This window comes from Glycine max, chromosome 3, assembly GCF_000004515.6.
Source record: "Glycine max cultivar Williams 82 chromosome 3, Glycine_max_v4.0, whole genome shotgun sequence".
Classification (NCBI taxonomy): domain Eukaryota; kingdom Viridiplantae; phylum Streptophyta; class Magnoliopsida; order Fabales; family Fabaceae; genus Glycine; species Glycine max.
This window is the reverse complement of record NC_016090.4, coordinates 38,271,716-38,415,894: the sequence shown is the minus strand read 5'-3', so window position 1 is coordinate 38,415,894 and position 144,179 is coordinate 38,271,716. Positions and strand designations below refer to the sequence as shown.

At 31.2% G+C, this 144,179-nt stretch overlaps 13 protein-coding genes and 1 pseudogene across 30 annotated transcripts; 8 read left to right on the top strand and 6 right to left on the bottom strand.

Moving 5' to 3' along the window:
- Window positions 1–1,124: 1,124 nt before the first annotated feature.
- Window positions 1,125–5,375, bottom strand: LOC100805743 (VAN3-binding protein). Its single transcript, XM_003521212.5, has 7 exons — window positions 4,928–5,375; window positions 4,440–4,565; window positions 2,523–2,958; window positions 1,817–2,059; window positions 1,675–1,724; window positions 1,532–1,589; window positions 1,125–1,442 (listed from the first exon to the last, which is right to left on the bottom strand). Exons 1-7 carry the CDS (start codon window positions 5,267–5,269, stop codon window positions 1,228–1,230), a joined length of 1,470 nt encoding a protein of 489 aa, XP_003521260.3. The 5' UTR covers window positions 5,270–5,375; the 3' UTR covers window positions 1,125–1,227.
- A 9,206-nt stretch (window positions 5,376–14,581) lies between these two features.
- On the bottom strand, window positions 14,582–22,366 carry LOC100805201 (serine/threonine-protein kinase Nek4). 5 transcript variants are annotated; one of them, XM_003521211.5, is made up of 15 exons: window positions 22,211–22,366; window positions 20,863–20,971; window positions 20,620–20,686; window positions 20,149–20,214; window positions 19,833–19,879; window positions 19,669–19,714; window positions 19,472–19,552; window positions 19,331–19,373; window positions 19,168–19,217; window positions 18,997–19,078; window positions 18,827–18,876; window positions 18,446–18,519; window positions 17,523–17,574; window positions 15,802–16,269; window positions 14,582–15,279 (listed from the first exon to the last, which is right to left on the bottom strand). In XM_003521211.5, exons 2-15 carry the CDS (start codon window positions 20,946–20,948, stop codon window positions 14,680–14,682), a joined length of 1,812 nt encoding a protein of 603 aa, XP_003521259.1. In that variant the 5' UTR covers window positions 20,949–20,971; window positions 22,211–22,366; the 3' UTR covers window positions 14,582–14,679. The 5 variants fall into 5 exon arrangements, with proteins under 5 accessions (XP_003521259.1, XP_006576912.1, XP_040870019.1 ...); XM_006576849.4 differs by having other exon boundaries at window positions 22,225–22,349; XM_041014085.1 differs by having other exon boundaries at window positions 22,146–22,277.
- An 18,941-nt stretch (window positions 22,367–41,307) lies between these two features.
- Window positions 41,308–50,291, top strand: LOC100804670 (sulfate transporter 3.1). The gene is made up of 12 exons (XM_003521210.5): window positions 41,308–41,965; window positions 42,370–42,577; window positions 43,527–43,698; window positions 44,632–44,697; window positions 45,925–46,038; window positions 46,879–46,995; window positions 47,640–47,766; window positions 48,340–48,626; window positions 48,972–49,162; window positions 49,251–49,336; window positions 49,423–49,499; window positions 49,813–50,291. Exons 1-12 carry the CDS (start codon window positions 41,626–41,628, stop codon window positions 49,996–49,998), a joined length of 1,971 nt encoding a protein of 656 aa, XP_003521258.1. The 5' UTR covers window positions 41,308–41,625; the 3' UTR covers window positions 49,999–50,291.
- Window positions 50,292–53,380: 3,089 nt separating this feature from the next.
- On the top strand, window positions 53,381–55,243 carry LOC100804138 (protein ANTAGONIST OF LIKE HETEROCHROMATIN PROTEIN 1). The gene is made up of 2 exons (XM_003521209.5): window positions 53,381–53,700; window positions 53,998–55,243. The coding sequence occupies exons 1-2, from the start codon at window positions 53,553–53,555 to the stop codon at window positions 55,032–55,034; spliced, it is 1,185 nt and encodes a 394-aa protein (XP_003521257.1). The 5' UTR covers window positions 53,381–53,552; the 3' UTR covers window positions 55,035–55,243.
- A 231-nt stretch (window positions 55,244–55,474) lies between these two features.
- On the bottom strand, window positions 55,475–63,247 carry LOC100810726 (protein NETWORKED 1D). 5 transcript variants are annotated; one of them, XM_014773811.3, is made up of 6 exons: window positions 63,117–63,247; window positions 62,689–62,953; window positions 62,326–62,398; window positions 61,918–62,167; window positions 56,973–61,192; window positions 55,475–56,887 (listed from the first exon to the last, which is right to left on the bottom strand). In XM_014773811.3, exons 4-6 carry the CDS (start codon window positions 62,018–62,020, stop codon window positions 55,688–55,690), a joined length of 5,523 nt encoding a protein of 1,840 aa, XP_014629297.1. In that variant the 5' UTR covers window positions 62,021–62,167; window positions 62,326–62,398; window positions 62,689–62,953; window positions 63,117–63,247; the 3' UTR covers window positions 55,475–55,687. The 5 variants fall into 5 exon arrangements, with proteins under 5 accessions (XP_014629297.1, XP_014629299.1, XP_014629296.1 ...); XM_014773813.3 differs by having other exon boundaries at window positions 61,918–62,164; XM_014773810.3 differs by having other exon boundaries at window positions 62,326–62,395.
- An 8,716-nt stretch (window positions 63,248–71,963) lies between these two features.
- Window positions 71,964–76,817, top strand: LOC100803609 (selenocysteine methyltransferase-like; annotated as a pseudogene).
- Window positions 76,818–85,662: 8,845 nt separating this feature from the next.
- Window positions 85,663–90,646, top strand: LOC100803074 (type I inositol polyphosphate 5-phosphatase 4). Of its 8 annotated transcripts, XM_041014083.1 has the most exons (13): window positions 85,673–86,267; window positions 86,355–86,442; window positions 86,804–86,872; window positions 87,065–87,152; window positions 87,263–87,367; window positions 87,449–88,067; window positions 88,149–88,342; window positions 88,485–88,593; window positions 88,699–88,847; window positions 89,014–89,315; window positions 89,781–89,855; window positions 90,103–90,215; window positions 90,404–90,646. In XM_041014083.1, exons 1-10 carry the CDS (start codon window positions 86,238–86,240, stop codon window positions 89,234–89,236), a joined length of 1,674 nt encoding a protein of 557 aa, XP_040870017.1. In that variant the 5' UTR covers window positions 85,673–86,237; the 3' UTR covers window positions 89,237–89,315; window positions 89,781–89,855; window positions 90,103–90,215; window positions 90,404–90,646. The 8 variants fall into 8 exon arrangements, with proteins under 8 accessions (XP_014629295.1, XP_040870014.1, XP_040870015.1 ...); XM_041014082.1 differs by having other exon boundaries at window positions 85,672–86,442; window positions 89,785–89,855; XM_006576843.4 differs by having other exon boundaries at window positions 85,672–86,442.
- A 1,857-nt stretch (window positions 90,647–92,503) lies between these two features.
- LOC100809665 (pentatricopeptide repeat-containing protein At1g03100, mitochondrial-like) lies at window positions 92,504–95,254 on the bottom strand (the record flags this gene model as incomplete). Its single annotated transcript, XM_026128034.2, is given in 1 exon segment — window positions 92,504–95,254. A coding segment is annotated over 1 exon segment (2,121 nt), but the record flags the coding sequence as incomplete, so codon positions are not given.
- Window positions 95,255–96,917: 1,663 nt separating this feature from the next.
- Window positions 96,918–98,961, bottom strand: LOC100802027 (non-specific lipid transfer protein GPI-anchored 16). Of its 2 annotated transcripts, XM_041014079.1 has the most exons (4): window positions 98,575–98,959; window positions 98,410–98,436; window positions 98,067–98,125; window positions 96,918–97,270 (listed from the first exon to the last, which is right to left on the bottom strand). In XM_041014079.1, the coding sequence occupies exons 1-4, from the start codon at window positions 98,807–98,809 to the stop codon at window positions 97,136–97,138; spliced, it is 456 nt and encodes a 151-aa protein (XP_040870013.1). In that variant the 5' UTR covers window positions 98,810–98,959; the 3' UTR covers window positions 96,918–97,135. The 2 variants fall into 2 exon arrangements, with proteins under 2 accessions (XP_040870013.1, NP_001402658.1); NM_001415729.1 differs by lacking the exon at window positions 98,067–98,125 and having other exon boundaries at window positions 98,575–98,961.
- A 1,490-nt stretch (window positions 98,962–100,451) lies between these two features.
- Window positions 100,452–102,537, top strand: LOC100801492 (uncharacterized). Its single transcript, NM_001254467.3, has 3 exons — window positions 100,452–101,078; window positions 101,164–101,220; window positions 102,023–102,537. Exons 1-3 carry the CDS (start codon window positions 100,742–100,744, stop codon window positions 102,181–102,183), a joined length of 555 nt encoding a protein of 184 aa, NP_001241396.1. The 5' UTR covers window positions 100,452–100,741; the 3' UTR covers window positions 102,184–102,537.
- Window positions 102,538–109,188: 6,651 nt separating this feature from the next.
- On the top strand, window positions 109,189–114,135 carry LOC100800954 (F-box/kelch-repeat protein). 2 transcript variants are annotated; one of them, XM_006576839.4, is made up of 3 exons: window positions 109,189–109,711; window positions 112,022–112,158; window positions 112,769–114,131. In XM_006576839.4, exon 3 carries the CDS (start codon window positions 112,846–112,848, stop codon window positions 113,881–113,883), a length of 1,038 nt encoding a protein of 345 aa, XP_006576902.1. In that variant the 5' UTR covers window positions 109,189–109,711; window positions 112,022–112,158; window positions 112,769–112,845; the 3' UTR covers window positions 113,884–114,131. The 2 variants fall into 2 exon arrangements, with proteins under 2 accessions (XP_006576902.1, NP_001276262.2); NM_001289333.2 differs by lacking the exon at window positions 112,022–112,158 and having other exon boundaries at window positions 109,317–109,711; window positions 112,769–114,135.
- A 2,114-nt stretch (window positions 114,136–116,249) lies between these two features.
- On the top strand, window positions 116,250–118,968 carry LOC100809122 (tRNA (guanine-N(7)-)-methyltransferase non-catalytic subunit wdr4). Its single transcript, XM_003520524.5, has 10 exons — window positions 116,250–116,479; window positions 116,548–116,718; window positions 116,819–116,987; window positions 117,086–117,142; window positions 117,228–117,298; window positions 117,632–117,710; window positions 117,792–117,851; window positions 118,051–118,154; window positions 118,244–118,304; window positions 118,505–118,968. The coding sequence occupies exons 1-10, from the start codon at window positions 116,364–116,366 to the stop codon at window positions 118,874–118,876; spliced, it is 1,260 nt and encodes a 419-aa protein (XP_003520572.1). The 5' UTR covers window positions 116,250–116,363; the 3' UTR covers window positions 118,877–118,968.
- Window positions 118,969–128,889: 9,921 nt separating this feature from the next.
- LOC100800416 (protein MARD1) lies at window positions 128,890–131,244 on the top strand. The gene is made up of 3 exons (XM_014773804.3): window positions 128,890–129,622; window positions 129,721–130,525; window positions 130,762–131,244. Exons 2-3 carry the CDS (start codon window positions 129,759–129,761, stop codon window positions 130,844–130,846), a joined length of 852 nt encoding a protein of 283 aa, XP_014629290.1. The 5' UTR covers window positions 128,890–129,622; window positions 129,721–129,758; the 3' UTR covers window positions 130,847–131,244.
- An 8,831-nt stretch (window positions 131,245–140,075) lies between these two features.
- On the bottom strand, window positions 140,076–142,554 carry LOC102659741 (uncharacterized). Its single transcript, XM_014773803.3, has 3 exons — window positions 142,346–142,554; window positions 140,452–142,111; window positions 140,076–140,360 (listed from the first exon to the last, which is right to left on the bottom strand). Exon 2 carries the CDS (start codon window positions 141,970–141,972, stop codon window positions 141,397–141,399), a length of 576 nt encoding a protein of 191 aa, XP_014629289.1. The 5' UTR covers window positions 141,973–142,111; window positions 142,346–142,554; the 3' UTR covers window positions 140,076–140,360; window positions 140,452–141,396.
- Window positions 142,555–144,179: the final 1,625 nt, after the last annotated feature.

The window sequence follows — 144,179 nt, the reverse complement described above, 5'->3', positions numbered from 1 at the left end:
TGGGCTATTAGCCCCTCTTATGTAATTATGTTATAGTGTGTTGTTCCTTTCCTTGCAGCTTCTGCTTCCACTGGGTAGGATTTCTACGATGATCTATGGGGTCCTGGCATCAATTATATTTTGTGGCTACATCTTATATGACACAGACAACCTCATCAAGAGAGATACACCTACGATCAGTACATATGGGCTTCGGTCGCCTTGTATTTAGATGTCGTCAATCTCTTCCTTTCTCTGCTTACTATTTTTAGAGCTGTTAACTAAGGACATAATTCTAGTAGCATATATTCCTCGCCTTGGTACATTTTGTGTTTGCTTTAAGAAACTAGAATGCTATGTTAAAAAATACTTATCAAGTTGTCTCTTTAGTAAATTTCTTGTAATTGTCACGCTGTTGGTAATTTGTTGACTAAAAGCTGGTGTTTTGCACTGAATTGTAAATATACATTTACCATCTTGATACATTTCTTCTTTTTGGCTCTCACTTAACTGTTATAGTATATTCTTTAACGATTTATCTTCGCTTTATTGTGCCTAGGTGATAACTAACATATTTGATGTACCATATAGTTTGAAACTGTATTTGATTTTGACACTATTTAAAAGTCCAAACGAACACTATTTCAGAGGCAATCAAGTTACAGTGATAGCGTGGAAAATCCTAGCCATTTCTTCTCTGTTGGTTGTCTGCTCTCAATTGTACTGCAACTTTCAATAGTCCTCCCCATGTTCACATACATCTCATTATTGTTGTGAACTAGTTATCCAAAATCTGAAGTTCTCCTACGTTGCTTATCTTATATTTAGATTAATAAGGGGAGCAGCAGATCAAATCAAACTCTTGACAATAAAACCTTAAATGCCAAGTCAAGAAACAATTCTCAAAAGCTAAAGTTGTTGAATAAAACTCATGAATCGTTTTATATTTATAAGCTATCCATGACAATGTATGACAACATTGCCACGATTCTTCGCTCTAGGTGACTTGACACGCATTGTCTATGAGGTGAAAAAAAATACTCCTACGATTATACAAATTTAGATAGCAAATGGTATTTTCTTGGGTAACTCATCAAGTCCATTTGAGTCCTCTTTGCTAATGATGATTGTTTGAGGCTGAACAGTGAACACATGCAAATTACATCTCAATACATTATAGTTTGAATTGAGTTCATTACTCAGCAATAGCTAGCTAGACTCTGTTGGTATTAATAAGATGAATTAAGTTCAATTTCCATATCTGTTTTGTCTTTGTGCAACAACGGAAAGAAGCCTTGAAACCCCTTGTGTCCAGAGGTCATATTCTCTTTGATTTCGACACTCAAACTCCACAATCCCCCTTGCGTCTGTCTTCAATCCAAAGTACCGTCGCTTCTCACCATCGCCAAGAAGATGTCTTCCTGGCCATGCTGGTAAATCCGTGCATATATCTAGCACAACATCTGCAGAATTTTAGAGCACAAGTTATTTATAATTGTTTATGGCTGGTTCAGTGCTAGCAAAACAAAATTGTGATCTAATGGCTGCTTACTCTTTTTCTTTTTGGTAATGGTTCCTGCAACATGTCTGCTCTTCATTTTCAGCATTACCTGAAATGTTTGCAAGCCTTGGGATTGAATTGAATGAACATTAAGGCAACTCCATCTGCTGCGAATTCTTAAAAGAAAAATTTACCTGGCCAGTTCTATGTATATAAACAGACACTATTTTCCAGTGAAGATCACCTGCATTTACCACCAAAATGGAGTTTAATCATTTTTGAAAATAAGAAAAAGATCGAGTCAGTGCTAATAGCAGCATTTGTGATTGATACTACCTTTACGGGTGCGCTTGAGTAATTCACTGCCCTTAGCAAGTAGCTCTTGGCTGCAGGACCCTAGAAAATTTTCTCCATTGAAAATTTCCCCACTGTCACTAGTGCTGGTATTGCTGGTATTGCTGTTAATACTTTTACCACATAGTCCAATCCCCCCTATGCCTCTCTCTAGTGGTGTCACTGTAGCAATATTCCATACCTCCTTCAAAGCTCTTGCTTTCAAGGTTGCTGCCCCTCTTAGAGCTGCATATGAAAGACAAAAAGTACATAAGCTGTGTCAATATAAGGAGACCAAAACATGAACACTAGCCAATTTTATTCTTATGATCCCAAGGGACTAATTAACTATGAGACATTAGACTCTGGTTGATTCTTTATAGTTGAAACAGCTTAATTAGTCGTTTTGTATGGTTAAGTCTCAACATTTTGGAGATATAAGATGGGTTGAATGGTTAAGGGAAAAGGGAAAAGGAGAAAGGTTATGAGTTTGATCTCCTTTGCCAACAAAAATTAACATTATAACAAAACTAATATTTGCAGATAAAAAAGAAGTCCCAACATTTTGCAAAGATCTTCCATATGTATTTTGGTGTATCAACTGTAGGAAAAGTAGAACCTATTAACCTAATGGCCATAATGATTTCTTGTTCTTAAAAAGTATCCAATATTATAAGAAATGGATTCCTAATGAGTGCAAAAACTCTACCTGTGGCAGCTGCAGCAGTAAGAGTAGTGATATCATCAGGAGAACGAACATTCACAGCAGAGCTAACCACTGAAGCAAGGTGGTCACGCTCAGCCCCCATTGCTTCAGCAGCCTCTACACACTGTGCAGCAACCAATGTTGCTGCAGAAGCAACAGCCATGTCAGTCTTTGCCATCTTCTCATCCTTGCTTGGTGCAGATGAGCCAGCTGCTGTTGCGGCCGCAATGGCTGCTACAGCAGCAGCCACTGCTGCCACTGAAATAGTGGCATGCAGCTGAGCATTGTGGGTTCTGTTTTCTTCTTTCTTCTTTTCTCTTCGCTCCTTCAACCATCTTCCAACAGTTTTAGGTCCTGAGCAAGCCGTGCCATTGCCAATGGTTGCACTGGTTCTTCCACCATTGAATAAAGGGTGAATGGAATTGTTTGCCCGAAAAAACTGCAATCACATTAATAAGGATTAAGGTTGGTTAAACCATAAGCATTACTATGAGTTTTACTAGGTGAAAAGTTCAACATACTAAGTGCGTGTCTGGTTTACCGTTGGGATGTCCCCAAAGGACCTTTGAATCGAAGGCTTTGAATTCCTACTTCTCACAAAACAGTGAATTAAAATGTGTGTCCCTTCAACCTAACAACCTAAGGTTAAGCCAACCACACCCTAACCCTTGAGTAATTTCAAGTTTAACTTCTTTTGATTTTCCTTTTTTAGAAAGAAAAAAAATGTAAGTCTGGCATGTTGTGTACTTGTGTTGGTTTAACATTGTAGAGCTGTTTCCTCTTTCATTTCAAGAAAACACTGTCATAGGACTGCTGACAACATTCAAGGCTTGTCCCTCGAATCACTGGCACGTGCCTTTTCCTCGTCACATTATGTTAGTTTTCATTGATTAGTTTCAGCAGTGAAGAAAAACAAACAAAACCGAAGGTACGACAATACATCCTATATAGTATCTCCAACATAAATTAACAAAACCAAGATATTTTTCCTTTCTTGTTCTTTCTAAGGCCAATTCAACAACACTTTGCCTAGTGCCTACTAAGACTAAAAGGTGAAATTGATTGCGTGAATGTAGAGATAAGAGCACTGTGCAGGCAACATCATTGTCCTGTTCTGAAGCAAACAGAGAATCAACAAATCCGGCAAGTTGACTTGAACACATAACATCACTAACATTTAACACCATCACACACAACACTACATACTTCAGCATTCAGAACTTTGCCGGTATCAAAATGTAAAATTTCATTCATGACCCTCATTAATTCATCTTCACAGCTCTAGTTCCCACTTTTTCCCCTTTCTTTTCACAGTCCATTTTCCAAGCAGAGTGGGGGAAGATAAAGTTGATCCTAAGTGATTAAACTCTCCCCTCAAAGCAGAAAGCACCAAGTCCCAACGAGTTACTAGTATTTTTATGAACAGAAGAAACCTTTCTTCTACGCATTCACACACACACCATAGGAGCTACATAAGCTATAAACAGCACTGAATCCCCACCCTATAGGAACACAGATGGGTCCCTCAATTTTTTCTTTGCAAAACTTTTACATTTTTTATTATTTCCTTTCTGTGTCTTTTAAGAAGAGAATCTTCTTGCATGTCTTGTATTGTAAGATTGTAAGACTAATCAGAGAAGACAAAACAAATGCAGTATTCTCCACATTAAAAAAATTATATAATTTACTAAATTGATTTTCTTTAAAAGAATAGATTAACCAAAGTGAGAGTTTCCTCAAAGATAAATAAACATTCACTCATTTTTAAACACCCTACTAATGCTTCTCGTTTCTCTTTTCTTTCTCAAACAAAAACTATTGCACATGTGAGAGTGGAAGCAACTCGCTCCATTGGGCCCCACCCCACTTGTTGTAAAGAAAAAAAAGAAAAGAGTAAGAGAGTGAGTGAGATGATGATACCTTAACAACATCGTCGAATTCATCTGAAGGTGAAATCGGAGGGCTATCTGTTCCGGTTAAGGAACCACCACCATTCAAAGGCTCGCTGCTGTGAGATAATCTTCCAGAAGTTAATGGAGACACTTCCTGTCACATAGTCAATAATAAAACAACTTCAAAGTAGACACCAAGATTAAAAACAATGTATATATATACGTAAGAACGTAGCGAGTTTCATATATTCTCTCCAATTTTTTTTACTCGTTGTTTAAGGTTGTTATATAGAAACTAGAAACCAAGAAATATAATAAATTTTCATGATTCTAAATTTGTCAGGGTTTTTTTTTTTCTCATTCAAGAGTAAATGCACGTGTAAAATGATTAAATGTTAGAAAACAAGTAAAAAAGATAAAAGAATAATTAATGTAATTTTGAAGTTTGTAAATAACACAGATAAATAGAAAGAAAAAATTTAAAAGAGAATCGGAGAGAGTAACATTTAAAAGCACCTCTCTTGCGGACTGTGACATAATGCGTTCAAGGACGAGCTGGGAGGTGGCAGAGGAAGCAAAAGAGAACTGATTCTTAGAAGAAATGGTTGTGGAGAAGTCCTCAGAAAAAGAGTTGTTGCTGTTGTGGTTGGGAGCAGAAACAGAAGTTTCTTCTGGAATGGAAGAAGTGTTGTTGTTGGAATTAGAGTGATGAGGTGCAAGAGCTTTGGAGACCTCAAGGGCAGAGGCACTCCATGAGCGTGACAGAAACTCCATTGGCACTCGAGGACTCTCCGGCAGAGGGGTCGGAACGAACTCCGGCCGGCGACAGTTTATTAAGGTGCACTTTGGTTCCATCATGTGTCAGGTGAGGTGGGAACTATTTCTACTACTACTACTATTATTATTATTATTATTATTATTGTGTTTTTTGATTTGAACAAGTTGTGGCAACATGAATATATAGTAACATACTTTGGTTTTTGGGTGAGGTGGGAATTGAGAATGTTTAAAATGCTAATGAAGTTGGCAATCACTGAATCACGTGTCAGCAAACGTTAAAGTGTCAAGTACTTTTTGTCGTCAAGCATTATTAATGCTTAATTATATTTATCGATTTACTTTACTTTACTGACCACGGCCAATCCAATTATCCAAATCTCGCTATTTCTCTCTTCCTTTGCTCAGAGTATAATTGACCTTTTAAGAGTTTGATCACAGATCACCTTCAATTATCATACAATATAACAAATATGTATAACCCTTTTTCTTATTGTATAATTATAATTGGATTGCTTAATTGTTTTTACTAAACTCTACAAAAACTATCTCTTCACGGGATTCAAACAAGTAACCTCTATTTTTGTACTAAACCAATCCCTCTCATTAATTTATATTTGGATATTAATTATATTTTAAAAGTGAATTGGAAAAAAATGACTTTATTTATTGGGAAAATATAATTACTTTAATAGCACAAATAAACTATAGCTGATCGCGCTCAAAATTAATTCTTCCTAATAAGAAAGTTCAAAATGTTCACATTTCTGAAAATCAATTTTATCTTTCACAAAATTAATTTTCGATGTCGCAATTCGCAAACGCAGTTTATTCTACCCAAACTAATTTTAATATGTTGAAATTGATTAGTAAAGTAAAAAAAAATGGACAATTATGAACTGTACATATACAATATGCATGTTTTTGTTAAAATTTATAATTATTTTTTTGTTGAACTTAAGTTTCTTATTTCTATAAAACCGAATTGTCCAATAAAGTTTTAATATTCAAACATACTTTTAAACTGAATTTATTCTCGAAGTTAAATAAAACACCCAAACAGAAAACCAATCTTATTCATACATACATGTGCGGGATTTCCACAATATTTTCACACACATTGATATATACTTTACTGGCGCCACTTCGATTTGTCTCTTAACCACATATAGATATAATATATCTACAAAATTAGTGTTAGTATATAGAAACAGACATGGGATTCTCCTCTCACACATCGTGTTAGTATTTATTTAATTAAAATATGACCCCTTCGTATAACAAGAGCATTGTTCATACTTCATATGTTTCTTGTATTAAAAAAAAACGGTATCAACGAGCTATTAGTGATTGATTCACGTGACAATAATATTTGACAGTATGATGTCATAGATATTGAGGAGAAAGGAATCTAGCGGAATGGTTTGTGTATTTACTATTTACTCGCATCCCAAAGGTTGCATGAAGAAATCTAAGATGAGAGCGGACATAATTATAAGCATGAGACAAAAAGATAATGCGAGACAGCCTAATGACTTGGGCCACGTTTGGAGGGTGCCATGATTGTACTACTTTCTCTACAACATGTAACCTTAAGCAAAGCAATTGAGTTAAATCTAATGCTTTTAACTTTTTAACATCGTTCAAACCGTCACGAGAATGCTTAAAGGTTTATTAGTATTTGGTATTAATGTTAAGATACTTCTTCATACTACAATTTTTTTTTATAGATGATAAAACTGGTACATTTATAACGTGTATAGAACCCTCAAATAGTTTTATAAAATAGTGTCTCAGAATGAGATTGAAGCATTTGAACATTGAATCCAAGAATTTTACAAAGTTGAACAATCTAAGTATTTCAAGTATCCTAGAGATTGATTACTTGGTTATGTACATGTCAATTTTTTTATTAACAGGTAATCATTTGGTTCAAAATTTAATTACATTTAAGATTTATTATTCCTTTCAAGGAATCAAACCTAAATCTTTTTTTCACAAATTCAGACAATTAAATTATATCCATTGTTATATAGATTTCGTTTATATTTCATACATGTCTATTATTAAAAAGAAATGTGACAAGTAAAACTTTTTAGCACAAGTGTCACCGTATCAAATTTAGAGTAGAAAGTTTCACCTATTTTTTTTTATATATAAAAAAACTACTAGAATTAACAGGTTATAAAACATGTTTGGGCCATTGGGCTAAATTTTTTATCCACCTTTTCGGACTAGGGTATTCAACTCATTAGTTCATTCGGCTATCCATGCTTCGGCCTATCAAAAAAGAAACCTAAAACGACATGTGGTAAATTCGTTGAACTTTTTTCAATTAGGTAAAAGAGAATTAAAAAAGTGTAATATATTAGGTTTGTTTCATTTTCATTACTCTTAAAGTTGTGTTGTTTTAATGCTCAAAATTTCAGATTAGGAGATGAACATAGATGCATTTTTTTTTAATAATTTTTCTGTTCGTATTGGCGAGAAAACAATTAGAGTGATCAGATTTGTTAGATGATACAATTAAAAATTATAAGGCGGACAAATGAAAGGAGTAGTGATTAATAGAAGCCAAAACTTTTCTCATTGACGTTTTATTTATATTTATATATTTATATCATTCCTTTTAAATTAAATTTTGGTAGGTTAACCCCACCTATAATGGAACAAGCCAAAATTTCCAACTCGCATATCTAAAACAAGGTCTCATCAGCCCGTTTTGGGTGGCCTGACCACGAGGCAGGACAAACTAACTTATTTTGTCACCCTAAACTAGAACAAATATAGAAGAAAGTTTTATCTTTAAGGTAGTGTTTGGTTGGTAGAAAAAAAAATGAAAGTGTGAGAAATAAAAAGGAATGAAAAAGAGATAGAAAAAAAGTGAAAAATGAAGTCGTTTGGTTAAGACAAAATAAAATGAAAGATTTGAATTAAAATGATATAAAAATTAACCAAATCTACAACTCCAATTTTACCTCTGTATTTTCGTCCCTTTTTCTCGCTGGAGTTACTTAGTTTCATTTACTTTGCTATGAAACGAACACAACCTAATAGCAAGAAGATTAGGCTGCCAAAAAAAAAAGCAAGATTGTAAATTAGGTTAAAATTGAAAAAAAAAAAACTGAAACTAACTATATTTTAAAACCTGATGATTTTTTTAAAACTAAAACTAAAAATTGATTGTTGTTTTTAAAAAATTTCAAAACTAAAAATCACTCCAATCCTGAGCTTAAACATCTTTGTTCCTTCTACTTTTAATAAGATTAAATATTACTTTTGATCCTTGATCTTATTTTATTTTTTTTAAAATGGTATCTTATCTTTTAAAAAGAATGTGATTATTTATCTTATTTATAAGGTTTAAAATAACATTTACCATCAGGTAAGTGTGATATTCATTAACCTAGAAAACAAAATTGAGTGACATGGACAAAACGATGTTAATTAAATTTAGATTAATCCTTTAACTTTTAAAATGAATATAAAATAATTCTTTAACTATTTAAATATATTTAACGTATTCATTCAAATAAGATTCAAATTTTTCTTCTCTTAAGAGTGTTTTTTTTTTAAAATTACCCAAACAGACCCTCAGTATAATCACTAATACAACCTCTTTAGGCTACTGAACAACTAGTATTCTTTTACCTTGACCTATAGAATTTTAAATAGCTCTGCACCGAAACTAACTCTTAATATATAGATAGCTTTAAAGAAACCAAAAATCAAGGAAATATAAGGGGGATAGGATAAACAATTGCATAAACCACTCGTACGTACAATGAATGAACAATAGACTTTTTTTTTTAAAAAAAAAAACACTCTCAAAAAGTTTTATTAGATAAATAGAAAATAACAAGAGTAAAAAAAATGTTCAAAAGCTTGAAAGAACAAAACATAAATCACACTTTGTAGCATTATGTTGTTTTTAACTAGTTCTCTTTCTTTATATCTGTCATCCACCTTATCCATCCAAAATGGCACGGATGTTACTGATTTTCCTTTAAAGTTTAATAGCTAGAAATGATAGGACACTTGAAAGAATTTACAAGGACGTAAGATGATGTTTCCTTGGAGAATGTTCGACAGACCGAGGCCGTTATGTAACAAATCAACTCATTGACAACACTTTGAAACTTCCGAAGGATCTAATTATTAGTTCAAATCCAAAAGAAGCAGATAGCTACGAATTGAAGTCTTCAAAATTAATTTAGTTTCAAATGTGGATGTCCATTTCCTGCAAGAGTATCTATCAGTGTGACATAATAATAATATATATGATTGATAAATAATTTTATTTCTTATGGATTATAAATTTAATTTATAACTGATGTATATAAAAAAAATTATTAAAAGAAATTAACTCCTTAAATAAATTTTATTATTTTAGGAACAAAAATTTGCAGCAACAGCAGTGAGTGCTAAGTAGAACTATGTGTGTTCAAGTAAAGTTCATTAGATATTAATTATTAGAAAAGTAAGCTTAAATGCCAATTTTTGGATGCAAGAGTAACCAAGTAAAAGAATATTTAGTGTGTTTTGATTATAGTTAATACATTCAACCGAACCCACGTTAAACTTGATGCACCACTCACGTGACTATTCTGTTTATGCAATGGAATGCATAATTTTTCTATTGAACGAATGCCTATGCAAACACATGTTTAGCTTGGTTTGATCTTAATTATTAGTCTTGCAGCAATCAGCATATTACTATACATTTAATTTATTTTGGTGAAAAGCATAGTACTAAATAGTAGTTCAGTCCTTGATAAAAAAAAACAATGTTAATTAATTAAGTTAATGTTCCCCCATATAATAATCTCCTATTTTGGAGCATTGGTGTAGAATGTAGATGCTGCTGTGGCTCTGACATTACACAACTGGAAAAATGTCAGAGTGTATAGGCTTTGTGGAATGAGGTGAGTAGTGATGGTGTTCCTTCTTTCTTGTTATAGGTGTTGGCTACGTCCAAGGCCGACATGATAGGAAGTGCAAACAAATGCTATTGCAGCACACACACAACACAAAAGCTGAGTTCCAGAAGGGGACCTAAGCTAAAATGCGCGTGCTTATATATAGACGTCATCAACTCCTTCTACTTTTTTTTTTCTTCAAAATTTTTCAGCCCATGAGGAGTATGAACATAATTTCATCATTTTCTGAAAGGCTATGACAAACCACAACAGCCTTTGCTTTTGGTGGTTGTATTTTATTCTGTCCTTCATAATAATTTCTGACAAAAGACACAACCTTTATTCCTTTTGCCTCATTTTCTCACTAATAATTGCTCCCTTTCGATCTCAATTGCTATTCAAATGTGCTTTGTTGGTGTTTTCGAGATCAAAGAAGTGAAGGACCCTTTTTTTAAATTTTTTTTCCATCTAATGAGTATACTTTACAAATTACAAGTCAATTTTGGCTACCCTTTTGGACCACCAAGGAATGACAAAGCGCGACCTATTACAACCTAATGGCTACTTCAATGAACAAAAAGGTGGTATATGAACATTTTTTGTTTCTTCTATCACAACCCCATTTTTTATTTTTCTTTTTAACTTTATTTACTTCAGAAAGAAGACTTCTCCATGCAAAATTACAAACCCCCACACCACTTAGCAGGTGTGCTATTTTTGGCCAGACTATTTAAAGCGTCAAAAGAAACATCATCAACGAGGAAAATGATGACATTTAAATGTGGTAATATGGGTCAAGTAGCTAAAATAATTGTGACTAATTAATGTTCTTCCTCTTAATTTATGCGTTTCAGGTTTAAGCCAAAGGTTGGGTGAATGACGACAAAACACAGGAGGCACAAACCTTACCTTGCCCGACATATATCTCCTGACAACCAAATATGTAGCAGTAGGGAATGTTGACCGAAAACCACAGCACAGAGAAGCCAAAGAGAGAGAAGGAATCAAGTGTATGCCCATTCTTTATTGGCCAGCCACTGCAGGGAAAAACATTGATACTTGTATATTTGTATTAATATTGATATATGAGATATGGTGAGATAATGTTTTCTATTCTATTTATATATGAAAAGGACTTCATGAATGAATTGAAGATCATATAATTAAGCTTAATAAAAATAAAGGAAAAAAGGATCATTTGAGTATGGTAAAACTTGTCTAATTTCCGATGAAATATAATGTAAGGTAAAATAACATTGACTAAAAATAAAAAAAAAATAAGTATCAGATGAGAAGACTTATAAGATATATTATCAGGTTTACATGATTTGATAATTTGTATCAATTTCACAACTATTTTTTTTTTATCTCCTTGTAATCTTATTCGCCAATGGGGACACTAATCCATTCTGCATGACTTAACACCCTGTACATAATAGTAGTTCACATTCTACTAGAGCAATTATTTTGTTCTACAAATGCCAATGACTTGCTCCGTGACATTTGAAAAAGTTTTATTTCAATTTAAGCTTTTTAAACTAAAATCTTCCTCCCTCGATTGCCTCATTATTCCCATTTAACTTTTCATCACTAAGGAGATTCAATCGTCTTCATTCCATTTCATGTATGAAATAAAGGATGGTTGTACGAGAAGGAGTGAGTTCATAGAAAATTGTAATTGTAGTTTGGGTTGGAGGCATGAAGAAAAAGATGAATGCGTGTGGAAAGAGATAAGTTTCTGTAGAGAGTAGTGGACAACAATTTGAGCTGCTATAGGGTTGCCAGGTGTTAAGTCTAGATTAGGTTGCTTGGATGGTGTAGCTGTAGGTTGCTTATAGTGGAAAGGGTCTGACTGTGTGAGATGGTAAAAATAAGTAAATAGTCAATTTGATTTTTGAAAAGTAGGAGACATTGTCCCTCTAGTAGTTAAACATAAAGTTCCTAAAACTAAAAATATAATTTATGTGTGTTTAGATTCACAGGTTGAATAATTTATTTTAAGTTTAAAATTGATTTTATATAATTTTTTAAGTGTTTGATTTTACGTTATTTTAGAATTGATTATAATTTAGAATTAATTAAGTTGAAATAATTTTCGATAACTTTTATATTGGATAAAAAAATTATATTAAATTTTATTTTTAACTTATTTTTATAAAAAAAAATACAAGCATGAATTACATTACTTTAAAATTAAATTTCACCAAAATCAATTTTCATTCATAATTAATTTTATCAATTTTCATCTAAATACGCACTTCATTACCCACTTTAGTCTAAAATCGAAAAAGTTGTGTAACTTAAACAATAATATTTTTTTTTGAAATGATAATATTGATATGTTTCTAAAGATAAAATACTATTAAATAGTTAAATTTAAAGAGTTAATTATTTGACAACATATAAGTTATTTTGAAATTTCTTATTTTTACAATAATTAATTTAAAATTCATTTCTAACATCATTTGTGATTAATTAGTGTAAAATTATTTAATATTATCACTAAATAGATTTTAAACTAATAATAATAATAGTTAAACATTTTAAATCAAACATTAACACTTTATTTCATAGAGAAGAAAAGTCATGGAAACGAAAGAATACAGATTTTTTTTTTCAAAAAAAAATTTCTCTCTTTGGTACCCATAGAAATAAGAGGAAAGAGAAAAAAAAAACTTGTAGGTCATACATTAAAATTAATGCTCTCCAATTTGATAAGAAAGCTACCATTAAATGACAGTAAAAGGCTAAAGTTGTTATTATGCATTTTATAATCACAACATATACAAATAAAATTATTATATCTCATTTTTATTTGTCTTTTTAAAACTAGATTTTTTTTCATTCTTTCCTTCCTTTTTCTCTCACGTCTAATAATCAAATAATTATTATATTTTCTACCACATTCTTTTCTTTTATTTTTTTATAAACCAAAAAGAAAAAGGAGATTACAAAAGTTCTCCGGTGACTGGAAACAGTTATAAGAAGCTCTAAAATTAGCTGCAAAGCAAGCAGGTGAGTGAGTCTATTATTATCTAGGGTTGAGAGAAGGTTTCCTTTTGAGATTACGTCAGCAGATTCTCCAATAACTGTGAGGAGTGACTTTACGAAAGGACAATTCTCTCCTTGGGATCATACAATTTCTATAAACATGAAGGCCCAGTTCCAGTTTAGTCATTCATACGGATGGACTTTCGTCACTCCCATCCCATAACATAACATTATGCACCCAATGCATCCTTTTTCTTTTTTCATTGTCACTGAAAAAAATGTCAAAAGAATCAACCCAACTTTATTCCTTTTACAACTCTGAATATATATAGCTTTCATTTTCAATATTTTTTAATTCCATAGTATTAGTAACTGTTTTCTTTTCAGAAAGTGATCAATCCTGGAGCTTCATGGTTTTGGTACACTTACCCGTGACCAATTTATTCCAGAGCTTGATGCTTTTGGTATTTGGATAAATCAAGTCTCTCTGGACAAAGAGTATAATGGGTGATTAAAATACAAAAAGGGGATGGGAGTACTTAGCAGAAATGGATGTTGTAAATAGCAAGTGCCTTCAAAAAAATAATGTTCCACCTGAGGGTACAAGGTTAGCCCATTAGATGAACCTAAGAATTGGCCCAAGAATTAAGTTTCTGACCTAAGATTCACACTCAGCCCATGATTGACCTGAAGTCGACCTAAGTGGTCAGTCTAGGGAATTAATTTTGTTCTAATATATTTAATGTATTAAAATTAATTGTCACAAAATTTATTATGTAAATTTACATGTGCATTAAATATACATTAAAAATTAATGTACCAAAATTAATTATCACAAAATTTATTATGTAAATTTGCATGTACATTAAATATACTTTAGAAATTTTAATATTATATATAGCGACGTTAATTATTTTAGTTAGTTAGAGTGTCGTGTTAATAATTGAAAGTCACATGTTTGAATCCTACATAGACCATTAATTGTAAAAAATTTACCAAGAGTAATTTTGGAAAAATGAAAAAAGTGTTAGGTGCATAGCCAATTTGCTGGGTGCGCAAAGCAATTGTCATCAACCTATGCAACTGTATTTTCCATTGTATTATAGAAAACTCATTCCTGAATGAAGTTCTTTCCCAGACCTAAGGACGATTCATGAGTTACATTTTGGTTATTTTGCAAACAACTTTTTTACAACAAAAGCAATTGAAATCTTGGAAAATAATCTTTTCCCGAATATGATGAGTCCGAAATCGGCCCATAACGAAGCTAAGGACAAAACCTGAAGGAACAATGCTTGGAGCATAACACCTTGGTGTACATCACCTGCTTCAATGATAACAAAGCCTAAGGTAGGCCGGTTATAATAGTGTGAAAACCTTATAGATGATAGTTGATACGTAAGAGATATGTGTAGTATTATTCTATATGATGCATGCCCGTTGTGCAGTACACTGTGCATCTCAAGGAAAATGCTAACACCAATAATAAAAGTCATTATTCACTATTTTATCGTCAAATGTACAACGTTATGTACACTATCAGTTAGCAAATAATCATATGCATGCATGAAAAAGAAAACCTTAGACTGCAGTTTGTTTAAAGCTCTTGGTCAACCAAATAGCTGTTTCTCTTGGAGAAACCTTCTCAAGCCCGAATGGCTTTAGCAACACCCCAAGCTCATCAAACCTCTGTTGTTGTAGGAGCCTAGCACTGAACTCCAGCAACCCCTCCAATGCCTCCGCACGTTGCTGGTACGATGATGTGTCAAACCGGCGTTGATCCAAGTCAGTAGAGGAATGACTTGAAACACAATCTTTGACATGCTCATAAGAGCATTTAGTTTCCTTTGGAGCAGGGCAAGCATCAGTGATACTTGTGGGGAGAGTAACTTTGTCCTCTTGGATTGTACACTTGTCCTTTGTGATGGAGCAATCAGCAGTACTCCCTGCTGAACTAGAAGAGCAGCGCGCTGATGTTGATGATGGTCCACGGATAGGTGAAAAAGGATCCTCGCAGAAAGCCATTGGGAATTCAACTATCTTGTCAATTCGCGGTGCATTAATGGAAACATCAAGAGAGTCTAGACTTCCAAGAACATTAGTGTACAAGTTTGGTGTTGCCCTTGCCCTGGTTCTTGGTGGTGTGGAAAATTTTCTAGATGGTGCATGAGATGCTGGAAGCTGAAATGAAAAGCAGAAATATAAGTATATAGCTTGGTAACATGTGAAGTATCTTCTTCAAGTCAAACATTGCAAACCACATCACCAATTAATCTCTTGTGCACACTTGGCTTGGCTTATTTTCAAGAAACAATTGTTTGTTTTATCAGTTTTCTAAAAAACTTTTATAAAATAAGGGAATATTTCTTGAGGTCAACTTCTACATTGTTACTAATCTTTTTTATACACCCGATCAATTTGAAATCATTATTGATATAAATTTTAAGGTAGAACTGTAAAAATCAACAAATTTAACATATACGGTGATTTGTGATTAAATAAAAGTAATGTTATCAACATGATCTTTTGCTAATACAGGAAGTAGACATGTTCACCCTTGCATGCATCATGTACACACGGCCTAACTCTCTACTCGCTTGGGAATAGATGAGAAATTAATTCAATCAGTTCAGCAGGAGTTCATTTCTTTTTCTTTGGCCATCAAGAGAAATGAAAATAGAGTCATGCAAAGGATAAACTTACTGAATCACGTTTTGGACCAGAATGGGTTGTCTTTGATGTTGCTATTGTATGCCTTTTGGTAGTGGCAGAAACCGTAACTGCTCTTGATCTTGGTGTTCTCTCAACAGTTGAGAACTTACTGGCTTTTGATTTGTCAGTTTTGTATTTTTCACGGACACAACCTACAGATAGTTCATAGATCTTCTCTTTTGAACAAGTGGATAATCCATGTGCTCTTTGAGTAGAACACTGAGAAACTTGTTCAGTTCCAGAAACACTAGGATTCAAGGCCATGTCATTGCTAAATGACAAACATTTATCTAGGTCAGAAAGAGTGTAAACAGACTCTGGATCTACGAACCGAGTTCTCCTTACGTAATTTGACTCGGGCCATTGGAATGGAAAAGTACTTCTTCTGGGGCTATTTAATTTTAGTTGAATTTTATGAATGTAAGGCTGAAGATGTGGATGATTAAGTAATTCTGCAGCCTGCCAAAACAATCCGTGGTTAATTTGTTTTGAAAAAGTCCACCAAAATGAAGCTAGCCAATGGCGAATGTCAAGCAAATTTTGCATAAACTAGTTATATAAGCATTGAAAAAGAACACAGAAACTTAGTAGCAAACAATTGAATTTGGAAACATAGTAACGTCTCACATGAAATGTATTGTGGCCACCGCCCTATGCTTAAAACCTTTACATTTGTAGAGTTTCAACTTTCAAGGTTTGCTTCATAAAATGGGAGTGAAACTTAAACTAATGACAACAATGACTATAGAGATCATATCAAATTAAAACTATATTACATTTACATTTGGTCAACGAAAAAATAGATGTAGAGAACAAAAAGGAAAAGCAGGCACGACCTTATTAACATTTTATATGCTTAACACATTTACTGTACCCAAAAGTATGTATGGTGAAAATGGAAATCAAAAGCAAAGAACTAAAGGTCTAAACAAATGGTCCTCTAACTAGCCTTCTGGATTTTATTTAGCTATTTGTTTATGTAGTTTATCCACACTAATGTGCATGCTCAGATGCTTTTTCCTCTTTTCTAATTGCAGACATATCTCCTAAAAAGTTATGAAGGTTACTAGCCTCACAATTTAAGTTGACATTTTTAAACAAAAAAAAAATGTAAAAGTTACCATATTATCTAAGTTTCCCAATTTTTCTAGTCCTATCAAGTAAAGACCATGTATTATTTTAAAATTTAAATCCCTCAACCTCTTTGTTTGCCCCTACAAATATTAATGCTCTAGGTCTCTATACATTGCCAACCTCAATCAATAAGCTTTTAGTTGTACTTGACATTGGATTTTCTTGACTAATCAAATAAGTATTGTTAAGTAGAAGTGTGAAACTAGTTTATGCTCATAGCAGCACATGAGAAGCTTGAAAAGCAATATGCCTTGAGAATAGAAAGAATAGAACCCGAGAGGAGACAGGAAAATTGAGGAAATAATGTAGAAGAATTGCTCTCCCTTAAAAGTTAAAATTATTATTTTTTAAATGAAAGGGAAAAATATGAGAGCACTAATATAAATTTGCATTTAAATTTGTCAGACTGATAACATCTAGGTTATATTTATCACTTTAAGACAATTAGGTCTAATCATGTAAGCCACATAGACAATGGCATATGTATATCATTTTCTATTAGAGACTAGTTTTAATCTATAAATAAATCAGCAGTGCCTTGATAAATGCAAAGAAATACACAAACAAATAAAACTTACAGTTGGCCTCAACTCAGGATTTTTCCGCAACATACTTTTGACAAGCCCTCGACTGAAAGAAGAAAAATGTATGTCTCAAGTTACACAAATCATGTCACTGAATGAGGTTCATAACTTAAAGTGGGAACAAATATAACTGCAAAGATCAAATAATAAGGAGAATAAATGAGATGTAATATATACAAGCAAGGGCATATATCAGGAGTTAAACAATATAGGATTGTTCACTGTTAATAGAGTTACCATTGCAAAATGTATAATGGTAAACTGTTATGCACCGAAACTACTCTTATGCTATGCTAACTACACTAAACAAGTATTTCATAATTCTTCTCTGCATTTTATTCCTGCTGGGGTATCTTTATTTACAATTGGGTTCAAGCTGCTACAACCCGTAACTAACTTGTTGCAGTAGTTCAAATGCCGTTGCAACTAACTAACAGCTTGTAACTAACTAACGGTCTCGGCAACTAACTAATAGCCATGCATGCATCCAAAGAGTCTTCCTCCTTCTTCCTGCTGCTGATGCTATCATAAACCAAACCCTTGACTGAATTACATGGCATCCTTCTAGTTCTATCATAATGATTTATTATGTAAATCGAGTATATTAAAAGATGCGGTCAAGTCTTAAATGATGTGAAACATAACAATTAACATGGATCATTCTATGATCAAAGAGCACTTAAATTTCCAATTCCCCAATAATTTTGGAAGCCTATAAGTGAGACCATAAAATCTAATGGTAGGTCTTACACTCTTACCAATTACGATTTTGATCAATATCTGCATGTATAAACACAAACCACCATTGACGTTTTTCAAATTCAGTAACCATAGACACTTACATATCATTTAGATAAAGCTGTTAAATACATATAATTCTAAAATAACTAAAGATTCTGGAGAAACAGAGGACTCACAAAGCAGCAGAATACATAGTTGGCATGGGAGATACTATACACTTGTTTATTTTTATAAGCAATGATTGTATGTCCTGCTCCAATGAAGGCATAACAAAAATAAAATGAGTCAATGATTTAATGTTGAGCACCAAACTTCAGAAATGTGAAATACTGAAAGTCAGTAAGCCATCATAAATGAATGAGAAGCAAATGTTTTCCAAAACAATATAATTCAAAGTCTCAAACATGAACATAAATGCTTATAATCCAACAAAATGATTTTAAGAGTTTTAAACGAATTATTGCATTCCCTAGTAAATCCTACTACTTAGGATTAGAAAGTTCTGAATAACATTTCACTTAAAAAAATAAATACAAAATCTTCAAATCATAACTTACAAAAGCTTTAAAAGCTGGCTTGTAAGCAGCCATTTCATAGATACAACATCCTGTCAAATGTTATGTCAAACCAAATGACAAATACAGTTAAAAAGATATTGTAATAGAAGGAAACAAAAAGAGTAATTAAGTTTCGGCAATCTCTAGAATACAAAAGCAATCTATCCTACCCAAAGACCAGATATCTGACTTAGAGCCATAGGGTATATCAGCAAGAAGCTCTGGGCACATATAACTTGGAGTGCCAACAACCTAAGTTTAGAGCAAGAACAAATAGCCATTAATTCCCCCAAAAAATGTTGAAACAGTGTACATAACAGAATTTTGGTAATATCACTCACCGAGGAAGCAAGATCATCAGATGACAACATTTTAGCAAGACCAAAGTCACCTGCACCCAGCTTGCATAACATAAGGATAGTATACAAATACAACACACCAAATCCCAATTTAGAGATCAAGTGTATAGTGCAGTGTGAAGATAAAATGAGTAAGACCATTTACCTAGACGTATATCTTGATCTTTTGTCAAGAATATATTTGAGCACTGGCACAGATGAAAAACTAACATCAACATAAAGCTGGTCCTCAAAGCTCTCTGAGATATAAAATCAACTAGTATTTAACTTAAGTCTTGTCCTTTACCTTGACATCACGATGAAGAATATGATTTCCATGCAAATAATCAAGTGCCATCAGCAATTGAACAAGCCACTTACAAAGTTTCTGTATACAAAAGTTAACGAATATCAATTATTTCATATAGTTCCAAAGAGCTTGGGAATAGGAATGAAAACTATCAGGCTCATTATGTGAAAGGAGTTGCTGCAAGAGTAATCAACCTCTTCAGGAAAGTTAATACCATTAGCCTTTTTTATAGCTTCGGCCCTGTACAACAGAAACAAACTCTCAAATGACTACATAATGGCAAGTAAAAGACATTATGCGTTAATAAATGCTATAACTTCTTGAAATATTTGAATTAAATGCAAATTATGACACTTACATATCCCCTCCTTCACAATAGCCAATGATGATACATACAAAACAACCCTGGAAATAAAGATACCGGCTTTGCCAATTTCAGTATGATAAATCAATCAAGTTTATAGATCAATATGATGGGTTACAAAAGAGGTTCTGCTATCAACATTTCCATTAGTATGAAAAAAATAAAAGCATCTGGAAACAGATAAGTAAAGAACAAAACATCAAATTTGAAACGACCCCCTGACAATCTTAGTAAGTTGAGCAAAAATACACATACACACAAACATGAAAAACAACTGAATTAGGAAGTTCTAATTGGAAACAAGGCTGACCTTTTCTACCCAGGAATCTTTATACTCCACAATAAATGGATTTCGAACTTTAGATATAAGCTCCATCTACAAGACAAGGAACCCACAAAACATCTTACAATCTAATAAATGAGAAAGACGACATAAATATCATTTTCACATTTAAGGATATAAAATAACAAGAAAGAAATTAACAATAAATATTACAATAAAATTCAAATGTAAAAATGACTAGAATGAATAAAACTTAGGCTCAATTGCTTAAAGATCAACTTCAAAATTTCAAGCTGCAAAAACTAGCACAACATAATAGAAAATGTACAAGAATGAATTTGCCATTTTCAACATCAAAACATGCTGCTGATGTTAATCTCTTCTAGAGAAAGAAGAATCATTAATTGAAATCCAAAGAAAGAGGTAAGCCCCTTAAGTACTTGATTCAGTTTTCCTATAACAACTGGAGAGTGGGAAATAAAAAGGAGAGTGAATTACCTCCTGGTGGGCAGATCTACGGGTTCTGTCAGTTTGACGAGCAAGGCGGATCTTTTTAAGAACATACCTAAAACGTAAATGACACAAACTAAGGGAAAAAAATACACCATATGATATAAAAAGTAATCAAAAGTAGCAACACTCTTAAGTTCACAAATAAATAATTAACAAATTAACCTTAACCTTCAAAGAGATACATTATATCTTATAACACATTTCATTGAGAGATTGAACGATCCTCACTTTTTCTTTTCGTGCTTGTGCCTCACAAGAAGGGCAGAACCAAATGCACCTTTGCCGATCTGTTCTAGAATTTCATACTGCTCCATTTGAACTTAAATCACTTTAGCCTCTATCAATGATTGAGTAATGTTAGCAACATTAAGCTCATGCCTAGTCATAAATAAATATCAACAAACACACCCATAATGTAACATAATTCTTGCCGCTACAAATATGTTGAGTTATTTCCAATAACAACAGCTGATAGTCAGATTCAAAATAATATGATGCACAAATTTACTCGCTAACCCTAGCCACATATTTCGTGGCAACATGCTTTACAACACAAATCAAACTTCATATAACAATGTTACCTGACAAAGTCTGTCTACCACAGGAGAATTGAAAAACCAATTTTCAGCTCTAGAATGTATTTCAATTTGATATGCTAGGCCACTAGTACAACCACAAGACAAAATTCTGTGGTGACAACTGATAGCTCTAATTGATTCTTGCAGAACAAGATCAGGAGTCTGGAAATAGAAATAGAACACTGCTAAAACCAGGTAAGCATTCAACACTTTCGGACAGACATGTTCCTCTTTCGTTAAGGGACTCATCATTTCCAAAAAAATAAATGGTAAAGCCCAAAGTTTCTAAATTTTTTATCACACTACCCTCCTAGTTATATAAGAAACATAAAAAGGCTGCCATATACAAGAGATGCACAATAAAGAGCACCAAATGTGACCAACCAGTTCTGGTTTGGTTCTTTAACTTCCTTTAATTGTTCAAAGGCCATAACCAGCAACTACGAGGTTAGGCTTTAAGGGCAATCACTCAAAACTGCCGAATAGGCTGTCCATAGTATCTTCAGTTCCAAGGATTGATCATTCTTGCGTCCATCTACTCATTAATCTTATCCAGGACGAAATAAAAACATGTTGTTTACAAGACCACCCCATCCCCCAAAAATTGGACTTTTTTTAGAAAGTTAAATCCAACCTTGCTAACTAAAAAAAAGTGGAACAAAATGCAGAAAATCAACTTCATGATAAACCCAGTTATATTAAATATGATTGTAATTACTAATAATACTTGCATAATTCAGAATTTCAAGTTGGCAGTTAATCATACCTCTCATATTTTGACAAGCTGTGAAATTTGACAATTAATTAATAACCAAAAATGGAAAGAAAAAAAATACAACCAATGAACATTGAAACGGAAAACAAAGAAGAGGTGAAAAACATGGAATTCTCATAGACAGGCATAGCAGAACAAAAAGACAACAAGCAAACAACCTTTCAAGGCAAAGGCTATATATTCAGATAGTACAACAAGAGCAGGATTTGCAATGAACTCTTACTTAGAGAAAAGAACCTGAATTCACGAAATTGAAAACACAATTTGGCTTAGTTACAGAGAATTTTGCAGTTGCAGTTTTTAGAAGTGAGCACTGAGCAGCCCCTGTTAATATTTTAAGTTAGCATAACCATATCATCATATAATAATATTAATAATGTATGATTTTATAATGTTGTTGCTTTTTATTTTATTTTATTTTTATGAGTTGCTTTTATTTTATTTTGAAATCGAGCAATCAATATTAGAAAGAGAGAGAGCGCCAAAACCAAAGAAGAACGAAAGTGCACGCAAAAGCGACGTGTGATTCCAAACTGTGAAATTATGTTTACATAATTTTTTCATGCAAAAATTTGTAGGATAAAAAAAGAAAAACAATATGTAAACAAAAAAGAAAAAGAAAAATATATATGATAAAAAATGAAAAAATAATATTATAAAAAATATTTAATAAATAATAGTAGTATAACTCTTAAACAATAAGAGGGTGACAAAGACTCCAAAGTGTAAAAGCTTTTTCGTGGAAAGAGAGAGCACGTAACGACAAAAGAGGTGGACGGGTGGGGTGGTGTGGCATAAACGTACATTATTCAGAGCGGCACCCCACCCCACCACCAGATACGCATCATATATTTTTCTCTTTTTTCTCGTTCAAAATATGTGCCAATGTGAAATGTGTCACTGTTATGAATCTTTTCATATTAAATTATATTTCTTCTCCTGTATTTATTTCAAATTTTGATTTCTCTTTTAGTTTTTCTTGTCTCTCAACAAAAAAATTGTTCTATTTTTATCGATTTCATTCTTTGAAAGGCAAAGAAATATTATTCATACCACTTAATGGGGACTTAATAGGAATGTTTATCACTTGGTTTGGTTTTATTTTTCATCAAAAAGTTATTCGAATCAAACTTAAAAAATATGTGTGATTTAGTTTGGTTCGGTTTTTATTTAAAATAAAATCTGAATCAAAACAAATCAATATTTTACGGTTTGATTTGATTCGATTTTTTGTTTTTATTAAAATATTATTTTAATAAAATTTATATATTTTCATTTCATCTTTTAAATTAAGTTACATTAAAAAATTACTAATAACAATTTACAAATATTATTAATATGTTAAACATTCTACAGTAAAATTTATCCAATTTTTATCCATTTTAAACCAAACATATATTAAAAAAATCGTATGATAAAAAGTGGTATACATTATATAAGTTTCGTATACATAAATATTACAAAATATTGTGAAACTTAAATAATATATACATAAAACTGCAAAACACTCAAGTAATATAAGAACCCATTTCGGGTGGTTGCGAGTTTTTTATTTTTGGATTTCAAATGCAATTCATGTGTTTGACAAAAATAAAGCTGAAATGATTTTTAAATTATTTTTGAAATATTCTTAAACTCATTTTCAAAATTAAGAAAAAAAAAATTTGTGAATTTGGTTTTTAGTTAAAAAAAATTCATATTTTTCATATTTGGCAATGATATTTTTTGTTGCCTCCACCGCTATCACCATCACAACCATTGGTACCACCATCGTCTCTGTCATTGCCACCAACAACAATACCACATCTCTCATTGCCACCACTATTATCGTTGTCACTGTCATAACTAGTTGTCATCATCACTATTGTCACCAGCGTTGCTACCACCATTAATGTCACAATCATCGTCATTGTCATTATCACCACCATCATTTCAATCACTGTCACCACAACCACCACCACCATCATCATTGTCGCTACTGACATCACCATCGGCATTATTATCATTACCACCACCACTGTCAACAACACCACCATCGCAACTACCACCAGCATCACCGCAACAACCACTACCACCACCACCCTACCACTTGTCACAATCACTGCTACTACTACTACTACAATCACTAACATCGCCACCATTGACTATAACCATTAATATCATTATCACCATTATGTCGTCACTGTTACCACCATTTACATAACCATTACCATAAATGTCACCTTTGCCACCATCAATTTGAGGAAAAAAAAACATCCAAAAAAATCCAAAAGAAATTGGTTTGATTCCATTTTTTTATTTTTTTGAACAATTTTCATTTTTAATTTTTGGATCATTTTAGATTTAAACACCTCTACCACTTAACATATAACATCATTCTAATTATTGTATGGGCGTGATACACCAATTATTCATGACTACAAATCCAATTAGGCTTTAATCGATTTGCTGATATTTGTAACTCCAGAATGAGTTACTACAAGACATAGTAATATACATTTTTTTTTTTTATAAATAACATATTTCTTTATACACACTCTTTTTAATTATTATCAATGATTTAAGTAAAGAAGTATAGATAATGAAGTTATTTCATTAGAGGGTATTATTAGGCAAAAAATACAATTATACATACTTAGAATTTTTTTACCAAAACTAAACATAATAATTTTTTATTTGAAAAAGTGTAAATATTCTAAAAAATATTTATGACTAACAAATTTTAATTATGAGTAAAATATGTTTGAAATCTTTGTAAAATTTAAAAAATATTAATTTCATCGTCATAAAAATTTTCATATTAATTTGGTCTTTATAAAACTAAAATATATTTTTATTGATTCTCAATTATAATTTTGTTAAATGATAATCTCACATGTCTATCAGACTTACACTTTGTAATTTAATTACAAATGATTAAAACTCCAAAAAATTACAATTTTTTGTCACTTTATAATGGATTTTTTTTTTTTAATTTTTGATGAAATTAAGAAAAAAGATGAAATAACAATAAGTTCTGTTATGTTTTGAGTATGCTGGAAACAACACAAAGAGAAAATGATTAAGTTTGTCTGTTACATTAGAGGAAACCATCAAATAGAATTACATTTGAAGACCAACAAAAATATATTTTATTTTTATAAAAATCAAATTAATTCATAATTTTTTATGATGATGAAATTAATAGTTTTCATATTTGATACTTTAATTATTTACAAGAATTATGATAATAAAAAATTACAATACCCATGAAGAAAAATTCTCCTACAAAACGTCACTTTCTTTACGAACTTTTAATTCGTTTAATCATGTTTAGATTATACATAAATTATACCCACTTCGGCTATTATTGATTAAAATTTTGAGTATATATATTTCATAAAGACGATAACTAATAATAAATGCATTAATCATACAACTAATGCTCCTTGTTGATATATCTCCCACCTTTTAGTAAATGCATATCCAACTTTATAAGAACTGGTTTCCCTAGTAGTTAGGTTTTTAGTTCTTTCAATGTCAATTCTAAGTTAATTTAAGTTAGGTTGTCCATATCTCCTTTTTATCAAATTAATGTTTGGCTTTATATATTGTTTTAATTCTCGTTTATCACTCATATATGCACCTTTATATCAATTTATAGGTAAACAATTTTCTCAATATAAGAAATATGTTGTTACATTATATATACCTCATTAAATTTGTTTAGTAAGAATATAATTTTTTTTATACATCATCATTAAATTTGTAACATATAATATTTATATTTTTAATTTAATATTATCATACGAAACGCAAATGCTACACATTTTATTTTGTCAAACGAATGCTGTACCAGTTACTTGGGCTTTGCTATTCTCATCTTATTTTTCGCTAAGTTAACTCCATGCTTGTATGTAAATTTTTCTTACAAAAATATCCTTGCTAGACACTTATTTTCATTGTTTACAATATACAATAGAAACATTTTCCGTTTTATTGCAAGGTGTGCTGAAGCAACACAAAACAAAAACATGTTTTCATTTGGTGTTGGTTCACAATTTATAGATATAAGTTATTTTTAAAATATTAACAACTATATAAATTAATATTATTTAGTTGAAGTTTAATTAATAACCATAGAAGTTATATTTATAATATTAATTAAATTAATTATTATATAAACTATATTTTTAATTTTAATTAAATTAATTATGATACTAATTTATATCATAATTAATTTGATTACTATTAGAAAGTAACTTTTTTAAAAAATTGTATATATATACACACACTCACAATAGAAATAAGTTTTTGTTGTGTATTTTAGATGAAATACACAATGAGAATATGTTTTCATTGTATTAATTTTTCTACATAATGAAAACAAGTTTCTAACACAATGAAAACACGTTTCTATCAAGTATAATTTTGTCAAAAAAATGAAAAAAAAGTTGCAGATAAAATTAGTAAATAATGGTTGGAATAGCAAAGCCCTAGTAGTTACTTTGATATTTGAATTGGACTGGGCCCAGTAGAGTTCGAAATTGGAAGAGAAACTGCAAAAAAGGAAAAGAAAAAAAAAAGACTAGAATTCATTGTTGCACCATAAAATCATTGGTAAAAAATATTAAACTATTATTTCATTAAGTAGATTAACTTATGTTATTAAATCGATAAAAGTATATAATTGACCAAACTGATTTAAAGATTTTTTTTTAATTAAATGACTTATATAACTTATATTATCAGAGGTGCAGATCGCGGGCAGTTTATCCATGCATGATGCATATTCTGATTGGAGAGTTCTACTTCCACAGGTGCATGAAGGTGAAAGCATGGGTTCTAAAGGCTCAGGAATCTGGATATTGAGATGGACAACCATCCGTGTTGTTAACAGTCTCAACTCTCAATAGTTAAAGCCTAAAGGCAAGATTTTTCTGAGTTATCTCGATGTAGACAGTGTTACTGAATCTTTACCTCATTTTAAAGTTTGCTATGTTAGAGCATCAGATTGTGACTCGATTCTTAACAAGGACGAATGTAAGTCTTCATGATTGTCTGTTGGAGTAGTGCGACACGAGATTGCCGGCGTGAACAATCCATTCTTCATCATGAATGCGTTCGTCGATAATAAAAAACACAACTGATTAAAGAGGGAGAATAATGGTCCAGAAGATGAAAGAAAAATCAATTCAACAACGAATCTCGACAATCCAGAATAACAATGAATATGAGAACAAAAGTGATTTAAGATCTTTGGTGCAAGTTTGTCATTGAGGATGCACTTAGGAAGTGAACAGAGTTCTCATAATTTAGCTAGAGTGCTATTTCCTATGCTATATGGAAATGTTGGTCCCCGTTTTTTTTTTTTCTCTTCTTTACCTGTGTGTATTGTTGAACAAATTTACAGTGAAATAATATGATCCAAGTTACTATATACAAAAGTGTGTTTTAGAAGGATGGTATTTTTTTTTTTCTAAAAGTAATAAAATGACAAAAAGATCTCTTTTTGAATTTCAGACTAAAGTGAATCATAAATTATATTTTTAATAACCTTTTTATTTGTCATTTTATCATTTTCAAGAATTAAATTGATAATGTCTCACACTTCTTTAAGAAACAAAATTGGTCAATTATTTTATTTATAGCCTAATAAGTGACCAAATTGATTTATATATGCTGCAGGACTTTCTTTCAACTTGGATGTATATATAATACGAAGCATGAAACGTAATTTGGATGTTTCCTTTCTATTAAATTGTAGTGCTAAGTATCCACAAAAAATAAAGACCAATATGTGGTTTATTCGTGAATAAATTCATATACATAAAAAACAATGGACTATCTGAAAATTTCAAAATAAAAGGAACATATAATTGGATTAAGCACAAATATTGATTTTCGTATCACAAATACAATTGAAAACGAAAAGCACAGTGAGTTTTTAGTTTAAGAATAAAACAACTAAAAAAGAAGAAAAAAAATCATAAACATAATGCCAACCACCATTGACTATGTACCGTAGCTATCACCCAACAAATGCTAAGGTGTTGTGAATAATGATCAATTAAGGAAGCACTATATGTGGTCTGGCTTTGGGTTTAATATATATTTTCATTCTACAGGAAATCGATAGACACATTATACTGGCTTTCCATTAACGGAAACCTTTTCCTTTTGAGTTTTAACTTGAAGATGAGTCAACAATAATTAACCTAAAAAATAGCTGAGATGGTCGAGGACATGTTTTTATTATTTATTTGATATTACAATGCGAGGACAAGGTTTCTCACAACTTATGAGCCACAATTTTTTCTCATTGGCAATTTGGCTTACATATAAGCCTTCACTACCTTGAAGAATTTTTTTGGATCTGATTACTTAGATTTTTGTTTGTTTTATTTTTGTGTGTTTTAAATAATTGCATTATTTTCACTATTTTGTAAAGTATTTAAATCATAAAATAAAGTAAAATTAAGACAATATTTCTGTAATAAAAACAAAAAATATATCCTCAAATTAAATTGGTACTTTTTTTTATCAGCAAATAAATCATTAGTACTTATCTTTTACTCCATGTATGCTAACTTTAGGTACTTCTTTTTTTGAAGAACTTTGGTACTTCATATTGTCTTTCATCATCAACAGTTAAGAAAGCTCTGTATACAGTTAAAATTTAGATTCAATTCCCTTTTCATTCCTTAAGCATATATATATATATATATATATATATATATATATATATATATATATATATATATATAAACGCTACCCCTTGGACGAGTATTTTCTCTCACTTTGTTTTTTTTCTTTTTGGTGGAGATTCTCTCACTTTTTCTATTGCATATGTTTTTTCATTATCTATTTACATTCTAGTAGTAGCTAGATAATTACCAAGACGTGACTGGGTCAGATAATATTTAGATTGAAAATATATAAAACCTTGAAAGTTGAAAGTGATGGGGATTGTAGCAAGACAGTTGAAGGTTCAAACAAAATCTGGTAATTGTGGAAACCTAGAGGGTGCATGTGGCACTACCCTAGCACAAGCAAGCATAAATGATATCAATACACATTTACGATTATTCACTTCCATCATTTTCTATAAATATTAACTTGAGTATTGAGATCTTTACAAATGACTACATCATCATTTGGTGCACAAGATTTCATCAAAGATTCCAATTAACTCACCTATTATTCTACTTCTTAAACACTAAAAAGACACCCTATAATCTTGCTTCATTAATTTAATGATGGCACTCTATAACACTAAAAGTTGAACCATATGTTCCCTTGTCAACTCAGAGATTAGTCGTTGCCCGATCAAAACCACACATATCAAATCCTTCGTACCTTATCTCTATGAATATTCTATAGCAAAAATTTCTTCAGTTCTTTAACTTTCACCTCGTACAATCTTCAACTAGGGCTTGACTTCAATTCGGCCACCTTCGGTGGCATGCCAACCTCACCTTTATGAACAAAAAATGTCTCCCAAAGACTTACTGAAATAAAAAAAAAGAGACAAAATGTAATGTAGGTCTAGGTTTGAAGTCGCATATATAATTTGCATTTTGAAATCTTTAAGTTCACTCAAACGTTCAGTGATCGGTAATGTGGGCGAATTCTTTGTAATAGACATTTCATTTTCCGGATTTTCGAAGGATATATAGTGGGCTAGTCTTGAATTGCCAACTAGTGGTGTGTATATACATGTCCGAAATCCAAATAGATTAAAATCTTTCATTCGGTTTAAGGTTTATAATTTCTATTATATTATTCCAACACTAACATATAGAAACAAATGGCTTTAAAATTTTAAATAATACAACAAATTAAACCACTAACGATGAATTTAATAAAAATAAATGAAATGTAAAAAAAAATACCTATTTTAAAAAAAGAGTTAGACCTAACCAAATCAAACCATATATGAAGATTGACTGGATCAATTGCTGAAGGAAAAAGGAAAATAAAAAAAGTCACAGATTCAATTTTTTATTAACAAAAATTAATAATACTAATAATTAATATTTGTTAATAAAAAAACTTATTACACTGATTTGACTCGATTTTTCATTGCAGTGACACCCTCTTCATTTCAACTCTGCCTGCAAATCTGGTTTTATTTGAACTGCCCAAGGCATGGTTCAAAGCTGTAGGAATCATAAAGCTTAACGACCACACTGGTCCAATCCAAGACCGTAAAGGGTCAATAATATATAACTATTGGGTGTCGTAAGCCACAGTTTCTCCACCATGTTAGAATATTATTTTAGTGGGGGGTCCTTGTTTAAACATGCGTTGCTATAAGGCTATAACTCAATTATTGTCCTAAATAGATTTCAGCCACAACATAGGGGTCCCAGCTGCAGCAGACATTAGAGCCATAATTCATCCAGAATATATATCTTCATGCCATCATATGGATCGCTAGTCAATGCTCATATATGTACCATATTCTAATAACCGCCCAAATTTATGTTCTTGTGCTATGTCCAGGTACTAAAAGAAATTTGGAGATTGATGTCTTAGCTATTATGATTACACGCATTTGTATGTTACCCAATATAGTAGTACTCCAGCAATAATGCTGATAAAGATTAAAGAGATATCAAATCCATTTTGATGAAGTCAACGCCCGATACTTTATTTGCACCCTTAATTAACTCATTATGCATTTTCATTTTTAGATTAAAATTTAGATTTTATCTGTTTATTTTGTTGCAAATTTCTTTTTTTGAAGTTGAGTATAAAATTTTATTTTATTTATTTTTCTTTTTATAATAGGTATTTTATACTCGAGATTAATTAAAATTTCATGAAATAATTCAGTTCAAACAACATACATTTCAATATATATTTGTTTGTAAATTTAACTAAAAATAAAACTTGGATGATACAATTGTTTATTTTGCACCCCAAAAAAAGTGAAACAAACGTTACGCGTATAGTTTTATGTTTAGAAACAGTTTTTAACAATGATGAGGAACAGAAGTTTCAAGTTTGAGCTGGGGAGATAAGGTACATGCAGGGACTCTGATCAGACGTGGGTGGAATATACTCCTTCCTCGTGTAAGACCCAGTACACACACACACACACATATATATATATATATATATATATATATATATTAACCATAAGCTTAGACTTATACAAAAATATTATAACAGAGAACAAAAACTTATAATAGTCACACGAAGATACATAAATCACAATTTTTTTTTTTTATAGGAAAACTAATTATATTGATAGCTGCACAAGATGTGCTCGATCGGGAGAATATATACATCAACGTTAATTCGTGACACAATCTAAAAAACAGCCAGAGCAGGCCAACCAACAAAAACGAATCAGCAAAAACCTATGAACCGAAACCTGAAATCAGAAGCAACAACGAATAACCCACTGCAGGCCACGCGTTCATGATTTCCATGCAATGAATCTTTGTATATACTCAAAGCAAGCATAAAAGAAGATGCAAATGGAGAACGAATGCCCCAAACACAAACCAGCAGAGAAAAAAAGTCTACAAGGAATCATTAATTATGAGAAGGATTGCCCGAAAAAATGAAAATAACAAATTCATAATGATACACAATCTTAGAAGAGCAAAAAACAATGAAAATAACAAATCACAAAATCATAATTCACAATTCACAGATGAACTAATGAAGGGAGAAGAGTCAAGACCAACCCAAGGTTGACTAAAACCTAAAGCAAATTTGGGAGTTTTTTTTTTTTATATGAAAGAACTAGTTATATATATTGAACTTCTTGTCAACATAATAACTGCAAAATTTAGGTTTATTTGATAACTAAATTTGACTAGAATAATTGGATTTCCTCTATAGTGTTATTTTTAATAGAATAATGAGGATTTTAATGTCATTCTAACTCTTAACTAGTAGGATTCAAAAGAAGGAAAATTAGTATTTTGGAAGAAAATTGATACAAAAACTTGAAAAAAAAAACCTTGAAGAAGAAGTTCAAGATTGGAACATCTCGCTTAATGCGCAAGATAGATCCAAGCTTAGCGCGAAGAAGATCCACGAAGAAACTTAAAGGCGCGCATGATCGCCGCAATACTCACCAAGCCCAACGAACGCGCTTAGTGCAATGTTGCGTGAATTTTAAGCTACCTTAAGCCTATAAAAAAATATGAAACAAAGGAGAAAGACACACCGACTCAGAGTTCTCTATTGAATAAACCCAAAGCTAGAGTATATCAAATAGGGGGAAGCCTCTTTCTAGAGTCATTCCCCTCTCCTCCTCCCTTATCCATCCTTTTTCTTCTTTCTTCTTCCATTCTCATTAACCCCTAAAGTGTAAAGTCTCTCATGGCCATAAGCGGTTAAATCCCCGTTGTTGGGAACCTAGCGGTCAACTCTTGTAATGTAATTCTTTCTTACTATCTATTTAATTCAATTCCAGTTTTATTGTTCTTTTTTTGTACTTTATTGTTATTGATTGTGGTCTAATCACCCATACTCATACATTTGTTTAGGAAGTAGGCATTAAAAAATGTTATTTTTTTAAGAACTGGGGAATAACATATAAATGAAATCATGTCTAAGAATAAAATGATGTTTGTTTAACCTATGCGTGCATCTTTACTCTTAATATAATTTACTGTTTGATCTTTGCAAATGAATTTGGGAGAGAAAATAAATAAATTAGGCTTTTTCACTTAAGGAATTAGGGTTAGAGTATCAGAGTAGATGTGAGTAAAATTGAGATAATATTAAATAGAAAAAACTATTAACATTACATCACAAGTAGCTTTGGTATCCTAGATCTTAACATATTTGAATTTTGAATTCATCATTCGCATTCAATTATTGTTTATTTTTCTTGTCTTTTTATGTCCTATTTTTTCTTTTTCATTTATAATTTCTTATCTCTTCTACTCTATTTATTGCTTAAAAATTAGGTTTACACAATCTAAATATAAATAAAGTTCTTGTGAACTCGACACTCAAATTTTCATTTTACTTTATTCCTTATGACAATTTGGTGTATTTTTTAAAGAGTTAGCTCAACATATATCATCTTTTTGTTTTATAAAGACTATAAATAAATATTTTTTATTGATAAGCCTAAAGCTTAAACTTTAAAATATGTTTGAATCAATCAACAGTGTTTTGAAGAATTTTTCTACTAGAAATATGAAGTTATTTTAGTAGAAATGTTGTTAAGAGTATTTCTAGTTAATTAATAGTCTTATCCTAGGATCAGTTTTAGAAAATGAGTTCATGACGACCTTGGAAGAATAAATTAAAGCTGAAATATTAGAGTAGAGTGAAGCTTGGAAGCCTTTGAACAAATGAGAGAATGGTGGAGTTTGATGTTCGAGATCCCTTCCAAAGCTGTCAGCCTACGAATTGAGTAGAGGATCAGAGATCGAGGTTGGTTGGATGTGCTATAAAATGTGCCCTAACATAAGGACTGGGTAAATGAGTTTAAGAGTTAATTTAATATGCAAGTTTGACAACCATGCATATGTATATCATTAAGAATTACATATTAAGTAATTTTCTAGAAATTTAGGTAAAGAAGATGGTGCCTTAATACAAGACAAGAAAAGCTTTTAGGCTCAAAAAGATGAATCAGAGCTTAAACCTTGACTTGTGAAGTGCAAAATCTAGTTTTGCTCTCCTCGATCAACTTTTGAGAGTTATATTAAGTATTTGTTAGCATTATTAATTTTTTAACTTTATATTTATGAGAAGACTTTTCTATTTATAAAAAAATATTTTTCAATTATATTATAATATAGATTTAATTAAACTCAAAAATTTATTTGTCAAATATTTTTGTAATTAGTTTTGATTATTCATTGATTTAGTCCACAGAAATTCTATACATTGAAATATGTATGTAAACAAATAGATCATAGATGTATGGGGGGTATGAAAAATTGGTTTTGTTTATAGAACAAAATAGACTTGAATCAATTAAACTTTAAGAACCTGCTGGATGAACGCTTGAGAAAACTAAAATTTAAAGGAAGCAGTAGCTAGAAAAAGAGTGGACAGCGACTGTGCGATAGAGGGGAAAAACAAAGGTTAAAGGAGATTGAACATTTGGATCGGCAAATCCATATGCGAAGAAATTGCACCATACAAAGTGGTGGGGTCGAAGCCCACCTACAGAATTGCAATGGACTCGTCGACAATAACCTGGCTTTAGGAAACAGAACCATTTGGTACGACATAGTATTCCAGAACAGAGGCCTTTATAATTAATTTCTGGCCTTAATTCTTTTTCCCAAGAAAACAAAAAGAGTTGCACATAGATCATATATTTATTTGGAGGAAAATAAATTAATAGAAGAAACAGACATTTGGTGTCGGTACAGATTGACTCCTAGCTATATTGGCCTTGTTGGCACTCAAACCTTATTTTGGAAGCCACTAAAAATAATACTTTCTTAAACTAAATTTTAACACATTAAAAATTGATTTAGTTAAATTATTAATATATATTTATTGAATATATAAAATTAAAAGTAATTATTTTTATGTCTTAATCTTTGACATGTATTTTGTTTGTTGGCATAAATATTTTCTTTATACTCAGATGTAGAATGGAAATGCCAAATTACACGTTAAAAAAATTTAAATTAATTTTAGCCTTCTTCGGTCATATTGTCAATAATAGTTAACGGATCATACCCCTTCTAGACCTTAATATAAGATATTATTTAGAATGTCTATGATTCTTTTTATTAGGTATTTTATAATTTTTATAATTTTTTTTTATTTACCCTCATTAAAGACTTTGAGTTGTTCATTAAGAAGGAGAATTCAAGATGTCATTTATTTCCTTTTAGAAAAGACAATGATATTTATTGAAAGTGGTGCATAATTTAAAATTTTTACTTCACCGACAGCAAATTAATGATGATTAATGAAAATTGGTATATATATATATATATATATATATATATATATATATATATATATATTAACCAACTCATTATTTTATGAAGAATGATATAAATTAGGACTAACATTATTTGTGGGTGTCTTGGCAAGAGTGTGGACAATCACATTAGCTTGTTTTCTAACCAACTCGACACTAAAGATTGGATTGCGAGAAAGAATGCAACATCATCAATCTCTAATGATGATATCAACTTCTGAGGAGTCAAACTTAGGAACACGGATCTTGTCCACAATTGTCTTGCAGTCAGATTTGAATATTCTTTTCTTAAATTTGAATATAACGTTAGTTATGTCTAGATCTTCCACTGAATCGATGATTCATTTCATGTAGCCAAAGGGATGTTTCTGTCATGAAGAATGGAAAATGCATATTTTGATGCATTTGAACTTTGATTTAGTTCTCTCGCAACAAACCATTCTGAAAGGAACTGTCTTGCTCAATACACTATATATTCCAAATTATTCACTTTTGTTGTTCTCTCAAAAGTGTATCGTTTGAGGTTTTTCAGATGCTCCAAAACATTAATTTGTGTAATCAGTATTGTATATAAAATTGTCTAGCCGTTAAAAAATTACACGTGTCAAGAAGCGATATTTTTTTCATTTCTTTTTCATTTTAAAAGAAACACGGAGCACTGTTTTTTTTTTTTTTTTTGTCTGCAGCCTTACAAAGCGGGCAAATTACTCTAGTTCTATGATATAAATTCCTTATATTAATGTTCGGAGGGATCGAGTATTATTGAAGATACTAAACTGAGGTGATAGTGTTGAAAAGTAGGGTTTTTATTTTAGGAATATCCAAATGTGAAATTGTAAAATTGGAAATCAGTGATTAATGGTAAATGAAAACAACCTACTTCTGGACAGGACAGCCACAAATTAATAATAGTTGTCTACGTAACCAGTTTCGTCAATGATGCACGTTTTGAGAGACTTCGTTCCAGTTTTTTATTTATTTTTAATTAACTTTCAGATGTTTTAATTCTTTTTATTATAATAAAAATAAATTAATATTCAATAATTATTATTTTCCTACAGACATTGATTTGATGCAAGTTCAGCTCTCATATTCCCCCTATCTCTTTCCCCTTTGTCGTACTGCTGTCTTATCCAATTCAATTATTCAAACATACTAATTGTACCGAATACGCGTAATACACTGTATTCTAGGTTCCTAATTAATAATTAAGTTTTTTTGACACTCACACAAATAATATGCGTAATATTTTTATACTGTTATTTAATATTTAATTATTATATAGGATAAGAATATTGAATTTTGTCATAATTACATTTTTTTACATTGTCATAGTTACTTAAAATTAAGCATATTTAATTTAAAATAATTTTTAGATAATGTAAAAAAATACACTACGGGGTAACAAAATTAAATTCACTTTTATACAATTAATTATATAATTTAAAAACATAAAAAATAAAATAAATAACGTGATAAAAATATATATGAAATATAAAAATGTTATAAATTTTTTCATTAGTATATCGTTACTTTTTCTTTATTTATTGACTGATTGATATGACCTTTAAGTCAATCCAAGGGCTCAAGATGTACCATTATATTCAATAATAAGGTCAAATTGCAGCTTTAAATTGTCTCTTTTGATGATTTAAGTCAAGAAGTAAAGTTATTAATTAAGTAATGGTTTTCTTAACATAAACTCACTTGTTTTTTAGTTGAAGTATTTTAGAGTAAGTAATAATTAGATTTTTTTAAATACACCACCCATATATTGTTAACATACTTTAATTAAAAAAATAGTGTACATTAATAAATTAGATCTTTTAACATATATTTAGTTTTTTTTAATTGAATATATTTACAAGTTATAATTAAAAATCATCTTAAAATATAACTACAATTTCAACTAAATAATAAGTATATTTTAACAATTTTCATTAAGTAAATGAAAACTGAAATAATAGTTTGGTAAATAGATAAATAAACAAGACTAGATCTCTATTCTCTCACCTAGCCTCCATGATATAGCTTTTAATGTTATATTTTCAAATCATAATTAAAATCATTATTTAAATATTGACAAATTAGTACTCTTGACTTAATAATAAGTGATTTTTTTAAAAGAAATGAAATAATGTACTTAACTACTGTTACGACATTAATTTAACTTTTTATTTTGTTATGCCAAGCCAACAGTCCAACCAATTTTATACCAGAGTTGAGTCTTAACTCTTAGATCTCTGCTGAAAATCTCTTTATATTTAATTAGAAAAATGTTTGGATAATTATAAAGTTTCATATCACTTCAGAGTTGAGATTACTAATCATTTATAAATTCTCTTTCTTTTTAATCATCGAAGATCCATCAAATTATGATAATCCATCAAATACTTTAAGTGGGTAATATATTAAATACAAAAATCTTAATAACTTTTTCTGCAGATTTGATAAAACTTTTAATTATTGGAAATTAATTATTGTTCCTTTTGTATTACGAGAAAAAAGAGTACATGCTCGTGACATTGTTACAGTGTGAATCACGGAATTTGTTTCTTTAACAATGAGATCAAGGTAATGACATTGCGGCATGCATTCACATTGCTCAAGTCTAATTAATAAAATTATCATTTCACGAATTACGTACTATTTTATATGCTAGCTTTCCAGTTTTTATTTGGCTTCGCCGTTCCATGAGTAATGGGTTCACACTTCACAAAATTGCACCCAAATAACAACTTCTAAAATTAATTAACTTCACAAAATTGGTCACGGGATGTTATTGTATTATTTTTTTTCTTGAACAAACGCGCAGAGGAATACTTCTGCCAACATAATTAATTTAATTAAAAGGAATGTAATAAGGAGTACTTTCAATCCAAATACAATAATAAACACAAACAATTATAGAAAGGTTTATTTAATAATTAATACAGTCTAATGGGTTAACACAATAATCAGAGAACTGTATAAGAGAATTGAGCAGAAAATTATAACCAAGAATTTACCTTTATAAATCCAACAGTACGACTAAATCACAAGATTCAAGTTATTCCATTCCGCAAGCGACCAAAAATGATCACATCATTATATGCCAAAGCATTTAATTTGCCACAACTAGTTAATTCCTTTACTAACAAGCGTACCTCTATGCTGAAGATAATGTTCGTCGAATTTAAGGAAGAACAGATGAGATTTGATTCTCCATATTCATGAAAGTAATTTGTTTCTTTGCTTCACGCAACTTGGGGTCAACAACTCTTTTTGATCGGCATGCAGCTTTCCCCGATGACCACTAAGATGAGTTGTAGCGTGAATTTGGATATAACTGAATTCTATATAATTATATTTTAAAGTAGAATTATACTTCAATTATAAGTTATCTCAATATTATTTTTAATCAACATGTTGTGAGATTTAAGTTTTTTTTAACACACTCCCTTAATACAACATGTTATCAAAATAAACTTTCTTACATGAATTAATTTGAGTAAGTTTATTTGATTGTGTTTGATAAGATATTTTAATTATTTTTTAATTTTTTATTAGTTAAGAAATATGTTTAATTACTTGATAAATGAATTCTTTACTAGTTTTTAGTATTTTTTTAAGACGATATTTGAAGTAATGTTTTATAAAATGCTAGTTTTTACTTTTTAATTTTTTATATTTATTTTTTTCTCTTTAAATTTTCATTAGATTTCATTTTTAATCTTTTTTATTTGAGGCAAAATTTTATGTCTATTTATATAATTTTATGTCTATTTATATAATTTTATATTTTCAGATATTTTAATTGATAATTTTATCAAATACTTGTGATTTAATAAGATAATTTTTCAATTTTTCATTTAATTTTATAAAAAATAATCATAAATATTACATATAATTATTTATGCGAATTTGCTCAACTCAAGCAAGACACACTTTTACTGGATATATAAATATACGTACGTGATGGTTAATATGCAGTGAGAATGTGAGTGTGTGTTTGGAATATTAACTTAAGAATTAAATTATTTCAATAATTATATATATAATTGATTGTTGTTATAATCGAATATAATGAGAATCAACGAGAACGGGATAATTGACTATAAACTAATTAATGATTTTAAATGATAATAAAAATAATAAATGTTTAAAGCATATTTTAATATGTTTGTGTCTAAAATTTTGTGACAATTACTTTTTACTTAACAATAGGTTTCTTACACAGATTATATATATGTAGTCTTACGGTTAATAAAAATATATTACAGTTTATTAAACTTATTAAATATAATATTATATTTAAGGCTTAATTACATTTTTCATTCAAAATTTTACAACGTTGCGAATTCCCTTCCCCCTCTCCAATATTTTTTAGGAATTTCGCCCCAGGTAAAGAAATTGTCACCATTAAGACAATTTTGTAATGATTTTTTCATTAATTTTGATGACTTTTTTATGTGGGAGCAATTTTTTTAATGTTTTATTCACTAAGGGGAAAATTTTGAAAAAAAAAGACTTAAATATATTTTTGTTCGTGTAATTTAATGTTTTTTTTATTTTTGTCTTTATTTAATCATTGTAAAATGTGTTTATTTTAATTTTTTTAAAAATTATTTTAGATATAGCTTTGAACGGAAAAAAATGCTTTGGATAGTAAAAAAGTGTTATCTAAAGTATTTTAAGGACAAAAAATAAAATAAACATATTTTACAATAATTAAAACAATTTTTTTTTTGCAGAAATAAAAAAAATAAAAAATTAAATTATAGGGACAAAAAATGTATTTTTTTAAAAAAGAAGACAAAATTTAAGATATTGTAAAACTTTAGAGGCAAAAGGTATAATTAAGCATATATTTAATAAATACAAAAGTTAATATTATATAGGGGAAAAAATCTACTTATTTATATATTTTTAAATAAATACTATGATAATACTTGTGCTTAATTAATCTATTTTTTATATGAGACGTGGTTTCTTTTTAATTTGTAATCGTCTACATAATATTTTGTTTCTCTTAAATTTACTTGCAACGTGTATTATATAAATGCTAGTTTATTTAAAATTAAAAAAATTGTTTTAAAAAAATTAGGAAGTAATTTTTTAAGAATAAAATAACATTTTTAAAGGAAAACAGAAAATTATTTAAAAAATAATTTAAACAAATACATTAAAAAATGATAAATTTTTTTATTTTACTAAAAATTACATTTTTAAAATAAAAAAATTGAACAAACGTGCAGAAATAGCGTTATTACATTAGCTAGTAATGTTGAATTTTCATTGTTCAAGTTGTTTCTTCATAAAATACTTTGTTCCAAGGAAATATAGACGTTTGGTATGGGACAACCGGACAAGTGATATATGGAAATTAAAATGGGATTATATGGGGAAGTGAAGTTTCGCGTTTTAATTATTTCTGCCAAGAAAAATCTTGAGGGACCGTGAATTAGGTGAGAATGTTTCAGGATATTTAGATGGAAATGACCTATATTTTTGTTAGTTATAGATGCTTTGATCTTTATTACCAATAAAAGCCTACATGAATCTATATATAAGTGAAAATCATGATATTTGTAACAAAATCCACGTCACAAGGGAAAAGATGGAATCAATGATCTTAGTGTCGAGAGTATCTGAAGCTGAGATAGGGAGTGAAGTCATAAGCCATAAGAAGATGCGTGAGCTTCCTGGCTTTTACTTCCATCATCGTTTATATGTGTTGAGAAAGAGGGCAGGTCCAGAGTAAGGTAATATTTTATTATTTAGCTAGAAATAATGTATATGTTAAAGTTGAGATCCTTGTTTAGCATGTCTCCCTTCCCTCCGCCACTAATCTTGTGCACTATTCTAGCCATTTAATGGGTCCCTTCCAACACCCTCAAACCTTAAAAAGAGAAAAACTTACACTTTTTTCTCCTTGGTTATCATTTTTCTATTAATAGAAAAAAAAGAAGAAACTAGCTCGAATTAGTTCCTTTTAAAAATATACGTAATATAAAAGGCAACTAATTAAATGTAAAAATAATACAACAATGGATAAATGATTAGTTCTAGTGATATATTTTCTATTTTTCTTCATACAAAGTCTAGGTTTTGAGTTTTTTTTATAAAAAAAATAATTTAGATGATTTTCAGGCATCAGCTCTCTTTTTAGTCTCTTTCTCCAGCAAAATACTAATAGCATATATTGCAATGAACGGTTAATATATAGTGATTTACAGTTAAAATTATTGTAATGCACATTTCATGATATAAATCTAATTAATAAAAGTAAAATGAAAACTAAAGTAAAAATGTAGATCCTTTGGTAAAATAATTTTTACTCAAAAGTTATTTTGCAATGAATTTTTAAAAATGCACTAAGTCTACAAGATTATCATCTGTGCTAAAGGATAGTTGTGATTTGAAAAATGAAAAATGAAAAAAGCAGAAGTAGTATTAGTGAAAGAATAATCATTCCACACCTCAGCATTCCATCGTAGCTCCTGCCACACACACGACGAACATAACTGGCCTATATAAAGCCATATCATTCACAAGACCCTCCTCACTTCTAGCACCAACTCTCCCCCATACCCTTTCCTCTCTTTGCCTCCCTTTCTTCTTCTAGAGTCTAGACACTTTCCTAGTGACAATTAAGACATATAATACCAAAAGCATTTCAATTTGAGTTACAGAAACTATCATATCATATCATATATTTGGTGTGTTGTTGTCTTAGGGCATATATGGGTAACGCAGACTATGCTTACCCTTCGGGTATGAACGTGGAGAGCGTGCACCGAGTGGCCATTCCACCCCCTCAACCCTTCTTCAAGTCCCTAAAGTACTCTATGAAAGAGACTTTTTTCCCAGATGACCCGTTTAGAAAGTTCAAGAACCAGCCAGCTTCTAAGAGGTTCATGCTTGGGCTTCAGTACTTCTTCCCCATCTTCGAGTGGGCTCCCAAGTACACCCTCCACTTCCTGAAATCAGACCTCATATCTGGCATCACCATTGCTAGCTTGGCCATTCCTCAGGGCATCAGTTATGCCAAGCTAGCCAACCTCCCTCCAATTCTTGGACTTTGTGAGTTATTAATAATTCTACTTTCTACTCATATTTTCATCGCTTACTTTGCTCAATTTATTATTCTTTTGTCTTCATATATAAAATCTTGGCTTACATAAATAAGCAAGGTTAGACACCAAGGTGGTCTGTCTGTTAAATACCTACTTTAAGTAAATTCTCAAGAAATGTATAATGAAAAATGTTTAAGTCATAGGAATATTTTAATATTTTGAAAGATTAGTCTTTAATTCAATCGAAAAATATTGAGTTCACCCAAAAAATACTCGACTTTAGACCTTTTTTTTATAAAAAAAAATCCAAGTCTCTATTAATTCAACCATCTAATTTGTTTTGGACAATTTATATAATGGCCACTTCATTATTTTGATATAATTAACGGGGCAAAACGTATGAATCTGCAGATTCGAGCTTTACACCGCCATTGATTTATGCAATGATGGGAAGCTCAAGGGATTTGGCAGTGGGAACAGTGGCGGTTGGATCGCTTCTGATGGCTTCCATGTTGGGTCGAGTGGTTAATTTCAACGAGAATCCAAAGCTTTTTCTCCACTTGGCTTTCACTGCTACGTTCTTTGCTGGAGTTTTGCAGGCATCACTCGGTCTCTTCAGGTGATTCATTAGTATATTTACCTCTGTTTAATTAATAAGATAGTCGGTATAATTGTCGTGATAATTAACATGGAGAATCTCCTGAATATATAGCCTAGTTGTAATTAATAACAATAATTATTTACACAAAGTACTACATGAATTAATTTAATTACTGGGAATTTATTAAAAGGTGTTTGATCGAGTTTATGATGAAAAAAAAGTTTATAATTCTAATAAGGTTTTTAAGTCTAATTTATGGCACAAGTCTTCAAATATAATAAGAATTTATCAAATAAATACGTACTTAAATGATTTAGCTAAATGTATCTTAAAGTGCAAACAAAAAGAAAATGAACCGCGGCATGTTCTTGTCACTTAATGGTCAGCATGTTTTATCTTTAAAACTTGATTAATTTATAAGTGGCAAATAAACTTGTACTATTATTTAAAAGGAAAATATTTTCTGCAGTGTTCTGTAGTTCGTAATGGGCTGGAGTTTTTTGTCCTTTGGCCATAATTTGTCTCGTGAAACATTTGTATTTTGCAATTATGAGATTCAACCCCAACCCCTTTCCGTAACGCAGTGCGATTGGCCTGTTGGCTACTTCCACCTTCATTCATTTGTATTGGATGGAGCATTTTTATATCAATATAGTAGTGTATAAGGTGTTAATTTTTATTTTTGTACTCATTTTACACGTTTTTTTATTACTACATTTAGTATTTTCTTTTCTCTTCCCATCCTTTTTTTCTTTAATCAAAGTATATATATCTAGAATATGAGAGAAACGTATCTATCTATATATATATATATATATATATATATATATAATTAATTAATTTTAAATGGAGGCAATGACTGATTTTCACTATTGGATTTTTCGCTTAAAATAAGGTTATATTTATGAATGATTTTAAAAAAATATTATATGTGTTTGATGAGGAAGCATGTGATGGAGGAGTGCAGGTTAGGGTTTATCGTGGATTTTGTGTCACATGCAACCATAGTAGGGTTCATGGGAGGAGCAGCTACAGTGGTTTGTCTGCAACAGTTGAAATCAATCCTTGGCCTAGAGCATTTTACCCACGAGGCCGATCTCGTGTCAGTTATGCGCTCTGTTTTTTCCCAAACGCATGAGGTACCTACAAATTCAAACACATGAACTCTACTGCAATATATATCTATACCTACTTGTAACTTGTAATCTTCCTCCTCTCATATCCGCTGTTTATTTTTTATCCATCACCGTACAAGACAGCACATTATTGCCACACCTCACACCAAGTGCCCACTAACATATATAGCTCTATAACTAATTATGTATTCTGAAAACAAATATACCATTAGTCCATTACATTTTGAAGGCATCATTGTTGTAAAATAAAGAGTTTATTAGTCATGTATTAATAATAATATAAAACAGTTTTATTATTTCAGTTAATTATAAATCATTGTTAGTATAATTTTTAAGATAATTATAGTAAAAAATGCATAATCTTTTCTCTAAAAAATTATTACATTTTTATTTAGATTTTATTTAATTAAATTCAGGTGTAGTTCAGTAAAATTCATGAAAGCCTGGTTGTTGTAAAATTGGACTGAATTAGTTTCTAATAAAATTAATTTTAAATTGTTGAGCATAATTTTAATGTATATTATGATTAAAATTTAACCATAAATTTACATCAAAACATGTGTTTTCTAATGAGAAAATATGAGATTTATTTATTTATTTTCTAAACGTAAAAACAAATAAGAACCACTTAATCATCAATTACAAATTTTATCTATTTTTAATTAATCAAAATTTAAAATACGAGTTCAATTGTTCAAATAAAATATAAAATATTAATCTGATAAGTAATATATGTATTTTGTTAGCCAGATTTTATGTCATCGTTAACTAGATTTACCTATTTAGAAATATTGTACATCAACACCGAAAGATGTTCATGAATTATTTTCTGAAATTAAAAAAAGAATAAAAACTTCCCTTTCTCTCTTAAACTCATTGTTGGGTTGAAGTAGCATATTTTCGCTTTCTTATTTATTTATATTTATCTATATGCAGTGGAGGTGGGAAAGCGCTGTGTTGGGTTGTTGCTTTATTTTCTTCCTCCTCGTCACAAGATACTTCGTAAGTGATATCTAGCTAATCCATGCCTTAATTATTCTACATATAGTGGAAGAATTCCACGTTTCACTTATTGTGTTGCATTATTTGGTGGGTAAAAGTTTGGATTAGAGGAAGGTTCATTAGAGGAAGGCATATTATCTTTTATTCAATCCTTTCATTAATTTCTCTGTTTTTTAATTTTGTTCCTCAAGTAAAGTTGTAAAGCTAATTACCAAACTAAGAATAAGAAAAATAACAAAATGTTATATTCTACCAAGATGGCAAGATCCATGACTTTAATTAACTGTTGAAGTGTGAAGGGACAAGATCCTACCCCCCTTACCTCTTTTCCTTTCTTTTATTAGTGCCCTATTTTTCTAGGATTGGGATATTAAAATGATCAACTTATTCTTTCGATAAACTCTATTTTCCATCCTAACCTACCTTCCCCCTTTGATCCCTTATTCAATGTTAAAAAGTTTTTCCGAGGCAATAGACTTGCATATCCTTTTTTTATGTTCCCAACTACAGCCAAGACAAATTAACATACTATATTATATCATAGACTATATATAGTAAATAATGTCCGTTTTTCTATTATACTATTAGTTACTAGTATATAATACTATTGTAGTCAAACTAATCAAACTTGTTTCCATTCGGTTTCCACTTGGGAGCTATTATTCGATGAACCTGAAGGAAAAGGACATAAATTCCCTTCACATTGCTCTTCTCATTATAATTATTTGTTTAAAGTTAAATATACACTAATGATTTCTTTAAATAAAAAGTACATTTTTAATTTAAATGCACATTTTAATTAATATGTTTTTAATACCACATGGAAAGTTCAATACTCTCTGTCCCAAAATAATTGTCATGTTATTTTACATAAATAAAAAAATAATAATTATTTTACAAAATTAACTTTACATTATTATTAATTCATTTATAAATTGTATAATTCATTATTAATATATAAGAGATATAAGCTAGTGAAAAAAAAATAATTCATGTTATATTAAAAAACTAAAATAATAATTATTTTGAGACTTTTTTTTTCTAACTCAACAAATATATGAGATGGGAGACTAATGTTTTACTTCTAAAACAACAAATTCTTCTTTCTTCATTTTGTGTCATAAGAAATTAGGAGATGCGCATTATAATTTAAAATTTCCAAAAGTTGATTCTCAACTTTTATCCAAACATAACCTAAGTTTTTGTGATTTGGGATTGTGATGGCAGAGCAAACGACAGCCAAAGTTCTTCTGGGTGTCAGCAATGGCACCACTGACGTCCGTTATATTGGGAAGTCTGCTGGTCTATGTCACACACGCTGAGAAACATGGAGTTCAAGTGGTGAGTATTGTATTTCCATTTTCCAAGTTCCAAATAGCACTTCCATTTTGTAACGCACTCATGAGTCATGACTTTTGTGCTCGACCAAACACGGCATAGTGCTGCTTGCCTGCCTGATAGGAATAGGACAGACACTGAGGCTCACATGTATGAAGGCCTTTTGGGTTCTTGTCATTGGCCCAACCCTAAATTATTGTCCTGCCCTACCACACAACTACCACTCTGTGGGACCCTTTAACACTTTCCCAATAGGGCCCCGTTCACTTTAACCATTGGCCCGTTTAGTCAATAGTATTTTCTTGTTATCCATTAATTGTGTACTACACTATCATTCAAACAATTTTTCTTTGCTGAGAAAAAGTTTAGATTAGGAAAAACCACACTCCATTGTAAGGTTAGAGAAGACCACCAACCTTAATTGGCAAGAATTTATAATGGAATTTTCGTATTGTTTACTAGCAAGAAAAATCTAAGAATTGAACTCAAATTACAGCTAGTGTGAGTGGGAGACTCAACCAGATTTTTCTTTCTGATAGACAAATATAAATATGTAAATTAATATAGAAGCATCAGCGTGTCATAGTACAAGACTTGTAACAAGAAAAGAATTCTTCCCCTACAAACTTGTAATCCATCTAATATGATACACCTCTCCAAAGTACCCAATAAAAGCTTAATAACGAGCTACCCATCGACAATCTAGAATCTTGACATATAAAAAGATATATTGTCGTGACCCAATGGAAGATTCGACCAGATTTGTCAACTCTTGTTAATGCTTTATTTTGTGAAGTCAAGTGATAGTAATAATGAATATTCTTTATTGCTATGTTGTTTCAGATAGGAAATTTGAAGAAGGGGCTGAATCCACCTTCGGCAACGGATTTGGTGTTTGTGTCACCTTACATGGGCACTGCCATAAAAACTGGATTCGTCACTGGCATTATAGCACTTGCGGTTAAGTATCTCTCAATCTCATTTCCTTTGGTAGAGGGTAACCTTGTGAGTTGTGACATGCATGGTCCATCACTTAATAGCTGAATTGACAATTCTCAACTCTAACCAGATATCAATAACACCCTTACTAATATATGTTTTAAAACAAAGGTGTCAAAAAAAGTATTTTAACTTCTGAAAATAAAATCTAAAAAAAAAAGTTGTATCATGTATTTTCTTAAGCATACTTTGAGCATGTCTAAATAGATAGTTTAATTAAACTTTTATTCAATATTTTTTATTAAATGAAAAAAGCAATCAATCACATGGTCCGGATCCTTTCCTAATTTGGCGAAGTTGTGTTTGGTCTTTGAAAAGGATCGTAGTTGACCAAGCAAAATAATGTACAGTCACATCAGATCACTTTCTTTTTTTGTTTTCGTCGACCTCTGCTCTGATCGAAAGTTTTTTATACTAGGTGCATGCAGCTGTTTTAATTTATTTTTTTAATGACACTATAGTATAGCCTTTGGCAAATAGATCAAAACTGGACAGAACATAACATTCGAAATCTATACCATATTTGGTTTATTTTTAAAACAAAAAAAAAAAGAACATAATAGAACAAATAAGGTCTTAAGGACAGAATTGATGATCTTGTGCAGGAAGGAATAGCAGTGGGAAGAAGCTTTGCAATGTTTAAAAATTATCATATTGATGGCAACAAAGAGATGATAGCTATTGGAACCATGAATATTTTCGGATCGTTCACTTCTTGCTATCTCACCACAGGTAATTCTTTCACTAATATAAGTTAGTATAAAATGATGCTACAAGACAAATGTTAGCAAATTTTTAATATACTCTCTTAAACACTTTTTATTATATTGACTATAATTTATGAAAAATTACAATTATTTATAATTTCATATCTCATTTAATGAGTTTTACTCTTAGATTTTATATTTATCGATAAATTCTTAACCAATAATAAAGAAAACGTTGAAGATTGTGTTACTAACAATCCTATATAAGTTTAGTATTTTACTTCAACCATATCGAAGTAGTTAATAAATTACAATATGTTTTAATCATTCATGTTAATTTAATTATTTTTTTACTTTTTATGTTCATTATTGTTGTATTATAATGTATTCATGTCATATGATTTGTAAAATTTGCTATATATCCCCATGTTGTGTTATACCGCCTTTGTTTCTATTTATAAGAAATAAGTTGTGGTGTAAAATTGGACCGAATACATTGGTGCCCCGTGAATGGGGTCTATGTTTTCAAGCTTTTCACTATGAAGAAAAAACAACAAACTAATCTACCAAACTTGGCATAAAATGAATGCTGTTTCAGGACCATTTTCGCGGTCAGCAGTGAACTACAATGCTGGGTGCAAAACTGCTGCATCAAACATTGTAATGGCAATAGCAGTGATGTTGACATTGTTATTCTTAACACCCTTGTTCCATTTCACTCCCCTGGTGGTGCTATCAGCCATAATTGTATCAGCAATGCTCGGGCTCATAGATTATCAAGCAGCCATTCATTTGTGGAAAATCGACAAATTTGATTTCTTAGTGTGCTTCACTGCTTATGTTGGCGTAGTCTTTGGCAGTGTTGAAATTGGCCTAGTCATAGCAGTATGTATTACCACTCTAGAGACTTTTTTTTGTCTTAGATCCTTTTTGAATAAACTTCTCAATAAACATTTATAAAAAAACGACAAGATAAAATGAAAAAAGCTCTTCCCACATGTTAAAACTAGCTTATATATTAGTTAATTTGTGGAAACTCTTTCATTCAACTTCTTCAAAAGCTAATTTTAACTGAAATCTAAAGCTAATTTTAATTTTTGAAAGAAACTTATTTTATTTTATTTTTATACAAGAACTTATTAAGAATTTTGTTTTTCAAACAGGACCTTATTATTGGGTTCTAATACAAGGGTTAAGGAGTCTAATATGTTGTTTTCTGTGAATATTCAGGTTGCAGTATCTCTGCTTCGAGTACTTCTATTTATTGCAAGGCCAAGGACATTTCTCTTAGGCAACATTCCAAATTCTGCAGTATACAGAAATGTGGAACAATATCCAAATGCAAATCATATTCCTGGAATCCTAATTCTTGAAATTGATGCACCCATTTACTTTGCCAATGCAAGCTATTTAAGGGAAAGGTAAGTTATCCGTTGTTTTGCCCCTATTTGCATGCAAAAATACTGCCTCCAATTAACTTGTAAATTCACCACAAAATTTTGTTCTTAGGATCACAAGGTGGATTGATGAAGAGGAAGATAGAATCAAAGCTACAGAGCAAACCAGTTTGCAATATGTTATAATGGACATGACCGGTAAATTATTGATTAAAGAAATGAAGTAATTGACAATGTGATTAGTAAGATTACTAGTCTAACTTGCAATGTAATTTTTTTGGCAGCTGTTGCTAACATTGATACAAGTGGAATAAGCATGCTTGAAGAGTGCAAGAAGACTGTTGACAGAAGAGGGTTACAAGTAATTATTTCTTTCTCCTCTTTCTGCTAAGAGGAGTGTCAGCAATAATACTTTCTAACACCATTCTTCAAACAAACTTTTTATTATTAATTAAAATTTATTAAATGTTACAAAATCATGAGTAGAGTCCATGAATAAGAAGTGAAACATAAAATTTTATAATGTTAAATAAATTTGTCAATAAAAAAAACGTGTTTAAAAGAGCATGTTACATAGGGCTTCTAACATTTCTCATTAAGCTAATATTTTTCGCTAAATAGTTTTACTTTGAGAGACATTGTTTTTTTATAATCATTCCTTCATATGTGTGTAGCTTGCTTTGGTGAATCCAGGAAGCGAGGTGATGAAGAAGCTGAACAAATCCAAGTTCCTTGATGAACTGGGGCAAAAATGGATCTATCTGACAGTTGAAGAGGCTGTTGGTGCGTGCAACTTCATGCTCCATTCCTACAAACCGAACCCCATGAAGGATGAATCAGAAGGTTGGAACAATGCCTAATAAAATAAAGCATTGTTAACCTTAATTACAGTATGTGACGTGAGAGTTTGAGAATCATGCTGCAGAAAGTTTTAGAGTGATAGTTGCATGAGTACTTTAATTCCTCAAGATACTGAGTTGGAGGAAAGTTTCCAACGTAGGCTGTTGAATCTTTATATATCATGCATACTTAATAATCTATTCAAATAGAAAGTGGCTGCAATGGAATTGAGAAGTGTTCAGTTGGAAATTAATGTTATAGAGCTGATCAGTGATCAATGGAAATTATAAATAAAATTTTAATTTCGTTTTCATCTCTTTCATTTTCACATTTTGTTATAGTTTTTTGTTGTTGTTGTTACGAATTAAAATAAATTAAAAAATCCGACCAAAAAGATAATTAATACAATATGTAATATTTTAATATGGAATTTACATAACAATATAACTACAATATAATTTATGATTAGGTATGACCGTATGAACGAAGAAAGGAAACACAAAAATTAAAAGAAAAAAAAAAGGGATAGAATATATTTATATAGTAGCTAGCTTAGGAAGCCAGGAGCGTGTAACAAATTAATACTCTTGAGAGTCACAAGAATAGTGTAAGGAAATTAATTTTAGAGGTAAAGTCTCACTATCAAACACGGATCAATTGAAAGAGTTATTTTAACTTAAGCAAAAATCTTAAGTTTAAACCATAGGTATTATATTAAATACTCAAAAGGTGATCTTTATCAAACTTTATATTCCAAGACTAGGCCTTGTATCAAGAGGTGTCAAATTAGACTATTTGGGCCTGCCAAGTCATAGTGTGAGTGAGCCCAACTTCTTGATTTTTCTCACCTGAATCATTTACCTGCAACATTTTGTATTTTTGCCTATACCCATCAATTTCTTACTTTTTACATGTGTGATTCCATCTAAATGATTGTTTATTTGAATATTCTTTCCTTTTTTATTTATCTGAATCCTTATTAACAATTGAATTTTGTTTCGCCACTGACAACTAGCCAATAATAGTGTAAAGATTTCTCCCGATTAAACTCTAACAAATTATTCTCTCTCCACCTGTAAGGTATTGGAATCCACCTTTATAGGCTTGCCAACTATTGAAGTCACGACCAACTATAAACTTTCATTATAGTAAATTAAATTGAGACTAGGAAAATAGTCTATACTAGGGCTCTGTCTTTGCTGTTGGTGAGACAAAATTACCAACAAAATTTGAACTTCATGGTGTAACTATCATTTAAAAGTAATAATGATTAAATATCATCTAGATCCTTTATTTATCACGTTTTCCTTATATTCTATCATATCAAACTTTGCCATATAGAAACTATTATCCATGTCCATATGATATTGATGCCCCTATAGTCGCCATAGTTTCATTAAATTGTCCTTCATTACATTGTAATCAATATTCTTGCATAGCAACTTAAGTACTAAAGCATCATGTCATGAGCCATATAATTCCAAAAAGATACGATCATCAAAATACACCTTTGGCGTTAACTTGTTGCCTCCTTCATATTCTATGCCGACCATTTTTTGTGATAAGATTCACTTTCTCTCTAGTTGTTATACTTGTCTTGTTGCCAAAGACCTTGTCACAAAATAATCTTATTTATCGATACCTCTTGTATCCGGTGGTTTTTCTAGCAACAACTAGGAATCACTTTTTTGTGTGTAGAAAACAATTCCCTCATTAGGATTTTCCAAAATATCCACTTCCTTAAAACACTCACTAAAAAAAGACATTTTTTACTACTATAAAATATCTTCGTCTTGGTCAGAATTTAGTATCAAATGTGTTATTATTATTGTTAATTGGAAAAGTATGAAATGTACTTGTTAGATATAGAAGGAGAGAACTAATAAGTTGTGGTTTGTTGGAGTGGGAGTCGAACTGAATTTAGTCCCTTAAATAAGATTTTGAATCTTCCAAATACTTTATATTAATAATATTAATAACATGATTGAAAAAAAATATAGAAAGAGAATTTATAACACAAAAAATAAAAATAAAAAAACTTAATTAAGTTTTTAATAGCTGTAATATAAGTTGTTTTTAGATTATTATCTAATACATTTTTTTTCAATTAAGTACCCAATTTTTTTTTGAGTTTTATAACGTCATTACACTTTGTTAAGTACATCTCATTGTCGCACTATCATTTTTAATTATGTGGCATTGACGTATTAATGATTGGACATGATGATGTAACACTTTGTCACGTCATCACTTAACGGAAAACGATTAATGACAGGTAGTAAAATGAATTATTTTTTTCAGGTAGGTATTTAACAAAAAATACATTTTTAGGTAATAATATTTTTAGGTAATAATATGAAAACGACCTATTTTTTAAATATGAAAAACTTATTTAATATATGACATGAAAATTTATTTAAATCATATATAATTGATATTTTCAGTACATAATCAATGTACACATGTAATATATTATGTCTTTTCTCACTTTTTTTTCACTATTCTCTGGACCCAAAATATATATCCTATCATTTGATCTTGTTGGATTCTCTTTTAACTTTATCTAAATATTAAATATATGCATATTAACTCTTTAATTTAACCTTTAATATTATCTTATTAATCTAGTTCAATTGATTAAACATGATAAATTGATAGGTGAGTTATTGTAAATTTTAAATTGTATATTTTTTTATTCCTACCAATAAAAATATCTTATTAATTTAATGTATTTATTATTTGAGGAATTATCTAAAAAAATAGATAGGATAAAATTTCTTAAGTCTATATAAAAGTAAATTACATATATCTTGATCAAGTTATTTTAATTAATTTTATTTTTTTTACAAGTTTACAAATATTTGATCAAATAAGAGTGTTAGTGAAGCAATTTTTTTTTATTGATTTATAAGATTTATTTTTAAACATAACTTAAATTTATGGTCATCATTTTTATTTTTATTTTCAATATAACAATAAAATTTATCATTTATCATTTTATCTGAAATTAAATTATTTATTTTAATAAAACTCATCCTTATTATTTGTTAACTAAAAAATTATTTTTTAAGTTGACTTAAATAAATTTTTCATACCTAAAAATTCATTTTTTTTACCAAATATCTACTTGAAGAAGATCTCAATTTCATCTTATCATGTATCATTAATTTCTTTTCCGTTAAATAATAATGTGATAGACGAAATGTCAGTCATCACGTCTAATAAAAAATACGTCGTCATATTATTAAAGGTGATAACATGATGTTCATAAAAAATTTATGTAATTAGTTAGAAAAATGACAAAAGACAAAATGAAACTATCTTTTTTTTGAAAAAATGAATATTATATAATAATATGAAAATAACCAAATTGAATTAATTCAATAGAAATGTTATCTCCAAATTTTAAAACGGTTTTTTCTTCTAAGTGGACCAAAGACAAAGATCGCGTGTTCCGACTTCCGAGTAACATTCAGTTTCATAGTTCACTCTCTGTACTCTTCACTTCTTCTACGCTGCTAAATAAGGTTCTTCTGCCACTGTGAACAGTGAATTGTTCGTGCTGCTATGTTCAATGGCACCCATCCAGAAAAAATCGAAGACCAAGAAGAAGACCAAGAAGTTCAAAAAACACAAACAGGTGAGCCTGGTCCCCGTTGAGCCCAGAACCAGTGAGACCGATTGGTGGGACTCTTTCTGGCACAAGAATTCTACTGTCCCAGGTATCTTCCCCCTCTCTAATTATTTCAAATTTTCAAATTTTAATGATTTATCATTCATGTTGTTCTGGAATGAAAGAACCCTTTCATGCATGTCTTTCTCTACTGTTATCACTTTATCAATTTTAGTTGGTGAAGAAATCATGGGGGTTCTACCCATGGATTTCCTTCCCACACCCCATTGTTTAGGGCAATGATATCATTTCAATTATTGTGTTCTTGGGTGGTGTTATGGATATGACTGATTTGATTTTGAAAAAAAAACTGATTTTTATGGATATGATTGATGCAAACCTGCAGGATATACTGTACCTGGTGATGAGGCAGAAGGGTTTAAGTATTTCTTCAGGGTGTCAAAGACTACTTTTGAATACATATGTTCCCTTGTGAGGGAGGATCTCATATCAAGGCCTCCATCAGGGCTCATCAACATAGAGGGAAGGCTTCTTAGTGTTGAGAAGCAGGTTGCCATTGCCCTTAGAAGGTTGGCATCTGGTGAGTCTCAGGTCTCAGTTGGAGCTGCCTTTGGGGTTGGACAGTCAACAGTTTCTCAGGTGACTTGGAGATTCATAGAGGCGCTGGAGGAACGCGCCAAGCATCATCTCAATTGGCCGGATTTCAATCAAATGCAGGAAATCAAGCTTGGTTTTGAGGCATCCTATGGGTTGCCTAATTGCTGTGGAGCCATCGATGCAACGCACATCATGATGACCCTTCCGGCTGTCCAAACCTCGGATGATTGGTGTGATCAAGAGAAGAACTACAGCATGTTGTTGCAGGGAATTGTTGATCATGAAATGAGATTTGTTGATATCGTGACAGGTTTGCCTGGGGGCATGTCGGTTTCCAGATTGTTGAAGTGTTCGGCATTTTTCAAGCTATCAGAGAATGGAGAGCGTTTAAATGGAAACGTGAAAGCTTTCGGTGGAGATGTTATAAGAGAATATGTGGTTGGTGGGTGCAGTTATCCTCTTCTTCCGTGGCTTATGACTCCTTATGAAACTAATGGGGCTAATGGCGTATCAGTTCCGCAGTCTACTTTCAATCACAAACATGGAGCTGCAAAGCTACTTGCTGTGAGGGCATTCTCACTGTTAAAGGGAAGTTGGAGAATCCTGAGTAAGGTTATGTGGAGACCTGATAAGAGGAAATTGCCAAGCATTATCTTAACATGTTGTTTGCTCCATAATATAATCATTGACTGTGGAGACACCTTACAACAGGACGTTGCCTTGTCTGGTCATCATGATTCTGGATATCAAGAACAATGTTGCAAGCAAGTTGATCCTTTGGGGAGGACCATGAGAGATAATTTGGCCAACCATTTGCGACAGTAATGTAATTAGAGATGTTCATGGTAGTTCTGATGATACACCTTTGTACTACTGATCTAAAATTTGACTTTTGGCTTTGGCATTTTGTTGTTGATCTTAAGAAACTGAGTTTTCCTTCCTTTTTTGGGTTGGGAATTGGGATTTTATCCCCTTGTTTTTGGTTAATGTTAATTAATTATTATTGAAAGAAACGTTGCTGAACATTTAGCTAATTAGCTTTCAGTCTTGTAGGATAATTTATCAATGAGCCATTATATCGCAGCAATGAGTACTAATTAATGTCTTCAGTCTTATTGCATTTTATGCTGAACAAACGATGCTTAAGATACAAACAAAACAAAGAAAAAAGGAAGATAATTGCATGGCACCACAATGATAATCAAAGTAATAGCCAGACAAGAACGGCAAGTCTAACCAAGAAGGAAGTAAGATGGAGGGGATTATTCAGAAAATGAAATGGCGAAAATTCCATCCTAGTTTCTTCAAAGTTAACATTACATAACATGTACAGTAGGATCTATACGCTTCAAGAACAATAGATCCTCTCCCTAGAAAACCTTGTAGGGTCTTGAACCATCTCTAGATTATAAAGAAAGATTTACAAGCATGAAAGTAAGTGTCTCAAGTCATTTAAACTATTCTAAAATCCTGTCGACTTAATCTCCCTTAGTGGGAGGTTGCATGCATGCACAAAAGTGTGTTTTCTTCTTCCTCTTCTGGTAGTTTCTTCTCGTGCCACCAGCATAGAGATAATCTCTCAAAAGAACTTTTGAATTTCGTTCATCCATCATTGCTTTTCCTTTGCCTTCTTTTTCATCATTCAACTTCAGAAGTAAGAATTGCAGTCTTTGCACTTCCAACTGCAGCCGTCCTATTTTTTCAGACCCTCTCCGAGCCTGTTCTGAAACTCTCCTTCTGCTGGCACTTCCAGTTTCATCCGGTTCTGCTGTAGACTTCCCAGCAAAGGACGAGGTACCCTCTTCTACATTCTTCTTCAACTTCTGGTTGGCATCAAACAACTTTGTGATGGCTTCCTGAGTAGCTTCTAGCTGTCCTTTCACGGTATCATACTCACTATCTTTTCCCTTTGTGCTCTCTGTAATTTCTATCTTGCTCATCAAATCTTGCACGGTAATTTCAAGGTTTGTCAACTTCTGAGAATCAGAATCAAGTCTTTCTAAAATCTTTCTCCTGTTGCCATCTTCATGAGGATGTGGATGTGGATGTGTCAATCTTCTCGAGATCTCTAATTTGTCCACACTCAAATCCTTCTCAATCAAGGACTCTACTGAAGGATATTTGTTTTTGGGTTCCTTGGTTGCTCTCTTTTGATGGTATCCAGTAGGTGCGATGGCCTTTTTCTGCGCCTTGCCAACGGTCAGGCCAATTACCCCATCCTTATTAGCTGTTTCCCACAATTCAAGCATCTGATCATCATTCTCGAGAGTTCCTCTCCTACTTAACCTGTATGAACATTCAGACGTTTGATCAAGCATGATGTCTTTTGGCAGAACTTCAATTTCTGCTACAGGGACATCTGACACTGATTTTTTTGCCTTCTGTTCACCAGAAGGTCCACCTCGATGCTGCTCCTTTGCTTCATCCATCTCAGTAACATACTTGCTTGCCTGAATATTTCCTTGGTGCCGGCTGATTCCAGATTTTAATACTTGAATCTCTCTCATTTCATCCTTAGTTTTGAAACTTTCATTCATCTGTTTAACAGCCATTTCAATTGCACTGATCCTTTTCTGCAAGTCTTGGAAGTCTGGAAGTGCATCTGTTGCCATAGCATTCTGATCTTCAGCTGTTTGTGGACCACCTTCAGCATATTTGTGATCCGTCAAATCTTCAACCTGGAAACAAAGATTTAAACAAATTACATCAATATAAAATATGCAATAGTGGCTGGTTCTCAGTTGAAGATATCATGTAAATTACCTTTAATACTTTGTAGTTATGAGGATTTACCTGTGCAAGTGTCTGCATCTCCAAGGCTGTTATACTATCATTCAAAGCACTAACAGCAGGGACATAAGCAGCCAACTGACCATGTAGTCTCCCATTTTCACCTTCCAACTTTTTAACTCTTTCTTTCAGCATTTCACTTTCCATACCTTTAAAGTTGCTTCTGCGTTCAAGATCTTCACATGCATCAGCTAGCTCACGGACCTTCTCTTCAAATAATGTTTCATTGACAGCAGAAATCTGCAGTCTGGTATAGAGTGTGGCAGCCTGAGTCTCCCATTGTTCAATCTCATTTGTTCCCTTAAGCAGTTCACAATTTAGCTTCTCTTCCCTCAGTTTAATTTCTCCAAGTTCTTGATGCAGGTGCCTCATTTCAGCCTCCAACTTCTGATTCACTTCACAAAGGCATCCAAGTTCACCATTTTGAAGATCCTTGTCTGAGGATAATTTTAAAATTTGACTAGCTTGGTCTTCAAGTATCACCCTGGCTTCATCATACTTGCTCTTCAGATCTTCCACCAATCTTTTTAATTCTCTTTTCTCATCATGTAAAGCACTAAACATTTTTGCTGCTTCCAAAATCTCATTTTCCTTTTGAGACAACAATTCCTTTCCATTCCTAATCTGACAATTTAGTTGATCATTAACGGATTGAACTAATTTTAGTTCATTGCTTGACACTACAAAGGACTCTTTAAGATCCGAGTTTTCCATTTGTACATCTTCTAGTTTGCCCATCATTATTTTTAGTTTGTTCTCAAGATCAGCATTTACTGAACAAAGTCTATCAAGATCTTGGCTAAGCTCTTTAAGTGTCTGGAGTTTTTCAAAGAGAATGTTCTGGTAGATCAGAGAAATATTAGATTGTGCTATTGTCTCATGGATCATAATGCAGAATTCTTCTTCCAACTTACTTTTCTCTTCACCCAGGTCCAGAAATCTTCTCAACAAGGCATTTTTCTCTTCAAAGGTTTTGCAACTTTCTTCCTTTATGTTTTGGTGATCCTCTTTCAAGTCTAACAGCTGTTTGCATAGGTTCTCTATTTCAGTTGTCATTACTTCCATTTTCTCTTCTCTTTTGCTTATTGCCAACTTCAATTCCTGATTCTTCTCCAATATCTTTTGTACCTCTGCTTGCAATGCCAAGAACTGCTTAGACTGGGTTCTCAACTCCTTATCAAGAGAATCTCTTTCTGTCCAAAGATTTCCGGCCTTTAATTTCAACTGGCCAAGGAATGCAACAAGAACTGAATTCTCAATGGCAACTTGCTGGCTTTCGTTGAAAATTGTGACAAAAGAATTCTGTGTCTCCTGAAGTTTGCCATGTATGTGGTTCAGAAGCTCCTGGTCTTCTTCAGTCACATCTTCACACCAAGGCTCACTGTTAACGTCAAGAGTCTTTAACACCTGAAGCAGCCCAATCCGTAGCATTTTAATTTTCTCAGACAACGAATTCACATCAACTTGCTTTTGAACATTGTCATTCTCCAACTTAGATATCAATCTATCAGACAGTTTGGAAGCCTCCAAGAGTCTTTGACACTCAACTAGAAGAGAGAAGTTCTTCTGCTCTAAATCCTGGATACATTTCTGCAACACGAAAATTTCCATTTGAGCATGCACACCTCTGTCCAGTTCATCTTCATATTCCTTTTTCTGGTAATCTGCATCTTCTTGGAGAACAAAAATCTGTAATTCCTTCTCAGCCAATTGACAGTCATTCAATTGCACAATTCTGGAATGCTCTTCCCTCTCAGCATATAAGGAAACAAGTAGCTCTTCCAACTTTTGAAGTGCAGACTCCCTTTCTGCTTTCAGTTCCAAATGCTTCAGTTCCAATTCACTGTGTTTTTTCCTAAGATCTTTCAGAGTTTGATGAGTGATGTTCAACTGTGAAACCAACATTTCTTTCTCAGAGGTGAGACTGGACTTTTCATGGTCAAACAACAGACAAGAGTCTTCTAAAATCTTTGACTTTATCCTTAATCCTTCAAGCTCAGCATTCACATCAAATAGTGAACTTTCTAAAAGGTGGTTTTTTTCTGAGAGATTCTCCAGCTTCTCGGCTGTGGTTTGTAACTGAGAAAACAAGGTGGCTTTCTCAGAAGCAAGAGTGGATTTCTTTGCAAGCAAAGATTCACAAGTTTCCTCCAATACCTTTACCTTTCCTCGAGTACTCTCAAGCTCAACAGTCAAAACTGAAAGGGATCTCTCCAAAACAGTGTTCTTCTCCAAGAGCTTTTCCATGATCTCCAGTTTTTCCTTTAGAGCTTCTTTCTCGTTTTTGTAGGTTTCGCATCTTTCATTCAGCTTTGAGTTCTTATCTTGCAATTTCTTCACATATGAGACAAAGCACTGTGGATCTAAGTCAGTTGATCTGACATCCTCCATCATGGATTCATGTCTTTTACTCACATCATTAAGCTCATCTTTTAGACAGTAAATTTCTTGCTGAAGAGCATTTCTTTCATCTACTTGCAGTCCAACCTCCAGCTCAAGTTTCTTTATTATCTCCCTCAGATTTAATATCTCATTCTGTAAATTTTTTATAGACAGAGATGAAGATAATTTGATCTCATTTAGGGTTGTGTTTTCCTCTTTGGTCTTGTATATTTCATCCTCTAAAGCCTGCTTATGGGATTCTGTATTCTCCAGAATTTCAGCCTTACTGTGAAGGTCGTTGGCAAGAGACCTTAGCTCTTCCTGAGATTGAGAATGCAAATTCTGAAGAGTTTGGAAAGCAGCTTCAGCTTCGATGAATTGCAATCGCTCCTCTTGTATGCAAGTCCAGAGTCTACCCAATTCCTTCTGCTTCTCACTAAGTTCTTCACTTTGAAATCCTAACTTCTGTGCCAAAGACTGCAATTCAGATTGCAGAGTCTGATTTGATGTTTCCAAGAGAACACACTTCTGTTCAGAATTATGCAACTTTTCAACCCCATCATTTATCTTGCAATTTAACCTATGCACCTCCTCTTGAGCACAAGAGAGTTTATGCTCCAAACTGGAAATTATCTCCAAGCATTGTTGATAACAAAGAGCTGCATCTTCCTTCTCTTCAGTAAGTTTAGCAATTTCTAACTTCATGCCCTCAATTTCATCTTTTGCTGCAATAGCCTGCTCATTAATTCTCATTGCATTCTCTTCAGCTTGTGTTAATCTTTCCTCTAGTTTTGACAACATCTCCAAGGACTGATTATATTGAACAAGGGCATCCTCCTTTTCAGCTTCTAGTCTAGCAAGTTCTTGCTTTAAGGATTCAGCTTCAGTTTCAGCTCTAGTAGCTCGTTCATTAAGTTCTCCTACATCCTTTTGAGCCGAAGAAATATTTTTCTCCAGATTATATAATTTCTCCGAGCATTGCTGGTACTGAAGAAAACTAGCTTCTCTTTCAGACTGTATTTCAGTAAGAGCTTCCTTCAAGGTTTGAACTTCAGCTTCAGCTTTGTTTGCTCGTTCATCAAGTCCTTGAGAATGCTCTCTTGCATGAGACATTTCTGATTCCAGATTGAACAATCTCTCCAAACTATGCTGATACTGAAGCAAGCCAGTCTCCTTTTCACTTTCCAACTTAGCTAGGGCTTTCTTTAAGGCCAAAATTTCGGCCTCGGCTTTGGTCATGCGTTCAGACTCGGATAAGACTTGAGCTCTAGTATCTTGGCTTCCATTGTCTTTCCCATTAATCTCCTCCGGGTCAAGAAAATTAAGCCCCCTTCTTGCAGACTTTGCATGACTTACAGATTCTCCTGACATGAACAGATCATTGAGCTGTTTCAAACCCTTTCTGCTTATACAAGAATCAGCTTCATCAGTATAAGATCCATTTCGATTGATGGCATGGAAATGAGTTGAAGCATCCTTTTGCAAGTCATCTGAGTCAAGAAATGCACAGGAAAAGTGGATTGTCTCTGGTGTATGTGGTTCAGTCTCCATGGAAGAAACTACAGGTGAATCATCTGCTGGTGCCGGAGGACCTTGATTAGGAAATGCTTCGGCCATGGTATGATGGGCCTGACGTATCACTCCAGTTGCATGATCATATCTCTCAGCCAATGCCCGGTATGCCCGGTAAAACTCTTCAACTAATTTCATAAGCTCTGGGCGTTTCTTATAATACATTTCCGCCCTCCTCGCAAAGGAATCTGCATCTTCTTCAATAAGCTTGATCATTTGCTTCACCTTGGAATCCATATCTGTTCATGAGGTGGTAACATTGAGATAAATTAATGTGTTTCAGGGTATTAGATGGATGTTAACGGCAAAATTTCAGTTTTCAAGTAGTAACTAAGGAAATAGATGATACAGGAAGTAGATATGGCTTATTATCATGCACACAATATAAGACAGAACTGATACTCTTGAGTTATAAAAGAAATATAATTTTAATGAAGATATATACCAACAAAGAAGATTCAGAAAGATATATCAAAATAAAATACTGTAATTTCATTAAATATTGGAGTGCATCATGACTGTAAGTAAATTTGGAAGCCAAACCAGAACCTGGTTTAAACCATAATATATGTTTGTGCCAGACTTTCCCAAGAGGTGAAATATATATTGACAATTAAAAATGATAAGGCAGAACTTTTAGTGGCCAGTCCAATAACGTAAGGGTTTAGCAACACATATTTCAAAAGCCCAAATGTATAAGGTCCTATATCAATATCAGTAATTATCTATGAGATAATGAGACTATGATAACAAACAAATAATAAAACTAGATTTTAAATATAGAAGATGAAGAAGGATAGTGCTCAACTAGATTTTGTTCCCTGATTAACAGAATCACTTCTTTCTCCTATACATGAGAAAACAAGTAATGGGTGCAATCTAATCTCCAACCATAGAGATGCCAGGTGATGAATAAGAACTATGTTAGCATCTTAAACAGAATTGCTTCCAAAACCAGAATTACCTGTCAGATTCTCTTGAAGCCATTTCGAGTTCTTGGGGCTAATGTGACTGTCCCACCACCATGAATACATTCTTCTAGAATCAGCATGGGACAGAGTCGCCATCGCTCCGGCCAAGTAAATCAACACCAACACCAACACCGTGTCTTCTAATTTTGAATGAACTCAATCCGAGAAAGTTCAATGATTTACAACCAGAACCACGTTAACACAGTTACATAACACAGATGGCATACGGAGTCTCTCTTGCTGCTAGCATATAGTTTGTAATAAACAAAAACAAAAAGAATGCAAATGGTTCAGTTTCAGATAAATCATGGACACACTTTTTTTTCTCATAAAAGTAAAAGTAAATGATCAGAAACATCACCAGAAGCAAAAAGAAAAGAAAAATAAATTAATTAACATACCAGTTTGGTTAAACTCACAAGTTCCAAGAGTAAATGAATCAACAAACAAACATCTGACACACCTGAGTTACTGCTGATCAAACACAAAATTCCAATTAGAATCACGAAAAAAAAAGTTTTACAGAATTTGGCTAGTAACAAGAACATAATTTTATGTGCATGTCAGAAAAATACAAAAAAAATAAAATAAAATGTTCTAATTTTTTTTTTCATGAAGATCACTTATGAACATGAGATGGCTACACCATATAGTTCAAAACACGTGATCAATGAAGAAGGATGCACTCATGGTTGAGAGATCAAACCTCAACAGCTACAAGTGCAAAACATAAAGCTAATAATTCGGGTAACATGTTAACTCACCAAAAAAAAAAAAAAAACCAAACGTGAGGCATTCGGTTCCAATTAACACCAACGGCCATAAACAACTTCAACTGCTTTTTCTTCTCTCTCTTTTTTTTTTTCTTTTTTATTCCATTTTCTGAGTCACCCCATGTTGCTTAGATCTCTCTGTTTTGCGGACAATGTTGTTTTGTTCCTATTCTTGTTTCTCTCTCTCTCTCTTTCTTTCTCAGCTTTGCTTTTTATGCAGTATAGGTTGGTGGTACTGTCTCCCAGCGTCTCAGAACTGTTAAAAGTGGAAAAGAAAAGAAAATCATAACAAGTTGGCAAGACAAAAATAAAAGGGAAAGATTACTATTAGGAAAAAACAAAATAACATGGTAAAAACAAAATAAAAGGGTAAGTAAAATCAAATTTCATTAATGAGTAATTTAGAATCTGATCCTCACATTGCTCACATTAATTTGGTGCATTGACAATGAAAACGGGACATTGTGGTAAATGTAACCGCAATGGAAAGAAATATAATTTGGATTCTCTAAGTCAAAAACAAAATAATAATTGGATTCTCAACTCATCTCTTTTTATTTGTTTCCGTTACTACAATCTGCATCAGTAATAATAGTGATTAGTGAGTATCTTAAAATAATGGTTTTAAAATGATAATATAAAATACTACTATTAAATGAGAATGAATCAATGAAATTATTTGTTACATTAAAATATTGAATAAAATAATACTTATGAACTCGTTGTCAAATTGCTGATAAAAGTAGTATCAACTACTATCAAACTTAGTTGCGTGTATTTTACGAGAAGAGGTATAATGTGTGATTTAGCATTACCAAAAATTTCAAATACGTCGCCGACTTTAGGGTGAATTTATTCCATGTAATAGTAACAATGGTTGCCGTTGCTGAATGGTGCGTCACGGGGTGAACAATGAAAATAAGAAAAAAGCAACACTATTATTATTTTCTGCTATAAAGCAATGGTTGTACCAAACAAAAGTCATACGCTCCCACATTTAAAATCCATAAAAATACGTTATTACTTACTTTTCTGTTTTTACTCACTTTTGCTCCCATAAATATTTTTTGTATAGTGACAATTATACTATTATTTAACTGCCTTGAGCCCTTCATAGCTTCACAAGTCAAACTCACAAGTAATTTGGATTATTTTCATGGAAGGTAATAAATTACTATTTTCATGATCTTAAGAAGGAAATTTGAACTCTGAATTTTTATTACTTAAATAAGTTTTTTTTATAAATAAAAAATATAGCTTAGATGACGTAAAAACATATATGATATGAAGTTTTCATGATACCAAATATAAGCGCTTCTCAAATTTGATTCAAATCAAAAATTCAGAAAATAATTCCCAAAGAATCACAACTCTCTAGAAAATAACTCTCAAAGAATTACATCTCATCAAAAGATTTTTGAATGGTCATCAAAGGCCTATAAATAGGTGACTTAGGACACGAAATTCCAATAGAATTTTTTCTGAACTGAAATGTCTTATAATCTCGAAAAGATTCTTTGGTCAAACCCTTGCATATTTAATAAAACATCTTGATTGATCTTGAATTGTAATATCCTTATCTTAAAGAGAGAAACTTTTTCCTCTTATTCAAAGGAAATTGTTTAAGAGACCCTCCATCTCTTACGTTGGAAGGATTTCTGAACACAAAGGAAGGGTTATCCATGTGTTGTTCAAACTTTGTAAAAGATATTTTATGGAAATCTCACGCGGGTTTCTCTTCCTTAAACTTCTTTATTTATTACTATTTATCTTTTGCTTTAAATAAGTTTATTTTGAATAGTGAATTGTTAATCTAAAAAGAGAGAGTGAAAATTTTAATTGAGAAATAATTTTTATATCTTATTTCAACCCTTCCTTTTTAATAACTAATGTCACTTGTGTAACAAATTATATATTCGTCAATTACTGTTTTTATAGACAATATGAAAAAAAAAATACGCGGTGATTTGATCATACAGGATATTTTTAACTTAATTCATATATTCGTCAATTACTCTCTCGCTTATAGCCTAGTTTTTTTTTTTATAATTATATTCTAACTTGGAATCCTTGATTTTGATTGAATTGATATAAGTGGTTTTGCTTTAAAAAAAATGTAGTTTAATATGAACAAATAGTATGTGCATTGTGGAGAGTTTTCTAGTATTATCTAATTATATATCGTCAAGACTTACAACATATTATTTAACAAATAATATAATTTTTTTAATAATATTCTTAATCTTTCTTACGTATTTTTATGAACTAGATATAATTATTAATAATTTTTTAATTTGAAAGCAAAACTTTAAATCATAATTTTTTCAAACAAAACTAAAGCAGATAACCCCTTTTTTTTACCAATACGGGATAATGTATTTTTAAAATCACTAATTTAGTGTAATTTAAAAATTATTAAAAACAATTTAATTTTAAAATGATAAAATTGTTATAATTTTATAGTCAAATAATTTATAACTATTAATAATAGTGATTCTTAACAATTGCATAGCACGTACTATTCTAATAGTTATAAAAGTGTAAAATAAAAAGAAGGTTGTAACTTGTAACCCATTAATAAAATATTCAGAAATTATTCTAATTTGATAAATTAAACAAAATATGCTTTAAAAAATTAAAAAAAATAGATTAGTTGAATAAAAAGTGGTATATAAATATAGAATAACAAGGTAAGTGAAGGAGGTGTAAAGGGAGAAAATGACAAGTGTGGTCGACATGCTAGGGACGGCGAACTTGCAACATCGCTCATGTCATCACGCCGCCCCAGCAAATTCCTTTGTCCCATTACGAGAATTACACGAGTTTGTCGTGACAAAATAATATATATACTCTAAACATAAATACGTTTTGTTTCAAATTTAAATGGTTTAGTTTTGTCGTTGAGGTAGTGGGCTGAAGATCTTTTTTTTGGGAGAATTAAAGAGAAGAAAACAATAAAATTCATAATAAATACACTTTGATTCAAAAAAATACATTAAACTTTCTTATATAATCGATAGATATTACAGTTTCGCTTCCTAATCGTCAATTGGACATTAATAATGTAAATGTCACAAGCCGCACATTTGACTTTTTTTATTTTGTTAATTTGTTAACGTATTTTAATTTATCATATCACCTTTACAAGTTCATCTAATTTTAAAACTTCAACCACCATATATCAGCATCCTTCCTTTTGCAACAACCATACCTCCTTCACAGAATGACCTTAACTAGTCCCAAACTATGCCACCCATGACCTCTATCCCACAAACTTTTAGACCCAATTAATGAAGCCTTAGCGACCAACCCATAATATATGCCTCCAAAAAAACCCTATAAATCAGAGTGGAGAGGAGAATATTTATTTCTTGCTCTGTAGGGAATAGCAAACCCATAATCGCAACTTTTACGACAGTGAATAAGGGTACGTAGCTTTCACTTCCCACACGGGCTAAGCTTGTTGGCTTTGTTTAGGGATAAAAATCGGTCACGTCAAATTAGGCTTTGGTAAACTTAAGTTTGGTCTGATTTATAATCATAAAATCTGAGTATGATCTTCCGATCCATGTGCTATAGGTTAATTTTTAAAGTTATATAATCATAAACTCCTCTATAAAAGTTTGTGATTCCAATTCTATTTATTAACTTATAAAGGTTTTGCTTTACTATATCTTATGGCATGAAGTGCGCATGTGTGCTTGTGAGCTCAACGGCACGCGTAGACCATATAATAATCACGGATTCACGGTCTTTCTAACTTCACCTCAAGTTTGTATGCTGCTTTGCGCCTTGTATAGGATGTAGTGACTGTTCTACTTTTTTTTTTTTTGAAAAATCTGCCCATGGTACTAAGATAATGTTTTGATTATTAATTTATGGGTGTGGTTACATTTAGATGCTTATCATCATGATAACATGTTACAACGTCAACAAGACCAGCACACGTTAATTACATGTTATTTTGGACATAATTAGTCAATATGAAATTTCTAACTCCCTCACGTCTAGAATTAAACATGTTAAAAGTAAAATGTACAAGAGACATTTGTGAGTTGTCCAATATCAACCTAATAAACAAGTGAATTAGTATGTCTAATAACAATTAATTACGAAGCTAGCTAGATCTAATATCACTTTGTTATTAAATTTAAATCTAATTCAATCATAAAACAAACTTATGGAATAAAAATTGTTCTTTCACTTATATGTTATAATACCATTTCACCAATTAATTAATGTGTGAAATCAAATATTGGGTCCACTATCATTGTATCACACTTTCACATCATCAATATACATGCAACTATTTAAAGTTTATGAATCTCCTTTATTTTAGAAAAATTAGATCTTTTGACAAATTAACTCAACAGTTGACTCAGAGAATTTATGAAGCAGAATTGTTTATATGAGTTGTTTATTATAATTTTATAGGTCTTAAATTTTATATAGATTTAAGTATTTTAAACAAAAATTCAATCCAATGTTAATATTATTAAAGTGAGTGCTTAAATTAATTTTATGAATTATACGATGCTTTTAAAAATATGTTATTTAGTATTTATCAACTAAGGATAACCCATGTGACTTGGTGAATTAAATATTTAAATGAATAGTCTTAAAAAAATCATTTTTTGGATAATCTAAAACATTGAACTAGTAATACAACTAACCTTAAGCATGCGATATGGTAGAAGATTAGCCACAAGACAAAATGCATAAGGTTTAGACAATTAGACTGCAAGCCTTGCAATGTTTGATAAAATGAAGGGCATGAAGCCGCACTAAAAACACCCTAAACAAACAGGGCATTTGCTCTTATTCACATTTTTTTAAGCTCACCTCTTACTCAGACCATCCCCGCATTGCTCCATCCTTTTACTATACCTAGAAATATAACAATCTTTAATTCTCTATACACACTAGTGTTATAATAATAACTAACAGATATGGATTAGGATAAGCTTAATCCATATAATGACACTACCAAACTAAACTTTCAAACATCGGGTCAATCAAAAAATCATGAGCATTTAGGCCTTAGAAAGAGAGTGAAAACGAAAGAAAAAAAAACGTAAAATAATGTGAGATTCAAACTTTTATATTTTATTTTAGTTTAAAATTGTTATCTCAATTTATTTTCTTTTCACTCTACCGAACGGATACTTACCAAAGTTAACACTAGATTGATTGTATTATGATGTTTTTTTTTTACATTCATAACACAATGTTTGATATGTGTATGTGTATTAAATTTAAATAAGTACTTTAAATAAATATATGGTAAAACGTAACTAAATAATTAAAATAAACTATACAATTTAATTTCAAAATCTTTCATACTTTTTTGTGCTTAACATTTTTAATCACTCGAACATGACATGATGAGGATGGATGAGCTCGCGGTACAACCGGTGTGATACTAAGATCTGAATGGTCTAGCTAGCTAGCAAAAGAGAAAAGGGATTCTCCACTTTATAAAAGTAGATAGTAGATCCAACAACTGGCATTTCTGGTTCTTTTCTAAGGCTTACTGTAACTACAGCAAAAGTATGCATGGTAAAACATGCACCCAGAAAAACACAGAAATAAATAGAGAGAAAGCCGACATTATTGTTATTTTTTTCAATTCCCACTTCGATGGTAATGGAACCGTTGCTCCAAAAGCTGCATAATTATCAATTGTAGAATCTACTATTACGTACTTGCTTCAATTATAAACAAGTTATTATCATTATTTACCCATATATTATGAATTAGAATATATGACTTTGAGAGGAAGATGTACAAGACTTTTTTAGGTTTCTATAGTCATTCAAATCTCAATTCAATACGCTCTTCTTAGTTTAGAAACATAAACTGAGTGTTTTCTATATGTTTGATAAAATCATAATTGAATTATTTCTTATCACAATTTGAATTCTAAAGACAAAAATAATTTAGAAAGCGTAACCCAAGTGTGACCTCAATAATGGATTAATGGGGACTGGGGGGAGATGAGGCGCTAATGACGGCAAAGTAATTATAATGTGGAAAATTTGGTTCCTCGTTGGGTCATTTCATCATAAAGGCTTTAACGTCAAATCGCAGATCTAACTGTCTCTCTTTAATTGTTATGATTGTCAACTATAATACTTTTAAATTATAAATGAAATAGAAAAGAACTTAAAACAGGAAAAAAAAAAATCCTCAGCCTAAACGATACATAAAAGTTTAAAACTCACTAGCTATTACTAATAATAGGGAATTATATTTCTAAGTGAGATGAGTACATTTGAGCTTTACTGGTGTAATTCTTTCTTAATCTTCCATGATAGAAAATCTTATTCGGATTAGATAAAAATTTAATTATATAATTGATCCTTTAATTATATTTTAAGATTTAATTTAACTTTTTAATTATTAAAATATTTAATTTCATCTCTCAATCATTTAAAATATTTCAATTTTACCTTTTTCCTTCAAGGATAATGGTTACAGTTAAATTGTAAATTGTGATTGTTTAAATTAGCTTATAATGACACCTAAAAATTACCACTATATTTATTATTTATTTTCAAAATAATCTAATAAAATAATATATTTTTTTAAGAAAGTGGCTATTTATAGCCCCAGTTTAATTATTATAACTTAACAAAAAATCAATGGATCACCACAACACAAATCTGGGCTTCGCCGTCATTGTCGCCCTTCATCGTCAGGGTTTCGCTGTCCTTCGTTGCTAGAGCCACTCTCATTTTCAGATCTGGGTGGTGGCTGTGGATCTGGTTTGTAGAGGTTGGTGGTGGCGCGCGCAGGTGCGTTTGGGCTGAGGGTGATCCGTGGAGGTTGGTGGTGACACAACGGTGCTTGTTTGGGTTGGGTGTGGAGGTTGGTGGTTTCGGGGGTGGTGGATGTGGCAGTGCATGACGTGGGTGGTGCTCGGCGGGGCAGTGCGTGACATGGCAATGTGCGATGCTCGAGGTGGTGTCCTTTGGAGTTTTGAGTGAAGGTAGAGGGTTGGAAAAAGAAGAGAAAAAGGTTGATAATAGTCAACTCTACAAAATTAATGAAAGGACGAAATTGTTGTGTTTTAAATAATGGAGGGATCAATTTTAATTTTTTAATAATTAAAGGATAAAATTGAATCTTAAAATATATAATTAAACCTGGATAAATTCATTATCATGGTGTGAAACAAAGTTCTTCCACACCTATGTGGCGAAGGATAAACTCAATGTTACTTGTTAAAATTAGAATAATCTTATACTAGTTAATTTAGACATGATAATGTGCATAATTCTGATAATAAATTACCGCTCCTTACATGTAAGTGTACCTTAATGTGTGTTTGATAATTAATCAGATGAATAAACGAATAGTTAGAATTTTTAAGACTGTTTATGTATCGGTTTGAGTCAGTTTTAGTCAAATTTATTATAATTTTTTTAAACTTAATCCAACCTAATTTATTCATGAATCATTTTGTTTGGTTCGTACTAACAGGTTATTCATTTAAATTTGATCTTTTTTTCTTAGAATTATTATTTTATATTATGATTCATTCAAATATTCAATACAATTAACACAATATTATCAAATGTCTAAAACTAATAAATTTGATTCATTTAATATCATCAACATAATATTCTAAAATAAACTAATACAAATTAAAATAAAATATTTTTCATTGAATTTATTATAGTTTGAATCATAATTATTTTTTATAAACTACTTTCTTACAGTAAGCTTTACTACAATCAGATTTGTTGCAACTAAATTTGCTGAAAAAAAATAAACAAAATATGATCCATTAATATTATAAACATGACAGAGAAAATAAATATGAAAAAAAAGTGAAACAAATAACAATATACCTAAAAGTAATATTTCAAGAGGTTCTAACATTAGTAATTCAAACACTTACCGTCCTAATATTAACAATATTTAAGGTTAAACCAAATTGCTCTAAAAATTGTGATTGATTCGGTTCCAATCGAATCTATAAATCTAAACATGTGATTCAATCTATACATGAACAATTTTAATCAAATTAATTCAGCTAATACATAAATGATCCAATTGAAATTATTCGAATCAATTTAGATTCACGAATGATGATGTACTATGAACATCCTAGAAACTTTGATCTAAAGTAAGAGACGCGTTCCAATAGACAACAATTGTTGTTTCACATAACTCCGTTTAGTATGTATGTGAAACAAAACAATGAGGCTTGAGAAGCTGCTATTAGGAATTGGAATGCCCTTGAATCCAACACAAGATACTGTAGAATGGGTACCTGTGATGGTCCCACGTTCCTCCATGTCTGGCTCAAACGAATATAAATACCAAGTTAAGCTGCTAAATATTTTGACTTTATGCGAATCAAGAGAGAGATAGATAGATAGCACACCGCACACTGTACGTACGTTACTTTGTGGTGTCCCCATTTCATCATCGGAGTTCGGAGATGCATGCTAAAAAGCCAAAGCTCAAGATATTATCAGTCCTACTATCGGCAAATTTCTCAAACTAGGTTAGTTTTAGAAACTAATTCCCAAAATGGGGCTGTTTTGAAACTTTTTCCAGGGGGGGGGTCTGTTTTTGAAGGGGACTCGCCAGTGGGGTTGGCGAGTTGGACACGTGGCAGCGCCTGGTGGACTCGCCAGTGGAGTTGGCGAGTTGCTGTCCACGTGGCGGCCACGTGGCGGGTCCCGCCACTCGTACTGACGAAATGCTTTTTACGGAAAAAAAAAATTTTAACTTCAAACGCATATAACTTTTGATAGGAATGTCCGTTTGAGGCCCATAATATGTCAAAATGCTCGAAATTGAATGAAGAATCCCTTGGCAAATTCCCAAAGGGGATTTGGTCAACTCATTTTCCCAAAAAATGTCTCTAAGTAGCTCAAAAATAGGATTTAAGATTAAAAAAATGGGTGGTTGAATCTTAAATCCATTTTTTGGGAATTTTAGTATTATATATAATGACGTTAATTATTTTTTAACGTAATTGACCTATTGGCTTAGTTGGTTAGAGCATCGTGCTAATAACCTGAAAGTCACAGGTTCGAGACCCATACGGATTGTCAATCTATATAGGCTATATGTAAGGGTAATGTTGAAATTATAAAAAAACATGCTGGGTGTAGAAGAAAAGTGGCTGGTGCAGGAAGAAAATCACTAATTGTTATATATAGCCTTATAGGCGCGAGATTGGGCCATGACGTATCCATATAGAGATTGGGCTGGGCCTTAATTCGAAGATAAAGGTATAAATCCAAAAATGCGGGAATTCCAGTTCCTCTTTCCGGCGTAAAAATGTCGTCGTTGATAACAGATTTGCTCCGTGAAACCGGCGGCTCCGCCGTCATCGACGGCGGTCTCGCGACGGAGCTGGAGCGCCATGGCGACGACCTCAACGATCCCCTATGGAGCGCCAAATGCCTGTTTTCCTCCCCTCACCTGATTCGCCAGGTACACTCTCGTTCCTTTTCGCGCGATTCAAACGCACCGTTTCGACTCTCAATTTTTTGTTCTATTTTCTCTTTAACAAATAAATTTCTGTGATTTCATTTCATCACAATGTTAGCCATTTCGAGTTCGACGAGCCTGATTTTTTTTTTTTTTGCTTATATAATTGTTAAACAGTTCTTGCAATGTTAATATTTTCAGCTTAATTGAATGATGTGTTTGTTTTCTTTTTCTTTTTTGCAATTGAAAATCAAAGTAATGATTGAGTGACTAAGTGGAGCAGGTGCACCTTGATTACCTGGAAAATGGTGCAGACATTATAATCACAGCATCTTACCAAGTGAGTTTGTTTGGTTGTTGAACAGTGTCTTATTTCTTTTGTTAATTTCTTGCTAATGCTGAAGTGGAGGTAGTTGTGTTGTTTGTGCAAAGGCCACCATTCAAGGCTTTAAAGCCAAAGGTTATTCTGATGAAGAGAGTGAAGCCTTGCTCAAGAGGAGTGCCGAAATTGCATTCGAGGCACGTGAAGTTTACGATAAAAATTGTGCTGGATGCTGTTCGGGTGATGGGGAGGATGATGGTAGAATCCTCAAGCAACGGCCTATCCTGGTTGCAGCATTGGTGGGGAGCTATGGAGCTTATTTGGCCGATGGATCAGGGTACAGGTGAAATGAATCAAATGATTAAGATTTAGTATTTAGACTCTGTTTGGATAAAAAAAAAAACCCTTTTTTGTAAACACTAGTATAGGAAATGAACATAAGGTAGTAAAATGAATTGAACTTCTCTCTACATGCTAAAATCAACTTATGTACTTAACTTTTGTGGAAGTGTTAGCATCTAATTTCTCCAAATGCTAAAGTGTATAAGTTGATTTTAGTATATTGAGAGAGGTTCAATTCATTTTATCTTTTTATTTTCTTTTCTTATATAAGTTCTTATGGAGAAATTTATCGAAACTGAGTCTTAGCATTGTTTGTGATTTTTGTTTTCTTGTATCTATTATGTAGCCCATTTATTGACTAACAATCAAGATGATATCCATGATTATTAAATGTTGTGCTTCCCAGGTCGTGTATTTAGCTTTGCATTGGTTATTTTTGTACAAATCTTTCTTGTTCTTAAAGGGAATGGTATCAGAAAGTTGTATGAAATGAATTTCAAGGTCCATCTTGTGCTTTTACCTATTTAAGCTTTTTCCTGCATAGGATCGTTTACATTTTAGAAAGGTTGGGGTTTGATAAAGTTTTGCTGCTGTTCTCAGCACTGATAGATATTATATATTTTTTAGTGTCACATTTCTTGATATTTTGTTTCTAACAGTGGGGATTATGGTGATGCTATCACGGTGGAAATTCGGAGAAGAGTTCAAATTTTAGCAGATTCAAGTGCTGACCTGCTTGCATTTGAAACAGTGTCCAATAAGCTTGAAGCTGAGGTATCCTAAAGCTTTGGACAGCCAAATGCTAAAATCTATCCCCATGGTTCTTTTTTATCTCTGTAAAAAGTGTCATCCGTCTTTTAAAAATTATTGAATCATAATTTTTTTTCTAACTTTACCCTTAATTAATATTTATGAGTGAGAGAAGATTAATAAAATCATAATAATATTTTGAATATTTTAAGGAAGGGTAATTCAGTCAAAGGAACTTGTTTTGCTTATAATCGAGGCTATCTAATGACATTCTTATTTCTTGTGCAATAACCTTAAAATCTAGATAATGAACGGAAATCAAATCCTTGATGATTGAAGAAATTCTGTTATATTTGTATAATTCATTTTGGTTGATGTGCTTTTGTTCCATGTTACCATGAAATGTGAATCACATAAACTTTTGATGGATGTTTTCTTTGAGTGAAGAAGTTTTCAACAAAATTTGGCCCAAATTTTGCCTTGCTTCCCTAGACCACTACAAAGCATTAATTTTTCGATCCTGGAGTTTCCATTGCTTTTGTGAAAGGGTAAAATCACTAGTAAAGCAACTATAATGAGTAACTCACTCAAGCATATATGATCAATTAAAATCCCGGAACAGGTACAAAATAATAGTTATCTAAAGCTAAATATTAGTATTGGACAATTAAATTTGTAAGCCTTCACTTGCAATGTTCATTTTTTTGTCTCGACTCCCGAATTTATCTAACTATATTGACTAAGCAGGCTTTTGCTCAGCTTCTGGAAGAAGAGGACATAAAGATTCCAGCATGGTTTTCTTTTAACTCATGGAGTTAATGTTGTTAGTGGTGATTCTTTAATGGAATGTGGCTCTATTGCTGAATCAGGTAATAAAGTTGTCGCTGTTGGAATCTACTGTACCCCACCAAGATTTATACATGGTCTAATTGTTTTGCTTAAGAGGGTAAAGCTTAGGTTCTCTCGTTTCCAATCAAATATGTTGTGTGTAGGCTAATTATTGAACGTATTTTTTTACACATCATAAATTCTTTTTTTGTTTTTAATAACCTCTCCTATTCTTTTAGGTCATTATTAGTACTGCTGTTTCAGTTCTAAAAGTGTTAGTATTCACGTTGCCAAGTTGTTTTCATTTTGATAAGTCATGTACATTAGGGTGAATAATAAATGCACATGGAAAATGGCTTATATATATCTGTTAGTCATGTACATTAGGGTGAATAATGAATACTCATGGAGTTAAATGGCTTATTTTGATAAGTCTGTATAGGTTCAACCGTTCAAGAGTTGCATGATATTGTAAAAATAGCTTTCAACTATTTTTTATTTTTTTATGAAGATGGCTTATATGAATGGAAACTTCTCTGAGTAAAGTACTTAACCTATACCCTGATACAGTTTTCACATTAATGTGAAACTATTTGTCTCTAGAAATGTTGATAGTGTCATTTTCCCTTGTTTTTTTGTGTTACTTTCATGTAAGAAATGTGTCAGTGTTAATAAGCTATTATATTATTATTATAGTTATGGGACTTGTCTTTGTGAAATACTTATTCTTGATTCACATATGATATCTTCAGGTGACTACAAAACCAATTGTTATATATCCAAACAGTGGGGAAACTTACGATGCTGACCTAAAGGAGTGGGTGGTAAGTTTATTTCATGTGGTTTTACTATTACAATTTAAAGGATAGGCAGGCCTACTTTGTCTTTAAAATTGAAGAAAGGTCTATTATAGAATGTAAGTATCTAAATTATCATATAAAAAATGAACCACTATGCATTGGAAAATTGGATTTTGGAAATTATTCTGCTTGAATCAAGTAATGACAGATTTCACATCCTTTTATTAATAATTGTATACAAGTACATCTAAAGATTTTAAGGAAAGACTTAAATAGTTTTTTAGCCCCTATAATATTTATAGGGTTGTTTTCTTTTTGGTCCTCTTAATTTTTTTTTCCTGTTTTGGTCCTTATAAAATGTTTTTGTTTCATTTGGATCCCTGTCCTGGTTAGTGATGACATGGTGTTAATAGAGATTAGAAAATAGCCAAATGTTTCCTAAATTGCAGGACTAAAATGAAATTTTAATATAAGGACTCATCAAAACTTTACAATTTTATAGGAACTGAAACAATAACATCATGGACTAAAAAATAAAATTATAGGGGCCAATACAGGAAAAATATTAAGACGATCTTTCTGAATTTTATTCCAAATTTTGGGCTGATTTCTCATTTAACCTTACATGATGGAAAGTTAATAGATATGTAGTGATCTTGAAATTAATGTCTGCACTCATGTGTTGGACATAGTCAAGAGAGATTAGTGATTATTTAATCGTATTCAGCCTGTGCAATTTTCTATATTTCTTGGAACACAATAGCAAACAATGCATGTAACATAATATCATAAGAAATTAATGGAACCCACATGGACATGAATTCAGAAAATTAAAAGTATACGCTTAACCTAACCTTTAATTCCTTAAGTTATGTTCCTGTTTTAAGCTATGTTTATCTAGTTTATTGTATTTTTCAAGTTATGAACTTGATGGTTGGTTAAAGTTGATAAGTACTTCATATTGTACACATCCTTATCTTTGAGAAAAACCACATATAGCATGGAGATAGTTTCTTAGAGATTCAATCATTTTAAAGAAAATATTGTGGGATATTTCTTGAGTTATGTATACTGTTGTGTTTTCAGCAAAATACTGGTGTTACAGATGAAGATTTTATCTCATATGTAAATAAATGGTGAGTTAGGAGCTTCCTGTGTAGGTGGCTGTTGCAGAACGACTCCAGATACTATTAGGAAGATATACAGGACACTGTCTAGTAGTCAATCAATCTAATTTACTTGTCAAGAAGGCTGGCAGCTGCACTGGATCAAGTTGCTTCTGACTAAGATTGGCAATAAATATATATGATATGATTTGGCTAATTAGCCAAGATATCCATTATGAAATATTGGTCAATGCAACTTGGAATATGCTTTGCCCTTGGAGCTAACAACCTGAAAATCGCAATTTGTGATCAAGAGAAAGATGCGTGTTCTCCTTCTCGTCGATTTTGAAAAAAAAAAAAAAAAAAGAACATGGCAACTTATGCAGAATTTTAGTAATTGTTATGTTTATTATAACAGAATTTAGGATTATTAGTATCTTAAACATTTTCCCAACCAAAAATCATGTTGACTGGAGACTCACGAGCTGAACACTCATGGTCTCCTATCTTTTTGTCTGTTTTGTTCCTTATTTTTTTACGTGCAATATTTTCATTTTTAAATTTTAATCTTAAAAGATTAACCCAGCGTTATGGCCAAGTTAATACTTAAACAAAAATGCTAATAAACAAACTATGACGTGACTCATTTAATCTAGATGACTTTAGATGGCAAGAATCAAAAGATAAAAAAAAATAACTACTACAGGATCAAAATAAGATGTTTTAATCTATAGAGATTAAAATGGGAAGTTGTAATTACATAGATTAAATTGATAATTAAACCCCAAAAAATTATGCAAAAAAGAGAAGACTTTGAGCTGTGATATGCATAGTAACACAGCTCCAAGCCTTCTTTTTGAGTGAATGCCTGCACTTAGCTTACAAACAGTCCCATGAGACGGAAACTTACGCAAAGAGTTCACGCTTGTTGAGTCAGATTGTAAAAATGGTTGCCAAAAAAAAATTGTAAAATTGGACCAAATACTATTATTTTGCTCCATTGGGTATGCTCTTGACATATATTTGGATCGGATATATGCTGATGCATTTGGCAATTCATATCAAAGCAGTGGTCATCCACTATTCCACACTGAACAAGCCAGCCACACGAAGGAATAACCATTTTGCATAAAAAAGTACTACTTAATTTCACATTTCACAACTTGTGATGTAACAAAAGAGGACGAAAGAGGGACATTGTGGATTATATTTTTGCTCAGTATTATTTTCCTCATAATATTGAGGTAAAAAGAGAGATATTGTCGTATCCAAGTTATCGTTATTAATTGTTGTTGTTGTGTGCACATTTTTGTAGTGTAAAAGATTTGAGAGAAAATCCATGAGTTTAATGAACGCAGATGAGTTGCAGTACAGCGCACAACTATAGGAATAACTACAAATTAACACTGATAAATGGACAACTACAATTTAGCAACTATATATTTGAACACTGTCCATTCAAGCATATAAAGTATAAAGTATAAACAATATCCACCAAACTTATTACCAACCTATCTAATTCGAGGGTGGCGTATTTAAAACATTGAATATGCCACCGAAGAAAGTGAACTTCTGCCTCTAAACTTTGATGCCCAAAAGTATAATTTTAGTTGCGTTGGAGATTAAAATGATGTATATTAATGAAGGTAACTCTTACTCATAAGTTAATTTTTGAGTTTGAGTTATAGGCTTATAAGCTCAAATTCTAAAATAATATCTGAATTGATCTCAACGATTATTGTTGGACTATCGAGTTACCCGTTATCAGGTCCTTATCAAATTACCTACGAATATTTAGTTTTGCATAGTTTAGGTTGAAGATATTAATTTAATTCTCAGTGTGACAGAAATATGCAAGAGATTCCACATTTAACTAATGATATGATAAAAATAGTATATATTAGTTTGATTTAGTTTAAACACAAGTTCACATTCTCAAAATATATTGTGAAAATTTCCTTCCCAAGTTGTGCCCACTGCATGAAATGAAAGAGATGTCTAGTTCCATTTAAATAACATTGATAATCAATCTGCATCCTTCCTTGATTGAGGCAAGCAATATGTTATATGTTAAATTAATGCTTATAAAATAGTAGTTAAGTTCTGCTGCATATATGGTGTACAATATAATTTATGCACCGAACTAGTTAAAATTGACTAAAGGCTTCACATTTTTAATTTAGGGTCTTACATAAGTAGTAGAATATTGCATCCAGCTTACTCGAGAAAGAAATAGAGTTTACTTTTCATGAATTCAAACTTGTTTTAACATGTTAGGAAAGTTTAAATTATGCATATTCATTTTGAAGACCAATGCTGTTGTACCAAAAGAATGTACCAATGTGTACCATATGTCTCACCCAAGAATTTTTCCACATAGTGTAAGGCTGAAAGACCAAACCGTGCTGTCGGGTCCAAAAACAGTGAGAGCTAAGGATGGAAGGAGGGTGTGAAGCTGGTTTGCCAACAGATGCTGTGTGTGGAGTGAAAAGATTAATGACACAAGATATAGAAATTAAATCATGATATGTTATCATATTCAAATTATGATCAGCCTTCTATTGAGATTGTTCTGTGGTTTAAGCTGATGGTTGGGGAATGCTATGTTACCAAATTATATATTATATGCTGTATGAACAATACACAGATATTGAAAACATAAAACAAAACTAAAATGGTACTCACGAAGAAAAGTAAAAAAGGAAAAAAAGTTGAACAAGTTAAATATGAACAGTCACGAACATCATGGATAACTATAAGCTTGAGAGCACTGTTTTGCATGCCAAGATTGTGCATTCTTTTGTCTGTTGACTGACAGGATAAAGCAAAGATCCAAAAAAAGAAAAGAAAAATAAATTAAAGAAGCTTTCTTTATAGCAATCTTAGATGAGTGAAATATTTTTACCTAAAGCTCACTTTCCAAATCAGGTCACGGTTTTACTCTCATGCATTACCATGTCGTTTTCCTAGCTAGCTCCCCTAGGTGTGTAATTTGTAATATCATCAGCAATGAATCATAATAAATCTTGAAAAGTAAAGAATACATTTGTGAAATTTTCTGATAGGAGAAACAATCATGTTGTCTACACAGTAGCCAAAATGTACCTTGAACCAGTATAAATTAATTAGTGATGATGTGAATGTGATGATCCAACATGCATGAAAGGGTTGCATGCGTGGGTTTGGTCTGGCAGGAATTAAAGACAGTGATGCAAAAAGCATGGCAAATGATATAAGGTAAAGCATGCATGGCAAACAGAGAAAATAATATCTTTTGCCTAGTTCTATGAAAACGAGGAAATGAAATGGTCTTAAGTTACTCAACCATAAATAACAATAACTGTTTAGGTGGAAAAACCCTCTCTCATTTTTTCTACCCTAAGGTAAAAAGCTTCACATCAACATCACAATCAATATCAGCCTTACAAAGTCAACACAACAAACAGCCTTAATTAATTTTTTTTTAATCTTTTCATACAAACTGCAAGTCATTTATTTATGTAACTCTTAACAGCACCAATGCTGATATGTATTGTTAAGGTGAGTTTGGGAAAGCATATGTCATATGATCTTGTTGTACAGGTTCATGCTGAGGTTTCCCTGTCGCCTCCTATGTAAGGGTCCAAAAGGTATAGTATACATTCCCTGCTTGCTTCTCTGCATTGTTCTGCTTTATCACTTGAATAATGTTGGGCCCATTCTGGTATTCCATTTACTCTGCACAATGCTGTTTCTTCTTCCAACACCAACGACTATATATGCACCTTTTTTTGGGTCTTCCTAACTCCTAAAATTACTATTGCTGTAATTTTACAATAAAAAGAGAGGATATGTTGTGTTGATCAAACTTTTAATTTAAAGCAATTAAGTAAACTTGTATGTTGATTAGGATAGAATTGAGCTCAAATCTTTTAAGGAAAGTATCAAAGTTTGAACTTTTTATATGAAATTGTTGGAGTATAAATGTGAGGTAAAGTCTCACATCGAATAGAAGTGAAAAAGTTGAGCTCTGACAATTTTTTTTCAATTACAATTTTTCTCTCTCTACTAAACAAAGAGGTGAATAATTGTAAAAGAATCTTTTAATAATATTTTAGCTTATTTTACAATTTCAGCTGAACAAATAACTAATTAATTATGTATTATGGTAGCATCAAATCTCCCTGTGGAGTTATGGGCTTTTGTAACAAGTCCCGGCCTTAACGTTTTTGGTCTTGTGAGGCAACTCTTACAAAAATCTTGTTGGTAATTCATTATGATTAATCTAAATAGGTGCACATAAGTTGATTTGTCCACGTACCATTTGAATACAACTAAATAAAGAAAAAGAATCTTAAATTGACACATGGTGAGTGTTCCATCTTATGCGTGTGCCAAAAAAAAGTGTCCTGTAATATGATTAGAATTGAACAACTGCAGTCTGCTTTCCATTTATTCATATAAATAAATCATTGAGATTTTAAGGATACAAATTATATATATATGGCCGTTCAAGTAATGGCCCCTATGATTGATCGAGAAATAATAAGTCCAAATTTTGATTGACTTAGAAAAGAAAATTTATGAGTGAGGAATAATAACGTGATAGCCGCTGGATAAACTTTTTATTTTTTTCTAATTCGAAATATTTGAAATTTTTTATTTGACACTTAATTAATTATTTCTCATTAGATCAATTCATTTTAAAATAAAATGACATTTACAAGTCGGAAATCAAATCCCATACCTTTATTAGCATACTCAAGTTTGGAATCACTTTTGATAGTCTGGAACCACTTTTTTGATACTCAAGTTTGAAAGTTTTATTCATGCTTCTTTATTCATTTTTAATAAATAGAAATAAAATACATTTAGGTATGTCCAAGTATTAACTCTTGTGGTGGTCCATAGCCCATATCCTCGTTAATACTTTGTACTGTAAGGACATACGTATATATAAAAATGTACGTAGTTGAGAAAGTAAAAGCCATGATGTTTACATCAGTATCTATCTATATCACCAAGTGCAAGTGTACAAACAGTACCAGTTACATCTCTCCTTTGCCAGATTGTGAAGAAAATGACATGAAAATAAATTCTAAAGGACAAAAGAAATAAAAAAATAAAAAAATTCAGAAGCCCAAATTGACACCTTCATGTATCAAACGGCTATGAGGGGGTGAGGGAGAAAAGGAAAGTACGATAATAACAAGAGATTTTTCAAAGCTGCAAAAGCAAAAGAAATAGAAAGAAACCTAGTTCCATCATCCTAGATCTAACTTACTTTAGTTAAAGTACAATTAAAGAGCATCCTTTGACTGCCTCGTTAATCTTTCAACCAATTTTCTAACTCATTCAGAATGAACTTGGTAAAAGAATCTTTAAAAGTTAATATATAATTAAGTACCTATTTTCTAAAATAAGTTGCATGTAAGCACCTCAACCAAAGTAATTTAAGGGAGGAAAAAAAAAAGGTCGTGAAAATCTTTTCTGTATAATTTACATTGCAAGTTCTTACAATGTTTCCATTGGAAAGGATCCCTTCATGTAAAAAAATGAGATTGTCAAGTTATAATCTCATCATTCATTTTATAAGAGACTTTTCATTCATAATAACAGTTTTATATTATTAATTAATAAAAAATTATTGTTAATATAACTTTGAATTAAAGTAATTATTATAAAAATTAACAAACATGATCATTTGTGATTTAATATAATATAAAATTATTTTACACAATCACCTATTTTTTCATATAAATATTTCAATTGTTTGTAAAAAATCAAATAATTGTTTCTATTGTCCTCTAATAACTCATTAAAAAAAACCACGAATGAAAAAATGCAAAATTTATCATTCTTAAAAGAAAAGGGAATGTATTTAGAAAGTGAAAAGGATAGTATTTGGAACATGAATGATCCTAAGATGATTCGTTGTAAATAATTTCATTTCTGATTAAACATTTAGTTGTTTGCATATGACAATCACGTGGCAGATATAGTGGGAGGACACTCCAGTACTCTACTGATAGTTTTGTAAATTTGTTGTAGAAAATGATAAACAGAGAGGGAGAATGCAAAACCCTAATCAATGACAACAGATATTTCATTATTGAATCCAATAATAGGGTGCCCCCTGTGGATGATAAATCCCAATCTTCTTGACAATGTAGTATCTATTAGGCAGCAACCTTTCCCTAGGCAATTTAGAAGATTCAAATTGTAGGGTAAACGCTATCCCCTTTAGTTGTGCATTCCATATATTGGGCCCATTCATATTTAATTTTGATACTGGCCTTTCTTGTAAGCATCATTGGCACTATTATGAAAGGAACAAAGAAAAAAAGGAAGAAAATGCGCAATGGTGACCTTTCACCTGTCGGATTCGGATATATATATGATTCTTAGCCAACATTAAACCTTATAATAGCTTATGAGCTCCAATTTGCCAAATGAAAAAGTTTGACTTCTAACTTCGTGTTTGGTGAATTATTCCTAAGACGATTTACATGAAGAAAAAAACAATGCTGTTTTCGCTCAACATTATTAGAATACAGGCAGGACAAACAACCTTACATATGTCCCATAAATAAATTGAAGTTATGCAGCTGTATATAAATGATTAAAATTTAATGTTGCATAACTTCTTGAAAATGTTATGTGATTTAAAAAAAAATCCCATTATTTGTGAATTTTAATTTTAATTTCATATATATGAATCTTTATGCTTGACTGGATAGCTATAGCCTATAGGGTAACTCGCGCGCAAGCTATTATTAGTTACTGATAAAATGGAAACACGAATAATTTGGGTAAATTTTTGGAATTCTTATAGCATTTGTTCCCTTACAGTATTCCTTCTTTATTTATTTAGTTTTCTTGTTTTTATTTTAGTAACAGATCCTAAATTAGAAAAAGAAAAAAAAAAGACTCTACATATTAATGAAGTGTTTCACTTTAAAAAGAGAGGAGAAATGCATATTCATGAAGAAACTAAATATTTCTTCTATTTTATTTCTCTCATAGTGTAATCATATCATATAAGGTGACAGGACACGACACGTATAGTTAGTAAAGCAGGGTATTTTGGGACTGCCACATGTACTGGCCTTGACAACCTATGCACTATTGGGGGTAAGGCTTATATATATGGTGGTAGTGGAAGCTTCACTGAAGCTAGTGGGTCACTATGTTGGGTTCATTTGAAATTCCAACTCAAAGATATTGAACTGGGGTTATTTGAATCTCTTCTCTTAAATAAATTCATGATTTGAAGTTTCTAATTAACATCAAATTAAGAGCTTGATTGATATTAAAAATGCAAAAGGTCATTGAGAAAAGAGAACTTAACTATGGTTTTATAGATAGATGCATGGTTTCACTTAGGTGAAGGAGAGAGATAAGCATGCATTTTGCTGATGAACGATGCGTCACCTCATGCAAAGCATAATACACACATTGATCCATGTGCAAGTGCGAGCTTGTACAAAATGAAAAGTGCTCAATACGAGATCCATTATTTGGAAAAATTGCCTTTTGTCTTCTTGGACATGATGAGTCTAAGGTTCACACAAAAACAACAGCCAAAGTTTCATTTGTTCAATAATATTTCCTTTCAAAAAGTTATAAATGAAGTTTTTAAGGAGACATAGTGTTATGTAGCTTGTAGAACCAATGAGTTCTTTGAATTTACCAACCCCAACACGCACGCACGAGATATAAAACAAAAACATCTCATTTATATACATAAAAAAATATTCACATTCACTCATGGTAAACTTATCAAATAAAATGTCTAAATTACAAATAGCGTGGCCTTGGAATTAGAAGCAGTACTCTCCACTTTTCCTTAAAACGTGAAACATTCTCTTCAACTATGCCACATACACGTTGTTTACAAGATACTATCTCAAATCAGGTAGATTCAAACCCACCCCTGTACCCCAATAGGGTTTTATAAACCTAAAAATAAGAAATAAAATCGGTGGACAAAGACAAAAATATAAATGATTTTTGTCGTGTGTATCGAAGACAATGCCAAAACAAGGAGAGAAGTTAAAGAAGCAACAAAGGAAAGCAATCCTCCACACATCCTCTTTATCTTTTCTCTTCTTTAACTGTTTTTTCCTACATGCCAAATGTAAAATGGGTCACCAATGCTTAGATGTTAAGATCAAACCTAACTTTACTGTCAGAGGCCCAACTACCTGTCTTTGATACCAAATATGTGTGAAACTACTCTACTTTCTTTCGTAATCTAATGTCTGACTTATGCATAAGAGTTGGTTAATAAGAGTATTTAAGTAAACCTTTCCAACAAAAAAAAGGACTATTTAAGTAAACCTCATTATAGTTTCTGAAAATTTAAACACTTATCACTTTTTTTCTATTTTTTTCGCATACAATCTATTCCAGCTAGATAGGACTAATATAAACAAGCAAAATTCTTATTTTGAGTATTTAATACAACTATATAACCAAGCCTCAAATTTAATATTATTGATTAAGTTACCCAATGATACTTTTTTTTCTATTTTGTGAAAAAACATTTTATGTAGCATTTTATGTAAACAAAATATAATAAAAAGATATTAAAATGACATTTAATAAAATAAAAAAATTAAAATAATGTCTCATATAGCGAGATTAAAGTGGTGATACATACTGATGATAGTTAATATTTATATTTATAAAATTGTTATAAATGAGAAGGAAAATAAAAAAAATCAGATCGAAATGAGTTTTTTCTTGTAAATCGATCTAGAGTATTAGAGATCAATTTTTCAAATACTAAAATCTATTTAAGAAATTAATTACTCGCAAATTTAAAAAGATACTCTTTTATATCTTAGAATCAAATTTGAATAGATCACTTACAAATTCGACGGATGCACATGTAAAAATTATTGTTGGAAATTGTTGGAAGGGGACAACTTACCTGTGAGTGTTAGTAAATTTTTCAAAAGAGTTAAAAAATTATGATGACGGACTGCGATACTCTTTTATAATTGTATGAAAAAAATCAAATGTGAGATCATATATTTTTGGGAATATAAGTGAGTTTGTTTAAATAAAATAATTTTAAAATAAGTATTTTATAGAAATATTTTTTAAGAAATAAATAAGATTTATTTTTTAAAATAAATAAAAAGATTAACTTTTAAGCCAAAATAGTTTACGCAAACAAACTAAAAAATATATAAAATTACTTATTTTATTAAAAGAAGTAATTTTTTAGACAAATAAGTTTTAAAAAAGAAGTCCATAATAATGTGATAACCGTGGGAAGTTATATATGTTGGGTTGGAAATGAATATTTTAATGTAATAAGTGACTGGACAGTGTTTGGGTGTTAAGGAATATGAGCATTAGCAATATATATAAGCAACCATAGTTGTCAGTTGGAGGTTGTGTGTGTGAGGTTGGGTGGGTGAGGTAGGCCTTGGATTTGCTGTAAGTAAAAGGCCTCCAGAGAGAGCCAAACAAACTTGCCTCCCTTCAAATTTGCTGCTTCTCTCTCTCTCTCTCTCTCTCTCTCTCTCTCTTCATGTCTTCTGCATTGCCTTCTTCTTCTTCCTCATCATCACTTCACCCTCAAAACCTTAAATTTCACAACTGGGGCAGCACTTAACCATCTCTTACTTCTACATATCCTTCAGCCTCATCACATTGCTTTCATCACCTAAGCCATTTTTTCCCTCCTTTTTTTAATCTGTTTGAATAAAGAGACATAAACCAAAACATGAAACACAACAGAAATTAAGGTTGTCCTGTTTTGAGATATAAAATTGTCTTCTAACTTAACACTCACTCCTCACTCAGTTCGTTCATGAAAGTAAGTACTAAGGAGCTTTGATTGAAAGAAGGAATAATAGACAGTGTGACGTCAATTCAGAACCTTCTTATCAGTGAATAGAGAAAGAAAGCTGCATGAAGTTGTGAGTTTTTGTCTCAACAATGAGAGATGAGAACTCGAAGAAGAGCAAGGTTTGAGAAATGCCAGCTATCCTTCAAAATTCATTTGCATTTGATTTTCTGGGATTGGCATTGCTTACCCTGTTTTTCTTGTTCAAGCTTTCTTGGCCAAAATCATTGGTCAAGAAGTGGTTCAATATCAAGAGCAAAGCTGAGGATTTTCACGCAGATGATGTTCTCTCCCAAGGTGATTCTTCAATTTTTTTTCCCATCACTTAGATGTAATCTACATTCTAGGGCTATCTAATAGGAAATAATCTTAACTTTTTCTTTAAACCCGAAAAGGGCTTTTTTTTTCTGCTTCTAGTTCAACTAATTTGTCTGTGTGCACTAAAATATAATTTTTTATTGTCTGTTTCAATGGGTAGCAGCACAAGATCTGCCCTTTGTAGTTTTTCTTGTTCCATGGTTTCTAATTCTACCCTTTTGGTATAAAAAATAATTCTGCTTTTTTGTTTTTGTTTTTGTTTTGATTCAGTAGGATGATAAAATGATCGTGAAAAGAGCACACAGCTTTGTTAACTTTATTTATGGCTTTCCTTTTTCAGGTGTTGATGAAGAGTGTAGCAGCAACTACTCAGAAAGGGAGGCATGCACCATCAGGAAAAGCAAATCAGGTTCAGTATCTTCTTTACCTTCATATTTCTTAGGACCACATAATTCCAAATCCCTCTACTATATAAAAGATCAAAAGAAATTTAGACCAATTTTGGAAATCTATTTGTTCTTCTTTTTGTTTCTTTTTTTTCCTTTTCTATTCTTTTGTTTTCTACTAATCTCAGATGTTTAATCTCTATTTTGATACATAGAGAGATCAAGCAGATGGTACTCGGACAGAATGCGAAGAGGTAAGAATGACCTTGATGAAGCTCAGGTTACAGATGTGTATAACTATAGGTATGCTTCTTGTAGCTGTGTATTGCACTTAATTATCCTAGCTGTTACTATTGCAATGAAATTTATGAGATTTTATTCTATTGAGCTTCTTTTCCCCCTTTTGGATACAGAATCTTTGCTGCCACTTGGAATGTAGCAGGGAAGTCACCTCCAAGTTATTTGAACCTTGAAGATTGGCTTCACACATCTCCACCCGCTGATATCTATGTTCTTGGGTAAAGTATTGACTATATAATGTTCAATCTCCTTGTGCAAAAGTTCACACACTGAAAAATTTTGCATTTTCTTGGCCTCAGATTTCAAGAAATTGTACCTCTTAATGCTGGTAATGTTTTGGGGACAGAAGACAATGGTCCTGCAAGAAAATGGCTAGCCCTTATTAGAAGGACCCTGAACAGCCTTCCTGGAACAAGTGGCGGATGCCACACTCCTTCACCCCTCCCTAATCCTATTGTAGAGCTAGATGCTGATTTTGAAGGATCAATGAGGCAGAAGGCAACTTCTTTCTTTCAACGAAGATCCTTCCAATCCTTGAGCCGTAGTATGAGAATCGATAATGATATGATAAAGCCCCAAGCTTGCCTTGAGCGCCGTCTCAGTGTCTGTGATAGAGTGATGTTTGGTCACAGAACGAGCGACTACGACCCCAATTATCGGTGGGGTTCCTCAGACGAAGAAAACGGCACTGGTGGCTCTCCAATTACAACACAATATTCACCAATGTCATATGGCGGTTGTTTCACTACGGAGGACAGTGATAGACAGACAGGACACTCTAGATACAGCTTGGTTGCTAGCAAGCAAATGGTTGGGGTATTTCTAACTGTTTGGGTGAAGAGTGATATAAGAGATGATGTCCACAACATGAAAGTGTCTTGTGTTGGCAGAGGGTTGATGGGCTATCTTGGAAACAAGGTATATTTGACAATCTATTTCAATAGCGGAGTTTATAATGAGCTAGGGAAGGAAACCATTTCATTCTGTTGGATTTTCCAGGGATCAATATCAATTAGTATGTCATTGCACCAAACAAGCTTTTGCTTCATTTGTAGTCATTTGACATCTGGACAAAAGGATGGTGATGAGTTACGGAGAAATTCAGATGTAATGGAAATTCTCAGAAAGACAAGGTTTCCCCCGGTCCATGACATCGGTGATGAGTATTCTCCTCAGACAATTCTGGAACATGAGTAAGCCCCTCTTCTCTACTGAATCTGATCTATACCATGCATCTGATAGTTGGAGAATGTGAATTTAAATAAAATAAAGTTCACTACTAAATGCTAACTTGTATCCTAGTTAGGAACTAAACTTTTGGTTTAACTGGTGTAGTCGAATAATTTGGCTGGGGGATTTAAATTATCGGATAGCCCTTTCTTACCGTGCAGCAAAAGCTCTTGTTGAGATGCATGATTGGAAGACTTTGTTAGAGAATGATCAGGCATGTTACTTCTTTGTCCCTTTACAAGCAATTCTGATTAATCTTTGCTCCTTTCTCATATTGCTTCTAAGTTTTACCTGAACATTTGATATATTTTGCTTTCAGTTGTGTATAGAGCAGAGGCAAGGTCGAGTCTTTGAAGGATGGAATGAAGGGAAAATATATTTTCCTCCGACTTATAAGTATTCAAACAATTCAGACAGATATGCAGGTGATGACAGACGCTCAAAACAAAAGAGAAGAACTCCAGCATGGTAGTCTTATTTCTTGCAAATAACTTCTTGTGTGAATCAATGAAGTGAAAATGTAAATGGAGGGTGGGGCAAGTAAATGATACTATTGTCAAATGAATTATCCTGGATCATTATTTTAAAATTATATCATTATTTATGTAAATAAACCAAATCTCTACTCATGAAGGTGTGATCGTATCTTGTGGTATGGAAGGGGCCTTCACCAATTATCATATGTTCGTGGGGAGTCAAGGTTTTCTGATCATCGGCCAGTGTATAGCATGTTCTTGGCAGAGGTTGAGTCTGTTAGCTGTAACCAAATAAAGAAAAGCGCCAGTTCCAGGATTGAAGTAGTAGAGTTGTTTCCACATTCACATTGTTACAGCTACACTGATATGAACTACTTTTGATGAATGCCAATAATTCTTATTCCATGAGATCAACTTGACTATTTTGAGGGAACTGAAACAGCTCAGTGTACCACACAAGGTAATTCACCTCAACAAGAAAACTCCATTAAATATCATCTGCCTTGTTCAATCATCCTTTAGAATCTTACAACAAACCAAACTCGGCTTTGCCATTAATTGTATTTCCTACAACTTCAAAATTCAATGAAGGCCAAGATCCAATATGCGCAGGACTTCTAACTGGTCTTGGTCATCAAAATTAGTTAGTTAATTGCTAATTGACCAAATAGTTTAGGTCTAGCCGTACCTACTTTCACCAAATAAGTAGACATATTTCTAACCCCAAGATCCATTTCAAGGAAGAAGTAATTCTATTGTCTATTCCTGGCTATTAATTTGAGTCTGCAGAAGTTGATGCTATAAATATTTCAAAGATTTCTTGACAGTAATGGATTTGACCATGTCGTTCTTCCTAATAAAGTTTCTAGTTGAGATGTCATGCAAGTCTTATCCTATCCTTGACTTGCGGCCCCTCCTCTTTTAGGTAGGCTATACAGTGAGCCATTGCCAGCCACAATGATGATTGAGACATTCTGTTACTGTCACACTCCCTAACAAGGTTTTCCTTTGCCCCTCTTTCCTTTCCTCAGTTTCTCTGCATTTTTTCTATCTATAACTGCTAAAGTTGTGCCTTGGTGACTTGTTGGTCATGGGTTCGAATCCGGAAACAGTCTCTTTGCATATGCAAGGGTAAGGCTGCGTACAACATCCCTCCCCCATACCTTCGCATAGCGAAGAGCCTCTGGGCAATGGGATACGAAAGTTTTTTATAACTGCTAAACCTTCTTCATACCTTATTGTTGCAGCTGCAGAGTTAACTATGGATATTTGCGGCTTACAACCTTATTGGTAGAATAATGGCTATGTGGATCTAAGAAAATATACAACATCTATTCTCAGCTCTCATGAATGACAACAGGTTAGTCTCTTATATAGATCACACTACTTCAAGAGATTAGTCTCCGACACTTGGCTAGAGGACATCTCGGATTCAACAAGAACAAAAAAAGAAGATATTGTAACTGAAGTTAACTCATGCTATGACTTTGTGAAATAACAAGTAGAAGTTTTACTTCACTAATTTTCTTGTCTTTGTTATTTTTGCAGGATTTGAAGATTCTAACCAAGGTGTTTGACTTATATTCTTTTACACAATTGAGATAAACCAAGGGAATATTTGTATCCCGTGTTAATTATTTTTTAGTTTTATCTTAACCATCCTATTATTTTCTTACAGCAGCTTTAGTGAGAATCATTGAAGCTAATGAACAAAATTTACGTTGTTTTCAATTTTGTTTATATGAATAAGTTGCAATGAAAAGGGAAAAGGAACTACACTACTTACACTTCTTTGTTGGCTTTTACCAGTAAGTCATTAATTGTACCCAATGCCCAAACTTCTTTTTCCTTTTGTTTCATTCTGATTCGGGCACGTTTCTTCGAGCAAACATTTGTTCAGTTTCAGTCAATGTTTATTCATAAAGGAATAATTTCAATTCACATAATGTTAACAAGAATGATGATGTCTAAATAATTTGTTACACCAAAGAACAAAAGCTTTTGTGGTCCTTATTTTTTTTTGGATCGTCCGGTTTAGAATTTTTCGTGATAGGTTTCAATAAAGCTAATCCGTTAAAGAATGACAAAAATTGTTTTAGCGATGTAATTGAAAGAGATGTACGTAGCAAAGTGTACCTTTTGCTTGACTAATGTTGATCCTTTCAGAGAAGAAATTTTCTGACCCCAATAATGACCCACGTCTAAGTTGTCAAAATCTAAAATGTAGACCACTATCATCATGGATGCAACTTCCATTAACCTTCCCAATAAATTCTCAACGTAAACAAGTGATTTGTAGGACAAATCTGCCAATGAATTTGATGCTCAATCCACATTCCCTCGTCATAAGTTAATGCATTCATACATTTCACTTGTTTATTTTGCATTTATCTTGTACAGAAAAAGGGTCTCTTTATAGAAGACGTGGATTTGCTTTTTATAAACCAGAAAAAGCGTGTATATTATTCTAGCATTATTTTATTCACTATACTATATTAGCATTTTAACTAATTTTTTTATATTTTTTTATCAACAAATATCAATTTATTAATTTTGTTATTAGTTGAAAAATTCCAACCACAACCTCACTTTTCTCTCTTGCTTCTCCCTTCTCCAACCACTAGTATTTTAACTAGTACCTCCCAAAAAAAAAAAGAGCAACTATTCCCAAAGACATATTATATTAAGTTTGTTATTCTTCGTAATGTCGCAATTATTGGACTTTGTTTTCCAGCTAATAGTGAAAGTGATTAATTAAGTTTCGTTTACGTCATTGTCAAATCTTGCTAATTTGTTTGTGTTCGTGAAATCAACATATCAAAAGCATCGGAATGACTGCAGTTACCTTGAAGAAACAATTAACAAAAGACAAAGTAAAAGTATATTGACTTGCAACTTTTTTCTTTTTTTTTTACCGGTAGTATTGCCTCACCTTAATTAATTTTGAAATAATCCGATAAAAAAAATTTATTCCTAAAAGTCAAAGACATGTAAGAAAAATTTATAATAATTTAGTCACTCTTTTCAACCGAGTTAGATTTCTCCGTGAAATAAGAGTTAATTTTACTGTATTTCAAGTGCATGCATATCTCAGTTTTTTTTTTAATAAATCTCAGTTTTTATAATTTGAGTGAACTTGAAATGATTTATAATATACATTTTTTAATTTATATCTTATTTTTTTATATTAACAAATACTCGTTTAATACACGAAATCTTTATTAGAAATTAGTAATATTTCATATATCAAATAACACAACATAATCAAATCATTATAATTTGAGTGAACTTGAAATGATTTATAATATACTTTTTAATTTTTCAATTCCTCCCCATCTCATCAACGACTTTCTAATTTTTTATGTAATGATAATTACTAGTAATATTCACGTGAAGAATAACAATTTTTATATTTTATATAGAAAATTTATATTAAAATAAAATGTTTTCTTCTTAACGGTCACCTTTTATTCCATTCCTTTACCCACTCTCCCACCTCACCCGACAAAAAAAAATCCACTTTGACTTGCCTCCTTTTTTTTCTAATAAGATATTCCTCTCAAAACTTTTTTACAATTAGAAAAAAGAAAGAAAAAACATGAGAAGACATGCAATGTGAGTGGAATAAATGGGGGGAAACAAAATAAATCGTTAGAAAATTGATGTTAAAATAACATTAGTCTTTCTACAATATTGCTGTGCAAATTGTCAGTTGAATTGAGTGGAATGTATCAGCAAGTGATATCATAGTTGGCGTAAGATTACTGTTTCAGCAATTACTTTTCCATGGCCCATTTCTTGAGATGCATACCCGTGCAGGCAACAAAAGCAAAACAGTTTATGCTGTATTGCTGAGCCCTGCATCTACTACAAAACACGCAATTCCTTTCCATTTCTTTGCTTCTTTCACTGCCCTGGTGTCTCAGAAATCAGAATTCACAAATAACAATGTTCTCAGGATTGACAAAAATGCATCAACAAATATTGAGGAAGAGAGTTGGGGTGGGACTACATTCCTATGGACCAACAACCATGCATGCATGAATGCATGTGTCACACAATCTTCTATTTGTTGCCTAAAAATGATGGAACTGAAGATCTATAACTTAATTGAATATTATACATAAAATAGTGTTGGTTTATTCACATTGTTAGTACATTAGTGTTAACCCTGTAAATATGAGAAAAGGAGAGATAATAAAAATTCAACAGCTTATGTCATGAAGATGATGGTTTGAAACTTGCAAGAGCAAATATTTGGTTTCGTTGATATTTTGCTCAATTCAAGCCTATCCACCTTTTAAAAGCCAGGGCTGCTTCCCTTTTGTTTAGTTGGGATTCTGTCTGAAATTTCGGAGCCTTTCCTTTGTAAAGTGATTTATGGTATTTCAAGAATAGCATTCGATACTTGTACTTGTCAACAAACATTTTTCCTTTTTCCATCATCGTCACAACTTCATTGGCTCGAGTGAAGAATCCGCCCCTCACAAACGTATACAGCACGGAATCGAGAAGTTCCTGATCAAACTTCATGGATATAGAAGAAGCAAGAGCTTTCATCTCACCCGACAGTTCTGTCACCTCTTGATAATTCCCTCCAATGGCAGCATACCCGGTGACCATAGAATGGAAAGTTTGCGCATTTGGCAAGTGACCTAAGCTTCTCATCTTCTTTAGAGCTTTTTCTGCATCTTGCATCAATCTCTTCTTGCAAAAAAAGTGGATTACATTGTTCCAGTCATGAACTCCACAATCCACACTCTGCCCTTCCTTGATTTCCTGCAACAGCTTGGTCACCAGCCCAGCTTCATCAGTCTCTGTACCACTTTTGGCCATCAAGCCAGAGTTTTGTTGAGTGACTTTTGGAATTCTAGCCTCTTTCCTCTCTTTAAATAGTTGGAGTGCTCCCTGTGTGTCTTGCTGGAGCACCCTGGATTGAATCATTGCCTCATAAGAGCTTGAGTCAAGCTGGATGCCAGCTATCTTAGCATCTCTCAGAAGTGATGTGACATCTGCAGCTCTATTTGCTCGGCAATATGCTTTCAAAAGAGAGGAGTATACAGATGAACCAGTTCTAACTCCAGCTAGACGCATCTCTTCAAGGAGATCGTGTGCTTGATCCAGCCATCCAAGTGAAATGCATGCATTAATAACATGAACCAAGGCTGAGTTGTCATTGGAAAAGGGAGAATCTTCTCTTTCTGCGTTCAGAAGAAACACTGCTAAATCCTTGGTCTTGCCAGCTTCTAGAAAAGCTTTAACTAATTTCACATAAATTGTTTCAGTTGGCTACAGTATACCATGTTTGGTTGTAATCAAATTCACCTGCATCTGCAACTTAGCTAATAATGAACTAAGTATAGCTTTTGACTCTGATTCAAGCTTTAAGAAATTTCTATCTTTAGAAAACTCCTCATAAGATAATACAGCATTTGTAATTGGCCTGTTATTTTGTAAACTATATAAATCTTTACTGTTGTTCAAACTATGCACAGAAGCCAGTCCAGGAGAGTGGCTATGATCAATTTCAGCAGCATTTGTCATAAATTTGGCAGCTGCAAGAGAATTTCTTGCTTCCTTTGCTTTCCTAAGCATTTCCAAAACCATGTTTGATGCAGAATCTAGATCCCTAAATTTCAAATGGCATGTCAACAAACAATTATAGAACTGTCGGAACTCTAAATCATTTAGATTTGGAGCTTCCTCCATGTGCCTTTGCAGCTTCTTGAGCTCTTCTCTTTGCCCATTTCTCTCATATACACGTGCCATTATTATCAGTAAATTTGCATCAGCTTTGACACCAATTCGAGGCATCATATCAAGAAGCTCCTCTGCCTTCCTAGATGTCTCAAATAAGAGACACCCTGCCAAAGCAATGTTAAAAGCAGCAGCGTTTGGTTTCATGGCTATCAAAGGTGCATTGCTCTTCTTACGCAGATCTACTCTATTATTCTGGAACAAATAACCTATTTCAAGAATCAACTCAGCAGCAAGGTAACTTCCCTCTGCTGTTTGTGACATGTGTGCCAAAACTGCAGACCAAGCAGTGACTGGGGTGAAATGCTCGATAGCTATCATCTTTCTTAAGACAGTTGATGATGGAACTGGTAGTCTGGCTTTTGCAAGGCCAAAGCTAACGTAGATCAGCACCTCCTTTTCTAACAAGACTTGTTTACCTTCCTCAATGGCACATTCAACCAATTCATAAGCTTTTTCTAGATATTGAATATCAAGGCTGTCCACATAACTTGTTACAAGCTTGCTGATGACAGATTTTCGGGGAAATCCCTCCATGTGCATATGCTGCTCAAATAATTTCCATGAATAATCTAATTGATTTGCATCAATAGCATTTTGTATCTCCAAACTAACTTTTGCTGGGTCTTGAGCCTGGACCTTTCAGCCACACTAGAGACATATAGTCCTTGAAGAGCAAATTTATTCTCTGATCCAAGTGGAAATGCTTGCCAACTTGAGTTGGCTAAATAAGAGCCAACGGACTTAACAATAGACTGGACACTTTTGTTACTAGAAACTCGGGCTGTGCCATAATTGCAATTAGCAGCCATGACATATAAAACAAAAGGGATATCAGGTCCTGTTTTGAGCTTTCTTATTGCAAGCATATTCAACTATCAGCAACTTTGCGAAGATGAATTTCTGAATGAGTTCAATAAAAACCTGTACATTCAAAGCAATATTATGAAAACCAGCTTGGTTGAAATAGTGGGTCAGTGGTTCAACCGGTGGGTCAGTAATTGGCTCAGTTTGACCCGGTATGTATTAAAAAATTAACAATTATATATACACACACGCACACACATCATAGTGACTTTTGAACCACCTTCATCAATTTGTTTACAATGTCCCCAAGCTGGATCATTTTAACCTCATTTTGAGAAGCATTTGAAGTCGATGCTGGGGCTCTATGAAGCCTAGATAAGACACGGATACGGTAAGGCAAATTTTTAGAAATTAAGGATACGATACGTTATAAAAAAATTAGATATGTATGCAAATATGCAGATTTCTATTATAAAATCTTAAAAAGAAAGTAACTTTAAGAAACGCAAAAACAGGGGAAAGGGCGAAAGCAATAGAAAGGCAAAAAGACAATAGAAACACATAAAAAGGGCGAAAACAGAAACCTCACCCGAACTGGAAAACGAGCGGAGTGACAGTGGTGACCTCGCCGGATTTAAACCGCGTCGGAAAAAAACGAGAGAAGAGAGAAATCGTCCGTCGTACTAGGAGAAGCAGTCGCGTGAACGGGGAAGGGGTGACGCTGTGCGTGAAAGAGAGTGATGATGGGATTTGGATCCTCTCCAGGCATTGAATATATCTGATGACCAAGATTCAAAACATTTGAAAAAGCCAAAGCCAAAACCAAACATAGCGAATAATGAATTCATTTTAAATATTCTCAATATCAATTAAAAAATTATAACATATTTTAAAAGTTTATAACAATTTTTAAATAATTAAAAAGTTAGTAAATTTAAAATTATTGATTTAATGACAGCTATTTCCAATTTTTTATATTCAAAAAATTAGACTTTACTTTTGGTTGCATCATAAAATGTATACAAGACTTTGTCTTTTATACTAAAATAAAATAAAATAAAAATTATTGAAAAAATAGGAGTACAAACTACACAATAAATTAAAAAATTAAGAGAAATTAACAAAATATTGTATAAATACTGAATTTTTTAACTCTCATGAGAAATTAGTCATTTTCTATAAATTTATTTTCTAAATCTATTAAACGCCTGACAACTTTTTAATATATCACATTATACATTTGATTGATTTAATTACAATTTAATATTAAATTATTTATTTATATATTTAATATTTCTTTAACTTAATCACATTTAATATTAAACTAATTTTAAAATTCTAATTATAAATTAATTAATGTGAGTTAAATTTGGATTGAAAGAAAAAAAAGAATATTCTTTTATATTAACATATGATGATATGATATATTGATATTGATATTAATTGATTGGTTGGTTGATATTGATAGGATAGTTAATAAAAAAAAATTACTCGTGCATTAAGATCTAATATAGTATACACTTAAAAGAAGTTTGAGGGAGGACGCTAAAGCTCTTGCGCACCTCCTTACATATGTCATTCATCCCTGGATTAGGGTTTGTTGTTATAAATTGAACATTAACAATTACGAATAGAGGCCAAAAACCATGATTCTTATGAAGAATGGAAAAGCTGAGGGGGAAATAAAAGATGAATGAGATGTAGAAGGACGTGGAGTCAACACTGGTCGGATTTGTGGAATTCTAGTTCTAGTAGGTGTGTCTGCTTCCACAGGTGATGCTGCTGACAATTCCCGCGCCAATTGCATATTCTCATATTTTTGTGCTTTGCCCATAGCCAACATTTGTTAATCTGCTCAATTTCTCATTTTAGTGGATCTATAGTTGGAATTAGTTTGAAAGAAATTGTAAAAGATGTTTTTGCATTGTCTTTTTGTTCTAATTATAAATCATCAGTATCTTACAATAATCATTCTAAAAGTTATACCACCAATTCCCAAATAGATTGATGATATAAGATTTTGACATCAAGTTAAACTTTTTTTTTTTTTTACTCTATATAAAAATGGTGTAACTTATGTCTTGTCCTCATTGACATTCATTCTATTTTTCTATTTTTGTGGTACTAATATGAACCATTTATTTTTAGATAAGTCATATTGATATAAATAAAACTTTAATCAATTTATCCATTGATTTATTACAAAATTGAGAGGATTCTTATATTTTAGGTTAACAAGATTGCTTCTCTTATATTAAAAGTTTATTTGCATCAAATTTCTTTTATAACTCTTGAACTGATTAACATGATGATAACATTAATTTTCATTACCGTAGATTATGAATTGATTTTAAAATTACATTATTAATTTAATTGTTATTAAATAAAAAGTATTTTAAAAAATAGTCTGTACGTCACCTGGGTAATCCTACTGTTGTCATTTAATAACAAGTTCTCATATAAAATATTTATTAACTTTTATAAAAATTCTTTTAAAATTCACACCAAAAGTAATTTTTTATTTGCTAACAAAGTAAAAAAAAATTACATTATCATTATCAGTAAATTAAAATTTTAATTGTATCCATTTGTGGATTTATGTCCATTTTCTTTATAAAAAAAAACCCTTTGGGCACATTCGTTATACCTTGGGCTTAATTGTGATGTTAGCAATTGAAGGGAGAGTTGGGCTGTCCGGTCCAAGAACTGCAGGGTCAGGCCGAAACGTATCTGTTATTTTAGTTAGTTTTTTTTTTTTACCAAAGAAAGAGCATAATTGAAAAAGAAATCCAAATTAAATATTTTGATAATCTCGATTACAAATAAAAGTTGATTACAAGAATATAGTTTTAAGGGAATTTTTACCTAGGTAAAAAAATATTTGAAAAGTAACAGTAATACGTACGACTGAATTTTGGGAAATGCAGTAATATATATCAAACGTACTGACAAGGAAAAATATAATCTTGTGAAATGAAGTTAATCAATACCTGGAACTGGTAAAGGAGAACCAGAAGCTGCAATGTACCCTCCCAATAAATAAAAAAACACTATTAGAAATCTAATTGGTTTATCAGGAAATGAAAATGGGAAAATTGAAGTTTGTCAAGATGTATAAATATTTATATGCAATGGAGCATGAATTGAATTTGCACCTTTGCACTGTAAAGGAACTCCATTAATGCTGCATGCTTGTGAGAGGGAGAGGGCAAGAGCTTGGCTAATGGGTTGTTGGAAAAATGGAGCATTGGCTGAGATAACCAAGCAAGCACAATCCATATTAGTGCTCATCAAAGACCTTAATGAATCACAACAAGTACTTGGTGGCACTAAACCATTATTAGTGCTTCCTGTAATGATGTTTGCACATGGTGTGAAACTGCTCATCATAGAGGTTGTGCAGGAAGTACTAACCTGACCATTAACCAATAATTTTACTGAAGCCACTGTAAGGGTTGCTAGTAACCCTTATTTGAAAAGCCGTGAGGGGTAAGAGGATTAGCGTTTTTTATGGAAGATTGACGTGTAATAGAATGGTCTATGTTTGATTACACTGAGATAAGGAATGATTTTATATGCTACAATAGAGGACAAGGTAGATATGAATATGATTAAGGAGTTCAACTAACTTGACTAACATTTCTAGTGAAGACCATTCCTGTCAATTGCCCCAGTTATTGTTACAAACTTACAATTTGGTATGGTTGGCTAGACCAGTTTCAGTAGTTTGATGGAAATTGATTTTTAGGATTTTTTACATTAATTTGTATTAGAAAATCATGCACAAACTAGTGCAGAACATGATCTTATATGGTAACACAAAATTTTCACAAATTGCAACGATGAAATTATCTGTCAGTAGTTTGAGGATATATCTTCCTATTGTATTGTAAGAGTCTAATTGATCCAGCAAGGGACGCTTTCTCAAATCTTTAAGTTGTTATTGCACCTTGCCTATTTGCCTTTGTCAGCCGCAAACAAAGTGAAGGAATTAGAAGACTATGAAGAAGAGGAATAAATACTAAAAATTCCAATCAAGAATGTCATGTAGGACTTGCTGGACAAAATTGTTACACACTTGAAATTGACCATAGGAACTAACCAAAATAAAACCAATTCCCCAAACAATTTGTCATCATTAAAGTGAGAATATAAAACCTCAGTGCTTAACTAAAAGTAGCAGGTCTTAACACATTATCATCTTATTAAAGTGAAGGAAAAATATATTGAGGGTTTCATTTCTTAGAAAACGATGGATCTAAATGCTAGAGCTTTTGTTAGAACATCAATGAGTGATTAAGGTCCCTCAAGGGGTAGGCTATTATTATACGGGTGGGTTATGTCAAATTGTTACACATGCTTTATTGTGAACATGTCAATGACAGATATTTACCATACACATCAAAATAGGATTCCTTAATATTAATAATTTTTTTATAAAAAATATTAATTATTTTTTATTATTATATTATTGATACAAAATATTTATCAATTTTATCAATAATTAGTTTCTAATAAGAAATTTATAGTATTTTTTTATTAGATCTCTTCTATTAATCACGTTTTTTTATCACAAGATCGAGTTTAATTTTATTCGGATCAATAAATTTTTGGTTTAATATTAATCTTTTTTTTCTTTTTATTCTTAGCGTGATCATCTGTGCATGCTTTTTTTTTTTTTTGACAAACATCATCTGTGCATACATATATAGGAAATAGAAAAATGGAAAAGTTGTTGCAAAAAAAGTATCCCATGTTTCAACGGGGATGCCCACAACTTGCCTTCTCTTCTAAGCATTCTTTTTTGTTATTATTCAAATGCGTTAACATTTTAACTCCCTTTAAGTAGCCCTCTCCATTATGCATCATAATTATTGCACCAACAAAAGCATGAACCATTGCATAGGCACACTAATTCCACCACAAATCATTCTCAAAAGTAAAGCCATCATGAAAAGATGATATACATTATACACATTCGCTCCTTCAATACCCGCAATATTATTCATGCCTTAGGGACATATCAAAATAGCAAGAAAAGAAAAGATAAGAAGCATAGAACGACACATAGGGCAACTTTATTAAATCAAAATGGTAAAGTTTCAGTCAGATTCTTAACAAAGAATCTGCTGCCAATGTAAAGTAAAAAAAAGTTGTTCACCTGCTTCACAAGCTAGCCAGCTGCCACTCTCTTTAATTCACACTTTTTGTGACACTAAGTCATTCCATTGTGACTTTTCTACCTCAAAGATCCAAAGAAACACATTGAGCACTTAAATTAATATTCTCTCATTTGATCACCAACATTGGTGGGGGAATATCATGGCACCAAGAAGAATTGAGATGCTGCTGAGCATGTCCCTTGTAATGGTTCTTTGGGGTGTCACATTGGCTCAATCTGATCAATCAAGTAGTTGCACCAATGTGTTCATAAGTCTTGCTCCATGCCTTGACTATGTTACAGGAAATGCCTCTATCCCTTCTTCTTCTTGTTGCTCTCAACTTGCCTTTGTGGTACGGTCACAGCCACTGTGCCTATGTGAGGTTGTTAATGGTGGTGCTTCATCTATTGCTGCAAGTTTCAACATCAATCAGACTAGGGCTTTGGCACTCCCTACTGCTTGCAATGTTCAGACACCTCCTATTACCTCCTGCAGTGGTATGACTTTAATTTGTACCTGAATATTTTTACACTATGTAAATGAGACATGTGAAAAGCTTACCTTGCTATGTCATGATTTCAGCCTCGGCTTCTTCCTCACAAGGTGTTTCTGTTTCCTACTTTCCAAATTCCCCTTCAGGTACGTACCGGACTGAGAAATCCATAGTTGTTTTTTAAGCAAAGCATTTATCTTACTTTGATCATGCATTGAGGTGTGTGTGTCACATTAAAAATGCAGTCTAGCTAAGAAATAGTAATAGATGCCTCGATGACACCTGCTCAACAATTTGGGGTAATAAAGATGTCTTATCACATAAATTATTAGATGAATTAGGACTATCATGATATTCACTACACATGATTTTGTATTATTAATTGTTTCTTATAAATTAAAAAATTTGCATAGTCATTGGTGAAAAGGAAAATCTTAACGGTAGTCTCTATATTATTCTCTCTCAAACTTTTTTTATAATTAATTAGAATTTATTAAAAATAATCAATTTTACTCAATTTTATTTTTCATTTAATATAAATCAGGAAATTATTAAATGAGGAACAAAATCTAAAAAAATGATAATTTCTAATAAATTTTAATCAATTATAAAAAAATATTAAAAAAAAAGTATTATATATGTTATATAGAGTGTCCTTAACATTTCTCTCGCCCAAAAATTATACACACCTAATAATGCTAGACATTTTCAATAAAAAATGAGGAGAGACTCTTAATTTACTGGGTCTAATTTCTTGCTCATAAAAATTCAACATGAATTTTACACTATAGAGTGTGTCACAAAATTACTCTCACAGATTTTCCTTTAATTCCTAGTGGCCCAAGAATTTATGTCAAACTTATTGCATACACTGACATTTTCAACACCAGAAAAATGTGAGCATTTTGGTTTATGTTTCTCTCACTTTTATTATTTTTATTGGCATAGGAATTGGATCTAGCACTGTTTCATCAACGATCGGAGGCAGTAGAAGTGTCGGTGCCTCATATCATGGAAATTCAAGTTCAACAAAATTGCCATGTTCTTTGCTTGTCATCATGTTTTTCCTTGCAACGACTTTGACTTTCACCTTCAAGACCATGACCTAGACAACGTCGTTGCACATTTTTTTAAACTTTGTTATTATCTTCTACTGCTTCGAGCATACTCACTTACTGGTATCATTTGTCCTTTATCCTTATTAAAAAACTTAGGATTAAAATTTCCCCTGTATATTTCATGTACATTTTTATTTCTCTGTTTCTTCTATTGATGGCTAAGATATAACTGTGTTTTGATTCTTAGTTTCTATCGTGACATACTGCCAAAATTCTGGTCAGTGCCAAATTTTGGGTCAACCACTGAGTTGGAACAATACTCTCCATTTCATTCTACGTTTCATCTAGAATGTTAAATGAGAAGATTTCTTAAAATTATATGTGATATCGGCATGATTAATTTAAGTAGAATTTAAATTGGAATTATTTAAAATATTTAAATCATAAATACTATGCCTATAACTTATTCAATAATATAAAATCTAAAAAAAGTATAATTTAAAATTATAAATAAATATTAATAATGAATTTAAGAAGAATTAAATTGTTTGTGAAGATTTTTAATCAGACGTGTCAAATGCATGGTGCTTTTGTACCTGGTGTTTCTACAAATTTAGGCACAACTTGTGCTTGAAATTGGTTTTATCAATAATATTAACACGCTTGCCATTAAAAAAATGCATTTTTTATATTCTAGTTTTTTTTTATTATGATCAACAGAACAAAATTTTAGTTAAATTAATTTTTTAAATACACAGGATATGTACTTCCTACATTAAGAATTGAGCTCTTCTAAAATAAGACAAGTAGACTTTAGAGGACAATGTACAATAATAATTATAATTAAAATTTAACACAGTTGAAATTATAATCAACTTTAAATTTTATTGAATTTTAACTGTTTTCTAAATTATATTCTTAGTTTAATTAAGTTGTATTTTTTATTTTCTTTCACAACTCCTAGTTCTGAAAACAAAAATTCATGATATGTGCCTCTACAAACCAGTTTTGATCGGTGTATTTAAAGAAAAGCAAGTTAGGTTATTCAATTAATAAGGAATTAATTCATATCCCAAAAGAATGTGAATTTAATTTTTACTGTTGATGTAATAATCTTGTTGGTGGTGAGTAATATGAAAGTATTTCTGTAAGTATTATTTGAGCTTTGAGGCTTATTAACATTGGTGAGCCTTTAGGATCCAACCCATCTAACTCTTTACTTATAAAAAAATAATACAAAATTGGTGGATTTGTGAAGCATATTTTAGAAATTTAATTGAAGAATAATGACATATGGACAATTCATGCTATTTTGAAATCTTGAGTGAAAAGAAAATAGAAAGAGGATAAATATAATTATGATAGCTGATATAATATAATAAAAAAAAGTGATAAAAAAATAAGGGGTATCATCATCATCATGTAACATAGATTATTATTAATTGAAACAAGAGTGCTTGATTGTGTTGATAAGCTGGAGAGAGTGAAACGTCGTGCTCTTATCGCATGCTTTCAAATCTTGATAGGTTAAGAGATACATCAGTTTCCAATTTCTTTTTCATTTCATTATCTGCGTGTATAAGATCGATGAGTGCTCCGTGACTCATCAATTTTAGCCAAGTTACCACTCGTGTAACAAATTTTATAAATATAGTGATATTGAAGTCATATTGCATAAAGGTCACTTGATTGGAACAAGTTAGGTATGCCTAATTAAGTTAAGTAGATGAACAAAACTGAGAATACAGGGTGTTATGGTTTTTGTTTTTTTATCGACAAAAATGTTAGTGGTTAAATGTTAATATTTTGTTAGCCAAGAAGAAAATTAAATTCATAACTTTTTTATATTCTCTTTTTATTACTAAATTAAGCTTATAACTCAGACTGACATGGAATATATATAATTCACTCAGGTCATTGTTTAGATATATTATATTAAGCTGAGGAATGATGCTTTTTGTGTGTGTCTCTGAATGATGTAAAAAAATGTCGAGCTTAGTGAGTTTGATTCCAAAAGGCAACATTCTCTTCTTCTTTTTTTTTAAAAAAAAAAAAAAAAACTTAGTGTTAGGTTTAAAGCTGAGAAATATATTACAAGTAACCTGAGAAATATGTTAGCAATAAAATTTGTATGACTGTATATTTGAATTCTTTTATTTTTATTTTTATTTTTTAGAAGATTATTAATCCATTGACTTTTTTTTTTACAGACCAATTCCCACTCCATGTGAAGAGTTTAAATTTTTAAATTTACTTCAATAAAAATGAACCAAACTATCTCAACTTTTTTTTTTTACTTTCTTATCTATAAAAATAAAAAATAATACCATAGAATTTACCACAATCATATATCCTATTCAACTAATTTCTTTTAATAGTCAACAAGCGGATTAACCTATTTTTATCGCCTCTATGAATATCTAAACATAACACAAGCATTTTTTATTTTGACATATGTATAAAGCTTTGAAGACCAATATAAAAATGCACACATCATTAAAAACTACTTCCACACAAGTTAAAAGAATGATTTACGTGTTAAAAGGTGACAGAATAAAGCATGCCTAATTAACAATTTATTACACAGTTATATACAAAAGTGTATCAATGGATTTTTCTTAACACAATTTACATGACGTAAGAAACCCATATGGTTTTATTTCTAGTTTAATAAAGACTAGAGGTTCAAAGATGTTGAGTATTTCAATTTTTGAGAAATAACTTTGGAGTGTTCTAAAGATATTGGGAAGCAAATACAGATGTGTGTATAATTCTGAATATTTTCAAGACTAAAACTTTTTTTTTTACTAATTTTTCAAAATTTCTACATTGTCCCAAATTAGATAGATTTGAATTCATATTTCATTTCAATTATGATTAATGATGACTTTTTTTATAAAAAAAACATGACATGTATAAAAGAAAAATGTTAGCAACATATACCTTTATATTATATTTTCAAACATTGAGTAAAATCTATGCGAATATCATTCAAGAAAAAGTGAAACCTACATTATTTAGTAGAGTTTATATGAATTGTATTCAATAATACAATTTTTTTTTACTGTAACAATAATACAAAATTGTTTAAAAATATATATCAATAGCATTCTTCAAGGTATAAATAAATAAAGGGTAAATTTTAATTTTAATTTTTTTATAATGGTTAATATGTGACCTTTTTCCCCTACCAATTTAGTCTATTTTATAAGATTTACAATTTTAGTTCAATTCTTATTTTTACATATTTTTTATATTTAATTAATTCAATTAGTTTTTATATCACCTCAAGTGAATATGTTATGTCTAAAGTTTAGTTGGACTAGCATAACAAGAATAAACATATGCAAAATTGAGTATTGAACAAAAATTATAAATTTTTTAAAATAAATAGAATAATATGATGAGAAAAAAAATAGAGAAATCAAAATAAGGATTAAAAATTAAAGAAGACTAAAATTGTAATTTACTCTAGAATAAAATATTTAGAACCAAATAAAACTTTTATTGAACATGAAGACTAAAATTGAGTTTGGTCTATTTATTAAATGTTAATTTGTCAGCTATTATTATTTTATTTGTTTCTTTCTAAGGTACACCGATCATTTAATTTATAGTAAAAGTTATAGAGTTTAACATTGAATTTTTTGCATCACGTATGAACCTTATCAATTAGGTACATATTCACAAAACTAAAAGACTTTTTTATAAACAGCTATGGAGGAATTTGATACATAAGTATAGTTAATAGAATGCTTGATTTTTTAAATTTTTTTTACGGTATTTTGTTATTTAAGTCTACATTTATTTCTGTGAGTAATTATATTTGATTCGAAATTAAATACTATAATTTGTTGAAATTGAAATTCTCAGTAATTTCTTTTCATATATAAAAATAAATAGTTAGAAATTCGACGAGTTAATTTGTCAGCTATCATTATTTATGTTTTTCTTTCTAAAGTACATTGCTCATTAAATTCCATAAATTTATATTAAAAGTTTTTAGTTTTAACGTGAATTTTTAAATCACATATGGACATATTGAGTACAGACACAAAACTAATCATTTTTTTAAGCAACTACAGAGAAAATTATAAGTAGGATATTTTTTTAAGTTGATATGCTATAAATATGAAGTATCTAACCATTTTGTTGACTACACTTTGTTATTAATATAATGTTTGTTTTTTAATTTATGACTAAATATATATTTTTTTATGAAAATGTTTTACGATAATATTGATTTTTTTTTTTTTTACATTGTCATCAATTGTGAGGACCAACTCATCATGTTATTCCTATGATCTTATAAGACATCATCAAATATAAGTATTTCGATTACACATAAAAATTACGGAATCACTAAAGAATGACTAGAACACCCTTTCTTTCATGCAAGAGTCACTCTTTTATATATGTTGACCTAGATTGTCATGTTAGTCCTTTGCAAAATAACAAATTGTTAAGTAATGTGTTTCTTGATATGATTTTTAACTCTTATGGATAAAAATAAATAAATTATTATGTCATCTAACAGTATTTCCCGCTAATGAAGGACCATATGTAATGTGCCCCTAATTAAGTAATACTCAAAACCTTATATTGCTCACTCTCCCTTGATCTGAGTGCTTACAAATAGTTAATTATTACCCTTTCATCTTCTCACCACTGTGTGCTATTGATTGGAAACCATCATCTCCGGATCGGAGTCTCCCTTACAGTTTTAGCTCCATTAAGTTTGAATGGGAAACATTTGATTTGTTCAAATTAATGTTCTCAACAATTTCTATTCAAATACATAAAAAAATAATCTAAATCTTAATTTGAAAGAATTAGACACGTACCAATACCACTAATAATCCGCCGGTAATACAATGCCTTGTCTGTCATCTATGAATAGATTTTTTATTTGAGTAACTATTGGAGTAGACTTTTTTTTTTTGAACCATTGGAGTAAACGTACTTAAAAATCGGTTAAGAAAACCCTAACCTAATTGTCTTTATTTAATTCTTTTTAGGAAACTTATTTGCCTAATTGAATTGGTATTGATTATATTTTTAAGGGACTAATCAGTGTCTCTAGGATAATGGTTAAGAAATTAAAAAGAAAAATGTTTTATTAGAAATTATATGGAGACATATTTAATATTTAAAAGTTATAGAAAAACATTTTTTTTGCATTTCGATAATTTTGTTTCTGTTTTTATTTTCTTTCCTCAATCACTCTCCTTATATAGGATACTAGTTAACAATTATTTGTTTTAAAAGAGTTATATAAAGATTATGTTTGACAAGATATTTCAGTTAAATTTTTAATTTTTTATTAATTGGAAAATTTATTTATTTGTTCGGTGAATAAGGTTTTTTAGTAGTTTCTAATATTTTTTTGAAATACTGCTTGAAATAACATTTTTTAAAATGATAGTTCTTAGTTTTTAGCTTTTTATATTTTTTTTCATTTTATCCTTAATAAATTTATCAAAATTTTTACTTATTCTTTTTAAATAAATCATGATTTTATTATTTTTAAGTCATTTTACACTTTTTGGCTACTTCAATAGTTATTTTTATCAAACACTTATAATTTAATAAACTAATTTTTCAGCTTCCAGTTACTTATTTTTAGCTTTCCACTAGTTTTTCAACTTTTAATTAGCTTCCAGTCAACTTTTCAATTAATTTTATCAAACATAACCAAATTTGACTTGGTGGTTGAAAGGAAAAAGAGAAAAAGGTTATAGGTTTAAATTTCTTAAAGTAACAACTTGTTGGATAATAACGTTCCCATAAATAAAATTACCTATACCCACAAATGATAGTGAGAATACAACAAAAATTACACAGTAGAAAAATAATAACAAATACAAGAATTTAACGTGGTTCGACACCTTTTATCTACGTCTACGGAATTGTCTCAAAAGTATTTTTTTTATCACAAAAATGATTACAAGATTGTAATTCACCCCCAAATAGTGTATCACTTTATAAACTCGAGTACTCCACTCAATAGTTACAAAAAATAATAATACTCTCACATAAAAATATTTTTTTCTCAACAAAATGACTTTATTTCACAACTTCTCTTCTCACGTGCTCTCTCTTCATGTGTTATTTTTCCACTAATTTTATTCTCTATCTATGGTGAAGATTGTCATAAACTATAATAAATAAATTCTTTTGAAAGTTGAAACAAACACAACTTTTAATGCATCCATTCAAATAACTTTATCTAGTAAAATGTAATTTTTCACTCTGTATTTAAATTACCTAAACTTTAGTCATAAAAATTCAATTCTCACTATATATGTAACTTATCTTTTGACTTAAAATTCTACCCAACTAATATTTATCAATAAAAAATTAATTTTTTCTTAAGATACTTTATAAAAGTACAATGACTTATTGATGACAACTACTAATGAGAAAGCACCATGCTTATAAATTATCGATTCCCGATATATATAAGTATTTTTTTAATTCACATCATTAATTAATTATTTATGATAATATTTTTATTGGCTATTATGTTTGCTGAATAAAAACTCATTATTCAGCCTAGTTGTGAGAAGTTGGATAGTACTATATATGAGATTGTAGGTTTTAAAATTAGTACGATACATAATTATTTTTCCTGAATAAATAAAATATATTAGCATTCTATTTTTCACACCTTACAAGTATTTACAATATAAAACTCAAAAGTAAAACTCATCTTTAAAACCAAAAAAGAGAATAAGTAGATTGATTACCTGGTCCATACGAAATCAGGAGTCAATATCCAAATTAACGTAGCCAGCTATGGAATGAATGGGCCAGTCTTATGTAAAATAAAACCTCTCAATATCAAGTGAGAAATAAAAACGTCGTTGTTGTTGAGTTCGAGTCTTTCCTTTTTTTTCGTTCAATTTTTTGTTGTCCACGCGCAATTCGCATGTCAACCTAACGTGAATAAGAATATATAGAATATCTTTTTTTTTTTTTTTTATCTTGGGATTGATACCAAGTATCTATCAATTTTATCTGTAATTAATTTTTCTCGAAAAATCCCATTAGTTACCTTTAATAAAATTCCCTCATCTCAATCAGGTAGAATATATGAAATTTCCATCATAGTTTTCAAGCACGGAAATGAAACAAAAGAGAATAGTCCAACTCAAAGAGAGAAAAAAAACAAAAACAAAAATGGAGATTCCACAAGTTGTGGGGGAAGAAAAAATGAAAAGGAATTTAGAATATGCGGAGAGGTATTCTTCTGGACAATGAATGAGGAGGAGTAGTGAATCGGGGCACGCAACAAAGGGGAAGGAAAATTAATCCCTTCATTATTATATGACTTACACTAACACGAGTTATTATTATTTATTTTGATTCTTAAAATACCAAATCAGAACTATTAACCTAATCTCTCTATCTACTTTGTTTCGTTTCACATATTTGAAAAAGAAAACCTTAGGCGAGGGGAAGTAACGCAAAACCGAAACGCACAACATTCACATCCACATTGTAAAACTCTTTATACATACCAATTCCCTTCCTTTCCTCTCTGTCTCTTCGCAATCCCTTTCTTCTTCGCTGCCAGGTAAATCACCTTCCCCTATATCTGCTAATTTATTATTATTGTTTTTTTGTACTTCCGAAGGTACTTAATTTGTTTTGATTTTGGTTCTGTTTGGAGTTGATCCAATACCCATTGTTCTATAATTTCAAATTTCGACTCTTTTTTTTTTTTGCTTTACCACTTTGTTGCAATTCTCGTACTTGTTTGTTCATTATTTTGTTATTACACTTCTATTTCATTCTTCTTTTTTGTGAGTAAATGTTAGGGCTGGAATCCCTATTTGAATTCTGAGATGTTTTGGAAATTTCCAAACGAACAATTTCAACGAAATCTTTCAATTTCTTATTTTACTGTGCGCGCTAAGTGGTTCATGAGTTTGTTTGTCTTTCCCATTTGACTTTGTTCATTGCTTTATTCTCCGTAGAAGTGAATTTGGCTTCTTTGTTGCTCCCTATTGAAGACATTTTTACGAATTTTCAGTTTCGTTTGTTTTGGGTTATGCACTGAAACTGGGAATTAGTTTGTTTTTTTTTGGGTCAATTTTTCTTTAGAAAGTATGCACATCCTATTATGAAAGCATTGCATTGCATTCAAATGAGATCATATTTGCTTTTGGGTTCTCCCTGCAATAGGCTGTTTTCATGTTGGCTGTAACTTTTGGTCACATATGTTTGCTATGTCGTATAATTTCCAATGCAACTTATTGTCCTATGTAAAAATTATTTTTTTTACCTTTGTTTTTGCTTGGGAGCAACTGCATCTGAAGGTTCAATATAAGTATTCTTGGGTTTATCAGATGACAAGAAAACATTTTGCTTTATTTTGTGCTTCATAACGAGAGGAGTCTGGTATATGACCATCTTATAATTTCAGTGAATTAGGTGTCTCTAGTATTGGTATTCCTAAACTACTTCATGCATTTTAATGCTATATTGTTGGGGTTGCACATTTAGTTTAGACAAATGCAAATCAGTGTCCTAAGGGCATGGGTTAAGGAAGTAAAAGGGGAAAGGTTTTTATTGGCATGTGTAAAAATGCAGTCCCTTATGATTTTTAAATGTCCTCCCAAATGATTTTCAATAAAATCTTCACGTTTTTTAATTCCTTAATTAGTGTCCTAAGGGCGAGGGCGAGCCCTGGTGCAGCGGTAAAGTTGTGCCTTGGTGACTTGTTGGTCATGGGTTCGAATCCGGAAACAGCCTCTTTGCATATGCAAGGGTAAGGCTGCGTACAACATCCCTCCCCCATACCTTCGCATAGCGAAGAGCCTCCGGGCAATGGGGTACGAAGTTTTTTTTTAGTGTCCTAAGGGCACTGGTCAGCACAACCCTTTAGTTTATGCTTCAGTATTGGGGTTGAAACTGAGTTGTGCAAAGCTAAAGTTAATGCAGCTTAGGGAGGGTTTATGTAACTTTCAATAACAGGTCCAAGCATAGAAGCAAAATGTAAAACATAGAAAGCGTAGGTCGGTATTTGGGCATGATTTGAGAATTAGATCCAGCTTATTAATTAATCATTATAGGATTTTACCTTATTATTCCCTTGAGTATATTGAAAATTGGTGTCAAAAGTAAAACCTTGAGAATCTGCTGAGTGAAGGGATGGACATATTTATTAGAGGGTAATCACTCTTTCTTGTGTCCCTTATACAGGGAATCAACATTGGATGATACTGGGTTGCATTTTTGTGATTCCTGTTTTCTTTTTAAACCCAGATTTTATCCTTCAATTGTCTAATTTTTACAAGATGTCAAGTTCCCTAATTGTAGATATGTCGATGTCAATTGAACTTTAAGAACCAGGCTAGCAGGGTTGTAAATAGCGCGCTTTAGCACCGCTATAGCAGCATTGCAGAGTGTAGTGGCTGTAGTGGTCCAAATAGCAGGCTGAATAGTGGCGATAGTGGGGCTGTGTTGATTCCAAAAAACCACTTTGAATAAAGAAGTTAGGGTTTTCTTGGGGGGGGGGGGGGTATTTTGGGATTTCAATTTCAAAAAGTGTAAATAGTGGTGAAAATTTTAAATAAGACGACTTGAATTTAGAAGATGATGATTCCTATCTAGGAAACTTGTATTTGACCTTTGCTAGTATTTACATGCATGTTTGTTTAAGACACCTATGGCTTTTTATTGTTAATTAAGAATGTGATTAATTTTGAGTATTTTTTGAGAATTTATGTGTATATTATACATTATATAAACTACATAATGAATTTCAAAATGGCGTCTGTCCCACTATAGAGTTTTTCGGTCCAGCCACTACGTGCTGCTATCCAGGATTCAAACTATGAATCAATAAATAAGTTTATGTTGTTTTTTTAAAATTTTCCAGACAGGGTGATGTTGAAACCTGAAATACAGTCTCAATTCTACAATGGGATTGAGGAGGTAGATAAAATGCAAATTCATGAGTAGTTTGAAGATTATGAGAGAACATGGGACAGTTGCTGGGGCAGAGAGGGTGAAAATGTGAGATATCTTTGAAGGCTTTTTTGGCTTCATCTTAAACAACCTGCTTGTCTTTGTTTGACTCTTAGGAAATAAATTATTATGTGTGAGTGTCTACATTTCAACATGACTTCTACCATTAGGTAGACGGGGGACCACTAGTTTGAAACCTTATGGGTCTTAATTTGAGACTAACTTGTTACTATTTGCCATCATAATGAATAAATATAAAATTAAATATGTTATTACATGCAAATCCAATACTCCCTAATATTTTTGTTTGTTTGATGTCCTGTATCTTTTCTCAAGTTCTAAAATATAGATAGTTTAATGAAAAAAACACTTATAAAGGGAGCCAATATTATCATAAATTATATTCAACTGCACTGTTTTTGTTGTTATTCTTAATGTTTCATTTACACAACAAAAAATTTCTTGTTTAATTTGTTCTGATATCCAAGAAAATCTACCAAGCTTTGTAGACAATATTTTCATTCAAATTGTAAAGTGAATTTGAATTTCATTCAAAGTCTACCATTACCATGTCTTTCAAATTAGTACTGCATCTAACACATTAAATTTGAATTTTAAAGTATCAGTTTACGTTAATGGATAAATATTGTGATTGCAGGTGCACCTTCTGTAATAACAGAAAGTCAGTGGTGTAAAGTTATCAGAAATAGATGAAACAGCGGTTATAAATATATAATGTCTGGACTGATTGAAAGACTTCCTGATGCTGTTGCAATTAGGTGCCTTGCACGTGTTCCCTTCTACTTTCACCCAGTGTTAGAGCTTGTCTCTCGTTCTTGGCAAGCAGCTATTCGTAGCCCTGAACTATTTAAAGCTCGGCAGGAGGTTGGTTCAACTGAGGATCTGTTATGTGTCTGTGCTTTTGATCCAGAGAACTTATGGCAGTTGTATGACCCTATGCGAGATCTCTGGATTACACTCCCTGTTCTTCCCTCAAAGATCAGGCACCTTTCCAACTTTGGTGCTGTTTCCACTGCTGGAAAGTTGTTTGTGATTGGTGGTGGAAGTGATGCTGTTGATCCTTTGACTGGTGACCAAGATGGTTGTTTTGCAACAGATGAAGTTTGGTCATATGACCCTGTAGTCCGGCAGTGGGCCCCTCGTGCGTCAATGCTTGTTCCCCGTTCTATGTTTGCATGCTGCGTTTTGAATGGAAAAATTGTTGTGGCTGGGGGCTTCACTAGCTGCAGAAAATCAATATCTCAAGCAGAAATGTATGATCCTGACAAGGATGTTTGGATTCCAATGCCTGATCTTCATCGCACTCATAATTCAGCCTGTTCGGGGGTAGTGATTGGTGGGAAGGTGCATGTACTGCACAAGGATTTGTCAACAGTGCAAGTTTTAGACAATGCAGGGCCCGGTTGGACCGTTGAGGAATGCGTGTGGCTCCAAGGGCAGATGGCAGTTGTCGGCGATGCACTTTATGTAATGAGCCATGGATTAATCTTCAAGCAGGACAAAGAAGTGAGAAAGGTTGTAGGTTCAGCATCCGAGTTTCGAAAGAGAATTGGCTTTGCAATGACTGGACTAGGTGATGACTTATACGTGATTGGAGGCTTCATTGGACCAGATAGATGGAATTGGGACATTAAGCCATTATCCGAAGTTGATGTTCTCACACTTGGAAGTGAGAGACCAACTTGGCGCCAAGCAGCTCCGATGACACGGTGTCATGGTCCTATTCTTGGTTGTACGCTGCTGAGAATTTAGGCTTTAGCTTTCTAGGTTCTAGTGTAATTTGTGCTCGTGGGATTTGGATCGCTTCAACTAGACAAAGAATCAGTTGTTCAATGGCTTCCCTGTTTTGTATGTAAGCTATAACATTTGTCCTTGTTTTTATGTTTATCACATGCGGTAAAGAGGTGAGTTTCCGTATTTGTTCTGTTTCTAGCAAAACAGTTAAGGATCACCATTAACAAGGTCACAAATCGGTGCTATTCCTATTCCCACCTTGAAAATCAATTTCATTTAGCTATTCAGCCTTTTATTTTCTTCTGCAAAGGTAGGTGACAGGGATTATGCTCGGTGGAGTTCATAATCTTCATCTAATCCAGCTTTATAATAGAACTGTCCAAAATGAATGAAGGTGTCATCTCCCACCGTGTTTTTTTTAATCACTTAAATTTGATTATTTTTACTTTCAATGTTTCCTTTAAGAAGAGGGGTTTATTTTACAATATAATAAAGTGTATCTTTTATAATGCTGTTTGGTTGTGAAGAGAGAAATATAGTGGATGGTAATAAAAAAAGAAATAATTAGAGAAAAGAGAATAAAAGGGAAATAAAGTAGGATGTTCAATATTGAGTTTTTTTTTTGGTACAAGAGAGTTACATGAGAAATAAAGTAAAAATAAAATGATAAAATTGTAAAGTAAATTTTACACTTCTCTCCTTTGCCAAAGGACAAAAATTTCAATTGTAAGGCTCATTAAATTCAAATTAATTTTACCTTATATCATTTCTACCAAACATCCAAACTAATTTCGGCATCTGTTCCCTTATCTCACAATCATTTCCACTAAACAGAACGTTAGAGAATTTTGGATTAAAGAAATTTGACAAAGACAGAGAATTCATAAAAATCAATTTATTATTGATATGAAACTCAAGAACACGATTGAAGGAGAACTCTTTCTTTCTCTGTATACAACACATGATAATAGTCTATCAATAAAAAATTAAATAAATAAATAAATATACATGTAATCGCCCCCTTCCCTCCAATTTACAATCTTTAAACCGCATGAAAGTAAAATGCTAGCTGGAGAGGACGAGAGCAGCGAAGGTAGGGTTTACGTGCATGGATTGAAAGTTACCATCTTGTGTCCCCGATAATAACCATGTCAATTGTAAAATTTCATTGCAATTTTTGTAATTTTTTTAAAAAAAGTCTATTAAAAATATGAAGACTCTTAATTCTTAACATGGGATTTGGTTTCTCTAAAGTAAGGGCACATATTTAACCATTGGTTAAAAAAAATAATGGTTAAAAATTACGATAAAATCAAATACATATTTAACATAATTCAAAATTAATTATTATCTCAATAGTGGATTTTCTAGTTAATGGTTAATGTTTCACTTTATACGATAAAGTGTATTCTCCTCAAAAGGAGTCGAAACCACTAAATAATATTGAGTTATATAAAAATGCACCCATTTTGCATTTTCTTTAATGTTTTTTTCTTATCATCTCTTGCTTTATTTTCTATCTTATTACTAATCAATGTTATCATTTTTTTTTATTTCTCTCTTCCATCTACTTAAATACAACCCATTTAGAGTGCACGTTTATTATTTTCCTTTAGTTTTCGAGGTTCATGATGATAGTACACTCAAGTTAGAATATATTGGTCTCTCTTTCTTTGCTTGACTTGGAAGATGTTCCATATGTTTCTTTCCTTACTTTTGTTAGGAACATGAGAGAATTTCTACGAATGGGGAAATAATACATGCACAACGAAAGGTATATATCTCTTGTATTGTATCGTATCTCAATTGTAACATTAAAAATGCTATTAAAATGGGAGACCCCAATGATAGTTTCCCAAATTTGGTTTGTTACATATTGAACGACACAATATAAGTAATACATTTTATTTTCCTCTAGAAGTAATTAAGAATTTCTCCTCTTTTTCCAATTATATACATGCCCACTATTTTTTTTATGTCCATGACCACTATTATTACGTTAACTAATATATCATTAAGCAACTAAAGTTTATATAGGATATAACCAAGACATCGTTTTATACAACAATTGAAATGTGAACTTTTGTCATATAATATTCGTCACCTTTATTATTATTATTATTATATATATATATATATAGATATAAGTTTTTTTAGTAAAAATAATCTTACTTGACGCAAATAAAATTATTATAAATAATAAAATTCGTTTAAATACTTAATGTAATTATATATTTAAGATTTTAACTTGTGAAAATGAATTAAATTAGAACAATTTTCCGTGAGTTTACCTCAACTATGCATGCAAACATAAAAATGATAATTAATTAATTTTCTAGTTTGTCAAAAGAATTAGTGTGTGAGAAGTTTAATGTTCCTTGGTGGGCCAAGCGGGCCGAAGAGAAACCAGATAGAAAGAAAGCCCAATATTTGGAACGGAGAAGCGCCAAACCCTAAGACGGAGGTTAGCTTTTCTGAGTCGCAGCATCAGCAGTAGCATGGAATCCGAATCCAAGAACGACACCCAAGTCGCTCCGGCCTTAATCGCCGTTCACCCCGACCAATCCTCCGTCGCCGTCGCAGTGGGCCCGCACCTCCGGGTCTTCGACCTCCTGTAAGCAACCCTTCCCAACTCCATCTCTCTCACTTCAACTCAGTTACATTATGCTGATAAACCCACAGTAGCGGTTCTGCAGCTTCTTTAACCGACGACTCTGATGGCGCCGTCCCGTTCCACAAGGACAACATCAGAGCCATTCGCTTCGGCGCAAAAGGAAAACTCTTCGTGTCCGCAGGTGACGATAAAACCCTCAAGGTCTGGTCAACACAGTCCTGGCGTTGCATCACCACCGTGTAATAATAGCCGCTCTCTCTCTCCCTCTCTGTTTCGTCACACGCACACTTTCAATTTAATAATTTAGTTCCTTCGTTGGTATTTTAATTCTTACAATAGGTCCTCCGAGAAGAGAGTAACTGCAGTAGCAATCAGCGACGACGGAACATTCGTGTGCTTCGCCGACAAATTCGGCGTTGTTTGGGTTGTGGATCTCGATCCTCCGTTACACGATGATAAGAAACCGGCACCGCTTCTTTCTCACTATTGCAGTATCATCACTAGCTTGGTGAATTACATCACGTGCTCGTTATTGCGTCTTTTTTGTTTTCCGAGTTAAGTTCGTTATTTTTCTTATAACTGTTTTTACGTGAATGTCTTCTGCAGGAATTTTCACCGGATGGTCGCTATATTTTAAGCGCAGATCGTGATTTCAAAATTCGAGTAAGCTAACATTTCAAAAACCTCTTCTGTGTTCTGTTATGGTTCCTTTATTTTTTTCCTCTTAATCATTATATGCACATCACAGGTTACTAATTTTCCCAAGAAGCCTTTAAATGGAGCTCAACAGATACAAAGTTTCTGTCTCGGTCATACAGAGTAAGAGTTGCTTTTCTTCTATTATTGTCGAATTTGATAACTTTCATTTTCTGGCAATACCAACTTTTCATGATTGTGGATACTGAGTATATTACTTAATTGGTAATTCATCCACTTAAAGTATTATACAATACTTAGTCCTTTTCGGTATTATCTATTTCGAGTACTTGAGGTCATCTTATAAGAATTTTACAACTTCAGATATTTTCAGCCGGATTCCTTTTTCCCTACTTTTACTTTTCTTCTAGAAAAATTAGTGAAGTTGACATGTTTTTTTGCTAAATAAAAGTTTTTCTTACTGCTTCTAGATAAATAAAATGTATTTATTTGCAGGTTTGTTTCCTGCCTTGCCTTCATTCAGGCTCAGGAATGCCCTCAAGGCTTTCTTCTATCTGGCAGTGGTGATTCCACAGTTAGTAATTCATTCAACATCCCTGTTTATTTTCTTTATGATTCTCTGTTAGATGAAAGTAATGTGGATTGCTTTTCACAGGTTCGATTGTGGAATATTGACTCTGGAGCACTTCTTGATACTTGCGAGGTTGCAATTAAGGTATTTCTTATATTTATCAGAGGCTCAGAGTTGTATAATTTTCTCTATCTTCATAAAGCATTTTTTAAATTATTACTGTATAGGCAATTCTTGTTCACATGAATAAAATTCTAGTGATTCCAATAAAGTTATGATTTTGACCTCTTTTTGCTGTTACACTTGTTTTTTACTTTCTTGCTCTGCATCCTCTGTTCCAAAGGCAGGTCTTTTAGAGTCTAATGGTAAGGCCGAGGAGCGTGGCCATGCTGTTACTGATTTATGTACCGTACTGGATGGTTTGCTTGTTGCAGTGGCCATTCAGAGGTAATTCTCCCGCTATAGCATTCTGTCATATTTCTCTTCGGGAGAATTATGTTTTGGTTTATTGACTAGTTTTATTTGATACTCTGTAGCTTGCAAGGAATAGTATTGTTGAGTTGCAATGTTTCTGCACAAACTCTTTCCGTTGCCAAGGTAATGGCTGTTAAACATGCTGGAAATGACCATTGACTTGCATCATTATGGTGATAGTTTTATTTGTCTGTTTCTATTTTTCTTGTGTGAAGTTAGATTTCTATTTGTGTTATTGTTATGAAAGCAAAGCTAACTGCTGATATACATAAGAAGGAAAACATTTGTTTCTAAGGGCATTTAAAATGGCGGGAACACTGCAGGTGGTTTCTGTTGCTGGAGAGGCCTTTGTCCCTACCTGCTTGGGGAGCAGCCCATCTATAGGGAAATTGTGGATGGTTACAGGTGTCTCTGGTCTACCTGGTTTTAATTATCCCTCTTTGGCTTGTGTGCGAGTAATTTCCAGTATTGATGTTGAGAAAGAGCCAGTTGTTCTGGGAGATGATAACATTCCTGGGGGAGAAAAACTACTAGAAACGTTGCAAGGATCTGCATCCGTTGATGACAATGCTTTTCTAGCAGCAGCTGAAGCAGTCAAAACAGCAATGTGCAACCTATTGATAAAAAAACAATACCCTTCAGAGAATAGAGAATATAGGAAGAAAAGCAGAAATGATAGAAAACTCAAGGGTTAGTTAGTATTTTATTTATTTTTGTTTTATTAATGTATGAAGCAGCTTAGAACGATTTTCTTGAATCACAAGTTTCCAAAGACTATTTTTGACAATCCATTTATTTTATTTATTTTCTGATAAACTGTGAATCTGAAATATTAAAATCAGTTCGCCATCAATTTTGTGGTCGGCCTTTTTAAATTGTTCGTAACATGTAATTGTTGTTCCTTGAGTGCAGTCTAGTAAAATTACATTAACGATACCATGGAATCTATAAGTCTTTCTAATCCTGCGATAACTTGAGGCAAGTTGGTTTCTTGTGTGCGCGTGTTTCTTTCGTTGAACTTTATGCGCTTGTAGTTGTAGTAGTTGCGTGCAATTGCATATTCAGCTGATCAATTCCATGAAAAATGGAGGGAAGCTCAAGCTTGTACTGCTTGTTAGAGTCCAAGAGAATACTCTTAAATTACTTGCATCCAGCACTGAAGCTTGTAAACTCCATGCAAGTGTCCGGTGATTCAATGTCTAAAGAGTTATATTATTATTTCTTATAAAAAAGAGTTACGTTATTAAATTATATTTTTAGGTTTAATTGTGTTTTTGTTTACAATACTATTGTCCAAATTTGAATTTGGTTTTTCATTTTTTTTCATTTCCTATTTAATCCCTCTATTTTTAATTATACAATTTTAGTTTATTAGTTGCCTTGCCATTCAATATTTAACGAAAATACTGTGTTTGACACTCTCCCGTTAATATTTCTATTAAATATATTAGACTTAAAGTTAATGAATGGATTAAAATTAACTTGAAAATTTTGAAAGTTCAAGTTTCAATACTCAATTTTAAACTTCAAAAAACATTTTTTAAGACCTATAGCATTTTCTAATAATCAAATCAACTAGTAAGAACATTTAACACAATCATTTGAAATGAATTTGCACATTTTATGCGTTTGATTGATTTTAAATTTCCCAAGTCTATAACTACTGTAAAAAAAAAAAGGAGTCTAATTTTAACTTGTTGATTCAAAACATAATAGATTTCTTGAGTTGAATGAATAATTACCTAACACTCTAAAGACATCCTCAAGATTAAGTAGATACACAATTATATAAATCGTTGAACTACATAGGTCTTCTTTATACTTTGTTGTCCATTATAGTGATTTTGTCTTTATCATCAAAACTTCTTTAGGACTTGTCATTATCCCATTTTTATTCACATTAATATCTTTATTTTCTTATTTTTCTGGTAAATAAGCTTATTCCTCACAGTCAATGAGTTTTTGGCTTTGCAAACAAGATTATTCCATCAATGTCGTATTTTGGCCCCATGTCATCATATCAATAATATGCCAACCCATCAGCACCAAGGTGAAAAAGAAAATAATAACAATCAAAATGATTGGATTGATGCAATCAATGACCGCTGGCTCAGCTCAACCAAAGCAACTCCAGTCATCTGCTACTCTAAACTGATAGAGATGGCACGTTGGCGCTGTTATTCCACTAACAGATAAACACTGTCAGTTTCACACAACAAAAGAGAGAAACTAATAGTTTTAGTCTTTTAGATCGAAATAACTGTGTATAAAAAAATATCACTCATAATGAAGATAGATATTCAATATATAATATGTAGAATTGACGTGGCTGCTATTTTCGTGACATGATAAAATTTGCAAGGAGATGATATATCATAATTATAAAGTTGATTTTAAGTAATTAAAAGAAAAAAAAATATTAAAAATAAGATATAATGGTTTTGTTGATGGAGAACTAGTGCATTGAACAATGTTTTGGTAGATGCGAACGTGTCTCTCTGATCTTTTACTACAAAGAGCAAATGAGAAACCATCGAATAGAAGCAGAGAAAGAGTGGAATGACATGACACGAGATGCGTATAGTGATACGACTCTGCTCTTGGAAATAAAACTGGCGTATAGCCGTATACATACATATCTATAAAGTCAAGAATGATATTTGTAATTTTGTACAAACAGAAATATTCAGACCAAAAATTGAGCGAAATTGATACTTAAAGCACCGGGCTACAAACTATTTACATGCACAAAAATAATACAAATTAATTAAAGAGTTGTTTCTTTTTGTACCAGTATATATATAATTTTCAATATGATTTTATTAATTATTACTTTAATGATAATGAATAAATTAAAATTTTGTAAAAAAAATTATAACACTTAATATCATCAATTATCATATTTTTAATAATTTCTTATCTATAATTTTTTAAATGAATGATTAACAAAACCATTTTCAATATATAATACCAAACAAATATGAAATCTGGAAGAGTGATAACATTTATGCATTTTAAGAGTAATATGAAGCTCTGTAAAAAAAAAAAAAAGTAATATCAAGCTTATTGAAATATTAATTATGTCATATCAGATTAATGAAAAATGTAGATAACCATACACAAAAAACAACAAAAATGTAAATACGCAACGATGAAATTGATTCATTCAATTCATTTGGCGTATGTACGTACATCATGGGTAATTGCTCATTTATTTAATTACAGACAAAGTTTATCTTGCAGATATATATACTAAGGATCTGAATCCTCTTAAGTTCTTTTTGGTAACTAGAGATAAAAAAAAAAAAAAAAAGAGCAAAACAGCATAAAACAGAAAAAAGTAAAACTGGTGCCTTTGGAAGCTAGTTCCAATGGCATCTGCTACAAGCAACAGCAACAAGTTGGGAGACTAGCATTTCTAGCACCCATTTTTGCTAAGACATCAGCGCAATGATTTCCCTATGATGAATTGGAAAGCTCCAATTAATCCTTAGCCATATATATATATGTATATGTCCTATTCTAACAGTCAACTCATATGTCCTATTCTAACAGTCAACTCATTTGCATACACATGGTAATAACAAGAAATATCTCTATGCAGTAGATCAATTGAAGTATATCCTCTAAAGTTAGTAAGTAATATAACGTTATATTATGAAAGAGAAAAATACAAGAACAAAATTAATAAAGTTTACACATAAACAATGATTGATTTCACTATAATTATTCTATATCTCATTCTCTTATAACATGACCAAAATAACCTTAGATTACTTAAGAGAATCTTGATCCCAAATTATCAAATTTAGATTATCTGATGTAAGTAAATATGCCAGCCTACATAAATTAATAGTGAGTGTACGTATACCGCATTGTACTGTAAGTGTGTGTGTGTATATATATATATATATTGTGTTCTTTTGGATAACATCATCCTCACCCGGTCAACCCTAATGTACGTATCTATTGCGATAGTATGGTTCTGACAGTGTGGTCCTTTAAAGATTGAAGTAATTCTTGTCGTAGGTTATGCCAATGAGGCCAAACTTATCCAAAATAGAGCAATTAACTCAGTCACACGTACGACCAGCTGTTCCATTTATAATTAAATTGTGATGCTCTAGAAGAAAAATTCACCTATATATGTTTCTTTGGGATGTTATTTGGCATCTATAGCTTTGTGAACCCTCTTAAAATGCTTGGGTTTTTTCACACTGAATTGAAGAATCGCATCAAGGATGTTAACCTCAAATATGATACAACATAGCTATGTCTTGTGATATAGGCAAAACAAAGATGCATTGAATTTTTCACTTGGATTTTGACTAGGTCATTACCAGAGCCTTTTGTTCTATTTCCAATTGTTCACGTTGCTTTGGACCCCTATTACATATTTGGCATCAACGTACGTAGCGGTGGCACACTCTACCTAACTCTTTGGAGGTTTAATTTGTTGCTAACTTAATTATTAGGTGATTGCTTCATCACCAAATGGTTGAACTCTTCTAGCTAGGCAAAGGTGACGATTCAACCCACCATATACTATATAGGAGTTTAGGTGCCCCGGCTTGCGAGCTATTTGTATCGATTTACAGGCTTACATTTTCTTTCCTTATATTACATGTACGATTTGAATTGGAAAATTTAATTGTATTCTCTTTGATTATGTTAATTTAATACATACATTTTAATTTTTGGATTATTAATTTTAGTCGTCTTACAGACTCGAGACTCATTTTAACAGTGTAAGGTAATAATACTTGAGAAGGGTTATTACTTATAACAAATTAAATAAAACCATGCCAGGAGGTAAATTTCCTGTCTTTTACAATTGTTTTCATGGCAAATGGTAATGGTGCTTGAGTTAGGCACTTTGTCTCATTGTTAATATATAGGTCGAGGAACTCTTAATTATAAGAATGAAAATAAATCAAATAATTGCAGAACCTGTTAATAATTTTCACTTTGTACTCAATATGGAAAAAAAAAATAATGCTTGACTTACACATACACTTACATGTTTTACTTTCCGTCTATATAATTTTTATTATTTGGTTTCCATTAATCCCACTTGAATTTGAATTGGTTTAATTATGTTAAAATTTTGACATGTAAATACATTTGCGTAAATGGGTCTTCTTATGTACTATACCAAACAAACACTATTAGAGGGGTCACCTGGTTTCTTCTCATCACTTGCTAGATAAGGTTTCCTGGATTAGAAAATTGTAACTTTCTTGTTCTTTCCATCACAATGAAAATAAACAGGCCGCCCCAATTTATTTCCTTCACGGATTTGTGGCTTGTATAATTTTGGGATTGAAAGCAGTATATGACCCAAACATCCCATGTTATTAAGGTTATCCGATTATCAAAAAACAGGCCTAGTTATTTCAGGATGCAATTTCCACACTCCTCTTTCTCCACGTTTTATTTGTCCTCGTGTGGTGCTGTGAAAACAGAGAAATGTGAAATGCTTTTTCTTTTTTTATTTTGTGTGAATCAGACTATTCTTTGACCAAAAATCAATGATGAATGCCCTTAAGAATATTAAAATCTATTTAAAGGATTGATATCTCTCCATAAAATATTTTTTTTTCTTCATACATATGGGTTAGAAATCAAACTTATAACTATATATTAAGGACAAAATTATTGAACGGTCCTATGTAACTCAGGGAAAAAATAGAAAATGTTTTTAATTAAAAGAAATTATTTTAGAAATTTTCAATTACATAATGTTTTTAAAAAATTGAAAATCTTAAAAATTATTTCAAGAATTTTTGTAAAATAAAAATTGTGAACTTTAAAATATATTATAAAATTAGATTATAAAAAAATATTATAAAATTATTAACAATATTGTTAAAAATTACATATAAAACGAAACGTGACGATACTTTACTACGCACAATCGTTATCAAACTAAATCTCCCACGACAAATAAAAACCAAACATTGTGCTGTATATATAAAGGGGCATTTTCAATCCCTGAAGTTATATAAAGAATACATTATTTGAGTTACACTTACACAGGTATTAATGTTTAGTATACTTCTTTTATTTGAAAAGTTATAGACATATACTATATTTTCCATATAATTCTTGCATTATTCCTCATCACAAATTCAAAATTAAAGATAGTATACATGCATGTATAAGTCCTTAATTAAAGCCTAAATTGATATCCTTGTAATTAAAACATCTCATCCAATCCCGGGTTGTTTAACTACCCTTGTTTACTATAATGAGGATATAAGTATCACGTAAAGATATTTTAAATACAACCCCTTATAACTATAATTAATGTTTATCAACTGGATTCATTCATCATTCTTTTATCAGTGTTTTTTCTTTGGATAAAGATATGGCAATTTTATTCAAGATCAAACAAAAGCCATAGCCTGTATATCATAATTTGCTAACTGATATGCTTGGTAAACTACAGCTTGAATTCATTATCTGTTTTATATTTAATTTAATTTTACATGTTTATCAGTTTTTATTACATTGATTTTCCTTTTCCTTTTTGTGGTTTTGTACATATTTTTTTTATTAATATTATTATGTTGATCTCTATAATATGTTCAAAATTATAATTAGATTTTCGGCTAAATATTGTTCGAACTGGTCCTTCAAAATTACGTGGGGCACTAAGTTTTACTAAAAGAAATGTCATATATTGAAGAAAATATTAGAAATTAAATTTTTTTTTGTTAATATACTTTTTAACATTATTTAAATTGCTAGTATAAATATTGTGAAGATTATAGTCAGAATAATATAATGTATCGATAAGAAAATAATATATATATATATATATATATCGATTTTTATACTGATAAAATTATTTATTTATAAGAAGTATCATATTATTAATGTAAACCCGCACGTGGAGTATATAATAATAATAATTTAATCTATGTTAGACCAATGCCATGTTAATGCTTAAGGCTTAGTATATGACATTTGTTTTTGTAGTGTTTGTCATTCAATTAAACATTTTGAAAACCAATTAATACTTCATATGTTTAAGATGCACATTAATTTAGTACCTCAATAATTATTCCAATAAATTTGGTCGTTTACTTTAAACTGTGTTAGATAAAATTGGCGTCGAAAATCTGGAAAATATCAAGTTGAATCTCAAAACCTTAATGCATGAGGTGGTAAGTGATGTTGCAAGCCCTTTTCACATGAATAGCGGTCAAGTTGGCAAACACAACCTCGTGGACTGGTGCTGATATTTTCTTTCAAAACCAGCCACCTCATACACTATATAGTATTTAATTACAACCAAAATCAGTTTCTTAGGTCAAATTCTAATCCACACAAGAAAAAATGATTTGCTACGTCATTTCGCTGTTTGCCACTTCAGATTTTAAATTATTAGATGCCTCTCCAATTGATTACTAATACCAAAAAAAAAAATTAAAAAATTATTTTATAATATGTTTGATTTGAGTTGTAGTATTGTGTAAAAAATTATTATCATAAATTTAGAAAATGATATATTTTAATTTTATTAGGATAAAAAATATATTGGTAATTTTACAGAGATAAATTCTAAAAAAAATTATATTTAAGAAAATGAAAAATATTTTAGTCTAAAATATTTAAAATTTTAAAAAATATGAAAATAAAATATAAATAGCAAAATATAACTGTTCATTTTTGCCACAAAATATATTTTTGTCTTTATTTATACTACAGGGTACACGGCCCAGTAAGGAAGAAGTGGGCCCAAGAAAGCATCGAAAAAGACACGCCTCTTTGGATGGGCCCACCTTGAGCCTATGGATAATAGAAGTACGTTACGTGGGACAGGTAGGTTTCATTAGTGGGTCCCATCCCACGAGGATAAGCAATATGCAGTCTACGTCTCTCTTTGTTGCTGCCTAGCTTGTGTCTCGTTTTATACGTTACATCACTGATTTATTTATTTAATCTAAATGCAAAATATATTATATTAAATTAAACTCTTAGTTAAATGATTAACTCAATCAACTGGCTTAGCCATTACACACCAAAACTACTCCTTGGAGTTCATTGATGTATAATTCGATCAATTTAATTTTATCGGCGTTATGTTTTTTTTTTTTATCTTATCTTATGAAGCAACTATTAACTATGCACTCAATTATGACAATGTTCGTATACTGCTGTGTAGGAATATAAAGAAGAATATAGAACAGGTTCGTTGACCTAAGTTTTCAGTTTAATTTGCGTGAGGTGTTTTATATTTCTCTTTTTAAATTTAACTAATGCTGGCTTTTATTTTATTGTTTGGTAAGAATATTTGTAAATAAAGACTCATCCGCAGTGAAATGATACTTACCTACCAAGGACTAGGACTCAATGTTCTAACTTCTAATTGATGGATATTTTACACTATTATAAGATTTTTATTATTATTATTATCAAAACTGAAACACTAATTCGATGTTCAGAACCTTTTACTCACACACATATAATATAGATCTATGAATATTAACTAATCCTCAACTCAAACTCACTTCTAAAATAAATTGATAAGATTAGCTGTTGTGTCCGTTTCCTTGTGCTGAGGCACTGTGCAAGAAAGTATGGACAAAATACCTTCCATCAGCGAAGAGAGGATTGAGATTTTCAAAAAGGACAAAAATCAGCCTGTTTATTGACACTGTTGGATCGGATGGAGAGACAAATGACATTTAAAAGAAAAAAATTGTCAGATTTAAAATGGAAGCAATATTTAAGGCCTAATAATACAAGAAAAGTATTAAATAACATGTATTCATATTTATGATGCTAAAAATTTGGAACAATTGGTACATTTATGTTTAAATGATTAATAATATCATTTAATAAAAATGAAATGTTTTTTTTATCTAAATTATTGGTTCGATAAAAGATAGGTGGACATCAAATTAGAAAGAAAAAAAAAAGTATAATATAATGTAATAAGAATATTAATAGAGTGTTTAATATATAAAGATTTATATATATGTTCTGATACAGATTTTCTTTGGAGTTTAGAAGACATAGTCAGAAGTAAATCTCTGTAATTTATATTTATTGTTGTATTATTTGGAATATATACCTCTCTTCCTTGTGTCCCCTCCCTCCATATTCTTGAATGTAATTTTTTCATATCCCCTCTAGTTGTTTTCCATATCTCCAAACACATACTTCAGATAGTTCTAGGGTTTTAAAAAAGTAATATTGACATAATTTTGGAGTAAAAGTAGAATATTGACCTTTATTGTTCTAACGAACTTGATTAATATCTAAGGAAATGTCAGTTAATAACTCTAGCACAAGGTCAACATATAACCAAGATCAAGATGGTACAATATGATTACTCATATTGTATGTATCTTTCTTTTTTATTCTCTTTCCTTTCTAATAAAATATAAAAGTAAAAGTGAAGTGAAAAAAAGCCAAATATATGAATAACATTTTCATTTTAATCTTTAATAAAACCCATAATATAATTATAAAAATACATTACATATAATTTTTATCATTATATTTTTTTTTGTCATCATGATATTGATATGAAATTTCTATTAGTTTTGTTGATGACTAATGTTTACTGAATTAATCACCTTTAGTGAAAGTTTTCTTTCCTAGTCATATTTTTTTCCATATCCCCCACCTAGCCATTAGGTGGATCTCCAAATACACATTTTAAGCCATATTTCAAGCCTAGTAACATTGACGTGACTTTGTGATAAGATCAAAGTGTGGACCTTTATTGCTCTAACGAACTCAGTCAACACCCAAACGATCAGTCAATGACTCTAACACAAAGTCAACATATGACTAGGAGGTTACAATATCATTAATCATATTACATGTATCTTTGTTTTTCATTCCTTTTTAATAAGATATAAAAATAAAAGTGAAGTAAAAGAAAGCCAAAGATAAGGATAATATTTTCATTTTAATCTTTATTAAAATACATAATATAATTATGAAATACATTTACATATAAATTTTATTATTATATATTTTTTTTCACCATAATATTAGTTTAGAAAGTTAAATCCATTATCACTCGGATCAACGACATGTTGATTTTTACAATTATATATAATATTATTTTTTCATTTAGTTTTTGTAAGAATATTTTACCACAGTATAATTAATTTCAGTTTCAACATCATTATTTATTGTTGTTAAACACCGTACTTTCATGAAATTAATATGATTTTACTGTAAACTATAATAATATTAATATGATAGTCAAACATAAAAATAAACATAAATAAACTTGATATATATATATATATATATATATATATATATATATATATATTATTATAGAGTAAATTATATTTACTCTCCATGTCATTAATTTATTGAGACTGCACACAACTTTTTGGTTTTTAACTATACATCAATCTTCCTTATAAGGGTTTATAGTATAATATATTTTTAATAATTAAGAGATTAGTATAATGTGTAAGCGTCAAAGTAATGTTTTTTAAATAATTAAGAGATTGGTGCAGAAGTAGACAAAAAATCGGGATAAATTTGATGAAACCTCAATAAGGTTTAGTGTAATTTTTCCTAATGACGAAGATAAGATGAAAAATAACTGTATTAAAAAAAAGTTGAAGAGTTTTTTGTTCAGTCAAATTAGAAATAAATATCACATAATACACATGAAGACAAAACCATGTATTTTTAACATATAAAGTAATACCGTTTGATTTTCATGCACACGACTCCTTTGCTTCTCCTTCATTTAACTCGTGAACTGGCATATGAATCCAAACACGACTCTCTCTCTCTCTCCAAAGCTTCCCTCTTTTTTCTTCTCTTATTGATTGCTCCAAACCCGATGCTCTTTATTTAAATTCCCACACTTTGCACCAATAAATCAGAAAAAAGAGTTAGGAATCAGTGATGGAGAGAAGGAGGCAGGAATTGCATGTGCTTGGTAACCAAAACCAAACAAAGCCTTAAGAAGTTCATTTTTGGGATGATGTGTTCTTCTCACAGACAACACCAAAATCCAAAACTGTTCATTTTTTTCGTGATCTCTTTACTTTTCTGAACGCCACACAGATCCAAATCCAATGGCAGAGCTGCTACTAATCACATGCATCTCACTACTTTTCCTCATTCAATACCAAAACTGGCAGAAAAAGATATAATTTTGAGGAGGCAATTCTGTTCATCCCCACAGTTTCAGTTTCAGTTTCAGTTTCAGTTTTTTTTTTGTGTGTTGTTTTGTGAGTCTGTGTAACAAACAATTACAAGTACAGAAGAAACATTCCGAGTACGCTACCAAGTTAGGCTTATTCAGTGTTAGAACTTAGAACCAGGAAAAAAAAAAAGGACCTTTGCACCTTGCACTTTGCGGGTGTTTTTGGAAATATCAACCTGCATCTGTCAGAGTGGTTTTGTTATTTTTTAGTGCCATCACTCTCTATTAGCCATTTTGGGTGAGTTTTCTTCATCATAAATATTTCATCTTCACCATCCTTATAACATTTTAGAATTACTAGTCATTTATTCTAATTTTGATTTGATCTTTGTTTAGGAGTTAATTTTCCTTGTGGGATCATTTTGATTTCACTTATGCTGCTGAGGAACAGATCAAGGGCAGTGACAAAGCCAGGTTTGATGGCTGATCACAGCACCCAGAATTCTTCTCCCAATCAAAACTATGCTAAAACCATTATACCCTCTCTATTTGGGTCACCAAAATTCAGAGATTTCACCAACAAGTGTCTCTCTTCAGGAACTGAGGCCTTAAGGAGCCCAACTTCAATTCTTGATGCCAGAGCATTATCCCCTTTTGCCTTTGGAAGCCCATTCTCAACCCTTCCAAACAAAAGCTCCTCACAAAACAGAACCTGGGACAAACCTGATTCAAAAGGGGGCATTGGTCTTGCTCTTGTTGGTGCTCTCAAAGATGAAGATACCTCAATTAGTCACAATTCTGAACCCAACAAAGGAAATGTTTTGCTTAGAGTGAAAATCCCGTTTGAGTCTCAATTTCAAACATGTGTAGATGATTTTGGAACCACCAAAACCAATAATGGTTCAAAGAACTCATCAGGGTCAGGAATTTGTGCAAAGGATTGTTGTGATTCTCCAAGAAGTGGTGGCGTTCTGTCTTGGAGTGAGATGGAGCTTTCTGAAGAATATACATGTGTGATATCCCATGGACCTAACCCAAAAGCCACACACATATTCAACAATTGCATTGTGGTGGAGACCTATTGTTCTCTCCCCCAAAAACATAACTCTCATCACTCTGCTGCTACCTCCGGGAATTTCCTCAGCTTCTGCTACACTTGCAAGAAACATCTTGACCAGACAAAGGACATCTTTATTTATAGGTACATAAACTTTTCTAATCACTACCCTTTGCAATTTGCATTATTAGTATTCTTAATCTTTATTAGCCTTCTTGTGTGACTCCCTCAACCACAAGACAACAAAACTTAAAAGCCTTTTATGTACCCTTACATGTTCTATTCATAAATATCCCAACAAGAACAATACTTTATGATCTTTCTATGTATTTATTTATTGGTCTTATTTAAGGTAGTGAATCGGGTTGTTGCTTTTGCAGAGGAGAGAAAGCTTTCTGTAGCAGGGAATGCCGCCACAGAGAAATGATGTTAGATGGGATAGAAAATCTAGAGTTTGAAAATTGAATGCAATGGTTATTCTTGACTAGATCACTTTGCATGCACCGTGGCTGCAAAGTCCTGCATTTTGAGGAGAGGATAATAACCAGAAAAAGCACAAAGTCAAATCCAAATTTTCCATTCATATAATGATTCTATTATATGACTAGTTGGTAGCAGTAGTAACTAGTTTACTAGTTAGTATTTTCATTGTAATCAGTATAAGGTCCTTTTTCTCATTCCATTTTGATGAAGTCTTTTGCTTTATTTTATTTTTATTTTTTTTGCATCCTCTCCCTTGCAAATAGAGATAAGAGGGGATGCTGTAGAGTTGGTTCTAAGTGATGACTAAAATTTGATTGCTTCTTCTGGTTTTGCTACCATTGTTTTCGGGTGAAGCAGATGATTGATGATGTGATTGAAAACAGTGCCTTTCTTCTTTTTCTTCTTCTCCTTGAGTTTATGATAATGATGGTGCTGTGCCTATTGTCTTAGAAGGGGACCGGTTAATTATTTCTCACAAAGATTCCCTCTCTCTCTCTTTGCATGTACTCTATTATTATTATCCTTGGTCTTTGCCATTCTCACCCCTCGGTTGAGTTGATAAACAATTCAGCAAACCATTATAATACTCTACAAAACTGACAATGACACAAAAAAATATACATTTGTTAAAGGTCCTTTTCCTTACCCATTACTTTATTATCCAATTATTTGAATATTAGGTTAAGCCTGGAAACTTTGATACGTATAAACATACAGAATACCAATTTTTCAAACTTAGGGGCCGGGGTTAACTAAAAGCCGTTTCTGATCAATTAATAATTAAATAACCAAAATTCTTATTCCACATCCTTACACCTTTAGTCCTAATCCATAATAGTAAGTGCCAACAAATTATGTGTTCCGATCAGGCACATAGTCAGACAACAAAAAGGTGTGAAATAACTGAAGTCATCATTAAAGGAACGAGCAGAAGTAAATGGAGTTGAAAAAGCCAAAAAATTTATGTAACAAAAAGAAAAAGGTCAGAAGAGATGAGGTAAAGGTGTTCTAATGTCCTATACTATGATAAGCTTTAATGCGCTAGCTCCTTTCTGATCTCTTCTCTTTTGCCCATGTTGGGTTTCAATGAATAGTTTAAATCATTGGCTTTACACAATTCTAGTAACTATAGTTTGGGGGCAGGTGGTATAAGTGGATTAGAGATCCCATATTACCCATTTTGACTCCCGATCTTATTTGTTTCCACCATTATGGAATAGAAATGATACTACTGTCTGCTTTATAGTGAGAATATTTTTTAAGTATATATATGCATCTATTTTTAATTTGATTGAGATTGCCATACTCATACTCATAATTTACCAAGTAGTAGGCGTTTGCTTTAGCATCAAATTAAATATGACGCACATCCATTTCTCTCTCGTCTAAAAACAACTCTATATAGATTTTTTTTCAATGTTTGGTGCGCATTTGGAATGTTAAAGTGAAACCAAACAATCTTCACTGATGACTGTATTTATATTAGATACTTACATAACCATGCATGATTTTAAATTGTCATTGTAGTTGCAACTTTGTGACAATTCTGGATGTTTTTGAGAAATTGCGGATAAATATGTTTACTATGAGTCACGATGATGTTATGGCATAAATAGTGGTTGTGGATGTTTTTTAAACCTTGTCGTGAATTTTAAGAAATATAATTAATTTATTGAATTTTAAAAAAATATTAGATAATTTTTTAATGTATTTTTTATTTTTTTAATTAAAGATTTATTTATTCTTCATATATATTATTTACACTAATTATTAATTAAGGATAATCTTAAAAAATATTTAATACAACATTAATTTTGTAATATAATACTATTTTTGAATAATTTTATTTTAAAACGACAAATAATATGAAAAAGTAGTAATAATATGTAAGAGCTCTTCTAACCAAAGACTCTTCATAATCACCTTATTAAACTTTTGAAATCTAATTCACCTAATTTATTTTTTTTGACAAAAAAACGTATATTTACATTAATTATTTGAGTAGAATCTAGTACTATAAACATGTTCCTCATATCAGGCTGGGAGATAAACCAGAATTTTCTTGAGATGATTAGTGGAATATAATGCTTCAATTCCCGACTAAAAACTGTGACACGTGTCCTACAATGAGAAAGCATATGGCAAACACGAGTTGGTGGTTTTCATGGAGAAACCGATGGAGCAATAGTGTAGCAGTTGCATGTATATATATGCAAAAAGACCGGCAAACAACAACCTTAAATTGGCAAATGCAGTGGCCGGTGAAGCATTAATAGAAGAAAATTGACATGTAGAAATGCAGGGTGCAGCAACTGCAACTGGCCCCGTGTGTGTGAAAACTGAAGAAAAATGAACACAACAGAATTGGGACCCAAAGAACTAAAAAGTGCGCATGCATTAGATTCTCAGTGGATGATAATAATAATAAAGAAAAAAGAAAAGGAACCTAAAGATGGCGACTCCTTTGGCATCTTCAGTGTACTGACAGATGAGAAATATACATTGTTGTATTAATGTGACACCTTTCGGATATCTATGAGAAGAATTGAAGATAATCTCCAACCTATATAGCTAGCTACCCATTTCAATCATCAAACACAAGCTAGCCAAAATTATTGCTATACAACAAAACTCATCACTTTATAAATAAATATATATGCACAAGAATTAGAAATGTAGAGATAAAGTGTGAAATGAAATATATGCATGTATTACTACGTATAACATTTATTTAAATTAAAAAAAAGAGTTGTACAAAGATTTCTACGCGCAAAGTTTGTCTAAAGAAAAAAAAAAACAATGGCCCAACGGTTTTTTCTTTGAGAGTGATATAGTTTTTTTAATTTTTAAGAATTTTATTGCTAATATTATATTTGAAGAGTTTTAATTTAGCCCGAATGCTTTTAACTAGAGTTACTAAAGATGTATTTTCAGTATAATTTTTTTTACACTATCATTAAATCATGAATTATCATTTGTATATCTTAAATATTACTAAAATGTGAAACATTATTAAAAGAAACGTAAACAAAGTTTTGGGGGAGTGAAATGACAATGAAGAAAATTTTCATTTATCAAAGGTGAAACCCTGTTTTCATTTCTCTTTTATCCCATTAATCCACTTAACTTGTATGTTCATGAAATTGACAATTTAGACGGCGGCAAAATGGACGTCATAGAAGGTTTTGTAAGTCACATTGCAGCTATAGATAGAAGTCAAACGATGATTGGAGGTAGCTTTGTGAAATGAGGGTGTCTAAAGTTTGGGGTTTGTGTGTTATAGCCATAGGGGTATCGGCAGAGGCTATAGGTATAGGGGTTTGAAGTATAGTGGGTCAAGTTTGGAAGTTGCTCGTTATGATCACCCTGCTTGTTTGGAGTGGTTATTTTTACTTTTCTCATGTGCTTATTATAACTTTTCTTCATCATTTTTTTATTTAATTTTTTAAACCAAATTAATTCATAGATTGGCAATTGACAATTATCCTTTTACAAGTATACAATTTTGGAGTTTAATAGTGTGGATGAGTTATTTGGGGTTACAAGGTTATTAAACTCGAAAGTTTACGCAGATTCGTGAGAGTTTCATAAATTCAACTCGTAAACTCGTAAAAGTCCACTTCATATAAAAATAATAATAAAATATTTATAAATAACATACTAATTAAACATTTCAACAATATAATAAAATAAAATAGTAAATCATAAAGTTCAAAATATTTAAATAACCAAGTCTAGTAATAATACATCACTAGTAAACAATAACTTATAGCAGTGGTAGATCATTCTCATCGAGGGTTTGATGTTATTAGAGAATAAATGTTTGATATTATCAAAGGTGAAAATTTTATATTTGAGAATAACACACTAAATGAAGATATGTTGAATGTTAAACACACAAAAAAACAATAAAAAACATTTTGATCTAATTTTTTTAATTTGCTAACTCATTGACTCGGTGGTAAACTCGAGAGTCTATCGAATTTACTTAGAATTTATCCAGATTCTACTAAAAAAGAGTTTACTCAAGAGTCAACTCGTGAAAGACACTTGAACTCGTAAGAATTATCGAGTTAACTCTAGAATATGATGGCCATGATTTTGAAAATACTCATCATCTACTTATTTTAATTGACCAATAAATTATTTTAATATATGTTTTTTCATTTTACTACTCATATAGGATCATCAGTGTGGTTTAAAACTTCTTTACATATTTCCTACATTTTTTAATTAAAGGTGAACAAGGGTAAGGTTAAATAAATTTTGGCAGAATTTTTAATTTAAACTGAATAAAAAAATGAGTGTAATTGGATTTATAATTGTTATTGAATGAACTCAAATTCAACCCAATCCAATACCAATCTAGTTCAATAATTTTTTTTTTCCAGTTATCGGATTGAGTATTTTTAAAAAGCATAATAAAAAAATTGGAACATAGTAAAAACTCAAAAGAAAATATCTTCTTTTTTATATAAATTAGAATAAATATTTTAATTAAGTGAATTTTGGAAACTATTATTTAATGTGGGTATTTTTAGAAGCTATTATTTAACAAGAGCATATTTAAAAGTTTTTCTTAATGCTTTATCTCATTCAATTTATCATTTTTATCTTTATTTTTGAATGAAATTTTAATATTTTTTAAAAATTAATAATTAAAAATAACATTATATCACAATATGAATTATTTATTATAAATATAAAATAAAATTTATGTTAAAAACATTATTAATTAATATTTTCAATTAAAATATAATGTATACATTCAAAAGTATTTATTTATTATAAATTTTAGTGAAAGAAAATAAATTTGATTTGTATACATTCAAAAGTATTTATTAATTAATATCTGGTGTATTGTACATGTTAAAATACTAGAAAAAAAATTATATGGAAATTTAAATTTATAAATAAATAAATTAAATATTTTTTATTTAATAAGGTTGGATCAGATGTAAAATTTTCAAACACAATATCCAATTTGATTACTTCAAGTTTGATTTGTCCATTTCAAAACCGATATATGACCTAACAACTTATTAACTCATAATCACCCTACTTTTCTATATACAGTTCCTTTTTAGCAATGATGGCCTAAAACTTTCTCATTAATTAATTGGTATTTGAAGATTTTTTAAAGTTTTTTTTTTTTGAAAGATAGATTTTCTAAATTTTTTTCTGAAAATTTTGCTGCATCATATATCATAATCTACAAGAGAAATTTGCAGAAAAATTGTAACAAAGAAAATATGAATTGACCTAAAGTACTGGACATGGTATAAAACTGCAAGCAATTAAATTTACTTGCGAGATTTTTCGAATTTATCTCCTACAAGGTTTTTGTAATATTTGTGTTGCATGCAGATTCTTTTAAGGAACTTGCCAACTATGTGATGCCACGTACTATCAATAATAAAAGATTTAGGGTGCAATAACTCTATTTTATGAACAATTGAGCTAGTATTAGCCCCATAGGCATAGCATGGTTGAAATTTATATATGGATGAGATTATGAGGGGGTTTGTATTTTTGGCGTGAAGTGTTTAGATTGAGTGTGGCATATTTAATTGGGCGAGGGAGTACAGATGTTGAATATTCTTATTTTAAGGAATGATTATCAAGTGGTGATCAAATGTGATTCTAAAGCAAATGATAGCAGATTTCTTTTTTGAGGAATTTGTTCTAGCTAGCTAAATAATTCATGTGATGACTCATGAATATTGATAGGGTGGCTGTAATTAAAAATTTGACTATTGATGTTTTATCTGTGGAATCGCATAACCTACGGCACAGGTCTTCTGAAATATAACGTGAGAAGTAAGGAATGCTACATTTACCTAAATAGAAGTGTTCAAGCTTGTAATAACGTGGACACGTAGGTTTTACATTATTAAAAGCTATTTAATAAAATAGACTGCATTAGTAACATTCAAAGCATTATTGAAATAATCCAATATATTCTAGAAAGGATGAATATATCAGAGTATCACCTAATCAATGATTAAAGTATTATTAAAACTTTCACTTTATCCTTTTTTTATCTATGTCACTAAATTGAATTTCAATATTTATTAAATAAATTGTCGATAGGTAAAATAACCTTTAGTGACAATTTAAATTGTTCACTGTAAATCTAAAATCTAATTTACATATTAAAAGATATTTATTTGTAACGAATTAGAATTATAATATAAATTATATATTCAAAAACATTTATTTGTTATGGATTTTAATCATATAAAAACAAATATTTATCCTGCATGTCTAATGCACATCCTAAAATACTAGTTTAACAAGTTAAAAGGTCAAAACCAAAATTTTTAAAAAAGTTTTTTAAAATAAGGTCAGGTTTGTGGATTTTTAGAAAATTCTACTTGACTTTCTAGAGATTGTGTTCTTATAAATAACATCATCTTAATAAAAAAAAATATTTAATCTATGTTAAATACCATGCTAGAGGAAATATGGACACTTGCGTGATGCTTAACATGCCAAAACAACACAGTCAACCTTACTGTCTAATAATGGAGGTCACATTCTAGACCAACTTAACTAACAAGAACCAATTTGAGGGACTTATTTTAATTTTTCTAATTGCGGTCATTAACTAAATAACACATTATAATTCCAATGACTAGATAGTGGTTTACTCAAAAAAACAATATGATATATTTGTCTATAATATATACATCACATTAAAAGTGACAAATTAAGTCATTTAGATTGTCTCAACCTTATTGAACTAAGGTATAAAATTAGGTTGAATTAAACTAGTCTAAATCTCTTATGAACTAAGATTTATTGGTTCAGACTACCCATCGAGCCCACCAAACTCGATTAAATTGACTTAAAATTTTTAATTCTATCTTTATATAAATTTTGTATAAAAATGAATCACATGGGATCAAATACACTAATTATTTTTGAACCTATATTTTATTGGTACATCTTGATCCATTGGGCCAGGTCCAATTTTTTTTTGTTAATATTTAAAAACCTAATATGATAATATTTAGGATGTTGCTAGGTGCACTAATGAGTGCATCCAGCATTTTTGCATTCGTATGGATGTAATATGACTTATATGGATGCGAAAATGTTGTTAATGAGAAAATTACATTATAAAATAAATAATGTTGTTATATATAACACTAAAATTTCTAATGTATATTTAATGCGCATGTAAATTTAAATAATAATTTTTGTGACAATTAATTTTGATATATAGAATTGATTCAATTTTTCACCTCTAAAGAAAAATATAAAAGAAAGAAAATAAAAATATAATAAGTAATGTTATAAGAAAGGATGTAATTGATTGAAGAAATAATATGAATAGGAAAAAAAATTATACCTCCATATAAATTTCATTATATGACTCAGATAAGCAACCGACAACTAACAATATTATATTCAAATGTTTTGGATGGTCTCACGATATATAATAATCCATCCTTATATTAAAAAGGTGAATCTTTGTTTAAAGGAAAAATTATTATTTTCATTTTTATACAATCACATGTTTGATGCATTTTTGAAGAGGTAATCCATCTTATAAGCTTTTATCTAGATTATGCAAATTTATTTAATCAATATTAAGTTTAATAAATAAATATTTTTTTTATTAAAATAAAACTACCTTTTAATTGAATTTATTTTACAATAATAACAATAAAATTTGAACTTAAGATATGATGCAAACTATTTAACCTTTCACAGTTTTTACGTCAACCTTTCGCAGTTAAACTTACTTTTAGTGTCTTGAAATGAAAAATTAATTATTAAAAGTATAAATTTCAAACTTGGTATATTCAATTTATTTTTTATTATTACTAATGAAATATTATTTAAGATATATTTTTAAAATTATTTGTTACAAGAAAAACTCGCTAAATATACGAAAAAGTTGATTATATAGTTAAAATTAGTATTTTAGTTTGTTCAATGTAGAAGGGTAAATTTTTATTTTTATGTTATTAAAATTTATAATAAATAAATGTTTATATATAAAAATTATATTGTAATTAAAATTTTTAATTAATAAATTTTTTTGGACATGTAAATTATATTTTGAATTTATGATAAATGATTTATATTGTGGTACAAAATTATTTCTAATTATTGACCTTTTATTTAAATAATATTGAAATTCAATTTAAAAATAAAGATAAAAGGATAGAGTAAAAGAGATAAACAATTAAAAAAAATCAAACATATACATAAAAATTAAAAAATTATTTAATTTGAAATAGTTGTTAAATGAAATTAAAATTAAATAAATATTTTAAAAAAATGTTCAATACAATACAATCATAATGAAACATGTGACTCAACGACAATGAGAAAACTCTAAAAAATACTCTCCGTAAAAAAATCAATTCTATAAATATTTATATCAAAACAGTGTCGTTAAAGATGACGATTGTCTCTCTATTCACCAAAAAAAAAAATCTCTATTATGATATATAAATATATACTTTTGCATTTCAAGAAAAAAAATATACAGCTCATATATATTTTATCTTTAACGCTTACATACAGAGAAAAATAAGATTTCATCTAAAATAAGAGAAAATAAAAGAAAAAAAATGAAAGAAATCTACTTATCTTTAAATTAATGGAAGAATGAATATAAATTATATAAAATATTTATACTAATTAAAAAAAAAACTCCTTACCACATTTTTTTTCTTAATATAAAAATACTTATTATTCTTATCCCTTGTTTCAAAACGGCGTAAACAACGTAGGGAAAAAAATATTTTTATACGTGAGATCTATAAAAAAAAATTCGTATTTTTTCTTCTCAAACAGAATTTAATATTATTATTTCATCTCTTTTGCCCCATTTCTTTGCTCTATTTCCAGCAAACCATAGGGAAATGTCATAGTAAATTGTTTTGTATAACACTATTATGATAAATGATCAATATCTCTACAAAAATATTATGCTTTAAGGCTTGGTATTATTTTTTTATAAAAAAATCATGTTAACATATCTAAACTGTATTGCAACGTTGAATATTTAATAATTTCTCTTATCCTTGTATCCATAAGTTCTTCAAGATGCTGGGGTCATAGATTTGAAAAACAACGATATATAAATTAGTGAACACAGTTTTACAGAAGTTCCACGAACTCGTCCACTTCAGACAAAAGTCACAAAACATAAGAAAATATAAAACTACTTCAAAATGCTGCTGTCATAGATCAGAAAAAACGAAATATAAATTAGTAAAACAGTTACAGAAGTTCCACCAACTCATACACTTCAGATAAAACATAGGAGTAGTTCTAGCTACTAATAGTCATCGATAATTTATTTCAGCAGACCATACAAGTTCCACTAGTTACAGAAACTCAAAAAGAAAGAAACACAAGCTACGACCCACAAATGGACTTCATGAAGTAAAACAAACTTGCAAACTACCTAGAAGATCATGATCATGACCACATCTTTCGAACAAAACAGCCTCGGTACAGTTTTACCTCCCTGATTCACAATGAAGCAATTTTCAGTAACTGTAAGTTTATGGCATGAAAACAACAAAGCAGAAGCTTGAGCGCATCAAGCAATATCTTACCTCAATTTTGGCATAGAATGGTCAACACTCTTCATCAAGGACAAGCAAGGTGAAGACGACTATGGAAAGAAGCATTAACTAAAGGCTAAAATGGAAAACATTTGGGGGGGGGGGGGGGGGTTGCTAACAGGTTGTGTGACACAGATTAACCATAAAAACTAAAGGAGTCAGAACTTAGAAACAAAAGATTATATAACCGAGCCCCTTCCAACTTTTCTTTGTAAAAAACTGAAAAGATGGTGTAGGGACAAACCATGCCCTCTCAGAAGCCAACTAAGAAATGAAAACTTTACAAAGAAAAACAAGATATAGATTAAGAAAGAAGAAGGAGGGATCATTAAGCAAAGGAGTAACTACAAGCCAGTATATAGTGGACCATCTACAAGACCAGAATAGAAGGATAATAGATTATGGTAATAACTTATATGAAAAAGAAAATTTGAAGGGTTCCGGGAAAAGGACCAAAGAGTTGAGCTCTATAGGCTTTTCTAAGAGCAAGGATTCTACAATCTACAGTATGTACTAAGTTACTAGACTAAAAAGAAGGTATAATCATTCTTCTGTGAGGAGAAGGTACTATGAACTACTACAGATCATGAACTCTGTATTCATCTTGAATAATATATAATTAACAACTTTCTTCACTATCATCCAAGTCTATTCTGTGCCACTCCAACCCGTTACCAAACCATTCAGCTTCCCAACCCCATTCATCCATGTCACAAAACAAACCCTGCTCCCAAAAGAGCCTAACATTTCCATGATCTCCAACCATGATCATCAATCACCATTGTCAAGGGTACCACCACCATACTGAAAGCTACACAAACTAAAACTACATGCTTTTATTTGGTCATTCTATACACACCTAATCTAACACTAACCCAAATTTCATAAACCAAAAGCACTTTTTTTTATGTACAGGAGCCTCTTGCTCCTCCTGTCTCATTCATCATCCAAATTAAGATTAAGGATGCGACGCAGTGTGTTCGTCGCCGAAACAAAGAGACCATCATCTCTGGCAAAAGGGGAATGCTCCCAACGAGGGGAGGAAGGCGCAGAGTTAGCACGTAACTGCATCTCTACTTCAGGGCAAGAACCAGGGAAATCAAGTGACACACTCCTCTTAGGCCTCACTGAAAATTTCGGAATAGGCAACGAACTAGGCGGTGGTGAATTCGAGTAAGTGGGCCCGGCCCAAAGTTCAGAGAGCAAAATACCCCCATCAGGAACAACATTGAAACCCTTCTTCTCCTTCTTGCGATTGATGGGAACCGGGGCACTACTGGGAGTGGTTTTGCAACGGGTTTTGTTAGGGTTTGAAGGAGTTAACGGCGTTTTGGGGCGTTTGAGTGGGGTTGGTAGAATACCACACCCCGTTTGAAAAGTTCTGCAATTTATGCCCCTAAAGTCATTGGAGGGTGAAGAGGAACCAAACTCAGCGTGGCGTTGGGATTTCGACCTGGTGTAACATTGGTTCCTATGCTGCGCCACAACCACGAGCGTCTCCATTTGTAACATCAAACGATTCCGAGGATGTTTTGTACGAGGTTTCAGAAAACGAGTCCAAAAACCTAAACACAAAACGGCGTCGTTACGCGGTTACCAACCCCAAGTGGATCGGATCAACCAGATCTCCCCAGAAAACAAAAATTGAAACCTGCACGAAATCAAAAGTTTCTAAGACGCTGCAAAAATTATAAATAAACAGACAAATAAAATATAAAGAGAGAAAGCATGGAAATGGAAAAGAAAAATAAAAATGAAAAACAGACATGATCGCATGAACGAGGGTCGATCTTGAGAAAAAATAAGAACATGCAGTGTTGGGTATTTATTAATGTTTAGCTCTTTTTTTTTTTTTCTCAACAAGTAGAGAGAAATTAATAATTACCGTTTGGGGCAGGAGAAAAAGCTTGTGATGGAACAGATTGTTCTTCTTTTCTTCGAGTTGGGGTTTGTTTAGTAGCAATGTGTTAAAAGCGCCAGAGGAAAAATAAAAAAAATAGAAAAAAGAAGGGAAGGAGGAAGAAGATGAAGGTTTGAAGGGATCTGAAAAGAGTGTGAGAGTGGGATATATTGCACAGAGGTGGAATGTGGATAACTGTGCCTATTTTTTAGAGTTATTTACGAATATGACATTTTCTTCACTCTGTAACGGACGGATTACGTGATGTTACCATTTTACCCCTCTATGTTGTGGTTTAGCGAGTGATGTAAGAAACTTGACATGCCGGATTGTTGCCATTTTCTTCGAAAGGTTGGTAGACTAGTAGACAACTGTTCGTATTGGAGTAAGTACTGGCATTTATTATTTCATTTAAGGGGTGTAAATATTTATTAAATGTTTAAATTTTTTATATTAGTATATTATAAATATTTTCATTTTTAATAATATTATTGTTTTTTAGTTGAAGGATTATACAGGGTAAAAAATTTTACATTGTCAACTACTTCTCTAGTATTAAATTTTTTTTTATCTTGAATAAAGTAATCATTTTTTTATATTAAATATAAGTAAATTTTAATTATTTTTGTCTTATTTAATAAAATTATCTCTAAAATATATTTTATTTAATGAGATAAAAAAATTTATGTTTGATATCAAATTTCAATGAATAATAATTTAAAAAAATGTCATTTTTTTAATTGTGACTCACCTTTAATAAAGATAAATAATTTTTTTTAATAAGTATAGAATATTTTTTTTTATATTTGAGACCAAAAGGAATATACAAAAAATATTTACACTAATTAAAAAATTTAATTAATCATATTTAATTATCCCAAATTCAATAAAAAAACTATTATATTTTTTCTCAACTTATCTTTTGTTGGAACTTAATATAAAAAATTAAAAAAAATTATTAGATTAAAACCTTAATTAAATAAAAGATTTTTTTTAATATTTAAAATCAGATGAAACAATTTATGATGAAATGAATATAAAATTAGTTTAATTACCAATACATCACTTATTTTTCTATTTTTATCATGTGTATTTAAGCATCATAGAAAAGATAAAATTCATATTTTTTAAAATAATTTAGATGTAGTAACAGATAAACTTTTTTGTACGTTTCTTTAGTCTAAATTAGATTAAACTACTTATTTGAATCCTACATTTGCTAACACTTTGGGGCTTTTAGTCCCTATATTTATACATTTAATGTTTCAGTTCTTGTACGTGTAAATATTTTTATGTTTTAGTAGCTACCGTTAGTTGTCTAGTAACTCTGTTAACTTTAGGTGATCTAACATTGTCACAGAAATGTTTCTTCTACATGTTAGAGACAATTTCCATCATGCACCGTCTAACTCTCTCCCAAACAGTACCAGTAATGTTCACGGTTTAGGGTAGCAGTTAACTTATAATTCAATTCAATCAAACTCAATTAAAATTTAATCATATATAAATTAGATAATAGATTCTATTTTTTAACCTAATTTAACCATATAATTAAATTTATTATTATAAATAATTTAATATTAAATATTAAACACATTAATATTTACCTCTCACATAATTTGTTAAATTATTAAATTAAATCAATCATAATTTTTTTTCTTTTTTAAGTTATTATTTTTATCTATGTCTTAATTTTGTTTATGTTTTCTCATGTTAACACATTACTTTATTTCTATCTAAATAAAAAGTATTATATTAACATTGAAATCATTAATTTTATTAGTCAAAATTGTTGTAATTTAGTTTCTTTTAAGTACAT

Excerpts from the sequence above, each read along its gene's own strand:
- LOC100805743 (XM_003521212.5), bottom strand. The coding sequence starts at position 5,269 with ATGATGGAACCAAAGTGCACCTTAATAAACTGTCGCCGGCCGGAGTTC. Across the intron at positions 4,566-4,927 it reads TGTCACAGTCCGCAAGAGAG|GAAGTGTCTCCATTAACTTC; the intron begins GTGCTTTTAAAT and ends ACTATGTGACAG. Across the intron at positions 1,443-1,531 it reads CATTACCAAAAAGAAAAAGA|ATGTTGTGCTAGATATATGC; the intron begins GTAAGCAGCCAT and ends AAAATTCTGCAG.
- LOC100800416 (XM_014773804.3), top strand. The coding sequence starts at position 129,759 with ATGCTGCTGAGGAACAGATCAAGGGCAGTGACAAAGCCAGGTTTGATG. Across the intron at positions 130,526-130,761 it reads AAGGACATCTTTATTTATAG|AGGAGAGAAAGCTTTCTGTA; the intron begins GTACATAAACTT and ends TTGCTTTTGCAG.
- LOC100809122 (XM_003520524.5), top strand. The coding sequence starts at position 116,364 with ATGGAATCCGAATCCAAGAACGACACCCAAGTCGCTCCGGCCTTAATC. Across the intron at positions 116,988-117,085 it reads GCAGTATCATCACTAGCTTG|GAATTTTCACCGGATGGTCG; the intron begins GTGAATTACATC and ends TGTCTTCTGCAG. Across the intron at positions 118,305-118,504 it reads AAACTCTTTCCGTTGCCAAG|GTGGTTTCTGTTGCTGGAGA; the intron begins GTAATGGCTGTT and ends GGAACACTGCAG.
- LOC102659741 (XM_014773803.3), bottom strand. The coding sequence starts at position 141,972 with ATGTTACAAATGGAGACGCTCGTGGTTGTGGCGCAGCATAGGAACCAA.
- LOC100802027 (XM_041014079.1), bottom strand. The coding sequence starts at position 98,809 with ATGATGAGCAGTTTCACACCATGTGCAAACATCATTACAGGAAGCACT. Across the intron at positions 98,437-98,574 it reads AGTTCCTTTACAGTGCAAAG|CTTCTGGTTCTCCTTTACCA; the intron begins GTGCAAATTCAA and ends GGTACATTGCAG. Across the intron at positions 98,126-98,409 it reads TTCTCCTTTACCAGTTCCAG|TTCTTGGACCGGACAGCCCA; the intron begins GTATTGATTAAC and ends CTGACCCTGCAG.
- LOC100805201 (XM_003521211.5), bottom strand. The coding sequence starts at position 20,948 with ATGGAGCAGTATGAAATTCTAGAACAGATCGGCAAAGGTGCATTTGGT. Across the intron at positions 19,880-20,148 it reads AAGATTCCTGGGTAGAAAAG|GGTTGTTTTGTATGTATCAT; the intron begins GTCAGCCTTGTT and ends CTTTATTTCCAG. Across the intron at positions 17,575-18,445 it reads ACTATGTATTCTGCTGCTTT|TCGAGGGCTTGTCAAAAGTA; the intron begins GTGAGTCCTCTG and ends TTCTTCTTTCAG.
- LOC100800954 (NM_001289333.2), top strand. The coding sequence starts at position 112,846 with ATGTCTGGACTGATTGAAAGACTTCCTGATGCTGTTGCAATTAGGTGC.
- LOC100804670 (XM_003521210.5), top strand. The coding sequence starts at position 41,626 with ATGGGTAACGCAGACTATGCTTACCCTTCGGGTATGAACGTGGAGAGC. Across the intron at positions 41,966-42,369 it reads CCCTCCAATTCTTGGACTTT|ATTCGAGCTTTACACCGCCA; the intron begins GTGAGTTATTAA and ends ATGAATCTGCAG. Across the intron at positions 49,337-49,422 it reads TGTTATAATGGACATGACCG|CTGTTGCTAACATTGATACA; the intron begins GTAAATTATTGA and ends TTTTTTTGGCAG.
- LOC100804138 (XM_003521209.5), top strand. The coding sequence starts at position 53,553 with ATGGCACCCATCCAGAAAAAATCGAAGACCAAGAAGAAGACCAAGAAG. Across the intron at positions 53,701-53,997 it reads CAAGAATTCTACTGTCCCAG|GATATACTGTACCTGGTGAT; the intron begins GTATCTTCCCCC and ends GCAAACCTGCAG.
- LOC100803074 (XM_041014080.1), top strand. The coding sequence starts at position 86,277 with ATGCCAGCTATCCTTCAAAATTCATTTGCATTTGATTTTCTGGGATTG. Across the intron at positions 86,873-87,064 it reads CATCAGGAAAAGCAAATCAG|AGAGATCAAGCAGATGGTAC; the intron begins GTTCAGTATCTT and ends TTTGATACATAG. Across the intron at positions 88,343-88,484 it reads CAGACAATTCTGGAACATGA|TCGAATAATTTGGCTGGGGG; the intron begins GTAAGCCCCTCT and ends TAACTGGTGTAG.
- LOC100810726 (XM_014773811.3), bottom strand. The coding sequence starts at position 62,020 with ATGGCGACTCTGTCCCATGCTGATTCTAGAAGAATGTATTCATGGTGG. Across the intron at positions 61,193-61,917 it reads GCTTCAAGAGAATCTGACAG|ATATGGATTCCAAGGTGAAG; the intron begins GTAATTCTGGTT and ends CCTCATGAACAG. Across the intron at positions 56,888-56,972 it reads ATAACTACAAAGTATTAAAG|GTTGAAGATTTGACGGATCA; the intron begins GTAATTTACATG and ends CTTTGTTTCCAG.
- LOC100801492 (NM_001254467.3), top strand. The coding sequence starts at position 100,742 with ATGGCACCAAGAAGAATTGAGATGCTGCTGAGCATGTCCCTTGTAATG. Across the intron at positions 101,079-101,163 it reads TCCTATTACCTCCTGCAGTG|CCTCGGCTTCTTCCTCACAA; the intron begins GTATGACTTTAA and ends TCATGATTTCAG. Across the intron at positions 101,221-102,022 it reads CTTTCCAAATTCCCCTTCAG|GAATTGGATCTAGCACTGTT; the intron begins GTACGTACCGGA and ends TTATTGGCATAG.